The sequence below is a fragment of the Crocodylus siamensis genome, chromosome 9, assembly GCF_052110815.1.
Source record: "Crocodylus siamensis isolate JL-2025a chromosome 9, ASM5211081v1, whole genome shotgun sequence".
NCBI classification, from domain to species: domain Eukaryota; kingdom Metazoa; phylum Chordata; order Crocodylia; family Crocodylidae; genus Crocodylus; species Crocodylus siamensis.
Window position 1 is genome coordinate 14,387,787 of NC_143403.1, and position 144,179 is coordinate 14,531,965.

At 43.4% G+C, this 144,179-nt stretch overlaps 1 protein-coding gene and 1 pseudogene across 3 annotated transcripts; both read right to left on the bottom strand.

Annotated features, from left to right (window-relative positions):
* Window positions 1–4,321: 4,321 nt before the first annotated feature.
* LOC149857121 (uncharacterized) lies at window positions 4,322–112,744 on the bottom strand. Of its 3 annotated transcripts, XM_090062946.1 has the most exons (5): window positions 112,671–112,744; window positions 110,752–110,809; window positions 77,015–77,074; window positions 23,863–24,018; window positions 4,322–6,776 (listed from the first exon to the last, which is right to left on the bottom strand). In XM_090062946.1, the coding sequence occupies exons 3-5, from the start codon at window positions 77,033–77,035 to the stop codon at window positions 6,714–6,716; spliced, it is 240 nt and encodes a 79-aa protein (XP_089919072.1). In that variant the 5' UTR covers window positions 77,036–77,074; window positions 110,752–110,809; window positions 112,671–112,744; the 3' UTR covers window positions 4,322–6,713. The 3 variants fall into 3 exon arrangements, 2 of the variants coding, with proteins under 2 accessions (XP_089919072.1, XP_089919071.1); XM_090062945.1 differs by lacking the exons at window positions 110,752–110,809; window positions 112,671–112,744 and adding an exon at window positions 77,173–77,308; XR_016444198.1 differs by lacking the exons at window positions 77,015–77,074; window positions 110,752–110,809; window positions 112,671–112,744 and adding an exon at window positions 66,765–66,911.
* LOC149857122 (small nucleolar RNA U3) lies at window positions 94,867–94,984 on the bottom strand (annotated as a pseudogene).
* Window positions 112,745–144,179: the final 31,435 nt, after the last annotated feature.

Below are 144,179 nucleotides of genomic sequence, written 5' to 3' on the forward strand. Positions count from 1 at the left end.
ACCAGGGATGCTCCTTTCTCCCTGCCCTGCTCTGCCCCATTGCAGCATCCAGGGGGAGCTCCAGGATCCCCCAGGTGCAAGCCCAGGCCCAGCAGGGGGTACAGGGCTGGTTCCAATCCTTACAAGGGGGAGCAAGAGCTGTCCCGTGTGGAGTGAGTTGGGTCCCCACAAGGTGGGGATGCTGACTGGCACCCACCTGGGGATCGGGAGGTTCCCAATCCCCACATGGAAGGGAGACAGCTGCCCTTCACATCTGGCAGCAGGGGGCCCCCAGTTGCCTGGGCTGACCAGGACCAAATTGTTCCCAGTCAGTATCTATATGTGCTCTATTGCACAGTAAGTAATATGGAGTTAATCTACCTGCATTTACCAAGTAGTAGAAAACTACACATTACTCTAATTAACTGTGCAGTAGCTGCAGCACAGTTACATGGTGACACCTTATTGCACAGTGGATTAATCCGCTCTGCACAGCTTACAGTCCTAGCCCTCCACAAAATTAGGCATTACTTATATTCACCTCCAGTCCATTTTTAAACACCCTATACAGCTGATCTGTCTATACCATCATCACCCTTTCCTCCTCAATGACAACTGAGCAACCCTACAAGCAGCTGATCTAATGTCCTTTACTGCTATATAATTGTCCCTACATCCAGCTCACTTTGCTCCTGCCCTATACGTTTTACCAATCCCTTCTTTTTAAAACTGATTCCTCTGACTGACTACAGTTTTATTTTACAGATTTCCTTGTCAGCTAAACCTTTCAATTTAACTTAGCAACATCCCAACAGGGTGATTTGATTCCAGTTTAAAAGACACCAGATGGAGAAAATACTGCACAAAAACTTCCCAATATGTTCTGATTGGCATGGGGCTATTAAAGATTCTATTGGAGCTATTAGTTATAGAACTTTCACTTATCATGGCTTCCATATATGAAACCCTCTACTGGGGAAAATCAATTGCATGTCTGTGATTGTATCTTTATGCTGGCCTGAAAAGAACATACTTTTTAAAACTTGTTATTACTGCTGCTTAAGATACCTTCACAGGACATGGTATAACCTCTAACACAGGGGTGGGCAATTTTGGGGGGCAGAGAGCTGCTTACTGAGTTTTGGCAAGCCATCAAGGGCCACAAAACAGGCAGCCCAGGGCAGATTAATATTAATTTTCTAAATTTTTTTAGGGGTTGGATAGAATGGCTTGGTGGGCTGCATCTGGCCCATGGACCGCATTTTGCCCACCATGCTCTAATGGGAGAGGATTAGGGATTCATTTTCAGTCAAAACCTGTCTTAATTAAGTCATTTAAGTATGGGATAAATCAGTGCTAGGCAACATATTTGTAATAAAGAAAGAATTTCTATTGGATGCTTCCACATTTCTAGATATCTGCAAAAAAAGTAGCTTTATTAAAGACCTGGAAGTTTCTCAGGACATTTCATCCATGTGACTATGGATGAAACAAAAGCCATGATTCTGCAAACACTTACACATGTGCTTAATATTAGGCACACTGACTTTATTAAGACTATGCAGGCTTTTGTTGTTCTCACGATAGGGTCTGAATTAATAAACCCAAACTTCAAGGCTGTTCACAGCCTGTCCTCCCCCTACATTTCATCCTTCAGTCACATAAAGCTGACTCTTGCCTCTGATTCAGTTCCCATGTCCACTTCCTCAATTTTCAAGCCAACCTTATATTTTTCTTCATACTGCCCTGAGTGCCAGGGAAGAGCTTGTTGTAAAAAAGCAAAAAGAAGGTACCGGGTAACGTGGGGCCCCTGCAAGACAGGCTAGGAAGTCTGGTAGTCACACCAGACTGTAAAGCTAACCTATTTAACAATTTCTTTGCTTCCATTTTCCTGAGCCCAGATCAGATCAGCCCCCCCCCCCCCACCAGGGCCCCCTCAGGCCTCAGGGGAGGCACACCCAGGCCAAGGGTCAGTGAGAATCTAGTCAGGGAATTTCTGGAGGGACTGGACATATTTAAATCAGCTGGTCCTGACAATCTCCACGCCAGAGTGCTGAGGGAATTGGCAGAGGTCATTGTGGGACCCCTGGCATGGCTATATGAGCACTCGTGGTGCTCTGGTGTGGTGCCAGGGAATGGAAGAGGGCCAGCATGGTTCCTATCTTCAAAAAAAGGAGGAAGGAGGACCCAGGAGACTGGGTAGGCAAGTTAGTCTTACCCCGATCCTGGGTAAGCTTTTTGAGAGAATTATCCTGGCACATGTCCATGAGGGGCCAGTGGGGGAGGTTATGGTCAGGGGCAATCAACATGGGGTCATTCAAAGCAGGTCCTGTCAGACCAACCAGGTCACTAAATCCTTAGATGCAGGGGTAGCAGTGGACATAGTCTTCCTGGACTTTCAGAAGACCTTCAACACTGTCTCCACCCCATTCTCATTAAGAAACTGGCGGACGGTGGTGTCGACACCTACACAGTCAAATGGGTCACCAACTGGCTGGAGGGCCGCTCCCAGAGAGTGGTGGTGGATGGGTCATTTTTGACCTGGAGGGATGTGGGCAGGAGGGTTCCGCAGGACTCGGACCTCGGGCCCACACTGTTCAACATCTTCATCAGCAACTTGGACAAGGGGGTAAAAAGCACCCTGTTCAAGTTTGCTGATGACACTAAGAGGTGGGGAGAAGTGGGCATGCTAGAAGGGAGAAATAGGCTGCAGCTTGACCTAGACAGGTTACAGGGGTGGGCGGATGAGAACAGGACAGGTTTCAACACTGACAAGTGCAAAGTGCTGCACCTGGGGAGGAAGAACAAGCACCATTCCTACAGACTGGGGAAATCCCTTTTCATCAGTGCAGAGGCAGAAAAGGACCCTGGAATCATCATTGATGCCAAGATGAACATGGGCTGGCAGTGTGGGGATGCAGTCAGGAAGGCCAACCGCACCTTATCATGCATCCACAGATGCATCTCAAGCAGGTCCAAGGAGGTGATCCTCCCCCTCTATGCAACAGTGGTCAGGCCACAGCTAGAGTACTGCACCCAGTTGTGGGTGCCGCACTTCAGGAGGGATGTGGGCAACATGGAGAGGGTCCAGAGGAGGTCACTCGCATGATCAGGGGGAAGCAGGGCAGGCCCTACGAGGAGAGGCTATGGGACCTGAACCTGTTCAGCCTCCACAAGAGAAGGCTGAGGGGGGATCCAGTGGCCTGTTACAAACTAGTCAGAGGGGACCAGCAGGCATTGGGGGAGTCCCTGTTCCCCCAAGCACTACCAGGGGTGACTGGAAATAATGGTCACAAGCTGGCAGAGGGTAGATTCAGACTAGACATTAGGAGGTGCTACTTCACTGTCCAGGCAGCTAGGATCTGGAACCAACTTCCAAGCCAAGTGGTGCTGGCTCCTACCCTGGGGGTCTTGAAGACAAGGGTAGATGTACACCTTGCTGGGGTTGTTTGACCCCAGTACTTTTTCCTGCTATGGCAGGGGGTTGGACTTGATGATCTGCTCAGGTCCCTTCCGACCCTACTAGCTGTGAAACGCTTCATCATTCCCCTTCAAATTCCTCCTTAACACTTCCTTTGCTGCAATAGGTATAAAACCTTGACAACAATGGGACTACTAGTGGACTGAACCAATTCCTATCTCATTGTTTGCTTGTACATAGCCACTGCCTATCTTCATCCCTATTGTAGCTATTGTCTTATATATAGATCATAAACTGTTTGGAGCAGACAACATCTGTCCTTAGGTTGTATGGGAGTTAGTACAGTGGGGTCCTCATCCAGTAGTAGGGCTCCTTCTCTATGGAGATGATGCATTCTCTATGCATCAGGCCAGAGTTGGCTCTCTATGACACTAATATAATCCCACTGATGTCAACATGCATAAACTTAATTTGATCCCATATGTGGAATATCTGAGAAGAGCACAAGACCCAAATCTTACTCACCTTGCATAAGCAGCAATGAACTTCAGCAGGCTTATCGGCATGAAGATAAAAACTATGGGCAAGGCTGACTTGGTAAATATGACATCCTAAGTCTGGACTTTCCCTTAAATAAAGAAATGTCTGGTGATCTTTAATATTTGTGGGAGAATTAGTATAGACTGAATAGATGCCCAGAACATGAAAAACTTACCTTTATACCAGCAACCACGATTTTTGACAGGGTTCTTTGTTGACAGGCAAGCTTTGTATGCGATTAATTACTAGTATTAAGGAATAGAATTGTGGTCTTTTACCACTTTTGTGCCATGTTAAACTGTGAACTGTGGTGTGGTAGTTACAAGTATAATTTAAGGATAAATTAGCATAATAATTAGAGCCACAGCCTAAAAGTCTTCATAGAGCTTTTAATATTTATGTTTGATAAATATTGCTCTATTTGTCAGTTTATGCGGCATAAAGTGAAACTTAATGTAGGAGCATTATTAGCATAAAATTAGCATAATAAGTGAAAAACAAAACACAACGGTAATCAAAAACAACAGAGGTTGTTTCCTATTGTTTCTCTCAAAGGACACACTTACACCCAAAAACTTGTGGACTGGAAAACAAGTTTCACTTAAATGAATTATGAGTTTCTATTATATGGCAGAAAAATTGACAGCTTTTAAGAAGTTCTTCCAGGGGCAGCTTTCTAAGTTTCTTTTCAGACTTGTGCATCATATTATAGCCTCTCAGAGAATGGACTTATTGCTTAGGAAAGATGGCTTTAAAAACAAGAGAACGTTGTCCCATTTAGACAGACATTTAGCTTTCAAGGCTAGTGCTGTACAGAGGTATCAGATGAACAGGGGCAAACTTGGGAAACTTAACCTGATATCATAAAAATGACAGCATGAGCCAATAAGCAAGCAGGAGAATTCAGAATTACCAGCATAGAAACTACTTTTGCATTTTTTAAATTTTTTTGTGCATATTCTATTCGTTTAGCTGCATACTTCCAAGTCCAAGGTTCCCAGCTGCCCTGCCAGAGTCTAAACTATCAATATTTATTTCTGCTGAATTATGCAGCTTGATATCAATATTAAATCCTGCTTTTCAAGTTCTTATGATTGCTATTGTCCTCAGGCTTGTATTGTATGAGTGACTTTGAGCTTTCTAACCCCATCCTAAAAGTTAAAATAGTGATTTAGGGCAAGATTTAAGAGGACAGCTGGTGAGTCAGCAAACTCTGTCCTAACTTCTCTTAAAGGTTACAAAAGGTACAAGGACACAGAGCGTAACTCCAGAGGTTAATGTAATTGGTGAGTTTAAGCCACCTGGAAGACAGGTGGTGTAGCACTTCCTAGTCTTCTCAGATTACTGTAAGAAGGAGACAGTCAAGCATTGTCAAGCCTCCAACAAGGAGACATATTCATGTCAATACCCAAAACCAAGGCCATGTGGGTGACAGGCTCATTGAGTATTGTTTTGTGAATCTGTGAAAGAGAAGGAAAACTTCAGAGGACAAGAGGAGAGGACAGCAAGGAAGGGCCAGCTACATACATCCATCTGCTTACTTGTGAGTGACCTATTCTAGCAGCTGGCGAGACATTCATCTTTTTCCCAAGCATGCGCCACGTGTTGGGGACAGAAGGAGGGAATACATAACAGCCACAACCACAGTTCTGCATCCAAGAGCCAGCAAGGATCTTGCTCTTAAAGGTCTGATAAGCTCATTCTTTGGCACCTTTTGGAAGTATTTACACAAGTACAAAATGAATTTAAAACAGTGTTGCAAACCACATCATACTCATTTCATGTAGCCGTAAGTCACCATGCAAGATGCGAGTCAGCACAGTCAGGTCCTAACACATCAATGCTTAAAGACTTTACATCCTATGTAACACTTCATGGCTCCATCTTTTCCAGATGTTTTAACAACAGCTACCGTCATGCAACTTCACCGACAGATGGGAAGTCAGCAGTCTTCTCTGAAGCTTACCACACCACTCAGCAAGAAGACAATAAGGGAAATAAAGAAACGTGTACCTCTGAAAAGAAAAACATTGCTTCCTTGACAATTTCTTCTATAGGCAATACAAAGAGCAAGGGTCTCAAATTTATTCTCAAAGCCAGATCTCCTTGGCAACATATACAGTAAGACACAGCCTGGGATTATTTCTTTTTCGTATTACTTGTATTTTTATGATACCTGCTATAGTATTAGCCATCGGAGGACAATTCCGGTTTTATGCTGCAAATTCAGGATCCTTTTCCCCCTACCAGTATTTGTAAGATATACTAATTACCAATGGAGGGATTTGCACAAAAGAGCTGGAAATAACAAAAATAAGCCTTTTAACAGGCACAGTAATTATGCAGACACAACAGATGCTAATAACAATTTTCATTTCTGTGGAAAAAATGATTAAGGTTTAAAAGCACAATAACAAAGAGGCGTAAGAAGAGAACAAGGGGGCGTAGATAACATGAGACAATGTATGTGTGATCACAATCGGTAATTTAAAAAGAACTTTCACACTGGAATAATCTTGAAAGCATCTCCTCAAATATCAATCTGTTTACCTTTCATGTTGTTTTCCTACTTTCTGTTACCTCTGTTTCTGCTAATTACCAAAGCTATTTGAATCTCAGTGTCAGTTTCTTCTCTCATAGCCCAGATGTCAGATGAGGTGTAAAACCAAAGTGTCGAGCATTTGTTGTTACTAACAATTCCCCCAACAGTTTTTGCAATAGTCGATATGCTTGCCTCTAGCATCCTAGGTAACTGCAATTTCTCCAGGCAGCTTCAGGTTGGCAGAGGATTATTTTTCACTTCCCATTCTGTATTCTTCTGTAGTACTGGTGCATGCTGAAAAAATATGAATGTTTTAATAATGGGCGAATGGATTTCAGTTTTGTACGCTACAACATTTGCTGTTAGGAGTAGTCCCCTTGACTATACTAAGTACTATTAGGAGTAGGTGCATTAAAGTTGAAAGTTCTATTCATGACGGAAAGTGTTATTCTTGGTATTAAATCTGAGCTGGTGTTTCTGCAATTAAAGTGCTGTGCCTCCTTTCCAAATCAGTCTTCCCTCTAAGGCCTTACCAAATATTACAACCAGAACCAGGAGAGAGAACTTGTTACATCTGCACAGATTTCACTCTCGTAAAAGTCATCAACTGAGATGCTTCGGGATGAACAGGCTGCATATATGTCAGGAATTACCATACTCTTCTGCTCCTAAAGCCTGTATTGGAGGTAGCCTAATGTTTAATCACTATCATTTTCAGACAAAAGGATTCCAAAGTCACAAACACATGACTGCAATTTTATTTCAAGATCAAACAAGAAGATGAAAAAGTCTCACATAAAAGCTAAAAATATCTATGTTAACAGCAGATTCTAGACACAAAGACAGTTGTGGAAGAGATCTACAGAACGTAACCAAACAATAATGTACAGTAACCAGAGCATGTTGAAACTGGCCTCCGCTCCTTTCCCTAAATATCCATCAGGCAGATAGCCCAGTTGTTTCAGCTGGCCTCCTGAACAAAGATCTACTTCTATGGACACTATCTTATTTCCCAAGGGTTGCATACTTTCTCTTCTACAGAGAGCAAGGGATTTTTCAGTGATATTTTTTATTGGACCAGCTGAACAGTTGGGAGAGATGTTAGACAAGTTTTGGGGCATAAAGTACCCTTCCTCAGGGCTAGGAAAGAAGCAGATACAGCCTACACTAAATGTCAGATAAAGCAGTGGCTTTAACTCCATACATAAAAGCAATCATGCACTTCAAGGAGAAGAGAACACCTGCAAGCTAAGAGCAAAGAGGAGTTATCAGACATAGCTTTGAGGCAAGAGACGTGTAATTGAAGCGTCTTATTCCCTTCAAGCCAACACATTTTAATACAAGTTGTAGGTGGGATTGAGAGCGTTGACTACTGTTTTCTCCTGCCACTTAACCACTGAGGCTAGGTACAGACGTTACACATTAAGCAGGCAGAAAGTGCTCTAAAGCTGTAACTGAACAGACATTCATGGCTCTTGGAGCACTTTAAAAAAAAAACAGGGGGAGCCTGCTCTAAGTTAACCCTCAACGGATGTGTACTAACCCAAAGTGCTTTTTGTTAGAGTGCTTTATTGAATGTCTGTCCAGAGTCATCAAGGGTCAACTTAGACTGAGCATGATTGTTGCTATCCCAGGTGGTGTTGCACAGGGCACAGTTTGCTCTGCCCAAGTCTGGGCCTGCCCTGCCCCAGTGGCTATTACTGACCCAGCCAGTGACTCCCCCGGGGAGTGGGGGGTGGGGGGAAGGAGACACACATTTCTGTCCTGCAACTCCCCCAACCCCACAGCACAGGAGGCATTGTAGGGGGAAGGAGTGTGGGGTCTCTCTCCCTGCAGCTGCCCCTGCTGGGCTGCACCACAACACAGCCTGAGAGGGGGGCTGCAGGGAGAGGGGTCTAGGGTCTCTTCCCCCAACAGCAGCCCTGGCAAGTCTCTGCCTGGCCCAGAGGAGATGCAGGGAAGAAGTTGGGGTGTTGTTGTCCAATCACAGCATTCTATGCCAGAAGCCAGAAAGTTGCAAACTGGGCAAACTTTTAATCTCTACTAGGAGTTGATGCAGTTTAGGAAAAGAGCTTGCATAATGAAGCCTCAGAAAGTGCGGGAAGCCACTAGGCCATCCGAGTGATGTAAAGTGGCTAGCTGAAAGAGGGATAAATGCAGGGTGGATGAGGGTTGAGGTGGCCAGTCTCCCATGCGTATTTATTTGTGTTCCTCTGGTAAGGATCACAGGTCAGCATCCTTTGTGGGTGTGAGCTGCTGCCACAGTGTCTGAGTGCTGGGAGCCAAAGCCCAAGACTGCTCACTGGTACTTTCTACATGAAATTGCTTGCCTCATTGCTGTTTGTACACACACGTTCTCCCAGAAGTAATCAACTCTGCCATACAATTCAATACTACCAACATGGCATGGGGTCCTACAGGATGGCCATGATCTCCCCAAGGCCCCCTTACTGTGCCAAGTTGGCCCAATGGGCACCCTCAATTCTCACCTGCTATGTCTTTGATGGAAATGTATATATGGGAGGCTGCCTTTACGCCCTCTTGGTCATGGTTTGTTGTACACTCTGGCCCTGTAGACTCCCAGACTTCTGGTGGGTGCTGCTCCAAGGTAAGTGACACAACAGGTGTTTTGGGAAACCCTAGCCTTATGGGTTATGCGTGGCTCCAACCATCCCTTTACCACGCCCGAAGCCTCATAGACAGAACAGATGTTGTTCGGTCTGGGCCTTGTTACAATTTGGCCCCCTTGTCCTCCCTGGGCCCTCTGCGGCCCTGTCTCTCTCTGAGGCTTCTCACTGCCCCCTCTCTGGGGCTGGGGTTCCCACGCTGCTGCGGACCCCCTATGAGGCCTCCTCCATCCCCTTATAGCCTCACCCAAGCCACCGGTCTTAACAGCAAACAAAACACAAGCCCCTGGGCTATAACAACATCATTCAAGCCACCCCGGGGTGTTCCATCCCTCACCCATGTCAGAGGCTGTACCTGCAGTCAGGCCTCTGCTTGCTCTGGGAGACCTCCTTCTCCCTTGGCTGCTGGCAGGGATCTGCCAGGCTGGCCTCAGCCCTGAGGTTTATATGTGCCAGGCCCTGCCCCTTTCAGTCAGCTGACCACTGGCAGGTGTGGGCCACTAGCAAACTCTGGTTGCCCTGGCAACCAGCAGCTAGGGCATCTCACTCACTGCTAGGGCTCTTTCCCTAGCAGTTTCCCCTCTTTAAAAGGAGCAGGGCACCTAAGTGCTCTGCAACAACTACCAACAACAATGAGCAACAAGAACAATACTGTCTCTCTCTCTCTCTCTCTCCCCAACCCCCTTGTTGCTCACTGTTGTTGGTAGTATTGAATTGTTGATGTTATGGTTGGTTGTTAAGAATATAATCAATTATTACCCCTCCTATTTGTGTCCCTTGTGGTCGTGTATAATTTTCCTAGTTAATTATTATGCCTAGGCCTGCTTAGCTCCCTGTCAACCATGTCCGTTCAGCGATTGTAAAACAATTGGGCACTTTCTAATTGGTCGTCCTGATTTTCCCACTAATTGCCTGCTAACAGAGGGTCTCTCCCCCCCCGCCTGCTGCTAATAACACCAGCTGGTGGGGGGCAAGGCTGGGGAGAGAGGCCACTGGCAGCCTCCTGGGACACATGCAGGAGTGCTCCCAGTGGCCAGTGTGGGCAGGATCTGAGTTCCCCCCCACAACCAAACAGCAAACATCTGTTCAGTTCACTCACGCTCTAATTTCTAGCGCTTTAACGAATGATAGACCTCTTTCACCAGGGGCTTTTTGTACATCTGTACTTAGCCTAAGACAACATAAAATCTTCAAACTTCATGCACAGAAGTTAGCTAGAAGCTATGCTGTCCGTATTGTTTCTAGCCATATATTGTTTGTTAACAGAGGCATGGAAGTTTATGGGAATTAATAAATAAACCATTGCTCCCAGCTTTAAAAATGTATTCTAAAGATACCAAAAAGGACTTTTTCCTTAGAAATAATAAAACCTCCCTCTGCATCTATTCCCCCAAACAAATTGCCTAAATCAGTACTGTAACTCAATACAAAAAACATGTACTAGTATTTCTGGCATGCATTAATGAGATTAATTTAGCAAAATTTAGAGAAGGTAGGCAAGACATAAGACATTTGTCTTGGGTTTTATTATTGTAATAATCAAAAAACACAAAGATCTGGGCTGCAATCTGTTTTGTGACAAAGACTCTGGAGGTAGAAAAGACTGCGCTAATACTGCCTTTCAGTAGTAGTTGTCTAATTTGCAACTTAAGCAAAAGCCATTGAAAGTAACATGTCTTTTCTTATATATATGTATTTACAAGTCAACAGGCAGATATCATCCTATTAGATCTTTCATCTGTGTCCTTGTGCTGGATCAAGCAGTGAAGGGAAAACAAATTTTTCATGGGTGATGTCATCTAGATAGGCTCACACTACCTAAATGCTCACCCTGAGAAGTACTGCCAAGCTGCTGAAACCATTTAAGAAGGCAGAGTGATACTTCAAATAAATGTATGCCCTCTGCTACATACTCCATCCATGTTATATAAAAGGGTTTAAATTGGTTTTAAAGTTCTGCCTAATTTAACACCTACTGTAGAATACAACTTTTAACTGTCCTTACAGTAAAAAAAACAGCAGTATAGCTAACCCTGAAGGATATATTTGTAGCTCTGATCCAAAGCATAACGGTTTGAGTTGTGCAGCATATGATAATTAAATATGTGGTCACACTAGTTTAGGAAAAGTTTGGACAATTCCAAATCTGAGGGCAGCCATCCATCTGCCATCAGTAAGGTATGTAGCTGGGATGTAATTTCCAAACTGGAAGACAGCCCAAAATCTCCCCACATGTCTCTTGAATATCAAGTAAGTAGCCATTGGAGCAAATGTCGATCATGAAGTCCAGGAATATTCTAGTGCAGGCTTGAAAAAGTCAAAGCACAGACTGGATAGCTGTGATTCAGTATGCCTTCTTCCTTTTCCTTTTTAATAAGTTTTTAATGTTTTTTTTCCTAATGAACAAATGTAATCATTTGTAGTTTTACTTCCCTGTTTTTATGGAGCTGCATTCTCATGTGCCAGTATCCTTATTTTTATGTGCTGGATGGCGAGGCCTAGATGATCAATTTTGTTTTGTACCTCTTTCTCAATGGTCATTTTTGTCTTCCAAAGCATGTTCACACCTTCTTTCCAGTCTCTTTTTTCTTAGGCTGGCACAAGCCTCAGACTTCTTGATCTTGGCAAAGAGTTTGAGCAAACTCTAATGACAGCCCAGTGACAAAGATTTTCATTTAAAAATAGCACATTTTCAATCACCAAAGAAGATGAAATAAGGAAGATAAGACAAGGAAGGAGCAGCCAACTGGCTGCTAAACTGAGTGTGATAAGGGTCAGTCTCAGTAGCTAGACATCATGAACATGTTTTATTTTATGATGTTCCTGCCATTCTCTTCTGCCATCTCACTAATGTGAAGAAAAAGATTTGGAAATTATTACAGCACAAATCAGCAGATCAAATACCAGAAGGAGAGCAATCACTTAGGGATAGATTCTGATTCCATCTATTTCAATGGGACCAATCATTCTTTTTAATTTGCCACAATGTCCATCTGTTTTTAGAGTGACCCACAGCCCCCTAAATGTAGATAATGACTTACAGCATGAATTGTTCCACTGAAATAAATAAAATGCAGTATAGGCAAGGGGTTCAGACTCTGACCTTTAAGATTTTGACAGCCAAAGAAACTGTGACACCTCCACCAACCCAGTCTGAGTAAAAATTAACAAAAGAACACATTTGCTTTGAGGAAGCCAATAGGGAAAAATACCCAAAAAACCAAAAGCAACCTAAGATATGTGATAATTCTTTTATTATTATTGCTGTGGTCTACTTGCATCTTTCTCTTCAGAGGGTTGGCAATGACTAGCAATACGTGGCAGGGAGTTGGTTGCCTTTGAGAGATTGACTGCAACCTCAAAATAATGCTGATGTTGACTAAAGAGTGCTGCATCTGTTAAGTATATACAGCAAGTTCAGTAAATCGCCACATGCTACCAGTTGCTGAATACATTTCAAGAGTGTGGCTACCCACTGGAATTGTCCGGTTTAATTTTCACTTTGATCAGCCTGATGCTAGGACGAGGTGATTTCATTTCAAAAGACAACAAAACCAGGCAAAAGTAACCCACGGATGTATGAAGGAAATTACTCTCTTTGAAGAAACCCACAGAAAATTCTCTTAAGATCTCCTCATTTTAATGGATACATTTAAAAAATGTATAGTCGAGTCTGTTTGTCTGCATACTGTGGTTCTCTGTGCAACTTTAAAGTGAAAAGAAGCAGTCCGCATTATACCTGCAAATCAGTTAGGAACGTTGCAAAGCACTTTCTGCAAAACCTCATTCAGAATGTTCACTGGATGTGTGCGACCATGTTCATAGCCTCTCCGGGTGCATCCACACATGCAGGCACATGCACTTGCAGCAGCTCAAATAGCAGCAGCACAGATTTGTGCCAGAGGTTTGTGCCTCAGCACATGTGCCTGAATGTACACTTTAGCTTGGGGCAAATTGTGCTACTTGGGGCAAATTAAGCCTGCCTAGCTCCTCCTGAATCTTCAGCCAGGGGGACCTAGAGGCTAAGGCCAGCACGTGTGCTGGCTCCACCAGTATAAAAAGCTGCCCTGGAGAGCAGCTGCAGGACTATTTGCCCTCAGACGCTTCTGGGGCCACCTCCACCTCCAGAACCTCCTCCTGAGGCTCCGGTTGAATTTCACCCCCCACCTTTTTGTTTTTGGTCACTCCATCTGCAGCCGCACCTCCTAGTCAACCCCCTCCTGGCCTTGGCCAAGTGGACCCTGTACTTGGCCAGGAAGGGGGCTTTGGCTGGGAAGGTGCCTGGAGACAGTGGGACTGCTTTCCTGTCACTTGTCCATGCACATTTCTGGGCAAAGCACCAGTGGGCAGCATCTACCAGCCCCTTGGATACCTTTGAGCACCAGTGGGTGCGGCCTGGGCGGGGTCCCTCACAGGCACACTTATTTTCACATTTTTGACCCTTTGACACTCATATCACTCCTGTCCTGTTTTTTGCCTTTGTTGTCCCAAGTATTTTGTTGTAGCATTCACCCATTAGCCCCCATACAATAGGGACTACTAGTTAGCCAGGTGGGCCTTAGGGCCCACAGTATTTGAATGTTACAGATAGACAGGAGCTTCTGAGACCTGGCCAGCTGAGCAGCCCTGACCTAGAGTGGCCCCTGCACCCTCTACCCACTGTAGTAGTCTGGCAGTAGGGACTACTGCCTCTCTGACCTGCTTCCACCTGCAACAGCACCCCCGCCCTTTGGACCTGCAGCCCCATGTCTGCACATCTGCCAGACCTGGAAGGGGACCATACAGCTGCCTGCGCTATAGTAGGGGCATTGCAGCAGAGCCTCCTGCACCTCTGGGCCAGCTGCCAGCGAGCTGTGGCTGCAGTTTGCTTTCAGGCAGCACTGCTGTCATGTCTTCTGGTGCATCTGCTCCGCCATCTAGGCAGAAGATATGCTTGTTGTGTTGCCCGCTTCAAACTGTCGAAGTTGTCCTCCTGACCCCAAATGGTCAGGTCAGCCACCTCATCTGTCCCCCAGCTAGGTCCCCAGTGCTGGCCCTAGGCAGGCTTCTCTACCTGGGTCTTGCCACTTGTATGACCAGCAGAGAACCTGGTGTTTCCCATTTGAAAATTGCAAATTCTCTGATAAAAACACCCCAAATTCTCTCACTAAAATACCCCAAATTCATGTTCTTCCATGATTAAAATGAAATGCCATTATATAGAGAGAATTCAGTTGGGCAATATTTTATTGATATATTTACAATTTTAAAGCAATTTGGAAGTCTATCAGTGCCTCTAGCATCATAATAAAATGAATTCTAAATATCTATACACTTTGGTGTTTACTTTTGGTTTTTTTCTCATAGAAAAATCAGATCTGTCCCTGCCCCCTTCAGTCACCAAGATGTGGAGCACTGAGCAGCACTGAAATGCCAGTGCCCTGCCCATCACTCCCAACCCACAGCCCTGCCAGTGCCCCTTATCCTGACCTGCAGCTCCTGCCTGCTCCCCACTAGGTCCCTCCTGGCAGCAGCTCCATCCCAGCACCAGGACACAGGTCCAGCTGCAGCTGTCTCACCCATTGCTTTGTGGCTGAGCAGTGCCAGCCCTTGATGCTCTGCTCCCTGTGCCTGTGCCCAAGCCCCAGTGCTATTCCTGGGAAACCCTTTACTGGGGCTCAGGGGCTGGGATGAGCAAGCCCCTTCTGTTCCAGGCTGGCGTCCCCCTGTACAGGGTGCTCTAGGGGCTCGGGGGGGGGACACTCTACACCTGGCTCTGGCAGCCTCTCCTGCCCAGAACTCTCCCCCTGCCCCAACACCCATCACCCACACAACACCACATCCACACCCTTACCGCCACCTCCAGCCCTACCCCCAACCCACCACACACCCCAAGTGCTTCCTGAGACAAGGAGATCCCCCACCCAGATCAGGACTGCATGTCCCAGCACTGGTGTGGGCATGGGGGAGGGCTGCATGGCAGTTACCCCTGCAGCTGCAGCTTCTGCCAGCAGGTCCCATCCCATCTGACAGCTGAGAGATCTGTGGTGGGTATGTGTGGTTATGCTCCTTTGTCTATGGCTCAGCCAGCACCATGCACCCTGTTAAGGGGTACAATAACTTCTCAGGATACTCTCCCACCAGGACTTGATAGTATAAACTGAAGAATTCTTTCCTAAAGGAAAAACTGACTTGGCCACCAGGAATGTCTCTAATAGTCCAAAATAAGTAGTTATGGCCTGTAATAGAGCCTCATGGGGGGCTCTTCCAACTCCAGTACCCCCACCACAATCCCCCAGGATAAGCAAAGGCTCCTGTTGTTAAGGCATCACAGCCAGGAGCACCCCTCAGTACCTTCCTGGTTGATTTTCAGGAATCTTGTGTAGTCCATTAGAAACAAAAATAATAGACTAGAAGCAGGGACTGGACTGGGCACCAATGCATGCCCTTGGGCAGGACCCAGCCATCATGCTGTCACTCACAGATCCCAGCACTGCACACCAGAGCTGTGCACCCTCAAGGCAGCCTGGTTTCTGCCTCCATGAAGCTGGGCTGGCCCAAGGGCATGCAGCTCTGGCATGCAGTGCCAGAAGCTACAGGCGACAGCATGAGCAGCTGGGTCCTGCCCGAGGCCGTATGCCAGAAGGTATGGGCCAGCAGATTTGCAGATGCCAAGGGTCTCTGCCAGGAGTGGCCATGAGTGTCATGACTGCTGCTGCTGCTTCAGGGGGACTGTGCACCATGCAGGGAGGGGCATGGGGGATCCATCCTTCCCACACAGCTCCCCACATCTCCACTCCCACAGCCCACCCACCCCTATGCCCCTGCGTATGTGGGACAGAGCCTGGGTCAATCTACTGCTGCAGCCTTGCCCCATTCCTTGCCCCATGATGAGACAATGCACTGGGGCAGCAGGGGCACGGAGCAGCCATAGAGATGCTCTGGCTGGGTGACAGAGCTTCTCTCTAAAAGACTCAGCCTCCGGTTACCTTTTCTCAGCTTGTGCCACTTTTTTTTTTTTTCAGCATGCTTTTCTCTGATACTGGGATTTCCCAGTATCAAAATTAGAGTCCGCTCTGTAAATATGCAGTGCGGGGAACATTTTTTCTTTCCCAGAGTGCCTCTTGCACTGTCTCAAACTGCTCTGACAAACCACAATGAGCACATGCTAGCTCACCTGGATGTGGCCGCTGTGTTCATTTTCCACAAAGACCGTAGCGAATGGGAACACTGGCAAGCATACACGGGGTGAGTTTCAGTTATCCCTCTTTGATCTACATGATTTCATTGTGCCTGTTAATAGAAGAGGGACTGCTGAATAGGAGAAAAGATAGTAACATCTATCTCATAGCCAAACACTGGAGCAGAAGCACAGGAAGCAACTCCTGATTCATGTGTTTGAGTAGTCAAAACTGAGAGCTGATCTCAATCCAGAGAACAAAAAGCTACCATGGGACCTACTATCCAGTCACAGATGACCATTCTATCCTTAATTTTCAATAGCAAATACACAAAATTAATTCTTTTATAATGCTGCAGGATAAGAATTAGTCAGCATTTTTAGCTGATGTTGCAGAACAAATAGATTCAAGAAATTGGCAAGTTGCTATGGACGATATATAACCCCAAAGAAGGGCAGATCTCATTTAATTAAGTATTCACTCAATTATTTCATACACGTGTGGGAGGAAAACACAGAGAGCATTAGCAGCTTTTAAACATATTTTAAAAATGTTCATGTCAATTGTATATAATTTTCAATGTTAATGGCTTTTTTTGATACACTATAATGGAACTCCCATTTACCATACATATTCAAGTTGCAAAACCTGGTTCATTTGCATAATCATAAATTGCAGTTGAACAGTCCACGGCATGCTGGTTATTCATCTGATGAAAATGTAAATTTCAATTTTATTTTTGTTCAGTTGCATATACACTGCTCTTATGGAATATAAGAAAATAGCATTTTAATTTAACCAGCAAATCAGCTCATTAAAAGTGACTACGCATATTGAGTAACTCTGAATTTTGTGGCAAAATGTCTTTTTGAGCAGCGACTTATAATTAATGTAAATCTTTTCTGTTTTATTTTATAACATTCAGAAAAATAATTGTGTATGCTGAACCAAATGCTGCTTTTTAAAATGGTGCGCTGTCATTTTAAAAATAAGTTAGGGTGTTGTTTTCTCAATTTAAGAAAAAGAAAGCAAGCTCTAACAGGTTGATATTTAAAAGGCAAGACTGAAGCTGAGAGGAAAATATTCACATTTCTGAAAAAATGGTTGCTTGTTTTGTAAGCCAAAACAGAAATTGATGTGAAAAAATGAAAGTGAAGTCAATCTGTTTTATAGCAGCTGAGGATCAGACACTCAGTTTGTAGGGCTGGCAGTTTTAAAAAAAAAGTCTTACTTTACTTGTACATTTGGCAAAATTGATAAGGAAATCACTGACACACAACAGTTAGGAAGCTTTAGTGGTGCCTTTCTTAAAGTAAAAATTATAGAGATTTCTGTATTTGAGAGAGATAGGGAGAAAATAGTCCCACAGAACCATCCCCTTTTCACTATGCCAGTCCCATTTTAAACATGTGTCCTAGTGTAACAAAGAGCAGGTGATCAGGGCACGAGCCCCATCACCGATCTTAGGCTGGGGCAAAGAGTAGCAACTGTGCTGCTGGTATTACCATATCGTGGCATTGCCCTCTGATGCTATCCCATGTGTGGTTGCTGTCGAAGGCACTCACACAACCAGTTATAGTTCTGCCTGGGGGTCCTACTGAAAATGGACACCAGTGTCCATCTGACCAAAGTGCTGAGACATTTGGAACTGGTGTTTTAAAATGAGACTGTCCAGGAGTAAACATATTATTATTATTATTAATCATTCTTTCTGAATACCTTCCCACCACAAACATGATCCTATGCCTGCTGGAGTCAATGATAAGAATCCCATTTACTTCCCTTGGCTCAAACCCCATATGAGTATCTAAACACCTGGGTAAAACACACTGTCCTGTTCTTTAGTCCTGAAAGAACATAGGTACGGTACTTCAAACTAAAGATTAAACAATAGACATAGTCCATGATCCTCAAAGGGACCACATAGTCTACTGAAATTAATTTGTTCCATCATTCTAATTGAATTATTTTCAATTAAACCAAGTTCATGAACTCTATAGAACAGAAGTAAAACCTTGAGGAAATAAACCCTGAAACAGCCAACAAGTCCAAACACTTGTCCAGAAAGTGAAAGTCTACTGAAGCAATTGTGGGATGCACTATATAACTTATTTGCTAATCCACAATCCTGGAGTCGATTGTATTGTATATCGCAGTGACTGGATTCCATTAGTGTTCAGATACAGTACCGTTCTGAATGATTACAGTTCACAAATCGGTTCACATTATAGTTCGGTGTAGCATCTGCTCCCATCCCTTCACTGACACAAGCACACACTCTGTTCCTTGTTTAATTCCTCTCCGCATACGGTAGGTTATCCCTAGCAATTGTCTAGTCAAATAGGCACATAAGGTCTGCTCTGCTCATCTGAGGAAGATCTGCTCAGACTGCATCAGGAACTCCTCCTCCACTCTTTCTATTTAGAGCAGATAGGTTTGGGGGCAGGAGCTCCAAATTCCCCTTCTAATCTTCTCCTAACTGGTCATCTTAGCTGGTCAGGAAATGAGACGTGTAAGCTACATGACAAAAAGAGTAAAGTAGCTTATTTCTTTTCTCTGCCCTGAGGAGCAAGAAGGAAGTCGAGGAATCATAATGCGATCCCAATGCTCCTCCTTGGGCCACTCCTACTCTGAGATCAAATGCTCAGGTTGGCTATGCACGAGTACTACGATATTCTAAAACTTGCTACGAGGCGAGGCAATACAAGGATTGTGCAAGAAAGCTGTGTCTTTTCTAAACCTTTAGAAAGAATTAGGGACATGCCAATATTTTACTTTGGGAAATTCACAAATGCATTCAATTCCTAATCTGTGCTTCTCCTGTAAAACCTGCCTCGTCTAGGTCATTATTGCAAGTGATGACATGTAGATCTTCAGTGTGATGCCAAGCAGGAAACATATAAATTCTAGTTACTTTGGTGAAAATTAATGACTATTTCCACTAGAAATGCAAACAATTTGCAAAATCATGAAGACACGAGCTTCACACATTGCCCATTCTAGCCAGTCTGGGACAGGCACCACACAGCACCTGCTCCTTGCAGTCTGGGGTGGGCACTGCATGACAGTGAGCCCTGGAGTATGCACCATATGCCATGCCATCTCAGACCAGCTGTAGTGGGCACTTGCCCTGACATGCAGGTATGGGGGGCAGTCTGTGGGCCCAATCTGGTTGGTATGGCCAGATCTACATCTTTAATTTGGGATGAATTTGACACCCCTGCTATATGACAGCAATTCTTTCAAGCTCTAGGTTTCAAACTCCCAGTTCATTAAACATTAGGACAATTTCTCCTCCTTTTTTAACTTAATTAAGGTAAACATAGGAGAGGCTTAGATATGGCAGTGATGGGCCCACTGACTTCCCTCAAGCAACAAATACTGCAGCATCTGTCTGAATTCAGCCTCTCTGGCAAACTTCTTGGAATCCCCTTTCAGAGGAGGTACCCTCAGACCAACTGCCCAAGCAAAGATAAATGTTCAACTCCAAGACTCTCCATTAAGATGGCTTAAGCACATCCTTACCAATGTTCCACCATCTTTGGGTACCAGTTCAGGGACATGGAACAGTTAAAGCAAATAGACAGACACCAACTTTGCAGAAGAATTTCTGAAATTATCACTCTTATCTTCCTTTTACATAATACAAGAGATATGTAGACTCATGTAACTAGACCTACTGTACACCATGCCCCGTCTCAGTTTTCTGGCTATGGGAGATTTGGACAGTCTTCTGTGGAAGCTAAGATCCTTGTTCCTCCAAGAAATTTCTGGGACCTCTGCTTATTGGCATATCTATAATCAGTGTCCCTCAAGTCAGCTGGTCCAGAAGTAAAACTATTCTCATCCCATAAGGCAACATGACACTTCAACTCCCTGAACTTCTCAGCTTCTATAGTTTCAACTGTTTCAGTCAGTACCTCAGTCTCTTTGCTCTCCTTCCCTTCTAAAAGTCTGGAGAGAGCTGGTTTCACATAGGATGCAACTGTACCATAGTTTGGCCAAGATGCAACCTATTCGCTTGTAGATAGCCCATAATGATGGTCTCCTATACAAGCAGACATTCAGGCAGCCAAAACTCCATTTCTGAGACTGTGCAGGAACCAATACAACACGGAGTGCATAAAATTAGTCAAGGACACCATTTCCTTAAAAGTAACAGATAGGCCCCATATTTCCCACAGTAAAATTTACCTTTTAAAGTTTCCTAATTTCTAGGACAAGAGAAAACAGAAACAAAAACTTGGCAAAAAAATCCTCTCGTTTCCACGTATTTGATGCAAGATGTAAAAATAACGGCTAAAGAAGAGCGGGGCAGGAAATGAAATTCTGCTGATACCAAAAAATGAACATTTCATAATAGGAATAGTACAGCATTTCTTTGGTTGTTTGTTTTAGTAACTTTGGCTATCACAGAGGTTAAAACAATATACCACAGCCACAGACAATTATTTCAGAACGCTCTTTCAAGAACATAATTGAGGAAGCAGGTTTCAAGTTGAAGCCTTTGTTTCACACTAAACCAACCAAGCCTGCTACATACCAAAACTCAGAGCATATTATTCTATCATTTCTGTGGCAGGGCATTACGTGTGCCTGCCACTTTAAGGCCTGGAGCTGGCAGCCTCCAGGTGCCTAATGAGGGCAGCCATTTTAGGCCCAGGGCCACCCATATAAACAAGGCAGTTTGGCTGCTGGAGAGCAGGCAACAACATTGCCTGGCTTGAGGGCTGCTGAGTTGTACCTGGAGATAAGGGAGGAGCTGTAGGGGATGGTAAGGAAGCTCCTGGTCCTGGGCATGACCTGAAACTACACCCTGCTGGGAGTGGGTGGCCTGGTGGGGCTCCCAGTGGTGTGGGAGCCCCCAAGAAATGCCAGGCCCGTGAAAGGTGGGTTGGGGCACCTTAACCCCTAGCCCCCACCTTTGGGTGGGTCACGTACACCAGAGGTAGTTGTGGGGGTGCAAGCCCTGAGGAGGAGAGTTGGGGTCAGGCACGGCTACAGCTACCTGAGCCCATCTGTGGAGGGAAGCCCCAAGACCCCGAGTAAAGGGGCCATTTTGAGCAGTGTCTGGAGCCCCCAGTGTGAGGGGGGCAGTGTGTGGAACCCTGTGAAGGGAGATGGGGCTTAGCCAGAGAGAGAGAGCTAAGTCCTGGCCCCAGTAAGTCCTCCAATGTGGGGAGGCAGAGTTTGGGTTGAATATAACACCGGTAGTAGCACCACAACCTGCTGCCCGGAGGGGAGTGAGAGTCCCCTGTGAGATGCTGAGGCACCAGTCGTGGTGTGAGGTAACCCCAGTTCCCCACATCTGTGGGGGAGGACCAAGAGAGGGGGACCCTGGGAAAAGAGTATGGGTCATATCTCAAGGCTTGCCAGAGCTTCCCCTGACTGGCCCAGGTCAGGGCCAGGACCAGGAGGGTCAGAAGGGCAAGGAGGCCCACCGAGAGGGACGCTCGAGAGCCAGGGGCCTGGGATCCCAACTGGCCTGGAGGTGGGCCAGGGCTAGTGTGAGCCGAAAGTCCTAGTGAAGGGACCACACCCAAAGGGGAACCAGTGGCAGGGAAATATATGGCCTGGTATAATGGTGGTAGAATCTGCCTGAAGGGAAGAACTGTGGGGGTGGGGGGGGTCCTACAGCAGGATTCTGGGCCCCGTCATGGGGGACTGGCACGTATGAGAACATTGATGTCATCATCAAGGCTTGGGCTGCGATGTAGGGGAGGAATGGAGCCGCAGATAGTGCCCCCTAGCAGCGGGGCAGAAAATGGGCAGCCTCCCGTTTAATTCCATCTATTAATTAATCAATTAAGACCAAGGTGTGGTGGGTGAGAAAGCAGGCAATTAGCCCAAGAACAGGTGGACGGGCCACACGGAGATTGGCCCTGGTAGGCCCCCTGTTACAGTTTCCATCAACACTGTGCCCAAGACCTGCTATTTGTAGGTTTGCTGTCCTTTCTTTATTTCACATGTCTGAAAGGAGATGCAGTCTGCAATACAAAGAAATAGCCAGCATTCAATTGCTCATTGCAAAGAACAGGATTTCATGAGCTTGGTAACAGCAGCAATACTAGTTTCAGTGTTCTATTAATTTTTACAGATGATTTTGTCTAACAAACCAGATCATAACAGCTTGTACTGGTATTTTGTCTTGACTGTAATACGCTGAGCCTTTTGTCATTGTTGTTCACAGAGAAGAGATCAGCTACAGAGCATATTGCCTGAAGTAGTCTGGGTTTCAAGGTGCTCCAAAAATGCACCAACCAGCAAGATCTGAAAATGAATCATATGAACTACTTGCAAAATTTCGCAAAATACCTGCTATGATATATATTACCTGTATCAGATGTGATATGTTACCAGACCAACTGCTACGAAAGACGACTGTACATTTCAGTTAAGTAGTAACTGGATAATGTCCTTAATGACTGATCAGCACTCTTATTCATGTTCATGCCATTCATCACTTTCTTAGCATGGCATTGTCTGGGGGGTGGGTTTTGGGTGGGGGAGATTATATCCTGAACAATGCTTTGGGAAAGTACTTTTTTCTGTCCTACAAAATGCAAAGTAACAAACCTTTAGTAGCAGCCTACTGGAAGAATATAACTGTCTAGAAAATCCATTTTGTGCATCTGTGCCAGCTGTAGGTGTCGTATGGTTTTTGATGCCTTCCCACAGATCGCTGACCTACTGATAACAGGGTGGGACCTAGATTAGGCCGTTCGATGTGCCTTTTTAGAGTGTTGAATTCTTTCCTGCCATGACTGCTGTAAATTCTTTAGGAGGCAGTCGCCTATAATCTTCTACATCCCTAGCCCTGTCTTCTCTGTGGGGCTCCAACCTCCCCTTTACCGCCCCCCCTCAACCACGTCCTGTTTCAGATGAGGATGAATATTGTTGAGACTACCAGATGGCCCAAAATACGCATACTGTCCTAAACAGCCATTAAAATAGGGTCTCTTAGTCTGACCCTTCTGGCCTCCAAGCAACCAGTAGTCCAGCTGCTTGCATCAATTACTTTGGAACTTATAATACAAATCAGTGGGTATTAACGGCCTACATCAGTGCCATCAAAACATGTCCTTCCCCAACAAGGGTCCTTTTGGGCCGTAGACTTAACAAGTCCTAGTCCTGCCACTTAGCACTTAACTCAGTCCCACTAAGCCCAGTGGCTTTCAGTCCTTGGTTAGGAACCTCAAACAACTACTCTGGGGCCAACGAGAGCCCTTCTTCCCTCACTGCCACACAGGGACTTGCCCCAAGCCGAGCTCTAACTTCTGGGGCAGACCCAACCCTTGAGGCAGAGTGTCCCAGCTTTGAGTTTCTCTACCTGATCTGTCACCACCCAGACTCCCTCTGACCTGAGACTTGCCACATCTTCCATAGTACATCCGCCAGCATGGGTTGCTGGTTCGATACCAGCAGGCTGCTAAATCCTGTAGTTAGGGCCTCCTTCAAGCTCCGTGCCCTTTTGGCTGGGCTAGCTGCTTTGCGTTGGTGGCCAGCTGCTGCTTGTCTGGAATCTGCTCAGCCTTCTCCCTCCGCTGTACGCTGCCACCACTGTGCCCCTGTCCTGGGCCAAAAGTATCTTACCTGGTGTGCTGTCCACCAATCTGGAGCCTTGCTCAGGAAGTTCCAGGATGTCTCCTGCACGCCGCTTCCAGGTGTTTCCAGTGTCAGCGCAAGTCCAGGATGCTGGTCGTCCCTCTCTCTCGTCTCCTCTCTCACAGTATCCGTAAGCTGAGCGCCCTTTAAGAGATAAATTCCATAGGATGATTGAAAGTTGAGACATAATTCTTACACATGAAGAATACCTGTGAAATGATTAAAGTAACTGCTTATTTATGGACAACTACACGTTTCAAGAGACCAGGGAGTTTACTTGATTAAGATGTGCTAATACATATTTATCCAGATAATGGGTCATTCTCTTTGAATGTAGTCTATTCTTGTACTACTACTATTTATTGTTTGTTGATGGTCTTATATGCTACAAGCCTTCTAGGAAGTCATATAATGATCCCTGCCCAAGAAAGAGCACAACCTAAGGGAAGACAGATAAACACAAATAAAGAGGGGATGATAAAGGTAGTAAGAAGCGTTAGCATTTTGCCACAAATATGACAGATATACAAAATTTGTTCTAGAAATGGAAAGCCAGATATAAATCAAGGTTATGCCAATTAACAGTTGGGGAATTGGCCTCAAATGTTACAAAATGCAATCAACTATCAGCATCTACTAAGTAAATTCAATAGATTACAACAAAAACTTCCAGGCAACAAAGGTAATAAATGAATAACAAAAAAGAATTTAAATTCCCATATGGCTCATCACCTACATTTAAAATACTCCAACACCTGTTTTGTCAAATTAATATTCTTCCAGTGTTCAAAACTGTCTTCAGTCAAGGCTCTTGCATTAATCGATCACATCCCAACTGTCATGAACACGCACACAATTGTACTATGAAGCAACACAGATGTGATAAAATAGAGCCCTTCCCTGTGAACCATATTTAAAAAAAAATCAAAGAGATTAGTATAAAGTTCAGCATAATTTTCTCTTAGGCTAAAAAGAAACCCTTTTAAGCAGCTGTTGACAACTCAGACATCACATTACAAAACAAACCTACTTCTTTTCTTTAATAAAGGGTATTCAGCAGCTATTACGTCAAAGCATCCGTATACCACAATACTGCCGCTGAACTCCTAGCACAATTCAGCATTAGTAGTGAGGCAGGATAATTATTCAAATGTGACCTATTTTTATTGAAGAAACACAGAAATGTTGCCTGTATTGAAATTAGAATGAACTTTTTAATGAAACTTAAAGCAAATGAACTGGGACCATGGAGACAAACATGTTCCCTGCATCAGCTCATGTTGCTGCCTCTCATAGCACACAAAATATAGTTAACCTTTAGCAGAAAAATCTAAGCGACTCAGAAAAGCCACTCTTCCTTTCATTTACCAGAGTTCTTCGTCCTTGGAGTAAGGCAGCATAGGGAATCTAGCTGTGAAGCACTGCCGCTTCAACCACAGAAACCCTAACAAAAGAAGCAACTGGCAAAACAATTTTAATGAAGTTGCTTCACCTTTACCCTAATCTAAACACGTGAGGCTCTTGAATAACTGTCTGGATTTACATACTGTGGTTCAGAATATAATTACATGACCTCTTCAATGTTGCAGCATCAAATCAATTGTAACATTTTCACAAATTATGCACTTCAACTCCTACTCATTTTTACTGTGCAGGCAGCTTTTCTGGGTAACATAAGCAAACGAGGCTGGACAGGGAAATCTTTGGGTTTGGTTTAGTTAAAGCATTTGAGTCTTTACTACTTGACTTAGACCAAAACCTTCAAGAACAGGGCACTTGAAATCAGTCATCATTCTAATATGATGCAACATAAATGGTGCTTATACTGTATAGTGCCTTTCCAGACAGGGGTCCCAAGGTACAATCGCATGGGAAAAGCTTTGTCAGTCAGAGTAAGCCAAAGAAAACAAGAAAGATTTGAACCTTCTTTTCTAAAAAGCCGAGATGGATCGAGCACGACGAACCGCCACAGGCAATGAATTTCAGATTTGCACAGAAGAGAGGCTAAAGATTTCAGTTTCCCACTTGCTTGTCAGGAAGCCAATTCTGCAAGACCTTTCAAGGCCAGAGACTATTTTAAATACTACGCCTGTGAGGTAAACAGGACAATTTAGGGCATGTCTCTGAAATTCAATGATGCATTTTTTTATTTTTGTTAATTATGCACATTTTAATGAGCACAGTCTCGAAGATTCACACTCTGGACTAATATACTCCAAATTGTGGGACAGCGAAGACCTCAAGCTATAGTGCAGTGACCAAGCTGAAATGCGTAATGTTCTCCCAGCCGAGTGCTGAACTCTCCAAAGCCTGAAGCCCAGTCGCACACTGCATTATTGGAAAGGGATTTTTTTAAAGATCTGTTCACTTAAGGACAGTTCTTGGGAGACTTCCTGGATAAATGCTTATTCAGTCAATGAGAGCCTGAATTTCATGGTTGAAAAGGTTAAACCACGCCAGAAGATAGGCGGGTGATCCAGGCTGACCTGGACAAGCTCAGCAAATGGGCAGACGAGAACCTGATGGCGTTTAACACCGAAAAATGCAAGGTTCTCCATCTTGGGAGGAAAAACCTGCAGCATCCTTATAGGCTCGGCAGTGCTACGTTGGTTAGCACTACAGAAGAAAAAGACTTGGGGGTCATCATTGACCACAAGATGAACATGAGCCTGCAATGCAATGCTGCTGCTAGTAAAGCGACCAAAACGCTGGCTTGCATCCATAGATGCTTCTCGAGCAAATCCCGGGACGTCATTCTCCCCTTGTACTCGGCCTTGGTGAGGCCGCAGCTGGAGTACTGCGTCCAGTTTTGGGCTCCACAATTCAAAAAGGATGTGGAGAAGCTTGAGAGAGTCCAGAGGAGAGCCACGCGCATGATCAGAGGTCAGGAAAACAGATCTTACGATGACAGGCTGAGAGACATGGGACTCTTTAGCCTGGAAAAGCGTAGGCTCAGGGGTGATCTGATGGCCACCTATAAGTTTATCAGGGGTGACCACCAGGATCTGGGGGAACGTTTGTTCACCAGAGCGCCCCAAGGGATGACGAGGTCGAACGGTCACAAACTCCTGCAAGACCGTTTCAGGCTGGACATAAGGAAGAATTTCTTTCCTGTCCGAGCCCCCAAGGTCTGGAACAGTCTGCCAGCGGAGGTGGTTCAAGCGCCTACATTGAACACCTTCAAGAGTCAATTGGATGCTTATCTTGCTGGGATCCTATGACCCCAGCTGACTTCCTGCCCTTTGGGCAGGGGGCTGGACTCGATGATCTCCCGAAGTCCCTTCCAGCCCTAATGTCTATGAAATCTATGAAAAATTTAGCCATTTAATGGCACCATGTGGGAAAGGAAGAAACAGGTCAATAGTGTAAAGCACTAGTTTATGATCAGGAAGACTGGAATTATCTATATTTTCTGCATCATGGAAACAATCTATTGTAATGTCAGTCAAATAATTGGAAATTTATGGTCTTCCCAACATTTTACATTCTCATTGGGCCTGATCCTAGAGTCCTCCTAAATGAACATATCCCTCTGCCTTTCAAAGCTGTAACCATGATATGGCAGGCTGTAATTATATAACAATTTCATTCTAGAAACTGCTAATCAGCAACAAGAATAACACTTTAGTCAAAAAAGCACATCAGAAAGTAAGCCTATATACTGCCATGTAGCTTGATCTAAAAAGCAGCCCATCATATACTTCCCCAACTTAGCAGAAATAAAAAAAGTTCATCGTATCGCTTGAATTTTTTATGGGTATTGGAGTCTTCATCATGGAAACAAGTTCATTAAAATTACAAATTATAATATTAAAGTATCATAAAGCAAACTCAATGTGAGCGCCAAAAGAGGCAAGTGAAGAATCCTTGCATATTTTTACGGTCTCTTTGCACATAGCAGTGTCTGGTCCAAAGAAGTAGTTATCTTTGTATTCTATTGCTGCAGGAACTTGGCACAACTTCATTTTGCAGGAGCAGTTATAGATGGTAAACAAACTTCACAGACCTGTCTGTCAAGAGACTGGAGCTTATAGCTCGTACTCCAGATTTCCTGGGGCAATATATTGTATTCCATACGGTCTACTATATTGCCCCAGCATATCAGGAACCATAGCTTTGTGTGCATGAGCACATGCATATATATACTTCCCCATCCCCAAACACATGCACACACAAAATATTTTTCCATAAAATAAGTTACAATATGCGATGGTCTAATGCAAATCACTTGCGTTAGATTGAAGGACTGAATGATTTATTAAAAGGATGCTATAACTTTCTTCAAAGGGCCTGCACTGTAATTCAGGAGACTTAGCATTATAGCATTGTGTCTCAGCAGCCTTTTACCTTTAGTACTGCTATTGTTGAACTACCTTTATGCACCCTTTTATGCTGAATTATACCGGGTTTTTTTCCAAGACAGGGTTTTTCATAGTGTATGAAGCAGAACTTACCTTACAGACAAACAAAACCCCCCTGGCTTTCTGTTGTAATGAGCTTGTTTCCCTTCTGATTTACCATATTCACAAATGCAGCCCCTCAGCCCCTGCATCTGGCTCACTGTCTTTTCATATGCCACGATGGAGGTAGACTTAAACAAGGATGATCATTCTCCTCTAGTGTGAAAGAAATGCAGCCATTCAATTGTCTGCTTCAAAGGTCCATTCCAAGGATGGGAGCGCCATTTTTCACAATACACTACTCTGCTAGTGCACGACAAGGGTTGCAAATCATCCGTTTACTAAGGAAACCAAATGCAGGGAAGGTTCTCTTCAAGCCAACACACACAGTCTGAGTTTTGTAATTGGTGTAGTATAGAAAGATGGCAAGCAAGTCCTGATACACCTGAACTAATATGTATTGTAGCATCAGTCAATTTTCTCCAGTCAGGGCAGTAACAGTGGGGACAGTCCCCATACTTTAGCATAATGTCTTGTCTTTCAACATTGATGATGAGAAGTAGCAAACTCTGAGAAAAAAAACATTCATTTGAATTTAAAACCCTATTTGTTTTGACTGTGCTTGCACCTCTCTTGCATTTGCATCACACAAATGTTCCAGCAAGTAAATTTACCAGCCAAATGTTTGCAGAAACTGAAAGCTTTAAGTAAGTATGAGAGAATATTTCCAGAAAATGATTGCAACTCAGACTGCTTACAGTTGTTTAAATAATAAAAAAAAAATGATACTTTACTTTAAACTTGGCATGCTCCCACACTGAGCCCAGCACGTGCCCAGAAGAGGCATTGTGTTAGGTGGACTGGCTCACACAACCTCTGTATAAATCGAGCGCTTTAGTGGGGCTTGTTTGGCGCTTTTATCTAACAGGTGATTAAATAAGCTGTAGATAGAAGCACAAAAAAGCCTTGCTGAAGTGCCCAATCTATACAGATGCTGCATAGCTGCTGCTTCTGCTAAAGCGCAGGGGTGGGGTTTGTTTTTTGGGGGTTTTTTAAACATCTTTAAAAAGCCTCAGAACAGCAAATATTGCCAATGGCAATTTGGCTGTAAGATTTACAGTCACCGTGTCATGGACTAGATATTGCATGTCTAAATATTGAGTGAACAGAAGTCAAAGCAGTCCAGTCTGAAAATCAACTATCTGCAGTACATGTCTTTAACCTAATCCAGTGGTTTTTAACCTGTGGTGCGTGGAGATTATTTCGGGTCCCTGAAAGATGACTATGATCAAACAAAAGTATGTGAATACCTGCACTTACAAGTCAAGGGGGTCCACACTTCTATTCAAAATTTCCAAAGGGGTCTGCACATCCATTCAAAAATGTTTAGGGGTCCACAAATGAAAAACGGTTGAAAACCTCTGATTTATTCTACATATCAAGAATAGTTAGCCTAACAGACTCTAAGGAAAAAATAAAAACCATACAAACTCTTCAGAAAATTTTTAAATAAAGTATTGCAAAGTAGTTGAATAAGGTCCCTGGCAGACATTACACTTAAGGCGTGATTAATCTGTTAATCGCATCTTAAATTGTGACCCAGCCACATGGTCAATCAATTAATGCCATGATAAAACAAAGAATAACCCACAAAGTTATTCCACAAAAAATCTGGAATAACTGCGGCTCATTCTTATCACACCATTAATTGACTGTGTGGCCAGGGGTCCCAGCCATAAGGGTGCACCATCTGCTGCCTTGGCTGTGAGCCCCACAGCTGATGAGCCTTGCAATCAGGGCGGCGTCCCACATGCCGCCCCAGCTGAGCTTCCTCCACCCCTCGTTGTCCCAGGCTCCTCCTGCACTGGCAATAAGGTGTGATTGGATCTGATGCTGGATCCCACAATCATGTCTCCTGCCATGCAAATGGCATGGCAGGAGGCATGGTTGTGTGGATCACACATCAGATCCTATCACACCTGTACCTGAATATCTAGAGGGCCCCTTAGAATTGGACATCAGATTCCATTGTACCTTTAACTGAATATCTGCCAACGGCCTAAAACAAACATTTGGCATGATAATTATCTACAGATAAAGATAATTTCGTTTGCAAGGTATGCTATGTTGCTGTTTTTATGCACAGCTTATATCTACAAAAGAAGTTCATTTTAGTTTAAGTAAAAGGAAAATTTTAGGGGAAAGAGGAATAGTACTCAAAGACCTTCAGTCTTTCCAGAATACCAGAGCAGTTGGATGTTCCTGTAAAGCAATCAGCTATGAAATAGTTAAAATTGTTGGCATCTAATTGTCAGTAGACCTCCGAGTTAATACCCTATTGAGGAGAATAAAGCATCTTACATCTGTCCAAGCTGTTGGAACATGTTTTATCCAATACGAAGTCCAGCTTTCTCAAAAGTTAGCTGTTCAAGCAGTACCCAACTATAGATGACATGGTTCTTGTCAGGACCTGATCTTGAATGATCCTGCATATAAGAGTACGTGTACTTGAGTAGAAGGTTCATGATGTAGCAATGCTTTTGTTCACTAATTCATCCACTCTATGTATCCACTGATTACATTTTCCTTACTTCCATACACACTTTATATATCAAAATACATTCTCCTGTGGAAATGCATCACATCATTTGTTAGAACATGGACAAGTCTAATATAGCAATATAATTACATGTACAATAAACATGTGTATTATATTAAATTGTACTTTACTGCACTCTTCTCTACCTGAACAATATATTAGAAATGTTTGCTTTCCAATTCTATAAAAAGATATCCATTAACAAATCTAGTCTGACTTTCAAATATACCAGTTTATGAGAATCAGTATAGCTAATTTAATTTAGCAGACAGAGATTAGACTGAGATTCAGCAGGTTTGAATCCTCTATTCCTACCTTCCTCCTAAGCTAGGTGTGTTAAAATTTCTTTCCTTCTACTTAAACTGAAACTGAGAAAAGTATGAAAACATTCAGCAACATAAAGGTATATGTATATATTAAAATACAGCATATTCTATACGTATAATTATATTTCTTGCATTTCTTCCCCAATTCCTAATCATGAAGGACATTTATGTTAATAAAGGTCTTTATTTTGTTCAGAATTCATCTCATCTCGTCTATTATTCATCCAGATAATTATGGCTTCATGACACCGAAACTGATTGCTGTGATATGATGATTGTGATTCCAGACGAAAAATAGAAGCAGGGATTATTACCTGCTTAAAATACAAGGATCCTGTTATCATACAAGTATTCATGATCTAACGAGCATAGGCAAAGAAAAGAGTATGAGACTTAAAATCTGAATTGCAAATAAGCATATGATTTTACAAAGTTTTTGAGCAAGTGTCTGGTGGTTTTAGGTGAAAGGTTTAGTTTAAGAGATTTATAGCATTGTAACTATGGTGGACATGCAACATTTGTCACATTAGATTCAACAAAGCACACTGCAAAGTTTTATTTGGTACACCGGAGCTCTTGGAGACCCTAAAGGCATGGGCATTTTCAGTTGATGGTGCTGTAATTAACCTAATACAATACAGTAGTGAAAAATCCTCAAGCATTATGACAACTGGATAGCTTTGAATAAAACATTCCTATTATTAATCCAACAGGCTGAAAGGGGAATTTATTGATTTTCACACTATGCAAACTACTGTACAAGCTACTGTACAGAATAAAACATTTACAGTACAGATTTACAGAGTTAGAAATAAAGTGGTAAAGTTCTGAAGCCACCAATTACATTTTTTACTGAATATTTGCTATTGAAATCATAGACCTATAGAGAATGATGACTTTTCAGGAGGTCATCTAGTCCAACCCCACGCTCAAAGCAGGACTAGCCACAACTATGTCATACCTGCCAAGGCTTTGGTCTTAAAAACCAAGGATGGAAATTCCACAACCTCTCTGGGTAACCTGTTCCAGTGCTTTAATACCCTCCTAGTGAGAGAGTTTTACATAATATCTAACCTAAATTTCCCTTACTGTAACTCAAGACTATTGCTCATCTCCCACCACTGAGAACAGTCCAGATCCATCCTCTTTGGAACCACCCTTCTGGTAGTTGAGGGCTTCTATTAAATCCCATCTCAGTCTTCCTTTTCCAGACTACATAAGCCCAGGTCCCTCAGCCTCTCATACGTCATGTGCCTCAGCCCACTAATCATTTTCATTGCCCTCCACTGAACTCTCTCCAACTTCTCTACATCCTTTCTGTAAAAGGCGGAGGGTGCGGGGGAGACTGGACACAGGAATCCAGATGTGGCCTCATCTGTGCCAAATAGAGGGGAAGAATAACTTCTCTCAACCTGCTGGCAATGATCCTACCAATGCAGTCCAGTACGCCATTAGCCTTCTTCACAACCTAGGTTACCTCACATCCAGATTACTGTCCATTATAACCCGCAGGTCCTTTTCTGCAGAGCTGCTGCCCAGCCAGCCCGCCCCCAGCCTGTACCGGTGCATGGGATTGGCATGAGACTGTTCCGCCCTAAATGCAGGACTTTGCACTTGTCCTTATTGAACCTCATGAGATTCCTTATCCTCCAATCTTCCAATTATTCTAGGTCTCTCTAAATCCTAGCCCTACCCTCCAGTGTATCTACTACTCCCCTGAAGCTTGGTGTCATCTCCAAACTTTCTGAGGGTGCACTCCATCCTATCTTCCAGGCCACTGATGAAGACGTTGAACTAAACCAGCCCCAGGACCAACCCCTGGGGCACTCCACTTGATACTGGCTCTTAGCTAAACACTGAGCCACTGATTGTTACGCTTGAACCCAAACATGAGGACAATAAACCACCCACATTAGACAAGTAAAAATTGTTCACTATTTGGATTGTGTAGAGCAACCAAAGGCTCCAAGGATTGAGGATGTACCTGGTGTGGTACATACAGTACAATCACATACAAAGGCATGGCCAGTACCTCAAAGAGGTTATAAGCAAAGAGCTTCTCAAATGCTACTGATATGCATGAAAAGACTCTCACTGACTGTAATGAGCTTTGAATCAGGACCTAAAAAGAGAGAGAAAAATGCATATAAAGGACTACGGACAGGATTTAATCACAAATTAATCAAAGTTGATGGTTAGTAAATGTCTTCTTAGTTTTAACTATCATGAGGATTTTATACATCCAGCAAGGAGTGCTGGAGTAGGATGAGATTAGAAAGGGTAAATTATTGGGAGCAAGGGAGCAGTTGGTAAAGAAAGAAAAAAAAAAGACGAGGAAACACTGAATGAGGAGGGGAAATGGAAGGGAACAGAAAAAGATAATGAAGCTGACAGTGAAAGCTCGTTGGGGGCAAGTGATATGACCAGCTCCGCATTTAAGATCCAGGACCTTCTGTTTTGTAAGGAAGAGACTACATTGTACCCAAACTCACCTTCCTTGCCCTGCCATCACACTGAGCCTTGTTATTGACTTGCGTCCATCCCAGACGCCTGCCTTCATTTTGTTATTGGTCGCCCGTCCTTCGGTTGTCTGAACTCTGCATCTCACTTCACAGCCTCTTCGGCCCTTTCATCCTCGTGTCACTGGCATGTCCTTAAATCTCCTCCTCCTTCAAAATCCACTTTATTCCATGCTCTATCAACTAGCCCACGTTCCATTTTCACCTCCTTCGCAGGCAGGCTCTTTCTGCCAGTAAATACTATAGGAACCCGTTGCTTTTTTTCTATCTTTTGCACTATGAGGCTCTTTACCATAAATACCACCAATAAAGGTGGCTCAGCTTGTTATTGTAGCAGAATTTTTACCAAATACTATCTCTACTACATTGACTGAAGCCCTGTGCAGAACTGAGGAAGGAAAGGTTTGCTGATAGAGCATTTGTTCTTGGGGCATTTGTTCCATACAAGTTGTTCCATGACCAGAAAAAAAGTTAAAGGCAACGAACTGGCACCAAGAAACAGTCGTGTAACTTAAAGGAGAGGTGGAAGCATGACCAGGGCAGCAGTCCAGGTCACCTCCTTGGGGCGGGGGGCCAGAGGGTGCACAACTAGCAGCTGTTACAACTGGTACCTGGCCACACCATTGTCAGGCTACAGCCTCAAACCTGCGGCTTCTGCTTGGCAGTATTACCATGTATCCAGGTCTGCCATCCCATGACTAGCCACCCAAGCTGGGCAAAGCTGCCCTGAAGCCTTCAGCAGGGTCTAACCTCCACTCACTCCCTGTCACACAGTGGCTGGCTGGCTGGTGGCCCTCCACTTCCCCCATATTAACCTCTGACCCAGAACAGGATGCGCCTGAGCAACAGGGTTCAACCTGACTCTAGACTGCTTTGCAATTCCTTCTGACTCGTTCCTCAACTCTGCTGTCTGTTTGATCTCCCACTTCTAGACTGGGCTCCTTCCTAGGCTGCACTCTCAGCCTGACCTCCTGGATCCCTGACCTGCCAGTGCCCCGAGTGGCACCCACATCCCAGCATGACAGCTGCAGCCACCGACAGCACTACAGGCAGTGCTGTCTATGCCTTAAAGCTGCCCAGGGCATGGCGCTGCCCAATTGTGCTGAAGAGATGGAAGATTCAATTCCCCAGTCTACTGCAAACTCTGTGCGAATTGGGCAAGTCGCTCCCTCTGTGTCTCAGGTCTACTTTGGTAAAATGGGAAATCTGACCTTTTGTCTGTCGTGGTTTTTTAGATGCTAAACTATACACAGCAGAAACACTCTGCACTATATGCTTGTAGTGTCTAGCACAGTAGGGCCTCTATGTACTGCTGAAATGGAAGCAAAATAATAAAGAAACTTTTCAAGTGGAACCTGCACTTCCATGTAGCTCGGGGTGAAAGTAGCAGACAGCTCTGCACACTTGAGAATCAGACATTAAAATAGCGGCACAGCCAAACTATCTGCAAGCAGCTGATAATTCTGAAGGGGGATAGCGGGGATGAAAAGCTGGTAAGAAGTTGTCATCTTCCTCCTCTCCTTTTGTGCTGGGATTAGTAGAAAAGGTGATACTATACATTATCCAAGAGTCACTCTAATGATGTATCGCTCAGAGGTTTTCATCAAATTAATCTCTCAATAATAAGACATAATACAGGTTTCATGCATACGAGGTAATTAAAGAGCTTGATGAATAGATGAAAGAGTGAATGTTCTGGATCCTTAAACAAATCACAGCTTTAAATTTCATTAATTTTAAATTTACTCCAAGACTTAATTTAAAATCAGTGAAGCTCCACCACCAGTGAAACCAGAAGCTATTAAATAAATTAGGGACTCTTGTAAAACTGAATTGTATTATTTATTGTTGTCTAAAGATGAAATAAGTCAGGTTAAAATACCCAGTTGAAATGTATTACAAAAATAATCTGGAATACTGAAAACTATTTGGACAACAAGAGGCAACTCTTGTCAGAAAGTTGAAACAGGATAATCAGTTCTCAGATATTCTTCTCCCTATTGTCTTTCTTCCTTTACTCTGCACTAAAGGCTTTTATTTTCCTTCCAAGCTTTCAATATTTTTAACTACCAGGTACTAAGCACGGAGAGGAAAAATGTTGAAGTGGGGGGAAGAGAGAGAGAGAGAGAGAAGGGAATCAGATCTTTCTGGCTTTTGGGCAAAAGTATTCAGTAAGCAAACCATGCAAGAAATTTACTTAAATCTACAGAGAATACCCGAGTTGTGAGCTCTGAAATACCAAGCCCTGAGTAAAACAGACATTGTTTAAAGCAGTTCTTCAAGGTTTCAAGCTGTAATCAGAGTAATAATTGTAAACCATAATAGGGGGAAACCACAAGAGAACCACGCAGCCTCAGAAGAGGGGAAAACTGACTTTAAAGTATCTCTTTTGCTGTAAAAGAGAATCAGAAAAAAACACTTCAAAGGTGATTATGAAATCATTTAAGAACATAATTTGCCAGTTAACTAAGAGCTGAATTTGGCCGAGAGACTTATGCCGGTAGAAGACTATGCTCCAGCAACACCAAGGGATGGGAATAGTCACATGCTTGAAGTTAGGCACCTACTTAAGTGGTCACTGCATTAAGTTAGATTAGTCTGGATTTGCACTGATGTATGGAATCTGATAGTTATTCCTGTTTTCCAACAGTACAGATTAAATTAAAACCTGCCCCAAGGCTGCTTTTTTCTCTAAATTTAGTGACATGCAGATCTACTTGTAACTTGCATAAAATGAGCAAACGGATTGTTAGTTGCAGTGGAAATAACAGTACTGAAAAAAATTAATGGGTTGATGTTCTGCCCTACAACATTCCCCCGGGGAGCTGCACTGGCTGATCTATCGACTTGACGGGAGACTGGGCAAAATTCCCCAGGAGTCTGCCAAATCAAGTGATGTCCTCCCAACTTTGGTGCACTTCTTTCTTGCTCTGTTCCTTCTTTTTTTCCATGCATTTCATTACTCTAGGATATTAGTCTTTTGTGTCTTTGCTCTTCTCCAGCGGGTCACTGGAGAAAGTGAACAAAAAACTTCCTTTAGACTATTTTCATAGACTTTTCCTTGTTCTCCAAAGCAAGCACATATAATAAGATTATCTTTAACTGTTTGCATAACTCTTTTGTTCCCTCAAATACAGTAGATGGAAGAAAAAAAGGCAGTCTCTTCAGAGAGTCTTTTCATAAGTGGCTACAGCTGGCAAAAATCCAATTGATATATTTTCTTTTGTTCCATGGACAATCAGCAGCTCTATTTAGTGGCTTGCCAGTGTTACTCTGAAAAATCCTTCTCCTGGCTTTGATCACTGATAGCATCTTTTACTTAACAAGAGTTCCCTTTATCTATTTAATAATTTTCTCTCACTGTAATGGTAGGGGAGTTTAATGGCAAACTTTAGTGTGGCCATACTTTGCTGATGATCAGCATTGTCTGCATGCACAAATCAAACAGTTTCCATTCCTGAGGTGTTTTTGGCTAGAATTCTGCTTTTTCTTGGAACAAAAAGAAAACAGGTTGATTTCATAATGGCATTGAATGTTTAAAGTAATTCTGGTCGGATATTCAAACTGCCAAAGGGATCAAGAATCACTGAGGAACATGTTGGATAAACAAATGGAATAAGGGCCTGTGAATCCCCATGAGATGGATAACCAACATGGTATGACAACGGAGTTGCAAATCTTGTAAGAGCACAGAGTAAAGACATATGGGAGTTACAGGCACTGATGACAAGCAGAAAATGAGAGATGGGACAATGAGATTGAGACATATGGGTTAGGGTCCTAAATTAAACATTTCAAATTACAGTCATCTTATGGCTGTGCATACATGACATGGGGCTGTAAATGAATATCCATTAACACCATTCTTTTAGCCTGCCAAAAACTGAAAATCCAATGCCACTCCAGTCCTGAGCAATGGGACAGAAGAAACATTTTCTTTGCAGAGTTTCCAATGGAAAATCCATCTTGAAGAATAAAATACATTCTGCCGATCTTAAAATGACATACTGAGATGTATATACTCACAGATGGTGAACACAGACAGAGGACCTTACCTTTTTTATGCATACATACATACATACACACACACACCTTATAACATACATACATATTATATATACAACCATACATATCAATATGCTAGGAACTTATATATATACACACACATATACATATACATGTATATATACACATACACACAAGTTCCTAGCATACTGATGTCACTAAATGAACTATAAAATAATATCAGTTGATAATTATCAATGGAAACCAGTCTCTAGGGCTTTATCATTTTTTTTAGGATGAGTCATTATTAAAAAAAGATAAATTTACTGTAATTTTATTACAAGATCCATTGTAAGCAGGAACATTTGTAGTTCCTGTATGTGTCAAACCCACTTTTTAAAAAGCTAAATTGACACTATTAAAGTTAGTGTCAAAATTAACTCTGACATTCTACAAAACCAGGATTTGGCTCATTGAACACGTGGGAGATATCACTGAACATCAGTTAAGTGTTAGCAAACACAACTGGACAGGGTTTGACTCAGGAATATGCTGCAGCTCATCTGAGTTTCTTCAAGTATGAAGAAGTGGAGCCAACATACCTTGTTTTATATTTCAGATATTTTTAAGTCTCTGCAGGCTGGAAATACCACCGCTGCAGGCCAGACAGAGCCTGCTTGAACCCAGAGTTCAGAGACAAACAAAAGAGTCACTCTGATCACCTAGCACTTCTCTATTGCCCAGGAAAAATCATCAACCAGAGCCACCAACACAATTTCTGTACTATATCTCCATCGAACAAGAAGGTCTAGAATTCACCACCCACAAATAAGACAACTGTTAGATATTATTGTCAGGTCTGTCCCCATGGTGTGAACAAGTGTTCGCCTGGCCTGGTCTACATGGCTTACTTTAAGCTGCCTAGACCTGGATTGGGACTGGCTCATGAAGCAGTGTGCTGCTGCGGGGAACAGCGTGTGCAGCTGTTCACCACTCCTGGCAGCAGCGAACAGAGGCCAGCGTAACTGTGAGAGGAGGGGAAGCAGGTGGGACTGGAGGGGGCTGGCAGGTCCATGGTGGGGAGCAGGGGTGATGGGTCCAGGGGGAGGGTGTTTGGGAGGCTAAAAATAGCCCAGGCTGGGTTGGTGAAGGAAGGGAAAAAAGCGCAGTCTTTGGAGCTGGGTTTTTCCTGCCCCAGGGCTATGATGTGAACATGTGCAGGTGTTCACAGGATCGGGTTAACCCCTTCTTTGACCAGGTTAACCCAATCTCAATCTATATTTAGTGCATCTCCTCAAGTGAACTAACTTAGATCAGGTGTATCATATTTTGGGCAATTAAAGCCCACTGCATGCCGATATGATTGGGCATTTAGAAAGCATCTTGAGTGGACTGATGAAACTAACTCTATGTTTCTATCTTGTCTGACCCTGTTAGTTGTGCCTAATCTGGACTAAGACTGGATGATGTCTTGTTGGCTAGCCCTCAATCCCTACAATACAGATGGTAATCTTGGAAGAGACAGTAGTGTAACGACAGACATGAGATGCACCTGCCCTTCATTGCCATTTTTTTTTTTATAAAGATCTTATACATCAGGGTTGACCAGCCTGCGGCAAGAGGCCACAAGAGGCAAGGGCAGCCTGTATGCGTGACACCCAGCAGATCTGGCAACACAGCAGCTAACAGATAGGAAGCAGACAGCAGAGCAGCAGTTTGGGAAGAGGAAGGTGATCAATGTGATACTCAGGGAGAAATCAAGGCTAATTTGTGGCACACCTGCCAAAAAGGTGGGTCCCCACTGATATAAATTGTCTTTAACATGAAGAGACAGGACCTCTTTAACAGCCCTGCATCGGGCTTGTCACTCATGGAAGCATATTACCCTGGTGCTGTAGTCTGCATTGGCTGCCTGAATGCTTCCTGACAGTGAGCGGTATTGCTTTTGACCTATTAAAGATTTTGGCCTAGTTACAGAGACCACTTCACTTCTTTCCCTGTGTGATAGTACCGCAATTGCAGTCAGAAGAGGCATATAAAGTTAATCTATTTTCTCAAGCTTTTGCTGAATGTTTGAAGGCTATATTGTAATCAGATGCGGGTGGTTATTATTGGGAATTGGGACCACATTTCCTACTGGTTTGGTTGGTTTGGGCAGTTCTCTGAATATGCCTTGTGGGTTGCCTCCTTTGTTTTTGTATAATTTAAATGCTTATAAAAGTCAGACAGTGTGGATTAGAGAACCTTAAAAAAAAGTAGATCGTTTCTAATATATTTAGGTGATTACTGCTATCACAACTCTTCAAGTTAGAACTAGTCGAGACTGATTTATACAGCATTGCTTTATCACATCGTAATAGAGAGAAATAACTTCTTGAGTGATTTTTGTCCCTTTTGGTCCCCACTGCTGGTTATGCAGGAGAACACAGAATGTAAATGAGATTGCAGAAGTGAATTAGCCCATTCTGGAAATAATCCTCCGCTCTCTTCCTTTTTTATTCTACTGTACAAGGTGAAAACCACTACCTCCAAGCCACAAAACTCAGTGCATTCATCCTACAGAGGGGGTCATCAAAGAGTCCTGGATTATTATCATCTTTCATCAACCCAAAGGGCCAAACTTCCCCAAAATAGTAAATTAGGAAATGACAAAGGGGGCAGGGGAAGGGAAGGCAAGATCAGCATACCGCTACCTGTTAACCCATACAGAAACAAGAAAACAACTAGATCCTTGACTGGAAAAGAAGTGATTTAGCATGTTTTATACCACCTTGACAAATGAATTAGGACAGTTATAATTACATTATACTAGTATGCACATATTTCCATAGTCGCTATCTGCATGGATGCCTTCATTCTGAGCAGAAATCAAAGAACGAATCTGAGTTTAAACCTACTCCAAAGCACTCAGGAAAGTAACTCCCCCTCCCCGCCCCCCCGGCCCTTTCCCTGCATGCATTTTGTTCTGTGTGTCTGTGCTGATGCTACTGGAAGGTGAGCACTGCAGGAGGCAGGCTTCCTCTGAATAAGCAACATGTTACAAGATTGAAAAGGAAGGTAAATACAAAGGGAGGAAATGCAGAAGGGAACAAGAAAGGTTAAAGGGGAGACCTGAAGACAGAGAGCTTGGGACTGTGGTGTGCCTGACACTGTGCAAGGTGGGGGGGGGGGGGGGCAGGTTCCTAAAGCATGTTAATGTGTTTTGTTTGCCTTGCTGCCCTCTAGGCTTCAGCACTGCATCTGTGTAATGATTCCAGCCAGACTGAACAAAGCAGCAAACAGCATTTTACTTGTGATATGCAACAGCTTTGTTGAAGAACTGCACCACGACCAGTTACAGGCTTCCCTCCAGTTCAAGCTGACGATGCATTTAGCTCAGAACGAGCCATTCAAGTTGTAACAGAGTCTTTCTTGTGATGACTCCCAGTAACATTACATATGCAGAGCAAGGAGCAGAGGTAACCAGCTCAGGGAAGGGAAAGATTACCTTGCAACATGGAATATTAGTAGGAGACAAAGAAGCCTGCAGCAAAAGAGAGCTTTGGATCAGAGAGAAAGAAATCATTCAAAGTTATTCAGAAATATGATCAGACAGTAGCAATGGGGACAGTATTTTAAAGAGCTGATGCAGGTGGCCCCTACATTACCCCTTTAAAGAGGCCTGGTTTTTTCAAATGCACTGCACTGCCCCTCATTTCAGTAGCAAGCGCTTGGTGTTAGCACTTTTAAAAATCAGACCACTTAGCAGCTACCCATAGGTCTTATTTTTTAAAATGTTGGCCTAAAGTTAGTGTATACACAGAGTTAGGACTGACATTTAAAGTTTCCTGAAGTCTGTATTAATCAGTCATTTACCCCTAAACCCTTTAGCTGTCCAGTCTTTCCTTGGAAGATCTGATGACCTTTCAGGGATAAGGTTGAGCCTACCGTTGCTCACTTACAAGCCTATCCATCTCTACAGTGTAACTGCTGGCCAGCACCATCCCACAAGTCCAAGGTGCTAACTCCCCACCCCCTGCACCCAACTCTGACCTCTCAACTTCCCCTAAGCAGAGGCAGCTGGTCCATACACTGATTTCCTACAAGGATTCAGTTTTGTTAGCTGGCACAACATAGACAAGGAAGAGCAACTCACATGGCTCAGGCTGGTTTAGGATAGCCCGATATGCCAAATGGGAGAGATGCGTGAACAGGAAGGAAAAGACAGCTCTCAGCCTATAATTTTGTTAGATCTGAGTTCCTGAGGACCCAACTGCCTCTCTCTATTCCCTTATGTTGGATGTGTCAACTAAGCTTCTTGTGCTCCTGTTTCCTAAATTTCTGCCTATGAGGACCAGGAATGATCAGTAGGCAGGTCTTCAACCAGAGCCCAATTTGGTAGGAAGGCTTGACTCTGCCTTTGTATGAAGTAATCTATTTGGTTTGAAAAACAGCATACTGCTCTTAAAATCAAAATGCTGAAATAGTGCATGTTTCAGAACCTTTTAAGATTCTCTCACGTTCAACTTCAGTAAATCAAGGAAATTCCCTGAATTCAGATCACATATTGGCCAGAAGTATTTTTATTTCTTTATATTGCTGACAGGTTAGGCTAACAAGAGTTAACTGCTAATTATTCCACACAGCAGATAATAACACAGAAATGGTGATGTATACATGGATTATACACACTCCTTTGATACCTATTACTTAAATTAGCTAAGGTCACTGGAATGCTAAATTAGCTAATAAATCACAGCCTATTTGCAGTCTACAAAGCATATACTATTATGAAACAGCTCTGTTTTTATAATATAGATTTTGGAAACTAAGCAAGAAGGCCAGTCAATCATACTTCAGGCATTTGGGTATGCAGTCTATAGCAATTCTTCTCTCTCTCAAGGTTCACAAATGCTTACGGTATTGCTTATTCTAATCCTAGACCAGCAAAACATGCAAAATGGCTTTATGTTTTTTGGTTCTCTTTTAACTCACTTCATGAACCAAATGCTTCTGATGCTTTAAGAACAGCCTTATATATAATAAAGGACAGCTTCATATAGGATTAAACCTAGAAAACTTTATGGGGTTATATTTGTTTCTCTTACTGGATATAAAAACACCTGACAGAATGGGAATTACCGTCAGGAATATAACAAAATATAACGTGTCTGAAAATGCAGGAGATCTCGCATTAAGTATCTGACTTTATGGTGCACGGTCTTATAGCTATTCTATTCTGCTCTCAACACTATATGGAAATATCTGAACTAGATCTGAATAAGCTAGCACAGGTACCAGAAGCACTGTAGGTGCACTCACTGTGTTAGGGTCTTGTTACACCTTATGCTGTGAGCTGCACAAATGTTGACTGATGTTAGCGCTAGGTTGTAGTTTGGAGCAGTCACACCCTTAGTCTAGAAACCTTCTCCGACTGTCCCCCACTTGCACAGCTGTGACTTGCCGCTACAGGCTTGGTGAGCTGGGGCAAGACAAGGAGCTGTAGCTGTGAGTTGCTACTACAGGACTGATGTCTAGCCCTGGCCTATGGGCAGTCCTGTAGGAAGAGGGTGAGGGGGCGAGCAGGGCAACTGCCCTGGGCGCCAAAGTAAAGGGGTGCCAACAGGTGCTGCCTAGCTAGGGCTGGGCGTGGGATGGAGCCACACACAGCTCATTTGTGGGGGGGGTGCAGGGATGGGGGAAGGGCGGCTCCCACCACTGCATGCACTCTTGGGCAAGCATGGGGAGGCACATGCCCCCCCAGGTCTGTGCATGGGGCAAGGGCAGGCTGCCACTGTGGGCTTTGCCCTGGGTGCCAAACTTCATTGTTGCAGCACTGCCTATGGGTAGGGATATGAGATCCTGGGATACTGGAGGACTTCAGTTGGGGCAGTACATTTGTGGGGAGTAGCCACAATTTAATGGAACAGGAGCTGGGTAGTGCAAATCAGAGATAATCCTGCCCTGGAGTGGTATAACTTTGAGCTGCATAGTGAGCACTTAAAACCACTGTAAGGTGTTAATGTGCAGACAATCCAGGGGTTACAAGCTCCAGGAACTGCCCAAAATGACCGTGCAACAGGGCCCTTAGTATACTAGTTAGTACCAGCAGAGCTGCATCATGCCATGAATTCATGGCTCACTTATTCACAGGACCAGAACAGATGCAAGGATTCTTCATTTACAGATATTCGTGGTCTAATAGACATTAGAGCTGGAAGGGCAAACCATCGGGTCTAGCCCCCTGCCCAAGGGGCAGAAAATCTGCTGGGGTTAAATGATCCCAGCAAGATAAGCATCCAAGTGTGTCTTAAAGGTGTCCAGAATAGGTGCTTGCACCACTTCTGCAGGGAGTCTATTCCAGACTCTGGGGACTCAGACGGTAAAGAAGTTTTTTCTTATGTCCAGACTAAAAGGGTCTTCCTGGAGTTTGTGACCATTAGACTTTGTCTTTCCTTGCGGTGCCCTGGTGAACAGACATTCTCCCAGTTCCTGGTGCACCCCACTAATATACTTAAAGGCTGCCACCAAGTCCCCCCTGAGCCTTCGCTTTTCCAGGCCGAAGAGTCCTGTCTCTCAGCCTTCCCCCGTAAGACTTGTCCTCTTGTCTTCTGATCATGCACATGGCTTTTCACTGGACTCTCTCAAGCTTCTCCACATCCTTCCTAAAGTGTAGAGCCCAGAACTGGATGCAGTACTCCAGCTGCGGCCTCACCAGGGCTGAGTACAGCAGAAGGATGCCTTCTTGGGTCTTGCTTGAGACACATCGATAGATGTGAGCCAGGGTTTTGTTTGCTTTGCAATCTACAAAGCTTATACTCAGAACTCTTATGAGTGTGCCTATGTGTTTAAAGCTGTGGTTAAATGCTTTGGTGACTCAGGGCTTTCATCCTCTCAATGTGATGATCTGCATGCCAAGAGGAGAGCATAAGGGTTGCGGTACCATTTTGCAAAGTTTTCATTTTTCAGGATTTCTGTTTGCTGTGCCTGGCAAGATTAGGAAATGATTAAAATCTTCTATTCACATAATTCCCTTGTTTACAGCTCTCTGAGTTTATGTTCCCTACCTCCCACACAGCAATGGTCCTGCATCTGTAGCTAGAAGTGAAAGAATTAGCAGTTATTAATTACGTTCTATGATTTGTGATACAAAATATTATTTCCATCCAGCCATGAGCTTCAGAATCAGAAAAGAGCTAGCCAAAAGGCTCAGTGGTCTGCGCATAATATAATCTCCAAACTGTGTGAGAGTGACCACCCTGTTACCAAGGGCTAGCGACAGACATTCAAAAAGCCAGAGCCTGAATTGATTCAATCTTCGCAGGTTAGTCTCACCTCCATAGATTAAACCAATTTGCAAGTGAATAGACATTCACTTTTTATTCTAGAAATGCAGGCACATGTCTTCAGTAGCTCAGGCTAGAAGCTGAAGGGCACTAGAGCAGCCCGCCCGCCCTTTTTCTCAGTATCTGCAAGGCTGGAGGGAAGCTGACCTGGGGGAGCCTGGCCAAAGCCCTGCCATCTGCCCGTGGCTGCAGCTGGAGCTGTGGGGCCGAGCCTGGGCTGGGCCTGCAGGCACTGCTGAGGTCTGGTATAGAGGGGCCAACCTGGGCTGGGCCACAGGAACCAGGCACTTCCCAGTAGGCACTTCCCAGTAGGCACTTCCTCAGTAGGCACTTCCTCAGTAGGCTGAGGCTGCAGGAGCTACATGGCCAGGTTGCTTCTGGCTCCCCACACACAGGCCAGGTGTCATGGAGCTGCAGTCAGCTGGGAAGGGCCTGGCCCTGGGGTCAAGGCCCTTCCCAGCTGCTGCAGCTGTGATAGCTGGGCCTGGTGGCACAGGCAGCAGCTGCCCAGGCCAGGCCAGAGGCATCAGGAGGCCTGGAGCCCACCATCTGCCACCATGCCCATCCTGTGCAGTACCTGGTAGCTGCAGCCGCACCACAAGCTGCACCCCGGCTGAGGCCAACAAGGCTGTTCTGCCTCCCTCACATCCAGCTGCCACTTCTGCCCCAGCCCCTGCCGTGCTGCTCTGGGTGGGTGGGTGGCTGGGAAGCTTCAGCTTAGCGGCTTCTGCCCAGTGCATGTAGCTCCAGGTCCAGTTCCTGAATGCCTTCCACCCTCTCTGCCCACCCGCAGGAGCTGTTCATCACGCCAGGCAGATGGAGCTGGTAGAAGCTTGTAGCTCCATGTGCTGGGCAGAAGCCCCCAGACCCAAGCTTCCTGCCAGCCCCCCCCCAGACTGGCACCGCAGGGGCAGGGGCAGGGGCGGCAGCAGCAACTGGAGGCGAGCGAGGCAGAACTGCTTATGTTCTGTTACAGGTTTAAACCAGTTTCTGATCACTTAAACTGGTTTATGTGTAACTTCTGTCCCTAGCCAAGGGGCTTATTTATAATCGACAGCCTTACCAATCTGACATCAGAAAGTAAGGGATCAGGCAAGCAATACTCATTTAAATCTCATGGCAGTGCCTAACTGCCTTGTACTTCTTTGATAAATGGCAACCCTAAGAGACATGCCTGTTACTAGACCTCTCCTGGAATAATTTCCTCTTCCTGAGAGAATTAAAAGCAGTAGAAACTATGCCAAAAAGGGCGAGAGAAAATTATGTAAACCTAACAGCATATAGTCTCCAGCCTACTGATTAGAAACACAGATACCTTCTCCTTTGTAGATTTTCTCCCATTCAGTTCTCCCTGTTGTAATCCATGGCGTGCATACACACATACTAAGTTGATTTAAAATAAGTTGACTTAAGCCATGTCGGAGCATACACACATGCAGCTCCTTTACATTGTGACAGCCATCTTGTGAGCCAAGTTGACTTGACTTATGCAACTCAAGATAATACATGTCTGAGGTGTATTATCTTGAGCTGCACTGAAGTCAACTCCGCTCCACATATATATGTATGAGAGCCTGGACCCAATGATCTTCTGAGGTCCCTTCCAGCCTTGCAATCTCTGAATCTACGCTCTGACAGTTAAGTCAGCTTTCAAAAGTTAAGCCAGCTTAACTGTTAGAAAGTTAGTGTGTGTGTACATTTCAGACTTCCAGAGATAACCTTAAAAGGGACCACAAAAAGAGAGGCAGATCAAATTGCTTGTAGAGGACTTGGGGGGAGGTTGTTTTTGTGGCTGTGCTATAGAAATAAGATAAGCTACTGTTTCAAGGAAGTTCTACTTAAGTATAATTGAGTGTGGCATATGCTCTGACCATTGATCCAAAAAATCCCTGACATTTAGAAAAGAGACACAGAAATCCTCCCTTGAACTCTCTCTCACTAATATATGCCCTCTGCCGGACACAGTGATCATGTGAAAACAAAACTCTAGAAATACACTTATAATTTTTAGAAGAACAGAAGGGAACCATTCCCATGCACAAATGATGAACAATGAAAGGTGACAGTAGTTCCTTTTAGTCTATTTGTGCTTTAAAAACCTGAGGGACCTGCGCCACAGTTTATTACATGTGCGCGATTAATATAGTTGAGCCATTGGGCACTTACGTTTATGCAGCACATAAAACCTCTTCCTTAAATACATCCCAACGCAAATTCTCTTTATGTAGCTTTTCTAAAATAGATATTATGTCATTTTTAATGCAAGGAATTTATTTCTGTAGCCACCATTGAACATAATGGACCATGATTTTATTATCTTAGGCTGTTGGGCCCACAGGGAATGCACCTTCTACATTGTTCTTAGCCCCTTTCAAAAGGAATACAGTTGCACTTGTAGTAAAGTACAACACTATGTCACAGCTGTGAATGAAACCATAATGCTATTTACTAGCTATTATTTAGGCTATAGGAACAATAGACTGTGATCGCTGGTAGGGACCACAGGGATTACAAACAGACATTTACTTGAACATTTTTATTACATTTTCTTTTATAAGTCTTTATAGAGCCAGGGTGTTAGACAATAAAAAAACATTAAGTTTTTTCTCTGCTATTTCACTATTAAATTATAAAGGCATAATATTAAATTGTGAATCTATGTGACTAAACACAGATAAATGTTGATGTCTGTCTGCATACACCAGGGAACCACAGCACCCATGGTGAATGAGTTGATGTTTTCAGAAAAAATCTGGAATAAAAGTAGTTCTGCTATGCTTTAGTACAATACAAATGGCAAGCATCAGACTTTTGCCATTAAAAATAAAGACAACAGCCTTTTATTTAAACAACCCTAGTATTTCAGTGGTTTGGGCTGGGCTTAAATAATCCAAGCAGTTCAGTGGCATTGCAGAAAACTGAAATCTGACTTTAGAAGTCTCTAAGGCAGAGACATGTTTTTTACTACTTCCATGGATAGATATTTATATTTGGCCAAATTGTAAGAGTTTTTAAAAACCGACTTGACTTATGCTTGCAGATTGTATTTTTCTAATGTGACAAAGAGATTTTTGCTAACAACCTTCTGGCATTCTTTAGCAAGAGGCATTCACGCACGTAAAAGTGAAGTGGATGCTCTCACTCCGTACCTAGGCTCCTTAGGAACATGTTTTCTGAGGGTGGTATAGAATGAAGCAGACTGGCATGATAAAGCTGTGAAGACAGAATAGGATATATTAGACAGACAACAGATAGGAGATGTCAGAGTCCAGGCTGAGGGATGGGTGAACAGGAATATGGTGGAATGAAAAAATAAGGGGAGCTCTTGCTGAATAGCATCAATTTCATTATTAAAAATATTGGGAAGGTATGGGATGATGGTTTCAGGTTGGGATTTGAAAAAACACAGGATGAACAACTATTTAGAAAAGTATAGGCATTTCAGAGGGGGAAGAGCTATAGTAATAAAGTAGAGGTGGTGAGAATAGCCACTACTGATGGAGTAAAAGACCCCGTCCTCAACCTTCCCTCCTTGGATTCACCTTCATCCACAGCGCAGAAAACCGGCGCGATTGGGAGTGGGAGCTTAGGAACTGGCTGAGTGGTTCTCTATTCACATGACTTAACGCTTCTCTTATGAGATGGCTTACAGCATTGACTGGATGCATGGAAGTCAACAAGCTACATACACCTGAAACTAAACAAAAGATTTCCATTTCTTTCAGAGACAAATGTGGACAGAGTTGAACATGCATTGCCTGTGGGTGATAGTCACATGTGCGAATTCTCTACAAACAGTTATAGCATTTTCATATATTAATTCCTACGTGTAACTTCCACTGCATTTGGCAGCTCCTGTTGAAGAATGTTTGTTGTATAATGGAGACCCACTTACTTCAACAGCATTTGATGATCTGTTTTGTCATTTTATTATTAACTTGTCGAAAGGAAAGATATGATAATACTAAAATGACAAAATAACACATTAATTGCTGTTGAAATAAATGGGATGATATCATGCATCAGAAACATGGTAATTAATTATATGGATGATGTACATAATGTCAGCTATTTATTATTAATCTCAAATACTGTATAATTACCCTCACTTCCTAAGTTCCTTATTTTAAAATATTAGTATTCATACAAGAAGGTTAATGAATCATAGGCGAAAGAGAATCTAACATTAAAAATGGCACACATTGAAACTGAAGACCTAGATGAGGGAGACAGAAACTAAGACCTTTGGGTTAACCGCTTCAAAATAGGATGAAGGTAAATCAGGCTGGTTTAATACATAAATTTCCCTATGGGGAAATCTTGTACCATACAAGTAGAAAGCAGGAGGACTTTGCTTAGTTGGCCATATTCCTAACTGTCAGCCCCACTTTGCTATTCCCAGCAACCATCTGTGCAGTTTTGCTTGTTGGTTCATCTAATACTTAACTCTGTAGCAAGACCATTTTATATATGAACGAGAACATGAAATACATGGTACTTTACTAAAAAAATCCAGAATAAATCACACTAAAGGCCAGACTTTACTAATCCTACTTATGCTGTGTAGCAAGTTTCACCTATTCCAGACCTCAGCAATTAACTGTGGCAAAAGTTGGCCCTTAGTTTTTAACTACATTCCTGCAAGTGACATAAGGATTACAGTCTGACACACTGTACACTAAATCAAAAGGTCTGTTATATGATCCTGAAGTTATCTATGGAATCCCATAATTTGCATGAGAAGTTAGGTAACATTTCTACTGGATAAATATATTGCCTGAGTCAAGAGAATAAAACTAGAACCTTAACCTTTAACAGCCCTTGAATCTTACAAAGCCATAGGAGGTTTTAAACTAAGTTTAACCTAAAGTCTACATGTTGAAATAGAATAGCCCTCTGCTAGTGAGACAGAAGAAGTAGTGCCAAAATACTTAATAGCTCATAATTGGCTACCTACAACATATGCCACAATTGTAATGAACCTAGCTGATAATTAAAAAGTAACTTCAATTTTATATTTTTCATGGCAATTGGCTTGAATTGCTTATTTTTTTACAAGCAAACTGCTCATTAAAATAAAGCACTGCACTTCTCCAAATGTGTATGCAAATTTATGCACCAGGGAGCTAGAGTGTATGTCCAGTGCCAGATTTTCAATTTTGGCATCAAAGTCTTCACTGCTCCCGTTTAAAAAAAAAAATCACGTATAAAATATTTAATACTCTTAAAACATCATTTTAATTACTCTTGAAAGACTTTCCCAGATATTAAATAATTTGAGGTTAACTGAAGGGCTATTGCTGTAAAGCCATTTAAATAGACCATGGTGATGTTGTCAGATTTCACAGCTGTTCTTCCAACAAATATTTCTCAGGATACAAGGTCTCTAGCTGATCTGTTTATGGTACTCCTGGAGAAAATCTGTGTCAAAGTAGAAATAAAAACACAGAAACTGCCAGACTGGACTAGACCCAATGTCGGTCGACTCTAAATACTGTCTTTAAGAGCAGCCAGAACCAGATGCTCCAAAGGAAGATGCAACAAACACCTCTCTACATTGATGTAGGTAATTTGGCCCCCATGAAGAATGAGGTTCTCTCTTTTCTCTAACAATCTTCTTTTCTAATATTTTCTATTACAACCCTGTATATTCTTGCTCTCCCTATGAAATATACATCCCTCCCTTGCATGTAGCTGCTTGTCCTGGGCAGCATCACGTGGCAATGAGTTCCACAGTTTAATCACACACAGTGTGAAAATGTATTTCCTTCTGTCAATTTTGAATTTGCCACCTTTCCATTTTACTGACTGACCCTTCCTTGTTATCCTAAGAAACAGGTAGGACAGCAGTTTCTAAGCTACATCTCTATGCTATTCATCATTGTATGTACCATAATTACTCAAAAAGAAGACAACCCTGATTATAAGATGACCCCCACCCCCAGTAATTATATTCTGTATATTAAAATATATATACATTTGTTATAATTTTCAGGTATAGAATCTAATTATTGCAGGTTTGCCTTGAATTTTTCCCTCTCACTGCTGCACCAAGGAAAATAAATCTATAGGATCAGGTATCCCATTCTTCTCTGCTTTCCCCCAACTTTTTCCCCTGGCAGCCCCTTCCCTCTCTCCTTACTGTCAGACCCAGCTCTCCCTGAGCACATGGAAGCAAATTTGAAAATAATAACCTTGAAAGTAAACATGGCTATAGCAATTTGCATATAGAGCCCATAAGCTTAGTTCATCAAGTATTGAAGCACGCTACTTTTTTTGAAACTGCTGCAAGTTTGACCGCAGATGTTTCATAAAAACAGTTTTGAGCATACTTGGGCACCTACTGTATCTAATATAAAGTATGCACAGTACTAATCCAAAGCCAAAAGGCTCATGATTTACCACATAGTTCACTGGGCTGGTCTCCACCAGCATCAAAAGCACTGCAAGCAATGGTGACCCCACAACTCAGCATTGCTCAATATGAGTGCATACTCCAAAGACTCCCCCTCCCCGCCAGAAAGGATGCACGTGCTAATTAGCCCCCACTCATGACTGGATCCAGGTGTTCTTGTCACAAGTCCTGGAATGCTCCAAAAATTTAGATGAAGATGAGGCACAGGACAACCTAGTCCAGCTTCACCTCATGGAGGGCAGGGCCACATCAATCTTATGTGCCAGGCTAACAGAAGGGTTGTGGGTGAACTGTATGCAATGTTGTGGCTTACCATGGACTTGAAAAGAATCAGCGGTGAGAGGGATTACACTTAAGGGGCTCTAGCATATGTCTTATTCAGATGGGTTGCACTAAACCATCCTTGCGGTAGGCTCCCATCAGCATACGTGGGCCATGTGTTTTATAGTCATGCTCAGTTTTGGCTGCATTTAATCAACTTCATAGTTGGTTTCCATTTCTGAGCACATGCTACTTTTGGCAGGAGGTTAATATAATGCACATGTTGCTTTTGGCAGCAGATAGACAACATATTTAGTAAGATTTCCTTGTATACGATAATAAGATGAGGGGCTTTTTCCCCCATACCAATTGGGGAGAAAAACTTTGTCTTGTATTCAGATAAATACAGTACTTTCACCTTGTCCATTCCTATTTATCATCTTCCTAGCAGTACCTTCTTTTCTTCATATTATTTAGTATTTCCTTGATTATTACCCTCCCACTCCTCTTCAGAAGACAAAGGAAAATGCTCACGTGGTGTAACCGGTGGTTAGGACGCTAAAGAAAAACTCAGAAAACCTGCTTGTGTTTCCTGTAAAAGACTAAGGCCAGCTTAGGTGCTCCTCATCCACACATGGGAGGAGAAGGAAAGGGCCCTGCCCAATTTGACCTCACCACTCTTTGTGAAAAGCAGTAAAAGGTCACATGACTCCATAGCACTTTCCTCCACTTCTCAAAATTAGTTGGAAACCTTTCCACAAGACTATGCCCTGCATAAGAAGGAAGGAAAGTGACTGGTCATGGCCATGCTACCTAGAATCTATGATTCTCCTATGTGTCACCTCCTCTGACAAAACTCCCAAGAGCCATCTTGATTCTTTGCTAAACTATGGGTATGTTTACATGGCATAATGCAACAATTTATAGATATAAACTATGGGTGAATTAGTGCAGACAGAGCACCACACCATGCAGATATTATGCTTCTGCACTGCATTGCTCCCTGTGACATATTCTAGGAGTTATTCCTTACATAGGTTTTTTAATATGATGTTTTTTCTTGCACTTTTTATTCAATCCAAAGCACTCCATGCACATCTCTTTACAAAAATCATTCAACTTACTCCAGAAATGTCTTCGTGGATTGAATGCTACAGCTGTTTACTGGCACATGGCAACACCATGCAAGAGTTCAGGTCAATAAGTTAAAAGTAATACCATAGCTGGCTAAAACTCCAGGGGGAATTTACAGTAGGTAGAATGTAATTACTAAGGCTGAACTTTGGCTTGTGTTCTTGGACTAACCAACTTACCCCTGAAAGGAGGTCCAAGGGACCTTTAATGCACATAGGTACTTAAAGCCCTAATTTACATGCAGTTCAGAAGAAAGCTTCAGCGATAGCATAACACAGCAAGCTTGAGCACTGGTTCACAATTCACTCAAAGGCAAATATCCCATTTACTGAATCACTAAGAACACTTGGCACAACACCACATTTTCCTTGAAGATTAATGCTCCTACAACTAACCAACTCTGTTTTCTCTGTCATTTGTGATGACTTCACAAGTTCAAAAGAAGGACTCACCGCTGTGGTATCTGGAGTACCTTCCAAAATATAAAGCACATTCATAAAGCAATGACTCTTTCTTCATCATCTCCCTCCAACCAACAGGACTGGATTTGCAGTATGGTGTTATAGATTCCCGTTTTTAGGGGCATTATAGTGGGAGTCCAAAAGCAGCTAAACAGGGGATGTGTCTACATGAGATTTTACTGTGCAGTTGACTAATTAGCTGCACAGTAAATGTCTCAGTATCTACATATTCACCCCTATTAGGATGGAGTAAACTAATTTATTCTGCAGTGGGATAGGACTTGCAAATACCTGTAAATACAAGTAATATGCTGATGCAGAGTAGAAAACTCTGCAGCAGTGCATGTGTAGACTCTGGCTAGTAGGAGTGTGTGAAGCTTCAATCACCAATTCAATTTGAAAAAGATTCAGCCTGATTCAGAGGCCAAATTGCTGAATCTAAATCAAATTGAGAGACCAAAAAAACCCTCTGAATTGATTCAGAAAAGATTCAGAACAAGATTCAGCGATTAGGAAGGCAGTCTTTCAGGGGAACAGAAACTGAGAAGAGGGAGGGGGAGGTGGGGGGGAAAGCCTAACATCTGTAGGTGGGCAGTGACTGTGATCTTTCCCTGAATCCCTTTCCAATCACAGTGCTCTGGGGGAGGGATGTAGAAACAGCATATAAGCCTCTCTTTGAAGCCTTTCTGTCCCTTTTGTGAGCTACTGCCTGAGCAAAGGAGGGGACGGTGGCAGGCCCAAAAACAGGTGGATGGGCAGAGATCTAACTAGCACAGGGATCTAACTGGCACTGGCCCCCTGTTACAGGCTACCATCCCTGCTGTTTTCATCCAAATCTGCCCAAAAATGAGAAAGTTATAGGTATTTCAGTGATTCCTCATTATCGTCTATGGCCCAATCACTGAATCTATCCAGATCAGTGCCAAATCTTCCAAAGCCAATTCAACTGAATAGATTCAGGACAGTGATCCACATCCCCAGATTGAATTACTGTCCTCTGAATCAACCGAATCCAAATGGAATACTTCCCTATTCACACAGGTCTACTGGCTAGAGCACAGAGTGCTTCAGTGTGGAGGCTGCCTGACTGCTAGCCCTGCACTGGAGCACTTTCATGCCCCAGCCAGCCTCTCCACAGCACTTTGAGCCAGGGTGAGCAGCCCCAGGCTGTCAGACTGACCCCTTCCAGGCTCCCTGCAAGCCAGGGCTGCTCCAACCTGGCTAAACATGTTGTACATCAATAAACTGTGGTGCTTATTGCTCCAGAGCTTATTGCTCCCAGGTGCACGTTCAAACAGCATGCCCAGGGGCGATAACTCCAGAGCAATAAGCGCTGCAGTTTAGGCATGCACCATAATTCACATGTAGATGTTCCCAGGCTTTTTACTTGATCTGAGATATATTCCACCTACCCCTACCAGTGACAAGTTCCAGATTTGTGTGTAGGTAGAGGTGAAACCTTTGCCTCCCCAGTACTACTGTTATCCATCTCGTAAAGACATTTGCTGTTGATACAAATTACAGACCCCCTGAATCTTCCTGGACTGAAAAAGAGTGCCTTGGGCCAAAGTGACTTATGATCAGGTGCAGATCAGTCCCAGGATCAGATCCTACATCAGAATTTTTTCAGCAGTTTTATATCGTAGAAATGCTACAGTAACGCCTAAGAATATCTAAGCCCAACAATTCAGTTAGCGTTTTTATTTTACAGCTTCAGGAGGACTAAGTAAATATGAAAAAACAGAGACTTGTGTTCTTATTTATCAGGAAAATCTGAATCATACATCAAGAAACTTGAAAATCACTACAGTTTGGGTCCACTTGTCAGCAGACAAACCTATTAGTCTAGATCAACTAAATAGAATGGGAAAAGGATAGAAATTAAAAGTGGCATATAACTTTATTAAATCTGCACCCTGTATTTGAATTGCAGTAAGTGACAGGTGGGATCTCTCTCAATAAACCAGTTTATTTATGAGAGCTCTGAAGGGCTGACAAATTAATATATGCCTTTCCTATTCGTTACACTGAAAGATAGGGAGGCTTTCAATAATGTCTACGCTAGTCATTTATGCTACCCTTTCATATTCCAAAGGTGTTTTATCCAAATGCCAGTGAAAACAATACAATCTACCAGGCATCCACTAAAGCAATCCAAAACTATTTTACTTGGGACAGAGTAAATTAGAATTTCTTAACTGACACAGTAATGAAAAAACATAGTTACAGCTCTGGCAAATAGTTACTCAAATGTCAGCATCCAGAAGAAATGACACATGGCATATAAAAATCTACTCAGAAGCCTGAAGACAGTGAAAGCATCTCCCCGGTTCTTTCCTGCTGGTCCCAAGCAAATGAAGGTAAATGAAGGAAAGGGAATCTAGAGCTGGGAGTTGGAGGCTAAATGAGGCTGAACCAGGAGACTGGAACTGGGAGCTAATAGGTGAGTGGGAAACATAAGGAGCCTCCAAAGGAGACTGTGGAATAAGGAAAAGTATGCAATTGAACCACACACATACAAGGTACCTAATGGGAAGCTGCAGCCTTAATTCTGAAATCCAGAAACTTTTGAGCGCTTAATTTTGCAACCTAAAAAAAGTTGCTATAATGCTGCATGTGTGCACATGCGCATGTGAGAAAGAGGGATTAAAGATATAAAAGTTGCCTGTGAGATCTGAATTCTTACAGTGTTGGATTCTGAAACTACCCAAAGCTCAGATCCAGAGGATTTATTTGGACCCTATCTCTAGTTAAAACCACTGCTAGCTGAGGTCATGCAATTTCATTGAATAAAGGCAGTTTCAACCCCAAACCACGGCAGTATTAGTAATAGATAGCTCCATTATATTCCGTCAAAAGCTTTTTTCTGCATCAAAGGAAACAACCAGAACTGATCTTGGATGCCTCTGAGCTGATGCACAAAATGAAGCACTTTTGTAAATTGTCTTACGTTACACTAAACCCTAGTTTAAAAAAAAAAAAATCTTGGCATGAATGCTGAGTTTCAGGAAGAATCTCATCCAAACAAGAAGCTGCTATCTTAAAAATGATCTTATGATCCTTTGTCTTAATTAAAGATAAGGATATATTACTACAGCGATAGACATTTTTATCTTTTCCCTAAAGTTATCAAGGTTGCTGTCATGTCTGCAGATAAACACTTTGTGGCAATGATTTTTTCCTTCTTGGAAAAGCTTCCCTGTGGGCTGGGAAGAGCAAGTGTTAACAGGAATATAAAACTCCACGAAGAAGCCTATTATAGGGCTTGACACAAAGCTCTTCTAACTCAATGAGAGGGCATCATATCAGATCCATGGCTGCCTTGCTGGATATTAGAGAGTTAATTCCATTCCTGCTGCACAAACAGTATTAACCACAGAGCTTCCATATCTTCTTTTGGCTGCAAATAACCTTAGATAAAGGAGATCCTTTTAACAACCCATCTCGATCCTGCTTTATGATGTATAACCAAACAAAACAGTTTCTGGGTTTTTTGTTTTGGGGGAAAGTGCTCAGAGCATCCTCAGAGGCACCGAATTCACTCAGTTCCCACTGTTTGGGCCCTTTCAAGGCCAGCACCAAAGAGTAGGGCTTATAGAATAAATGCATGCACACTATGCTCATTTGCAGCGCTGTTATATGCTCAAACATTTTACTTTTACCTATGAGGTTCACACATCACAGCCTTAATTATCTGGATGGCATGGGCAACAGTCCCTACATAACTTAGGGAATATTCATGAAAGGAATAAATGAAAAGAGATCCTGTAAAAGTCTGGCTGGCTGAGTTCCTGCTGAAATAATTAATTTTATGCTGAATTAGGGTATTCAGAGGCTTGGCCAGGTGCATTCATATTTTTTAAAAACAAAATAAAGAAATACAAATCAAGGAGCACAACCTTCAGATGTGTGACTTTGGGGTAAATATAATTGTGATAAGTATTATTGTGTAATATTGTGAGGGGCATCTACTAACTGGAATTAATATGCATTCTGACAGTCTAGTTGTGAAACGTCAAAACAGAGGGGCAGAACAAGATGCATCTCCTGAAAGGAGTGTTGGTGGACAACGTGAACAATGGCTTTAAGTGGAAACCATATGGTACGTAGAGCAGAGGAATAACATATTCCTCGTTTTTGGCACTCTAAGCAGGAAAGCAGGCAGGAGTGGGAGACGTCAGCTGCTGCCACTGCATGGGTTTCTCAAGGGCTACCATTTGAATGCCACACACAAATCAGTACCCGGGTCGTCTCTTGCTATCATCCCATCCTAGTTACATTGATGAATTAGGGGTCTGAGCCAGGTTTACTTCAATTTTCAGGATTTTTTTACACTCAAAACCAATGCCTCAAAAAAGCCTCCGCTTCAGACTGCTTACGAGCTCGGAGGGAGAATTTGTTTATTTATTTATTTATTGGATTAATAAAATACTTGGAACCAGCTTTGGTGGCTACATCAAGTGGATTCGCCACCCGCTTGCCAATAAATGTTTTGCTGCTCCAAACCTCCTGTGACAGAAAAATTTTCTTTCCCCTGGGACGACCATGTTGGCAATTAGGAAAAATGAAGACAGGACCTATGTTCTATTTTTCACAATAAAAACTGAAGCAGCCACTGCATAAACTCATGCTTCTAGGGCATCGGTAGGAATTTCAGGTCAAGCATTAAGCTTGATTTCCAGCCTCATGCCTGTTCATTTTGCAAACTTGAAATCGCAGGCCTGACTAGCCAGTCTCATATTATGCCGCACAGATGGATTCCCACAGTGAAGAGGAAGCTTCGGATGGTGGAGAAGCTGCCACGGCTGAGAAATGGGTGGCAGAGCGGTAGTGCCCTTGAATCAAGCTGATCTTTTGAGAACCAGTGGCATCCACCATAGCCTTAAGTAGGTCTTACTTGGCCCTGCAGATAGTAAACATGACTTGCAGCCTTCCCATCCAAATTCATACTGAACTCAGCACAGGTGCTCCCAAGAACTGGATCTATACTATTAAAAGGTGCAAAGCTGAATTTTTCCTTAGCCTCCTTCTTGGAAATGACCAAGCAGTCTGAGCTAAAAGCTTTTCACAGAAATTCAGCCTGAGGCAGAATAGAATAAAATATTTCAGCCTAAATGGTTAAAGATTTGTAAAGTTATAAGCAACTGAAAACAAGGTCATAATGTGATGTATCGGGCAACCTTAACAGAAGGTGCTACCAGCTTCATCTATAATTCAAAATATATCCTCTGCCGACTGGAAAGAACTTACAGTCTTCTTTCTTGCTTTTTTCCTCTCATTTAAATTGTATGGATGATAAAAGCTTAAATACTGTGAATATTATCATTTCCTCCATAAAAATATTTAAGGTGATGGGGACAGATTTTTGAAGGCCTAAAGCTGTGGTTATCTTTCTAGTGGGAGTTTTGAATTCGCCTGGGAGACAAATTTCCAGTGAAAGGCACGCAAGAATTTTTGAAAATCCCACTAGGCTACTAAGCCTTTAAAAATCTGGCCCTTATGGACTCTCTCCATTTGGTGTTTACAAAATCAACTATCTCCAAGTAAAAAATCCTGATTCTGTGGGGCACCTAGAATGTTTTATATAGTAACATATATGCACAGCTCCTTGCAGATGCACTCTTATAGGCTGCATTTGGGAATGCAAGCCTTATATGCTTTTTTAGCCAGAAAAAAAGACAGAATAGGAAGCTGGGGTGTGCTTTGAACAAAAAAGTAAAGTATTTTGATCAATAGGTTTCATGAAGACTTAGAACAATAGACATAAATTATGCCTCAACAAAACATTTTCAAATGCTTCTCTCACTTGTAGATTTTTAAACAGTTTTACATCCAAAAAGAACCAGGAATAGAAATTAATTTACGAGCATAAACCCAAACTTGAATGTGACCACCTAGGAAGCTGACACAGTTAATGCTCCTCCTTGCATTATAAAAGGAATATTTCTCAGATTTTCAAAAGCTGCTCATGAGAAGGGGCAGGGAGGGTGAATTTATATTTCAAAGCAGAGTCCTTTAGAGAGATCCTTTTGGAAATCAAAATGAAACTGTTCTAAACGATATTTCATCTTTTCTACTCAGTCTTTAACATAACCCACAGAAATAGTTTCCACTATATTCAGGCATGGTTACATCCAGTTTTTGTAAGAATTCAACAGTTTTCATTAGTGATGTGATTTTTTTTCTGAAATAGTTTTACCAGTATGACATTTTGCATGGATTGAGTTTTAAAAGATCCTTCCAATCGGGGGTGCTCAACCCCTGGCCCACAAGCAGATCTGGCCTTCAGGTTGATGTCATCCAGGCAGTGAGACTCCCCATGGATCCAGAAATTTGGTGGCAGGAAAGTAGTGACAGTGTTCCCCTACCACCAAATTTCCAGACCTGTGGGTAGTCCCTATGTACTGGATTGGACACCCAATCCAGGTCCGGACAGGGCCAGAGCAGGGCTCCCAAGGCCCAATACTGATGTCGGGGAGCTGAGAGGGGTTGTTCCAGGCCCCCAAGATTCAATCCTGGTGGGCAGGTGCAGTGCTAGGCCCACAGATGGGCCCCACTTCACTTATCTGGCCCACGAGGCCAAAAAGTTGAGCAGCGCAGGTATAACCCATTCAGCTTCCTCTGTGGGAATAGCTACACTAATACAAAAACCTTCAAATCAATATAACTAAAATGGTAGGGAGTTGTTCTGGGTTGTTGTTTTTTTAAAATACTAGGATATTTAGTGAGAAGCAACTTTTTCATGGAGAGAAGTGCTCAGATTTAACAGTGTTTATGATGCAACAGCAGAAGAAGTGTGAGATTCATAGATGCTAGGGTCAGAAGGGACTCAACAGATCATCAGGTCCAATCCCCTGCCTAGGCAGGAAAGAGTGCTGGGGTCAAATGACCCCAGCCAGATGCCCATCCAGCCTTCTCTTAAAGACCCCCAAGGTAGCAGAGAGCACCACCTCCCTTGGAAGCCCGTTCCAAATTTTGGCCACCCTTACTGTGAGGGCAAATATCAGGACCAAAATTATTCCAACATGAGACTACGGATTGAAAGAAAAGCCAGGGTTTTAAACCGAATCATCCTCTCACCTCCAGATTTTGAAAAAACAAGGGGAAGGAAATCACTAGCTAGGACCTTTCAGTGTCCCTGCCTGACTTTCCAATCAGGAAAAGAGTTCAGTAGTGTACAAATTGAGCTGGAGCCCCTTGAAAAGCCCCTTGGTGACTACAGGAATCCAAGGCCATCTGTAGAGAGGGCTTTGAGCCACCCAAGGTCAGAAGCAAAGAGCTATGTTTGCTCCCAACAGTATCAGTACCTACATACCCATTGCTCCTTCACCTCTACTATCTCCAGCTGCCAGGACCTATCTTCTAGGTCCAAAATCAGAGAATTAATGCAGATGTTCCTCACCCTTCATCCATCCAGGAACTGAAAAATTTATAATCAGAGGGTCCCTTTTATGTATGGGTCTCAGGAAAGATTATCTAGACCACTGTTCTTTGGTGCACAACTGGTGTCAAGTGATTGAGTACTATCGTGTAAAGCTTCCCGTTATTTGATTTCATCGCAGTTTCCTCATCCATTCTAAAGGTTCATTACAGGTGTTTGAAAGATCCTGCGTAGTTTCATAGTTGGTCGGGTCGGAAGGGACCTAAGCAGATCATCAAGTCTGATCCCCTGCCATGGGCAGGAAAGGATGCTGGGGTCAAATGACCCTGGCTATGTGTCTATCTAGCCTCCTTCTGAAGACCCCCAGGGTAGGAGCAAACACCACTTCCCTTGGAAGTTGATTCCAGATCCTAGCCACCCTGACTGTGAAGTAGTGCTTCCTGATGTCTAGCCTGAACCTACATTCAACTTATGGCCATTATTCCTTGTTACTCCTGGTAGTGCTTGGGGGATCAGGGACTGTCCCACTGCCTGCTGGTCCCCCTTGGCAAGTTTACAGGTGCCCACCAGATCCCCTCAGCCTTCCTTTGTGGAGGCTGAACAGGTTCAGGTCCCGTCGCCTCTCCTCATAGGGCCTGCCGTGCTGCCCCCTGATCATACAAGTGACCCTCCTCTGGACCCTCTCCATGCTGTCCACATCTCTCTTGAAGCGCGGCGCCCAGAACTGGACACAGTACTCCAGCTGTTGAACCAACCAATGTCGCACAGAGGCAATGTCGTATAAAAGGCAATACACCTTAAGGGTCATGATCCTGATGTGGTGATATAACTGGCTATTGAGACTAGTGCCTTTAATTCACCAAGTTTAAACACAGCAGTCCCAGTTGTTGACTTTCCTCACGAAAATATTGATTTGAAAGCCCCTAGCATAATGTTTTGATCCATGCTCTTTGCCTATTGATTTACTTTTGATACCATGATCAAACTACTGTTTATATCAACAGCAAGTGTATCTGATCTCCCCAAAACAATGAGATTAATCATAAGAAGTTTACAAAAATCTTGTTTTGGTTCATTATACCTTTACAGTCTCCTGGGGAAGCCAGCTAGCTTCATTAAAAAATAAAACAATAATTAAAAAAAGAGATACTCCTTAGCCTTATTTCTAGGCTTGTTGAGATATTTTTACTCCACATTTTTTCTTTTAATATGTATTACATACACAGGGCTTTAAGGGGATGGTAAACTGTGATGCGTTTGGTTTTGACTGCTTTGGCTCTTGACATTTTTACTACATGTAATGATTTAGCCAATCTGAGCAAAACTATCATTATGCAATTTATTGTTTCCCCAAAATGTAAGTTAAACAGCACTATTAGGATTCGATGAATAGTGTTTTATACAATTTTATTGAAATTACATTAATCTCCAAAGAGCTTGTATGCGGAGTTTCATCCCTCTTTTCATCACTTTCCATTTTGGAAAGGAAAAGATCTCAAAAAATCTGATTGTGGAGGTAATAGCTATTTCTGTCAAACACTCAATAGTTTTATCTCAGTAAAAAGTGAGTAAAGACCACAGGATTTGCCTCTTTGAGCACACTTCTCTCCTAACCTGCTCCACAGAGCTGTTATCAATAATGTGAAATTCTATTTCTGGGTGGACTCTCATTGGTGCCAGTGGGAATTTATTTCAAGCAATAAGTTCAGAATAATTAGTGGATAACTGGTACGTGGTATGTGGAATGAGAGCAGAATTCTGCCTGAAAAAATGGAGGGTTTGCGGGGGGGGGGGATCCTTTCCTGAACAAACCGTAGCAGAATTCACTATATTTTATCCAAGTAGGAAACCCTGAATTTGGAGAAGCCAGCCATTCTATTCTTTATCTGCAGATCCAGTCACTAGTGGAGCTCTACCCGACTGAACTGAAAGTACACAATATCTTTTCCAAGGGTCCATTACATTAAACATTTTTCATTTACTCCTATTCAGTCTTCTCTTTTTTTCCATTTTTCTGGGGTAACCTCTTAGGATTATTAACAACACTGGGAAAATTATTTATCTTTCAACAGAACAAACACGGCGGAGGCTGACACTCTCGGAGGGCTGCTTAATGTATGCTGAACACAACCCAGCTTTGTGCTCTTTCTAAACTCATTGATAGTGTCATTGAATGATAGGATCAGACTCTGGGGTACAAAGCCATAGGAGGTTTCCCTGAAGATCAAACTGCTGCTGTGCTGTTGCTAAAGGTCAATTCTGGAAGTGAGTTTCTCCACCTAACACAGAGCTCTGGAGGCAATGTGGGGAAAACAAGTCTTGACTGATTTCAAAAGCAAGCTGAGCCAAAAGCATTCTGAAATTCAGGAAAAGGGTGCCAAACAAAGGGTACATATGATTGGCGAGAGAGAAAGAGAGCCCAAATGTGTAGGAGAAGCATTGCTATTTTTTTTTTTGGTTTGTTTTCATTTCCATGCATGCATAATGAGGGATAATTAGCACTCACTGTGAAGTGAACTTTTGTATTTCAAAGTCTGGAAACAAGAAAATCTTGGAACTGCTCTTATTCAAAGAGAATACAGCATGCTATTAGAGAATAGACCTGAATGGGATTGGACCAAAATAATTCATTTTTTGTGCAAGACACTGCAGGCAAAAGCTGAAAGGGGAATCAGGAGTGTGGCAATCAAATCATTAACATTTCTTAAAGGTAGAAAAACGATGGGGTGGGAAAGGGTAGGGTAGGGAGGGAGTTGCTAGAAGCTTCTATTCTATATAAAAGCAAAGCTGCAGGAATTGAGAGCCTAAAGACCCCGACTTTCTGAAAAGGCTGCCCACGGCTTTTGGTGGTAAAGTGGGACTCTGACAGTTTACACTAGCTGACAACCTGGCCTCTTGCTTGTGTATGAAGTTGATCACTGACTGTTCTGACCAAGGCTTGTGATGCAAACTTGAAGTCAAATAAATCAAATTCAAAGAAAATGTAAAAAGTATCCAGGAGCTCTTTACTCCCAGAGATATTTTGAGCTGGTCAGGCTGTGATGTTCAAAGAATGACAGAGGCAGAGCTTATAAGCATCTTAAAACATCGTACCCTTCACAACAAAGACTCTTGCTTGAAGAAGTATCTGAGAACGATGCACTAATATGGTTTTTAAGTGCCCAAGTAGCACCATTTTGAACATGTGCAGCATTCAGCACTTTTAAACAAAATAATACAAAACAGAAGCGAGCATATGAATATGTGTGAACAAGCTGATAGATGTGATAGAGGATGACAACTTAAATGATGCATCTGACTTTTCTCCCCCGAGAAGGATATTTCAATTCAAGTAGTTGCAGAGACATCACTCTCATGCTGCTTTTCCCTCTCTTGGCTCTCCAGCAATTCTTTTACCTTTATTCAGGTCTTTGTTATACTTTTTTTTAACCTCCTGTCACAAGCTGTGTGTTGCTGTGTGATTCGTAAAGGCACTCATGAACTTCGTAATAAGTAACCCAATAGACGTAAGTCCCTACTTTCACTTTTCAATCTCTTCGTGACATTCTACCATCTGCTTTAAGAGGAAGCTTGGTGTAGGGTTTAGGGCAGTAACTTAACATTCCCATGTGACACAAGGAAAGCCATTTGGCACCAGATGCCCAAAGGGATGCAGGTAGGGCAATGCCGAGTATTGCCATCCACTAACCTTCATGTTCCAGGAGCAGAATTCACCAAGCAAAGTTTGTAAGAGCCATGAGGACACCTAAGCTAGCCAGTAAGGCTAGGGACAGAAAATTACACATAAGCCAGTATAAGTGATCCAAAACTAGTTCAAATCTGTAACACAACAGAAGTTCAGCGCACATAAACCATTTTCCAAATGGCTGAAACCAGTTTAAAATAAACCTGAATAGACAAAGTACCAGACTTGACTTAACTGATTTTGGTTAAATTGCTTTACTGAATTTCTGTCCCAGATCCCTTCCAGATTCAAGTTAACTCGTAGTTGCCCCAGCATCCCAGGATGCTTTGCACCTCTCCCGCAAACTCCCCCACTCAGGGTGGGCAGGCTAGCCTTGATCAAGCTATCTGCTCCAGCTGAGCTATAGCACCCCCTGGCTTCTGGCATGTGGCTGCATTTCCAGAATCAGAAGCAAGTGTCTGTTCACTTGGTTAGTCTAAATTGTGTAGATTAAATTAATACACAACAAAGATTAAATAAATTCAGCCTCAGGCTTTTTGACTGTCTGTACTTAGCCTCAGGGTACATGCAGACACTACATCTGAATGTCCCTCTGTGCAAACATCTGGGGGGTTTAAATTGGACCAAAAATGGCAGGCCCAATCTAAGTTGGTTCACCTGAGAAGCTGCACTTAAATCCAGAAGGGTTTAACCCAAACTAGTGAAAGTCTTTACAGATTTAGAGTGTAGCTGGCAAAGTTCAACTGCTCGCCCCAGCCCTAGAGCTGTGGTCTTTCTACCCTCCTCCAACCCTAACTGGGCTATTTTTTTAGCCCACCCAACCTCTCCACCCCTGCAGTCTCACCAACCTCCCCCATACCAATCCTAACTCCTGCTGCTGCAGACCCATCCTCCCCATTTCCACCCTAAGTTACTTACATCAGGTTCCCCTAACAACTCCCACCACTGGCCAATGCTGCTTCCAGTCTATGATTATGTGGCTTAAAGCAAGCTGCATGAATGTAGACAAGGTACGGCAAAGCCTGTACGCACCCTTCACGCCCCAGTGAAATAAATAACTTATCACAGGTGCCAAGATGATAAAATCTTTAGAGCTCATCAGGGCGTGGACTGTCTATTAATTCTGTGTCTGTCCAGCACCCAACACACAGGGACCCCGGCCTATGACCACAGCTCCCAGGCACTGTTGGAATAGAAACAGTAAAATATGAGCAAATGCCACAGTAGCACCTAATAGCCCTCATTACAATGGGGCCTCATTGTACAAGACACTTATCAAACAAAGTGCATGACAGTCCCTGCCCCAAGCATTTTTTCTTCTACAACAAGAAGCAGGACTATATTTGCAATCAATAGGTTTCTGAAGAGAAGAGGGGCAGATGGGTTAATAAAACGACTTTTGTCAGCTCTTTTGGATTCCTCTCTCCAGTGGTTTTTAACCTCCTTCCACAGTGCTTAAGCTGACAAATTCACGTTACAGGTCAGAAATCTTAAGAATTGTATTGATTTTTACTGGGGAGAAGGGGGATGGGACCTAAATGCTTTACTCACTTCACAACTAAAATTAATCTTAACCATTCTATGGAAAAAAAACCTCAAGGGAATTGAAATAAAAAGAAGCTACCAGACTAAAATTCCCTTGAACTAGGGAGAAGTTTTCAGTTATTGACTTTTCTGCAGTTGCAGGAAGAATGGGGGGAGAAAAAAAAAAAAGTCAAACCCCCCCAAACATTGCATCCTTCTAAATGACCCTGTTTTTTGTTTGCATCACTGGGTGCTAGCCCTATTTTCAACACAGCCAAATCAAATTTGAAAACTGCAGCATTCAAAAGGTCCATTAGACAAATGTCTTGTCCTGGAATAGTTAATGAAACACAGCTATTCACATGCCTCTAATTTCACATATGGCAAAGTGAGTCTAAACCACCAATTCGTTTTAGAGATTCTGTTTTGAAATGTCATCTTTTGATATGCAAATACCAGGCCAGAAATAATAATGTGCTCTATTGCTTGAGCCTAAGGAAAAAAAATATCAAGTCAACGAATAGCTGCAAATTCTACTCCTTCAAATTGTCATGTTGCTTTTAAAACAATATGCAACTAAAATCTAACAGCCAAATATTCAGGTCAACATCTTGCTTCAATTACTGTCACAACCTTTTTCAACCTGATATCCCTGATCTGTAATAGATAAATACCTACCCTCAGGAAAGAACCCCTGCATAATAAACAAGAAAATTAAGTCTGGCTCTTAACATAGCTGTCACCTGGTACAAAAAGTGACTATCAAGAGGTCCAAAATAGCACTCCAGTAGATCAAATCAAGGGGAAAGCTTCTTTTGTCCATGCATATCACTTAACAGGGTCAGCTCATCTTACCTGCCTTTCCTAAAAGGATTGGGTTGTAATTGGTTCCTAAACCGTTTATATGAGTCACACACAAATGGAGTTTGAGGAGATGGATGTCCTTGACACAGCAAAGCAGGACTCTCTTAGCAGTCTCCAAATCTGATGTACAGGCCAAGAGGAAACTAGGCAATATAAATCATTTGTTAGAGTCAATGCAATCTGTATAAACAGTAGATTCATATTTAGACTTGGCAAGAGGTCTCTCCATTTTACAAGGATCTGGAAAAAGTGCAAAGCCTAGGCAGTCTAATAAAACTTTTTTTGGCACACAATCTGGAAGCATCAGCAGTTTTTGATTTTGGAAAGAATGCATTCTGCTTTTAACTTTACTCAACGCCTAATTTCTGCTTTCATATACTCCGGGCTGGGGCACGCTGAGCCTTTCCACAGACGGCCCTAAAATCAATTTTGTGTTATCCCATCTCACCCATATTCTCCTCTGAAAACAAACAGAGAATGACTTCTCAGGATCCAGACCCTGCGCCGCATCCAAACTTCACACAATAACTCAGGCATTGCTCGATGGGAAGGCCTGTGTGCAAACACAGCTGAGGGGGTCGAGTACTAAAATAGGAGGGGGGGAAAAAAGGAAAAGGGAGGGGTTTGGCCCAGGAAGAAAGGCCTCCTCATTCTTCTCTTCAGATGCATAAATAACGTCCATATTACTTAATGGCTATAGCAGGGCTAGGCCCGAATCCAGCAAAGCACTGGAGCATGTGCTTCACTTTAAGCACGTGAATAATCGCATTCATTTCAGTGAGGCCATGTACTTGAATGTTTGACTAGATCTGAGCACTATACTGAAGGCTGAAACAAACAGTTTGTTTCAACTTTGTTCCAAACTTTACAAGGAGGATTTGCAAAGTTGACATAATGAGCTCCCCCTTCCCTCACCCTCATTAACATCTGTCTTCAAAGCTTTTTCTCCTAGAAACTTTGTTTAAACATAATCCCCCCCCCCAAATTAAACCCAGTACCACAGTTTGATACTATTCAATCATTTTGAAATGAAGGTTTTCCATAAAACACTTGGTGCCCTGTACAATCCTGTAACACAATAATGATGCATAAGACCCAATAATGAGCTCTATCAATTATACAGAGACCTGTCCCTGACACAGAAAATCAGAGCACACTGACTACAGTGCCTGGGCCACACTGACAGACGAAAAGGAAGCGCTCCTTGCTGTACCAAAGGGGAGATGGCCACCTGGACAACCAAGACGTCATTATTCATTATTACCATGCTTTGATAACCTGAAGTATGATACAACAGCAACTCAGTAAAACAGTCCTGACTCAAAGTAAACTGGGATAAAAAACTCTGCTCCCAGGAGGAAGGACTTAAACCCAGGCCCCACATATCCAAGTTATAAAGTGTCAGAAACAGATAAGGAGAAATGCAAAACTCTAGAACTCATGGTTCAGAGATACCTTTTATTAGACCAACTAAGAAATCATACAAAAATATCTTTTTCTGTTCACACACCCTTCCTCAGGCTCAGGGAAAATTAAAGATGATAAAAAGTCCCCATAGGTAGAAAATACACTTCATTTCTGCACAGAGGTAGCTGAAGGAGGAAGGCTGTTCCTCTGGGTCCATGGGCATGTCTTTGTGAGTTGCTCTTTGATATGCAGAAAAGGCAGGATTCCTGCCCTGGGGGTGTCACAAAGAGCAACTCACAAAGACACACTCATGGACCCAGAGGAACAGACTTCCCCTTCAGCTTCCTCTGTGCAAAAATGAAGTTTATTTTCCACCTATGGGGACTTTTTACCATCTTTAATTTTCCCTGAGCCTGAGGAAAGGCATGTGAGCCCGAAAGCTTGCAGAAAAAATGTCCTCTTTTCTGCGATTTCTTAGTTGGTCTAATAAAAAGTATCATCTCTGCACCAAGAGCTCTGGAGTTTTGCATTTCTTTTTGTCTCAGACCAACACAGCTGGCAAATACATCCCAGAAATAGATAAACCTTTCTGGATCAAAATGCGCAGGTTTTCATTTGAAAATGGTGAACACTTATGGGAAAGCATTCAAAGGTAGAACAGGTACATTTCAAACCCTCTGAGGCTGTCACCAACAAAATTACCACCCGTCAGCTAATGGGTCAGCTACACCGCTCCTAGGATAGCAGGCAGTCAACCAGGAGCAGTACAGCATATTGGAGGGCACCACTGCCAGGCATGGTAAGCTTACTGTGTTATTACCTACCATGCAGTATATAATAGCAGTTGGGTCTAAATGCTGCAGACTAAAGTTTCACAGCAGTCAAGGCAGCACCTTATACTGAGCATCGCTGCAGCATCCTTTGTTCTGTGCCTTTTGCATTGCTCAGACAGTGACAAAGGATCCAAAATGGGGGAGACTTTCTTGAATTAAGTGACATGCTAGCTGGCTCCTACACCTGTCCCCCTACACTCTCTGGAGAAGAGGGGACATGACTTGGGTAAAGTGCACTTAAACAGGTGCAAACTCTTGAGTGATGACTGTCGTCATCACAGGGGGTGGGCTCAGAGAACCCCCTGCCAGTGCCTCATAATTAGATGCAAATTTTGTCCTAGCAATGCCTCTCTCAAGGCTGGAGTTTTTGGGGTCACAGATCAGACAGCATTAGTTAAAGACTGAGGCCATGAAGTCAATTCCTTCCAAGTTCCCATTAATTTCTTCCCAAAATTAAAGGGAGAATAATATAACTTTTTTTTTTTTACCTGATAGTCAATTGTAATGATACACTGCATTCTCAGGTGATCTCATAACCTGCTCAAAGCAGTTATTACAACTTTAAATATAAAAACACATTACTTGTCATTTTTAATATTGTATGATCAATATATTTGACATCTGCACGTATTGTCTCTAGGCTGCTAATTCAAATTCAGAGCAAGCTGGCAGCAAGAAAAAAAAATTTCCAGCTAACTTAAGCAGATGGATTCTGAATTTCTAGTGGACAGGTGTCAGCAGCCCAAATGCCTGCGCTCTGAAGCAGCTAGCTCTGGCCTTTCTTAGCTGAGGCACCAAGTTTTGAATGGGCAAGGGTACCGAACTGTCGTCTCTATCTCAGGAAGTAGTCAGGAGAAGTAAGACAAGCAAGGACTTCCAGAGTGAGCAAGCAAAGCCTGTAAGTCACCTTGGCCCATTTCACCAGAAATACAATTCACTTTTAAAAAAGAAAAAAGAAAAAACAAACCCCAAACTGCCTATATAAAATATGCTGTTTGATGTCAGTCACAGTAATGATCACATTGGGCTGACTGGGCAAGTGTGAGCAGAGCTGAACTCCCAGAGGAGTTCCCCAAATTAACAGTAAACCTAAAGAAAACCCATGATGAGTGAGCTTTTCAGAAGACCATGGCAAAACCAAAATATTGTACGTGTCCCTATGAGCCAACCGTTAGAGCTACTCACTCACGTCACATCCACAGGTCCCCGTGGCAATACTTCCCACTACTACGGCGCAGCCTCGCAGGACCTCACAGCTGACATTCATTCATTAAAATGCATTAAAGTTTAAAGGAGTTTAAAGGATTAGGCCAGAGATTGTCAACCAGAGAGTGAGTGTCCTGGGGTACCTTAAGATCTTTCCAGGGGTGCCACACAGTGTTAGCACTGCTAGGTAGTCCAAACATGAGTCACATGATAAAACCAGAAATTTCAAACAAGAACCAACAGCGCTGAAGACAGTTGGAGCAGCTGTGAACTCTGAGTTATATGAAGGAGACAAATTGCTATTATTTTTCCATAGTCAAAAAATGAATGAAAACCCAGAGCTGGCATGTTCAAGGCACATCTTAAGTCTAGAAGGTTGAGAACCACTGGATTTGGCACCCAGTAACTGCAGATGGATGCAGATTATTTTGTAAATGGCCAGTGTGCAGAATTCCCATGAGATACATGGGAATTGGCAGGTCATTTACTCCCATTGAACTTCTATAGGAGTTGGACCCCCCACCTCCTTTAGGCTGTCTTGAAAATCCTATTCCACTTGTGTTGTCCCTTTCCTTAGCTGTAAAATTGGGCACAACTGGCGTAAAGTGATGTAGGAGCCAAGAACCAAAAACAAGCCTAACATGCTGATCTGTTTAATCCACAGGACTATCCAGATTAAAGGAGAGTAAAAAAAAATGGAGAAGTGGCTCAAAAGAGCCTTCAGTACGTGGGTATTTGTTCTTTCTGAATGCAGAAGTTTCTGCTAATAAAGACTTGCTTTTTAAAGAAGTGTGTCGCAGATAGACATAGGACTAAAACACCACGCAAAGACTGAGAGAATGAATCAGAGGCAAAGAATTAAAAGAAACCATTTGGAGGCTTGAGCCAACATATTGTGTATTCACTCATCTAGAGAAAATGCTCACTCTCCCTACCTCTTGCAGTACAGTACCCTCCCTACAAGCATGTCACACAGTTGAGATACACTAAAGCCTATGTGTGGGACAGTGCAAACTGTTCGTGCCCAGGAGATGACCTGCCAAAAACTGTCTGCATGGAAAAATAATATTCTTTGGCATTAATGATACCCGAATTTAAAAGCAATTATCTAAAACCCTGCCCTAGAAGAGCTTCCATAATAAAAATCAGGGTTTCACAAACACATGTTTTATGTGGAGGAGCGTGATAGCATTGTAGTCAGCAGAAACTGAAATCAAAAGTAAATACTTTGGGGAACTTTTCCTGATGTGGTTGGAAAGGAATGCTGTCTGGAGAAAAAGAACTGGGCTCATCACTTATTCAGAGGTCAGGAGCCCTGCTCAGCTTGATGTTCTGCCTTCTAACGTGCTGATAGAGTGTGGTTTGGCTGGCCAGAAAAACCATTTCTGTGCTGTACATCTGGTTACAATATCACTGTTTGCAATTCTTCAGTATTCATAAGGGGTCATAGAGGATACTAATATTGTTTCCTTTTTAGATCATTTATTCCAAAAGCTGTTAGGTTTACTCTGAGTGCAATAGCCTCCTTGAGAGCATTAAGAAGATTATACTCTTTTCTAAAATCACTGATCCACTCCTTAAATGTCTGTCTGCAATCCTGAAGTTTAGCAGAACTAGTCAAACTAACGTACTTAGTGGTAACTGGAAATGTGCCTAAGTGACAGAGTAATATTCCAAAGTTTGTAATTCCAGTGGTGTTTAGAGGCTCCTTATTAAGGGAGGTAAGTTTACTGCCTTCCCAAACACCAGATTGTTGGACTCCTAATCCAAACCAGCCTCTGAAACGATTCTTCAGCCAACAGCATGTGAATCTTTTAAGATAACCAGGTATCTGTATCCCAGATCTGGGAAAGAAGAAAAATCTGCTGTATGCAACAGTAAGAGAGCCTAAAAGAAGCTGGTGACAAAGCACAACTTGGGTTTGTATACCCCAACTCAGCCACTGTACCCAAATACTCTGCTAAATAAAATGACGTAATGGTGTTAACTATATGTCAGTCTATTAAGTCAGACCAGCTGACTTTTCATAGCCCTTCTCCAAGTTGTAACAAGCCTCCTATCTCCTGCTATGAGAACCTGGAGAGAAACAAGATTATCTGACAACTGTTACACCCTGAAGGAGTTAGCAGCCACAGGAAAGTTTCTGCTTCAAGAAAAGCTCCCCCAGGTTTCTCAAGGTGTGACAGTTTAAATGAGCGTAGTTTTAAAGGTCTCATTTGAAACACCCTGTGAACCCCTTCATCAACCGGGTGCAATACTTTTAAGAAACTTCCTGACAACAAATGCAAAAAGAGCAAGCTACTTGGCCAGTCTGGTGCTTCTTGCCTTCAGTGCATGCCCTCAACTCAGTCTCTCTCAGTGTGTAACACCAGCAGCCATTTCCACTTGCCAGACAATACTGCATGTGCTGGGAAGAAAGAGGAAGAGAAAGGATTTGAAAGTTGAATCCTTCAGAGTTTTGTAATCGGGTCCTAAAGGGGTTTTAAAGCAGCTTGTTGCTTACCCAGAGAGATTGTGAAATCTCTATCCCTGGAGGTTTTTAAGACCTGGCGAGACAAAGTCTCGGGTGGGATGATATAGCTGGGGCTGGTCCTGCTTTGAGGAGAGGTGTAGCAGGTTGTCAGGTAGCTTGGCCCAAATCAGTCCTTGAAGCCTTTAATCTGGTCCCAGCAACAGTCTCCCTCTGAGCTCAGAAACACAAACGGTAATGCCCAGGGCTCAGGCAAAAGCAAACGATGCACGTGAACACACCTGTAACATGTGCCCAGTAACATGTGCCCCAGGTTAATCTGCATCACAGGGCTCAGTTGCTAATACACAGCAATTCCCAAAATAAATACTTCCAGACAGAGTTAGTTCTCACCGTCTCATCTTCCTTTGGGGCACCCTCCCTGTCCATGCAAACATCTTCCCCACTTCCTCTTCCTGTCTCCTTTTATTTCCAGGCCAGCTTCCACCCCTTAGGTGGATAGTCAGACTGTTACCAGCTGGCTAATTGCTCCAAGCTGCCAGTCTGAGGCCTGGTACAAGGGGGCTGGACTAGATGACCTCCTGAGGTCCTCTCCAGCCCTAATTTTGCATGATGCTATGATACACTCTTGTGTATTTATTTTCTGGACCCTGTATGGGAGTATCAGATCAGCATTTCTTTCTGAATCCCTTCCCTGTATCTAAATTGTTCCCTGTTAAATTGGGGAACTTTGTCCTCTTTCTCAACTAAGTCAGCAGGCCTGTTGCTGCTCTGGTGGCACCCTCTCACCATAGACCATGACCTTTCATAGACCCTGATATAGGCAAACCCAGAGTAAGGGATCCAAGATGTGATGTTGACATTCATGTTTACAGCAATACAATTTCTTGTTCTGGAATGCACCTTTAGGATGATTTCACTGAGTTTGAATATCATAGGAAGGATGAATTTGGTCCTCTGCATTTAGAACGAAGAGGCCAAATGGGTGAGTTAGTGCGTGTAAGAGGCAGTGGCAGTTATGGGAGCTCAGCGCCTCTCAGGACGAGAATTTTTAGTTCCTAAGAGATTTAAATGAATAATGGGTGCATCTACATTTGCAATGAATCATGATTAAAATTACTGTGCATTAGCCTAATGTGCAGTAGCTGATTTCTGGCAGGTATCTACACATGCAGGGAACTGGCACTAAATTTGGAGGATGATGAGGACATCGTGGCTGTCCCTGTGTGGTCAGCGCTAGAGAGCACTCAGAAGCACTCAGCACAGGAGCACAGCCAGGGACTAGAAGCTGCACAGCAGAGGCAAATGGGCCACAGCACCTGCAAACACAAGAGACACAGCTGGCAGGTGAGCAGCTGCAGGGAGGAGGTGCTGGCCCTGCTGCCAGAGACAGCCAGCGAACAGCCCTAGGGAGATCTCAGGGCTGGGGAGGGGTTGCAGCAGGCTGTAGCTCTTTACAGCACTCATCTGTGGCCAAGCAGCAACTCTGGCTAGAGGACAAGACTGGCAGAGGCTGCCTGGATCCTCTTCAGGGGGCACACAGGGCCTTTAGTATTTGTGGTCAAACAGGCTCTCCCAGGCTCCCTGTGATATGTGCCCCAAGGCACAAAATGGCCACAGACTTTTAAAGTCCGCAGCTAGGGGCTGCTAGAGAGACAGCCCAGCCCCAGGGCAGGAGAAGCTCCCAGCCAGGAGCCCTGGGGCTGTGCTCAGGTGGTCTTCATAGTGGCGGGGCAGACCCGGTGCTAAAGTTAGTGCCGAGCCACATCTACATGTACATTAATGTACAGTAACTAATCGCAACTAAATTTGATACGTGCATTTACAGGTAGTAAATTTAGTCAGATTAGCCATTTTTACTGTGCTATAAGGGCGCACACATGTAAACTCGCGCCCATACTGTGCAGTTAACTAGGCTAATATGCACTAATGCACCTCATGTAGATGTGCCCTACAAGTTCTCCATGCAATGTAAACAGCTAGACTTAATCCAGAGGGCAGTTCTCAGAAGAACTGCTTTGGTGTCTAGAAAGTAAGCCTTTGGAAAGGGTTGCCCGCTTCTGTTTTGGAAATTCCCCACTTCTGGATTACACAGAGTAGCTCAGAATAGATTTATGCTTGTAGGTTTTTTATTTTCCAGTTTTGACAATTAGGCATTTATTAGCTCGTGTAACTCAAGTTTCAGAATTTAGACTCTCTTCAATAAAGGTAATAACACTTTGAATAACCAAAACACAGACTCCTGGAGAACAGAACATTTTCTTTGAGCATTTTAGCCTTTCTTCTCTACAAAAGCAATTGTCACTTTAGGCTATACCTGTAATATTCTTCCTGTATCAAACTGAATGCTTCCCCTCTTTGAGTCCATCTTCAAATATTTGGAACAAGTGACAAAACTACCTGGACATCTAATTACACAAAGTGTAGGTGGGGAAAATTGCATAATGTACAAATAGGGTGCCAAATCCTTCCCTTGTATAATTCCAAGGAAGTCAGTATAATTTCACTAGGGATAGATTTTCCCCAGTAGTTAAATTTTAAATATATATACTTTTATCCATGTTGTGAATATATGAAATTTCTTTGCAATAACTATCAAAAAAGAGATAATCTCTGTAAATCTTGATAATCATGTTGTGGACAAGATCTTTGAAACAAGTATTAAACAGTCTATTTTTGTACAGAGGATTACATTTTAAACAACATTACTAGACAATCATCCTATAGCTTTTTAAAAGAGTGCCAACAAAATGCTGATATTATACAATGTTTGGCAGTGTGATGGTGGAGTATTTCTAAGGAAATTGTCCAAACCTAAATCGGATAGATTTAGGTATCTTACTTTACTGGACAGACAACACTGTCAACTGAATAGGATCACATACTGTCATCAGATGATAGACTCAGTCAACTATGGACTCACCAGTGAGTTGTGTATTTACTGGAAGACTGCCATCTTCTTATCAACACACAGCAAAAAACTACTATCACCAGATACTTGACTAGGATGATTCTGCCTTGAACTAATGACTAGATGACCTCCCGAGGTCCCTTCCAGCTTACCTTTTCTGACACTACGATTAAATGCTTTCTAAGGTACCCTTCTACTCCCACAAACGTGCCTCAAACATGATCTAGAGTTGACACAAGATACACATACAGATAACGTAAGGCCATTTTTCATTGTTCATAAAAACACATGCCTCTGTTGATGATGTTTTCATTGTGAAAAAAATTCAACATCAAATGTAATGATTGCAAACATGCAAGTCCTTGGGGCTCCAGTGATTGGGAGTGTAACATATCAAATGTAGAGGGACTCATACAATTTCTACCAATTCCATGGGAAATTGTAAAGATACTATCTTCATTTTACAGCTTTGTGATAAATGGCTTATCCTCTCTATTTTGTCTTGACTCTGAAGATTGGGCTTTCCTCTTCTCCTCCCTATTGGCACAAAGCTTACTTTCACAGTGCACATTTCATTTTTTACGATGAAACACTGACTGAGCAATTCTTTTTGCTGCACCAGCAACAAATATATGTAGCTCAATATTTTGATTATCCTAATAAACTGCATTTCAAATAATTCAATTGAATTATTGTCATTTTAAATATGGTTTGCTATTGTGAATGACAAACAGTGGGAAAGGGAGCAAGACCAATGTTAGACCATTCTTTTAAACAGCACACCAGAAAATAAATGTAGCTGAAATGTTAAAGCAAAATTTAGAAAGGATTTTAAACCCATTTCAAATGCTAATATAAAGGGTCTTTGGAGTGACAAACTTATATACTTCAGTTTATCTAAAATAACTACCTAGGTATATTCCCCTCCCAGAATTTGGCATGGCCCAGGTCAAATGTCTGCAATGTCCTGGACAAAGGGACAGGTACAATGTAGCACATTGGTTTCTGCCGACTGGCTACAGGCAGGCTTCTTCAACTGAAGAGTTGCACACAAGGGAAATGGTTTAGTTCACCCATAGAAAAATAATTGTATAAGGTTGTAACAGCATGGAAGAAAGAAGAAAAAGACCTTACCTGCTGAGTTGGCGCAAGGCAGCAGAGTGGCAGCGAAAAGTGGCGCTGAGGGAAAAGATGAGCACCAGGGAAACCCCAGTGCCAGTATGGTCACGCTTTATAAGTGCATGCTGCCACCACTTGAAGGGCAAGAACCCCACACCCGACTTAAAAGCAGCCTGACACAAGGAGACCAGAAGTCCAGAAGTGAGGTCCAGAAGCCCCAGGAGGAGCGAATAGTGGAAATCAGCCTGCTGGCAGCAAACCCACTGAGGTGGCTTGGAGGAGACAAACGACTTACCCACAGGTTGGTCCTGGTCATCGGGGATAGAGGATTTGGACTTGACCAGGGGTGCTGGACCTAAAAAGGTAGATAGAGAAGAATTGTGAGTACAGTGGACCAAAGTGGTTCACAGGGGACTGTTCTTCTTATGAACCCTAAAGTAAAAAGGGTCTCACCAGGCAAAGACCTGGGTGGTCCAACTCCAGGCTTGAGGACTCTGAGAAGGGACGAAGTCCTGGAGTGATATTCAAATTGCATATTGTTATTTTGTTTTACATACATTAACCTACCTCAGAAGGCACAATAGGAAAGTATAGTCTGTGTGCCCTTAACATGTATTGGAGATCTTGAAGGTTGGTGTAATGTGGGGTATAGGGGAGGCAGAGCCCCAGAAGATGGCGCCAGGGCTGGCTTAAGGACAGCACCCATGGGGGTTAAGATCTTCCTTCCAAGTTACGTAGAAGAACAAGTCGTGGCAGGGGAGAGTGGTTGTCCTTACCCCAGTCCCAGTTGTACAACACTAGGAACACGCTGTCCACTCGTAAAATAACCGAGACTGTAAAAGATCCCATGGAAACATTAAGACGCGCCTCACGGGATAGGCACGGGAACAGGTGCTTCCACAAAGGCAAAAAAAGGCCAGAATTTCACTGTGCTATGAGCCTGCTAGAAAATCTGAGAATATTTTTTTTTTTATGCTCATTAGTTCCTCTAAAGACTAGTATTTTAGGATGTTAAGGCTTGTCTACACATAGAAAATAAATCTTATCCCAGAGATATAGGTTGTAGCCATGTTGGTCTAAGGACATAGGCAGACAAGTTTCTTCGGGTAAATCTGATATCTTTTTTTAAACCAACTGAGATAAAAGATATCAGATTTACCCAAAGAGTCTTATCCCAGACTAATTTCTCCATTTTGGAATAATCTTTTTTTCTTCAGGAACAGAGCATCCACATAGGGAGTTACACCAGAATAGCAGAAATGTGCCCGTGTAAACAAGCCCTTGCATAGAAAAAGTTATTCCTCAAGGAGCTCTTCCACCTAGTGTCAGTGCTAGGCACATGAGATCCAACTGCAGATAAAAGATCTGGTGAAAGGAGGTTAGGAGAAGATCTATCTAAGGTACTGCTATGAGGCCAGATGGCCGGGGATATAGGAATTATGAATCCCCTCTCGCTCAATCACAGTCAGTGGCATTCGAGTTAAGGGTTGAAATGAGAAAAGAAATGAGCTGTGTTGTACAATACATAGCATGTACTGTTTGTTTTGTCTGCCAAGTCTATTTCTCTTCCTTCAATAAAATGCCTGTGGTTTGGGAACTGCGTTTTTAGCCAGTTTTTTTTTTTTTTCCTCCCTGTATCTAAAGCTCCACACTACCCTTTCTGGAATGTCATATAAACAGATCCAAAATACTGTATTTTACTGGGCAGATTGATTTATTTAACAATTCCAAAGCTGAAGTGTTTATTTTTATTTGCATTGTCCCCTGCATTGACCCTGCAAACCTCCAAAGCATTTTTGTCAAGGTGTTTATGCCATTTCAGCAAGTATTTAGAGAATGAAAGATTCAATCTCCCATGTATGCATTTTCAGAATTTGCCTGCAAAGTTAAACTTAAAAACACAAGCAAGCCAAAAAGAAAGAAATCTACATTCATGCTCCTCAGATTTAATTGGAACCATTCCTTTCAGTACTATTTATCAACAAAGGATCCTATTTCCTATCCACAGTATGCAGCCAGTCTCACTTATCTTGGTGTAGAGTTTCTGCAATGCAACAGGGTCCAAAATGACCAAATTATCCAGACATTTTACTGCAGCTCATTAACAGAGTTTTTGTGTGTGAGAAACACTGAGTTTGTTTCAACTTAAGGGTCAGAAGGAGTGGGGGGAAGGCACAATAATAAATGTCAAAGTCAGCTATTTTGGTCAGGGTTTGGTTAGAGGCATTGTGAACAGAAATACCAACTTACTCTGCCAAAAGACCTACAAGTAGTCTGTTAAAATCCAGGGGCCCTATTTTCCCTCTGCAGAATACAAGGAACTACTGATATCTTGTGGGAGGAGAATAAGGCCCCAGAAGGATGGGGGTTAAGTGGGAGGTAAGACATGGGAAAGAAAGAGGGGTTTATTTTTATAGTGTCTCCATATCTTCGTCCTTTAATTAAATATATGTCTCTCTCTCTCTCTCTCTCTCTCTCTCTCTCTATATATATATACACACACACACACACACACACACACACACACACACACACACACACACACACACACACACACACACACACATCACAGCATTCCAGTTCAATGACAAAAACACCATGGGCCAGACTGACCCCTAATTTCTCCTAGATAATGATAGGACATGAGACCTATGAAAGTACCATGGTTTCAGAGGTGTGATTGCAGCACACATATAAATATCTGGCTCACCCACCTTTCAGCTGGATAACTAATAATCACAGTTAAAACACAGTGGCATGTGCCAGTCACCCTATGTAAATCACCAGGGTTCACAGAGACCCTGGGAATCTCCAAAAAAACCCTAAAATATTGTTTTAATGCGACAACCTAGCTCCATGGGAATTCTTACTCACAAACTGCTCCAGTGATATCCAAAAAAAAAATTGCTGTGTTATCTCACATACAACATGCACCTTTCTTTTTCAAAATTCAGCTGCTGGAAATTGGGGTGTGCATTATAATTAAGGAAATAAGGTAATACCATTTTCTGCTGCTTAGGCCTCTGCCAGGAGAAAGTCAATGTACAGCTGAATGCTGCATGTAGGGCTCCCTATCTGCTGCTTGTTGATACTTTCTCCAACTCAACCCCTGCCTCATCCCTGGAAGAGACACTCCAGGAGAGATGTTTTCTTTTTTTTCATTCTGTCTTTCAAAAACAAGGTGCATATTTTATTTGGGGGCATGTTATATGCAAGAAAATGTGGTATATACATGCTGTAAGAACAATTCAAGTAAGCATGGCTGACATCACAGAAACCTGCTGTGTCTATACCTTCCAGGTACTATGTGGTGATGCTGAGCAAATATGAAGTTGGTCAAAGGGGAGGTGTATAAGTGATGCCCTAAAGCAGTGACTTCCATAACTACTACACAAGCTATGCACCAACATGCTCTGCCCCATTATTTATACACAGCATTTTCCAAAAGGAAATCAAACACCAGTATCAGAGTCCTGAGCAGAATTCAGATAAGGTTTTTGCAATGGCAGAGCTTCCCAAGCACCAAAGGACATCTAAAATCTCCTCCCTCTCCAATCTCATGTTCTAAAAGCAAAGCAATGGCATTGCAAACTCTAATGACATAAAGCAAGATGACTGGCATGTTCTTTGACACTGCTTTCAATATTAGTTACGGTATGAAGTCATGTACAAAGCATATCAGAATTCAGGAGCAAACTTTGCAAAAACCTAATAAAATGAAATTTCCATTGAAATTTGAACCAAACAATTTCTGCATTACCAGCCTATGGGTTTTCTGAAACTGAATATTATACTGTTTTGGAATATAATTTTATACAGGGAAGGTTTTAGCAAGCAAGAGGACCATACTCACTGAAGAGATTAAACCCACAAAAAGGAACAGTAGTGGCCTGAAGCATCTTTAATACCCCCTAGGGCAATTTCTACTATTTTTCAATTATCCCTTTTGTCCAAAATCAACAGAGCTATGTATTTTTCTTGTTATTGTTGTCATTCTTTTTGTCATTGTCTTTTTTCAAACGATGCTAGAACACAGTCTGCTGGACTATTTCTTATTTTTCTTATCAAGGGTGTCATGAAAAAGTCACAGTACTGAGTAGACTTGAGGCAGGTGAAAAAAAAACAACTGTTTTGTGTCTCAGTTTATAAAGTCTGCAATGCCACAGTATCTGAGATGTGCTACTGTCTATACAGGATGGGGTTCTCATGCATTACCCTGACAAAGTATTAGAATATTATGCCTTTTGGAGGATTTATGCTAATTCAGTACAAATATTCCAACATTACATGCAACTTATTTTTGCAGTGTGAACCCTAACTATAAAAATAAGTAACTAAAACTTAGGGAAAGATTCTAAGCACATCTTTATCTCAAATATAGATATATTAAATGAAATATAAAATACAACATGATAGACAATGCAGAATATTCATGGTATTTCACTTTCTCTTCCTTGTTACCCACAGGGTTTTTTTAACATTATATTTTAACTGTAACATGATCAAGTCCTACCGGGTTGCTTTCTTATTTGGCCTATGTGAATATTTTACATTAGTGCAATAACCAAGTAATCCTCACCGCCTTTCTAAAATCAGCCCTCATTGTTTGTTCAAAGCATTGTTCTTTTTAGCCAGTATAGAAAAAAGAACAATTTGTTTTTGCAGAAAGATGTGATTTCAAAGCAATATTAGGAGAGAAAAAGTGGGAGGCACTTGAATGGGCAAATGAAGCATCATTACTGAGAACTTGCATCGGCTCCTGTAATTGATGGCTACTTTCTGGAAGATACAGAACAGCCTCCGCTCCCCTGAATTTCAGTAGGAGCAAAGCTCACTCATTAGCTCCCAAAACATGCTCAGCATATTGCAGGTTTGGGCCCTCAGTCATTTCCTCCCTAATTCAGAGCGTTCTTATCACCCTTCACAATAAGGAGCTTTAGCTCTAATTGTATCTGTTTTATGATAACCACGTACATGACTAACACTTTCTTTTAGCATGCTTTGGGTACATATCTTTAAAAGTCTAGGCCAGTCTATTTCTTACTTGATTTGATTATTCTGTACCAGTTCAACCTCTTTAAAAATATTCACTAATTATCAGAAAAGTTATGCTATCTAGGCTTCTTCAGCTGGTTTTTTAACCCTTGACTTACTAATGCCTAGTTCTACAGCATCCCTGAAAGCAGCTTTACTGGTTTTGAACTTACTTTATCAAGTTCAAAGTATGTCACATATTGTACATGTAACATAACATCAGGCATTCACTGGTTTGGCAGATCCAAAATTCTGCTACACATCTAAGCAATCTGAAGTGAAACAAGAACTGGAAAAACAAGAGCTATAAAACAGCACAAACGTAGCAGCTGCTCATTATTTTCTGAGCCATTTTGTTAAACCAGAAAGGGCACATTTTACATAGGAAGATGTAGGTTGTATTATTCTAGATGCATGGTTGGTGTTAAATGGTTCTAAGGTTTTTTTTTCATTGATATTTCCCTAGAATATGTTTTTGAAAACTGTGAATGAGACTGAATGGACTGTTTTAACTGGATGGTTTCAAAATCGTAGTGAATTGTACAACTCACCACAAAGTCTATCTTGGAGGGGCTTGGCTACATAAAAGAGGTGAGTAGAGGGTGGTGGAGCTTTTAAGGACCCTGGTGCTTTAAAAGTAGGATTTACAGGAGTGTGAGCAGTTAGCTGTTCTGGGCCAGTGTCAGGACTGTATGTGCAGAACCGCTACAAACGCAACATGTTCAGCCCCTAATGACCACCATCTTCATAACAAATTGGCATTTGTTCAGACAACTGACGCTCCCACTTAGGATGCTCACAGTTTATTGGTAGGCATTTTTGTTTATGCACTTTAAAAATAATGGTCCTCTGCCTCAAGTTTTATGTACTTTTGCTCTATTACATTGTCCATATAAAAATCTCAAGGTGCTTGACGAACAAGAGCCTCTGAAACTTCCTGCACAATAGATCGATATTAGGACAACTGTTTTACAGACGTTGCATTGCACATTTCCAGAGTTGGCGTCTCTTTCCCAAGGTCATAAAGTAGATGCCTTAAAATATCGATTTACACTTCAGCATGCGATTCGCCTATGTATTCTCACACCACATCTACACAATACGCTGACTGTCCTGCATACAGAAGTACTAAATGACTGCACGGTAACCAGAGTTACTGCATAGTAGCGTCCCCAGATGGCTTTTTGGTGATGCTGACTGCACAGTAGCTCATTACTATCGTGCAGTAGCTTGTTACTATTGCACAGTAGCATCGCATCATGCTTTGCGCCATGCAACACTACTGCGCAGTAGTAGCAAGCTACAGCACAGTCGTTGTTTCACATAGATACAGCCACTGAGTGGAATCCTAGCTTTGCTAGGGTGTTACAATTGATTAACAGGGGAAGAATTGCAACTGTTGATTACAATGGGTGTACACACATGTTTAAACAAAATAAAGTTCTTGATGGAATCTCAAAGCCATGTTTTCCAAATGTCACAGTGCTGTGCCACCTTGCCTAAGGACAATTCACATAACCATTGCAGCATCTTGTCTTTGATATTATACCTTGATTATCATTTGTTTGATATTTTGAACAGATTAAATTTTATGGCTCCAGTTAAAATGAATAATGCATGTCTCTTCTCATTTAATACTTCCTTCCTTTCGCTGTTTCTATGTGTTGATCCTATTTTTAACTTGTAATGGCCCAACAGTTTTTTATTCCTGTCCCATGCAAAAGTGAATATAGAATTTTCCAAAAGGCAATGATGTAACCAATACAGACAGTGGAGCAGGTTTAATGTTGGGCTCACATGCATATCAGAAAACCAAGGGATCGCTTTTCACCAAGTGGATCAAGATTGTTAAGGCACTGATTAGATTTAGACTGTTCATTCATTTTGCGAGGAGATCTTAAAAAGTAGCATAAATTATATGAAACGGGCAGCTGCTTTTTTACCCAAGGAGGCAGAACCTGCTGCCTAGAGCACTTGTAAAGTCTCTGATCCTATATTTCTCCTCTTGCTGTGAAGTAGGCCTAAGATTTGTGGCATTCAATAAATGATATTCTGACTGATTTGAAGAGACATTTTTTAAAAGCACCATGTAAAACAAAAGTTGGTATGTTAGGACAGATCTGAAATATTTAATAGTTTAAAACCAAGTATTCTACAGACTGAAATAATGCTCGAGCAAAACGGGTTACATTATAAGATTATTTTCTCCCTGCCTCTACGGAGAATTTCTAACTTTTTAATTTTAATTACTGGCACCCTTTGTCTATAGCATTCTGTGCACCCTCTCGCTAAAGTACTGCGATACCTTCTTGATATCAAGGCAACCTTTGTTAAAATCATAAGGCTGTGTCAACGCCCATTTTTTTGCTGCCTCCCTCCCTTCATAAAGGTACCTGGGACAGCTGCCCCAATCACCCCACCCTAGCTGCACCACTGTCTGACAGACTTTAACAACACAACTCATTTTCATAAAATTAAATATGTGCATGTGTTTGTACAGGATTGGGTTCTATAAGCCTGATACTATCAGGTGGCAAGTGCCCTATGCTCCTGTTAATGATCTGATCCTGTTATTCACCAGATATGCACAAAAGCAGTGCTGTACAGAATCTATTCTGTAGCCCACCAAAGACAATGGGAGTTTTTCCCCTCACTTCAATAGGCTTTTGACTAGATTCTGTATTGAGGGGAAGTCTTGCGTAAGAAAGACTGGCTATGACATATCACCCCTCCCTCAAACCTATACAGAAAATCCTCAAACAACTGCCGCCCATACTAGAAGAAGACCCAATTCTTAAAGAGATCTTCCCAGAACCACCCATCCTAACCTTTAAACAAGCACTGAAGCTTACTAACCTCATCACCAGAAGCAAACTTCCTATGGCCCAAAACACACCGAATGGATCCAGACCATGCCATGCCAAGAAACATAAAACCTGCCAACACATCTCCACCACCCTCACAACTACTAAACCACACAGCAGAACGATCAGCATTCCTGGATCTTACACCTGCGCCTCCAGAAATGTTATACATCTTATCCAATGCACCAAATACCATGATGGAAAATCCATAGGAGAAACCAAACAACAGCTGCGCACCAGAATGAACGCACATCGGAAATCTATCAAAGACAACAATATCGAATTACCTGTGAGTGCACACTTCTCACAAGAAAACCACTCTTTCTCCCCAATCTCTCAGTTTTAATCCTCAAAGGGAATTTACAAAACACCTTTCACAGACGAGCCTACGAACTTCACTTCATCAACCTACTGGATACAAAAAACCATGGACTAAATGTAGACATTGGATTTATGACACATTACAATCTGCCTCACATCTGACTCCCCAGGTACCTCTCCACTATTTACCAGCTACATTCATTCCCCTCCCCCCTGCTCCCCAGCCTATCTATCACTCACTGAGTCTTCAAATTATATCTCAACTGACTGGCTTTCTTGCATGCATACCAGCCCCTGGCTTCTTTACTATTCAATTTATCCAGGAAGAGCACACACCAACTGCAGATGGTTCCTCAGCCTGTCAAAGGGTATTTATACCCAAAAGCTTGCAAAGAAGAATTTGTCCAACTATTCAAGCTGGTCTAATAAAAAATATCAGATTTACCCAAAGAACCTTGTTTGCCTGTGTAAGAAAAGAAATTTGGCCCTAAAATATTTCACCCATACTGTAGTGAAAGAGTGATGTCGTGGCACAATGGTTCAGAAAGTATGCCAGGAGCTAAACATCGATAACAGTTTTATGGCACATTGTGTTTTGCCCAATTCCTGAATTCTTTCCATACAAGAAAGGTAAGAATGACTGTCTGCCCTTTCAATAGGCCTTGATCTCCCAGTAATCAGCTCTTCTTTCTTCTGCTAATTGTGCAACTGCTACCCCTAGGAATTTCTCTCAAACCCTCCCCACTGCTGTCTTTCACTATGGTGTGTTGGCTACCTGTGATCCAGAGACATGAGGAAGAATGCCTTGTATTTGAAAGCTTCTTTAATTTTATCATAACTATACAGTTGGTCCAAGAAAAGATATCACCCTAAGAAATCCTTACTTCACCCCTGTTATAATAATTTAATCCAGAAAATGCTGCCTTAAAATGTGATAATGGTTTAAGGTACAACAAGCTGTGAGGGGGGGTTTTAAATCAGATAAATAATATCTCAAAGGCAAACATCTCTAAAATTAGTTGTTATGCTTCACTGAGGCGGCCATAAAAAAAACTGAAAGCTTGTTCGCCTTCCTATACTATACACCATAGAGTAGGTTAGAAAAATTCCATATTTATTAACTTGAACTTGTTGTATAAGTGCCATAACAAATTATTAGCATGCACATTTCATATACTATTAATCATGTCACTTATTCCCTGAATGATACCAAGTAGAGCTCGAGTCCTGGTTACCCAAAGGTAGGAACACCACAGAGTATTAATAGCTGAATTAATTTCAGCAATGAGATACACAGGCCGAGTGAAGTGTCCAAGGTCACTGAACTCCAGATGGTACACTAATATATTTACACGACTGATGCCTTCAAGCATTTTCAATTTCTTATGCATGGTTGTTCTTGGAACCAATCAAATTGAAGAGCTGGCAGTTGCAATTTGCCCACAAAATTAAACTTATGGGATCAGAGCTCCAGTTTTAAGCTATGATTTGACTATCCTGATGTGGAACATCAGGTCCTGGCTCTTGTTGATTTGCACTGAATGGTGACCCCATCAATCAATGCTGAGTCAATGCAAAACAGGCTGGTTGTCTATAAAAAAGTTCATTCATGTTCACTACCACTGATTTAAAAGTCTTAACTAGTGGGAAGAGAAGCACAATAAAAATTAAAGACAGATTAAGAGGATCCTATATGAAGGAATTACCTCTGGCAAGTTGTCAGAGGCCCTGGCTAGATAAAATATTCCACATTCAACAACAATGGTTATTGTCAGTCCAGACTGATATTTCAAAATGGAAACAGCTCTGTATGTGTCCACTGGCTTGTATGGAATGCACAGGACACTTTTTTTTGTTGCTTTTTCTGCATACAGAGACATAGGAGTGTGCAAATACCTCACTGGCACCACATATTTTACATGCATGCAAAATTAAGTGTGCTTTTTATAAATGACAGTGCCAGAATGGCACAAGTCTTTTTCCACTAATTTCAACCAGGACTTCAAAATCAGTTAGACGTCCAGTCACCATAACCTCTGTTACAGTAACAGCAGGCTAGTTTATGCCCCTACAAGAGCCTTTCTGCTAGTGCAGTGAAGTTTTTGTTGCCTACTAAAATAGTGCTTCCCAAAACAATTAAGCAGTACTTTAACACAGAATAATAATGCTCATGTAAAAATGTACTTTCTGCAACATAGATAGCACATAAAGAAGTGAATTCTGAGTTGTCCTAACCCACAATGAGTTAGAAGGAAGGTGACAAGCTAAACTGGTTACATTGCAAAGAAACGCCCCGCTAATTCATTCCCATTAATGCACACTGCCATTCTCCCCCAGATTAACGTGTACAGAGGAGCTAAAAGACATTCAACAGATTCTGCTATTTGAGAGCATCTGATTTGTATGGTAAATACATTTGCCAGCCTAAGTTTTGCCTAAGCTGACAAATTGTTGACACACCTCATGCTTTGAATGACAAGGCAGTTGATGACTCCTTGGGCTTTGGAAGCGTGAAAGAGGACAATTTCCTTCCCACCACTTGTGCCTGACTCCTGGCCTTCCTGTAGAACAGGGGAAATCTTCTTCTCCCTTACACCCTGATGTCCTCAATCATCCGACTTCCTCCTCCTTTTCCATCTAAGCTAGAGCATGTGTTTTTGCATGCACACACTGTGGAAGGATAAAAAAAATGTCCATTTTTAAAACTTAATAAGCTGTAGTGTACAAGGAGAAAACTGAATGAAGCAGAGGATGTGGATGAACTGAGCACAGCAGGCTGAGAGTATCTCAAGAGAACACCAAGCCAATAAAACCAGGAAGCCAGTGACAGAATCAGATCTACTTGACAGTATCAATAGCAAAAATTTTAACTGGCTTTCAAGATTTCTTGTTTTCAGGGCTCTTCAGACTGCCAGACCCTTATTATTTCATGTGTGAAACTGAGCTTCAGAGGGAGAAACTACAGCACGGCAGCATGATTTTCAGTCCTCTGATGTGTGCTCTCCACATCACAGTGCTGCTGAATCCAGCACGAAGGTATGGCCAGGTTGTGCACTGTAGCTAGAAACGTTTCATAGCAAATCTGCATTATGATAGAAACTCGGCCTGTGTGAAGCAGCTAGTATTTGCTTCGGATTCAGATTCAGCCAATCTGAGGGATGGTGATCTGATTTGGTGATTCGAATCACTGTCCCAAATCGTTTTGAATATCTGGCTACTGCTGAATCCCCGAATCACACAGGCCCATCCCCCGCCTGCTCTCCCAGCCAGCAATGGCTGCCCTGCCCGCCCCAGCTCCCCGCATTTGGAAAAAGAAAACCCTGGACTCATTGGGTGCTGCTGGGTGAGCGGGGGTGATCCCTGCTGCCCCCCACTTCCCTGTGCTTCAGGGGGGCTCTGCACGAGCCCCCCAACCTCCCCCTGCTGTCCCAGCCCCTCCCCCCATGGCTGGCCCAACTTTGGCCCTTTAGGGAAACCCCCCCACACACTCACCATTCCTGCCAGACAGGGGCAATCCCCAATGTCCCCTGTTGCCCCACACCATGTGAGGGGCTCTGCATGAGCCCCCCAAAGCCCCGAGGCCACTGCAGAAGCTGGTGAGTCCGGGGGGTTGGGGTTTTTTTAAAGGGCCAGAGTTGGGGTGGGCAGGGCAGCCATGCGGGGGGCTGGGGGTTCATGCAGAGCCCAACATGCAGTGTGGGGCAGTGGGGATTGCCCCTGTGCAGGCAGCACCCAGTGAATGGGGATTTTTTTTTAAAGCACTTGGAGCTGGGGCAGGCGAGGCAGCCATGGGGCGGCTGGGGGAGCGGACGGAGCTCAGGAGGGCTGGGGGAGTGGGCAGGGGATGGGGCCTGGCTTGGGTCCCCCCGTGGTCCCTTCCCCGCTCGTCTAGTCCCCCCTCCCTGCTCCCTACTTACCAGCTCCCAGCCCGGCTGCTGCTCCCTGCTGCAGCCACTGGGGACTGCCCAAACCATTGAAGCTCTCCAAATCTTTTCCAAAACTTCGGAGAACGTCAAATCAGTTCGGACCTTTTTCTTGGTCCCCTGATTTGATTCAGATTTGGAGATTGAGCCACCTGAAAATCCCAGGAGCATGTCTCTGTACACCAGGAATCCCAGCTTTCCCCACTTAAGGAGACATACCCTGAGATTTCATGGGCACATCTCTGAGAGAGGAAAGCTGGGCAGGTATTCCCAGGGCTCAAGGGGCCCAAGGCTGCACAGCAATTACCAGGGTGCACAGGATCATGCCTCCTCAAGCTCCTATAGCACCTGCCAGAGGTACCTGGAAAGGGCAGACTCTCCAGCCACAAAGTCAATAGATGTCTGCGGCTAAACAGTGGCACAAATTAATACCACCTGTCTCGCAGCTGCAAATTTGGGGTTTTTGTAAAGCAACAAGGGGCATGGACATCTTTTGTTTCACCTTGGTGCTGCCATAAAAATGTTTATGGTGCCTCAAAGGCAATGAAAAGAGATGTCTATTTCCACGCTGCGGTGCAGTATAGAGATACCTGGAAAAGCAGAAACAGCCGGATGCGAGTTTGAGAGTGCCACAAGTGCGTCAGTGTGGCCATCTTACATGATAGTAGTGGGCTAATACATTAAATTCATTTCCTGAATATGAATGTTGACTCACCTGCAATCTCTTTCCTGCTTGGAAATGCACGGGAGTAGGCTGAACTCTAAACTAACCCACATTTCATGTTGGAATAGTTCTTAGTTTTAGTCAAATACCTACTTGATCTAATTTTGCTGTGGGGGTGGGTGGGCTCTTCAGCTTCTCCATTTCACAGGCCTACGCTGGAATTTGCTGACTCACTCAGGCAAAGATAGCTCATAAGATCACTCTGGATTTAAAAAGGAAGCATGAGTCTCCTCTCTGGTTCGTGAAACTCTGGGGCCAAGTAGTCCCTTAGGAGGATTCCTACAAGTTCTGGAGCTTGGGCGTTTTTCAGTTCCCTTGTTCACATAGACAGGAGGGAGATGAGTTTTGAATCACCAGTAAGTTGACTGTTTGGGACCAAGTTGGGAACACCACCTGCTCACCAAGGAGAATTATGTTCTTTGTGCAAGTTTTTTTTTCCTAAATAGAAGTGCTATTTATTAGCTTCTGCAATTATTGTAGTACACAAAACTGGTAAAAATGACAATTCTAAAAGATGTCTTGCAAAGAATTAGTGTAATACATCATTTGGATTCAGTTGGCTGTTTTCTTGTTGAATAAAACAAAAGCAATATGTTATGGTATTAGCAGTGGTGAAACCAGTAATTACTGAAATGAGAGGTTTATTTTAAGAAACTTAACTAGTAAAACTGCATGGCATAGGAATAATGTGACCCTCATTTTTTTTGTGATCTACTTCCAGAGTGCTGATGAGTTTAAGTAGATGGTAGCTATCTGTGGGCAGAGAATATGACAGTTTGCATCACTTATCCAGCACATCTCTAACAACATATTTTTATCCTAATGAAATACTTAGCTGTTACAGCCTGACCTTGACATCCCAAATACTCCAAGGTATAGAAATGAGATTCCCAAATGACATTCCATTAAAAATTCAAAGTTTATATAGCTATTATATTAAAAGCCATAGTGACACCGGGCTTAAATAGATTTTTTCACAACATTAAACAGATAGTAGCTTCAGAAGAATCCAATTGACTGCAGTAGGATTTCTAATATCCTTAAGTTTGAAAGTTGCTTAAACACCTTGAGGACCCAGGAGTTAATATGCATGGTCTGACAGAGAGAGGCATACCAGACAGATAGTACAAGGGTTTTCCAGGTTTGAAAGCTGGACTTGTATTAAGTACCCAACACCATAAAATACCAAACACTCAAGGACAATGAATGCATGCACTCCAAAAAACAAACACAAATATTTAATAAATAGGATTTCTTTAATATTTGATGGCCATGAAGTGTATCACAAAAAAGTTTCATTAAATTATTTAACCAGCAAATAATTCAAGTATTTACAAAAATTAAACTTCAAGCAGAGAGAACTGTCCAACCTCATGGATTTTGAGCAAGAAAAAAGATAACAGTGACCTGCTGGAATCAAACAAATCAAACTGCTGATCAATAATATATGACTCCTTTTCTCAGATATATCTCCAGTATTGTCACTGGAGGAATAGACACACTACACTGTAAACAATGGAAAAAGACCCGGCTTGCTTTTACCTTTGAGCACATATTCAAAGAAACACTCAAAATTACATGCAAACCGTGTAGGAAACACAAGGCTAAAATTAATTCTGGTGAGGAATTAAACAGTCTCCATGTTAACTTGGGTCCTGTGTAATGCATCGTTAGCATCCTATGATTTGACAGGCTGAAATGCACTCGCACCTCTGGTCACAGTGAAGCTTCACTGAGCAGGATGCTGAGGACCCTAAGGCAGTTTAAATGCTTTAGTTACTTGTATGTTTTTTTCCTGCAGCAAGACCAACAGAGACATCAAAGCAGGTAACATCTCTCTTTTGGAGTGAGATATAAAACAAACAAATTGGAAATGATTATGCTCTGCCAGATTAAAAAGTCCTGGATGACTTAATGCTTCAAAGCCATGAACTGATATGTTTCGCCATTTCTTTGTAATGAAGATCAGCAGTCCCAAACCTTACCAGGCCCTAACAGCAGCAGCTAGAAAAAGAATGAAGTACCTATTTGTCAGCTTGCATAAACCGCATACATGTCAAAATACTAGTAGGGAAAATGTATGCGTTGTTTAAACCTCCTTGTTCAAAGTTATAGCTCTTTGTCATCCCCCCTCCCTGTCCTTAAAATTGGACAAATTTTCTAAAACATTCTTAAACCATGAATTATAAAATGAGCACCAGTTTAATAACTTTTGAAGTGTTTCTCCATCTTTTCCTGGATATTATGGTAGTTTTTTTCTTTTTTTGAATGGGTAGGCCTGGAGATTCTCCGCTGTTGTTATAGTATGCCTACCCTGGAAGAGAAACACTGGTTCCCTCCATGTGGATTTTGACTGATTCTTCTGATAGCCCATGGAGCAGAGCAGCTTGCACAAAATCCAATCCATCAGAAACCTACACTGCTCAAAACGCAGTCTCTACCCACCTTCCCAAGCAGTAACAGAGAATGTGTAAGAACGCACATTATTTCCTTACAGTCCCAGGAGAAAATAATTGTGTTATTTCAGGTAATATTACATGGTAACAATTTGCAGATGTTGACTTCTAAACAGCAGCCTGCATGCCTTGATCATATCCTACATGTTGTAAGGAATCTGTGAGAAAGCATTTACAATTTGACAGTCAGTCTTGTTTCTCAGTGCTTGCTTTTTGTTTCTGGATGGATAGACAGATAGCTGTAAACAGATTTCTGCCATGCTGTCTTAACACAATTACAGGGCACTGCATTGATTGACTGTGTATGGGACAGGCTATTTTGTAAAAGCAAGACCCTGAAAGCAAAAACTGAATCTTCGTTTGTGATGTTTGGATAGGAATAAATAAAGCCCATAATTGGAAATACCCACTGGGAATTCAAAATGAACAACAAGCATTCATTTTTTTTAAGATACTGTTGTCAGTGATACCTGCTATTCAGTGGAATGGAAGTGCTACTTCAAACTATGTGGAGTAGTCTTACTTCAAGTTATGATCTGCCATGCTCTATTACATAGCAATACTACGACTGCAGAGATGAGTGAGCCAGAAAAATGTAAAATGACACGGCGTGGAATTTCATAATACATTAACAATATATTTTTAAAAGACCTTTTGGTACTTTTCTAGCTTCTGGACCCTTGTATTAGGTGATATCATGAAAACTGAAGTTGTACAAAAAGCTGGGGGTGGGCGTTAATTCATGACGTGGTTAATTCATGACTCTCTGTGAGACTCGCTTTTTCCAAAAAAATACTGAGGCTTTGTCTTCATTATGGGTGCGTTCATTGCTAGTAAGTCGTAAGAAAGCACCTAACATAGCAACTAAAATGAGGTACAAATCCTAGTGAAGACAAGGCAGTAGTTGTCATGTGCATGATAAACTATGAGCTCCTTTTTAGCATTTACCTGAACTTAAATGAAAAAAACTACAAACTATCCTTTCTGCTCTAGGATGTTACCATGCATTAATTAACTTTTGTGTAAAAGACTATTTTTCTTAGCATAGACAAAAAAATGGAAAATATAGTATAAATCAGAAGTTTTTTGTTTCTTTTTACTTGCTTTTAATTGGCTAACATTTGCCTAGATGCTGCAAAATTAACAAAACAAACTGTGATTCAGACTGTAGGAGTTCTTTAAAATTAGATTCTTTGTGTAACACAACTTTTCCACCTTCTTAAATATACTTTATATCATGCTCCACAACAATAGGACACAATATAAAATGGAAGGGAAGTTGTCATTTTAAGAATTTATTTTGGACAGGGGAAAAATAATCTTACCTCAGCTAATTTGTACAGAAACTAAAACTTTATTCTCACACACTAGAACCATTTTTCAAGATCTAAGGGTATTCTATTCACTATTGAATAGTTCATAGCTAATCTCTTATTTACAGCTTTGTAGAGAGAAATAAATAATGGTATTAAATGTTAGGCAAGTTTTAAAAACATTTCTAGACATACAAAAAATAATACTTTCCTATATATTGATAGCTGATATTTTGAGGGCCATTGTTCAGCAGAAGACAGCCAGCTGTTAAAGTGCTTACTAGAATTTTTTTTCTCATTTTACTTTGAGACTATGCAAAGATATTCAATAATGATAGTGTTTAGGATTTTTAATAAGTGGGTACTGCATGAACGTTTATTTTTTGCTAAAATAAAAAAATCAAGAATAATTGCCTTAATCTTAATTGTAAAAATTCAATAGAAAATCTTCATTTGTTTTGTTATTCTACTTCACTCAAGAGCTTCGTCTCATCTTTTTTATTTATAGAAATGCTGAAACGACTCCTTCACACATTCTAGTTATCCTTGACATAACTTAAAAGATACAGCAATGCAGTTTATGATACCCCTCCACCAAATCCCTTTCCCCTGCCACACATTTTCTTAGATCTCCTACCCCCAACCTATATCAAATCCTAATGCAATGGAAAGATGAGGTTTGCAACATTTCTGGAAGTCATATTCAAGCTATTTCAAGCCACAGAGAGTAGCCAGTCCATGGCTGCAGAACCCCATTGACAATGCTCTGCGAGTAGTCCCATTGATCTAAGCAAGGACAGCAAGACATTGAGAGAAAAGCTCTCTCTTGAAGATGGAGGTTATATCCTAAGCTAGTTAGGGCTTTAAAAGTCAAAACAAACTCGTAAACCTCTACCTGGAAATCCACAGCCAGCCAGTGAAGATCACAGAGCCATATTCATGTATGCTCACAATACAACACAACACTAATCTGACCTCAGTTAAGTAGCAAGAGGAAATGCAACATCCTTCAAGAGCTGCAGTTCCCAGGGAACTGCCAGGACAGCAGCTACTACATAGAAGTTAGGTGTTGCCCTAGCCTGGCCAATGAGTGTGCTAATGATATGCAAAAGTGAGGTTTTCCCAAGGTCCTGAACCAGGAAACCTATTTTAACAAGGAGGAAAGACTTTGCTGCCAGACTGCTCTAAAAAGGAATGCGTCCATTCAAAATCAGGAATCCCACCCCATACAGGCTGACAATGATCCACTGGTGTAGTGATCAAGAGTGTAATAACTTTTGAGTTAGTATCTCAAAATTTAATAATTATCTGAGTGTATTTCAACAAGTTCAAGAGTCCTTATACTGTCAAAAGATCCCAGCTGCTTAGCTGGACTGTAACTCACTACAACAGTTAAGTGGTTGAACAACTGAGACTACGGCTGGATTCTTAGCAGATGTAAACTAGCAAAGCCTCAATGACTTTAACAAGAAGGCCCCAACGTACATCAACGGAGGTCCTGGCCCACTGAGCTCTGACACTGTGCTAATCACATCAGTAAAGCCACAGCTCACCCTATCAAATGAGTGGATCACTTCCAGACACACTTCTCTAGTCACTGACTACAGAAATGATCCCTGAAAGAAGACCTTGCCCTTCTGCCACACACAAGCCCTGTGCAACCTGTGTGCAGCTTGGACACATTGGACTACGGACAGACATTACACGTAAACCAGTTTAAGTGATCAGAAACTCGTTTAAACCTGTAACAGAACAGACACATAAATCAGTACACATAAACCAGTTTGAAAAATGGCTAAAACCAGTTTGAGATAAAACTGGTTGAATATAGTATCAAACTTAACTGATTTGGGTCAAACTGGTTTATGCAATGTCTGTCCCACACCCCTTCCTGGTTTAAGTTAAACCAGAGTCCCCCAGCATCCCAGATGCTTTACAGCTCTGGGCGGGGCTCTCTGCTCCAGCTCAGAAGGGCTCGCCCCGCCTCTCTGCTACCTGGCGGAGCTCGAGCAGGGACTGCAAGTACAGCAGCATCTGCCTGGCTTCCTCCTGCTCCCTCCCTCCCCCCCTCCTTTCCAGTCCCTGCTCAAGCAGCGATTCCCCATCTCCTCTGTCCCACAGCACGGACCATAGCCAGCATGTGGTATGCTAGCTAGTGCTGAGAGGTGTCTGTGTAAGGCAGACAGGACAAAGGCAGACAGGACTGTGCTCTTTGGAGCTAATCATCAGATAGCTGGTAACGTCTCTCCACTCCTTCCTTGGAAAAGGAAGAGCTTGAACTAATGAGAGAGGCTTTTGCTTGCTGATGGGATGCTAATTGCTATCATCTCCATGTGTAACTCCCTGCTGTGTAACTAAATGCTGTGTTATCAACTCCCTGCTGGCTCCCTCTCTGGTCAGGAGCAGGGGAGGGGGGACACCTCCCTAATCAGAGGGTCCTGCCAGGGCCTGGCCACACACCCCTCAGCTCAGCACTGTCAAAGGGAAATGAGGGCTGCTCTAACACCCCCAACTTCTAGCCTGAGCCACTGCAGGCATGTGCCCGCATTTCATCAGTCCAGAGCAGATGTCTGTGTGGTTACAAACTGGTTCAGCCTAGTCAGGTTAAACTAACCTGAAAAGATTGAATCAATTCAGGCTCAGGCTTTTCGATTGTCTGTCCCTACCCCTTGGGTTAAACTCTACTCTCACAAAGCGTGAGAAGAGAATCAGTTTTGTTGATGGATATGGTTAGGAGTCCCAAAGAAACAGACTTTTGCAAGTGGTAGATTGGTGTCTTCATTCTAGATGCATATGAAGCTCGAGAAAGCTTCCAAAGAGTTGCATGGAACTTTAAGCCAGAGCTTTGCCCGAACCAATGCTATGTCTAAAGCAGTGCTACATAGGCAAGTTTTAAAGCTTGCAAAGGACCTGTGTTTTTTTAGAATTTATGATACATGAAACATAATAAACAAAAGTGCTTGGGTTGTAATTCAGAATAAAATCACAGTGGGGGTACTGAGAAGTCTGCAAAAGCAGAATAAATTTTAAGAGGCTTTTCATGAGAAGGATTAAGAAAATAAACTGTAGAAAGCTCTGCATGATGAGGAATAGCATTATCATTTACTTTACTCTTACCCTGGGATTCAGGAGCCTCAATCAGGATCAGGACCCACTGTGCTAGTTCAGTTCCTGTTCTGAAGAGCTTAGAAACCCACAGTTCTTCACAAATGAATATATGCCATGATGTGATGATGTGATATGCAAAATGGGTCCAGGATTTTACAGAGGGAGTACAGTTGCAGGGACCAGTGCTCCAAGGGGGCTGCAGCCCTCACTTCCAGTTTCCTCCACACTACCACCTCCAAGGCAGGCAGACTGCACCACAGAAGCTGCAGCCAGACACTTAAATTCCAAGAAGGTGAGCATTTCCCCCTCCTTTCCCCATACACACAGAGGCACATCCCCTCCCCTCCTATTCCCCTGCCTGCTGCTGGTGGTGTCCCCATTGTGCTGGGGGCAACAGGAGCTCCTGCCTGCTCCAGCCCTGCTATACTCACCCAGAACCACAGCAGCACTGGCAGTGGTGGGGTGGTCTGCTCTCCAACTTTGTGCTTGCTCCTAGGAACTTGCTAGGGGAGCAGAGAGAGGCAGGCAACATGCTCGCTGCCACTGCCGCTTCCATGTCCTGAGCTGAGCCCAGCCCCCATGCAGCCCAGTTTGAGTGGACAGGATCTCCCCTCAACCCTGGCTCCTGCTCCTGTAGCATGGCCAGAAAGGAGGGTTCAGCCATGCCACTGCACCCCCTCTAGGTCTGCCTCTGTTGATATGACACTTTCATAGGCAAGTTGCTTATATTCAGGGCTTTTGTTTTTGTTTGTTTGGGGGGGTTTTGCAGAATATGTGCTGCATCTTGCACACTTATACTTCTGTATGGATGGATTCAATTCATTAAGGGTCATGCATCATTTACAGTCAAGCGTGTATACGTGTCCCCTAGAGTTTATTTTCAGGAAGCACAGCACAGATCGAAAATAAGTCAGCTGGACATTTTCCTACTCATCTTTCCCTATGTGCCTCCAACTGAACAGAAATGATGACTCATCCACAAAATAAAATGTCATGCTTTATTTATGTTAGCCTCAGAGGCAAGGAGTCATCCTCTATTTTTCCCCTCTTGGTAGGGTTAAGTCTGCCCTTAATATTTCAGAATTGTGTGCAAGTCATTGGCAATGGCATGCAGGAGGTCAGGGGGTTGAGAGGGATGGACTATGCCTTATTTCCTTTGGGCTTTGCTTACAGATATGCCCAGTGTCTGGTAAAAGAAAAACCTATGCTTGGGTACCTGGTCAAAGCAAACAGAGCAACCTAAAATGGAATGGGATGGGAGAAGGGAGCTTGAAATGTCATGATGTTTTAAAGCTGATTATTTCTGGGTTGGATTAATGTATGGGGCCCAGGCCAAGCTGTATGAGTACCTAAGGCTGTCTATAGATGTTCTACTTACAGTGCTGTAGCATTGCTTCCACATTATTTGTATTAAGCCCCCGACATTTCAAAATGGCCAAGGAGGTGCTTTAACTAAACTTCATCAAATGATCTTTAGTTAAAGCACCCTCACAGCCATTTTGAAATGTAGGAGGGATTTAATACACGACACTAAGCCATTTTAATTAGAACAGCTGTCTGGAAACCACTGTAATTCAAACACAATCCCCCCACCTCCAAGTCCATATACAGGCAAGCTAAAAGGCCGGTGGTAAGAAAATAGTTTTAGGCCTTTTTGGACACTGAAGATTAACTCTATTATTAACTCTATTCCTGTTTGCTTTGGTGACCACTGTGCGTGCGTGCATGTATGTTGATATATATACATTTATATGAAAAATATAAACGTAAAAAACTGAGGCCATTGATTGGCAAAGAACAAGAATACAGCTCTGTGTAGATATCTATATATCAGAAGAATTTTTATCCACAAAGAATGAAGCTCAGAGAGCTTCAACAGTTGAAGTATATCCAGTTATATCAGGTGTGCATTTGGTCCACCTAATGTAATATATTAAGAGTATTTTAGTAAAGACAGATTAATATTGTGCCAAGCTGTGAGTATATTAAAGCAACTAAAATTATTTATTAGCTGGGTGTTATACAGTTTACAAGACTTTTCATCCACAACTTGCTTTGAGGAAATCTGACAGCGTTTGTTGGCCTTCAGGTAGGGATTGTTCCCTGGGACAGGACAAGGACTTCATAGCTTCTAGTGAACATTTTCCAGGCCAGTCATCTTTCTCTTAGTAGTAGATTTCTGTTCTTTTCTTCCTGGACTGCCACTGCACTCCACTCAGTCAGACCTTTGAAAATAACATAAGTGCTAGGGGTGTGTGAAAAGCTGTATTTGATTCGGATTCGGCCCAAATCAAGGATAGTGATTCGATTCAATGACTGTCTCCAATTCAATTTGGCCAAATACGAATCTGAAGATTCAATGCTGATTCAGACAATCAGCAATTCGGCCATAGACACAGCCTTAAATGGTTTTTCTACGTACCCCAAGGTACCAGGCACAGCGTGTGAACTCTGCGATTCTGGGGTAGATGGAGTGTCCCACAGGAGCAAGGGAGGGTCCTCTAAACGCTCAGCAGTGACCCCATAAGTGGACCAGAAGTACTTCCCATCCACTTCTCGGCCCACCAGGGAGCGCACTGGGGGGCCCCCTATAGCACCCGAGCTCGCAGGAAGCACCAGTCCACACACTGGGGAGGGCTGCAGGAGGGCCCCGCAACGCGCTCCCCGGTGGACCTAGAAGTGGACAAGAAGTACTTCTGGTCAACTTCTGGGTCTACTGCCAAGCACACTGGGGAACCCCCCTGTGCTCCTATGGGATGCTCCACCCGCCCCCGCATCGCAACATTCATAAGCTGCCTGCTACTTTCAGGTATGTAGAAAAAACGTTTAAAGCTGTGTCTATGTCCAAATCTCTGAATCTTTCTTAATCTCTCTGAATAGATTTGGAGAGTTCTGATTCAATTCAGAGAGATTAAAGGGTCTCCTCATTTGATTCAGATTCAGAGATTCCACCAAATCAGATCGAATCAGGGACCGAAGCTTTACACAGCCCATTCATCCTAAATGTTATGCCCCTCATCTTACATTCCGTCTACATGAAATTCATTGCCATGTAGTTAAGCTGGAAGAATATCTGGCAGCTTTTTTAAATTATACAGCAGGCTTATGGTAGCTCTTTGATTGCACTTTTAGCTAATTTATATACTTTATTTTTTTTATGTTTTATGTTGTTTAACATTGCAAAATGTTCCAAGTTGCCCCCACACAGGATAAAATGATCAATGCACTAATCTCTCTTCTTTTCCTAATAGATCTCAAAAACCCAGACTCACTCTAGGAAAAATGGGATGTCAAGCCATCATTACCTATTACCTACAGTGAAGAAAAATAGCAAAAAAATCTGCACATTACTTTCTTGCTTACAAATTGTACTGTGGAGATAGCACTTCTCCAAATTTAACAGCTCCGTCTAGAAAATCACATGGAGGGCATGGCTCTTCCCAAAATATAAGCCTGGCAGGGAACTAAAGATCATTTGGAGATGGGCTAAAACCAGAAGGTAACTACTGTATGTTTAAAACCAGGAATTGTCTCTGTCCATTGAATTTTATATTTCTTAGAAAATGGGGCCAAATATAGTTGGAACTGATAGCAGTGCAAAGACTGTGTAGCCAGAATTATTACCAAAGCCTAAGATTATCACTGTTTTGTTACCCCAGCTTAGGGTTTTAAATATGGCCCCTTCAGTTTGCAGAGTGACAGACCTCCAGCCTGTCTATTGGTGCAGAGAATATAACAACAAAGCAAGTGCAGGCTGTAGACAACCAAACCTGTAGTTACCTAAAGCAGCGGCTGGCAACCTATGGTCTGCAGGCCAGATCCAGCCTGTGAAATAATTTAATGTAGCCTGTGAAGCCAGGACATGGGCAGCAATTGAGAGGTTGGTGTGATTCAGCAGCCAGGTTGCAAACACAGTGGTGGGGGTGGGAAGCAGCAGCGACAGCTGGGTAGTAAATGGCAGCCCATCTTTATACAGAGCTGCATTAATTTGGCCCACCCCTCTAAAAGGTTGGGGATCCCCTGACCTAAGCAATTGCTATGATTGAGCAACACTTTGGGGGTTGGACCTGATGATCTGTTAAAGTCCTGTCCGACCCTAAGTTCTATGATACTACTATGATACCTCCTTTTGTTGGGTAGCCAGTCCCTCTTCCGGTGACTGGAGATCACAGTTCGAATAAATTTGATTCCCTGTACCCTCTGCTTGCACTTTTAATTTGGGCCCCTTTTACACAAGTGTAAACCCAACTTCAGCCACTGCTGTGTCTCTGTGCAAAACTCACTATTCTTCCAAACCACAATGAATGCAAAGACAGATATCATAAATTCTAAATCCACTGTCTTTGTATGGGAGGCAAAAAGTTTGCTGGATTTTTTTGTTAATTGTCTATAAATAACATGTGTCGCTACATGCAAAGCCTACTATGGTTCTCTTCTGGTATGGTTTTTACTGCTAAATGGGTATAAAAAGGCTCAGCAGTCCATTTGGCCTATAGTACAGAAATATCAGGCAACAGAAAAGCTATGAACCCCCAAGGGATTCTCACCACATCCTCCTTAAAAAATGTTATTCCGTTTAAATGCCTTTAAATGTACCAAACAAAATGGCTGCTCATTGAATCTGAGAATCTTACAGACACTCTAATGCATGTGAACAAGGCAAGTTTAATGACTTTTCTACTCCCGATGTTCACATATTTGCCCTATAGATTTTTTCCTAGGTTCTGCAACACATGTCACAAATCACACATCAAAGGTGGTATTTTACTTTAAAAATGTCAAAGTCTGTGTTAAACTCTGTCAGCTATTGATCCTGGGCATCAAATGAAAGGTGTTTCTTAAGGGATATCAAAGCAGATGTTTTGCATAAATCAGCATTCTGGACTGCAGTAGCCAAAAGGACTATTTTCAAGAGGAGAAATTAGTGCAGACACTGAACACTGTGGCATGGCACAACGAGTAAATCAGAGCATGGCAAAGACAGAGGAACTCTGGAGGTAAGGAAGGATTTTGGGCAGATAAACAGGCACTTGCTTTAGAGATTAACAGCTAATAGCTCCTATGTTGTTCTCAAATGCACAATTCTAGAAGTGTGATAAAATAAAAGTCTAAAAAAAGGTATCATTTTGGAACCAAGAGTTCTAGTTTTTTGTACGTATTTTTGTCTCAGACCAACACAGCTACCAAGTACACCCCTTAAACATGGAAGATGTCGAATTTTAGCCAATTTTGGATTTTAAACTTCATTGCAGAACAACAAGGAAGGGTTTTTTTGCCTCCCTGCCTGCCATCTGACACCTCTAGGGAAGGAATTCTACCTGATCAACACATCAAAGAGCTACTCAACACAGCTCCCAAAGACACTCACATGGACCCAGAGAGACAGACTTCCATCTTCAGCTCCCTGTGTGCAAAAATGAAGTTTATTTCCTATCTATGGAGACTCTTTACCATCATGTACCATCTATATTTTTCCCAGAACCTTCTGAAGGGACTTTGATCTGGAAAGATTGCAGAAAAGGACAGTTTTCTTGCCATTTTCCAGTTGGTCCAATAAAAGGTATCATTTTGGAACCAAGAGTTCTAGTTTTTTGTATGTTCACTTCTAGAAATAGATTTGCAATGTATGGGTCTGTAGTGTTTCAGTCCTTAATATCTGATCGCCAGGCCTGGTGCTCTCCTGCTTATTAGGGCTGCACGAGACTTTAGACCGCGTGTGTCTGGATTGAAGCGCTGGCTTCTTTAGGCTTTCCAAAGCAGTTTGGAGCTTCCAAACCACTTCAGAAAAGCTTCGGAGCCGCCTCGGAGATCCAGCCATAGGGTACAATGGGGAATCAATGACATATCTATAACTTTGTTGTTTTTTGTATGATTTGGATGAAACTTGTAAGGGTGGTAGCTTCTGTTGAGAGTATGAAGCTGAACAAATTTCGAGGAGATCAGTGCAGAGGGTTGGGGGAAACTGCACCCCAAATTCTTGAAAGCAAAACTCATGTCACATGTATGTGTTATACCACAGGCGGTGAAAACTGCAAGGATGGTGGTCCCTGGTGAGGGCACGAAGCATGCCAAGTTTCAAGAAGATTGTTGCAGCAGTTTGGGGGGAACTGTACCTCAAGCTGCAGACAAGCAAAACTGGTGCCATGGGTGACACTGCGTGTGTTAAGGCGCACCGGGGTGAAGGCTGCAGGGATGGTAGCCCCTGCTGCGGCCACAAAGCCTGCCGGCAGTCGAGGAGATCAGTGCAGGGCTTCTGGGGCCTGGGCCTTGCACCCCTAGCTGCTGACAGGCAAAACTCATGACATGGGTGCTTGTGCAACTGACTGTCTCTGTCCTGGGGCAGTTGATTATCTGTATTGATTATTTCTTCTCCTTAGTCTGTGGTTTTATAGGGGTGAATTAGATGTTAACAAGTTAATTAGCAGGGATTAACACCTTTTTTGCTTTTAAGAATTTGGGATGCAGTTCCCCCCCAAACCCATGCACTGATCTTCTTGAAGCTTGGCAGGCTTCATGCTCTCAGCAGAGGCTACCATCCCTGCAAGTTTCATCCAAATCAGACAACAAACAACAAAGTTATAGATATTTCATTGATTCCCTGTTATTCCCTGTGGTCAGATCTCCGAGGCAGCTCCGAAGCCAGATTGAAGTGGGAACTCGGTCCAGAGCTCTGGATCAGATCTCTGGCGTTTGAAGCAGCCAAAGCCAGATCGAGTATTACCTACTCATACAGGCCTGTTGCTCATATACTGTTTAGCCTTAGTGCAGCCCCCCATTCTTTTGAACTTTGTGAAAGACTACTCGAGGCAAGAAGAGAGATGCCAAGTATACGTCTATTGTGCACTAGAGTCATAGGCCACAACTATAAAGAAGTGTCTAGCACATCTAAACAAAGACTGTATAAAAGACATGTATTAACTTAAACAATTGCCCGGGTTATAGTGCTACTTTGATAGCAAGGAAGATCTTTGCCTCCTGTCAAATGTTTTCCTCCCTCAGAAGTGGTGTCTAAAGTTACTGCAGATGGCATGATCAAAGGACTTTCAGCCATTGCAGAGCCAAAGCTGCATTTTGGTGCATTTTAACTCATGTTAATCCTGGGGTCTAAGCTCTAGACAATAACTGTGAGGCTGAAAGCTGACGTCATCTCATATCTCCCCTTCGAAGCAAAGTATGGAGAATTAACTAAGATAATATTTCCGTAGCACAGAGAAAGTGAACAGGATTTTTTCAGCTTGCTTTTGCAGTTGCTGTCAATAAAACAGACAATAATACAGTATTTAGACTTCATTGAGACAAAAAGTGACACAAGCTCTACAGCAATTGTCTACCATGCTCCCTTCCTAACAACTTGAACATTCCTCCACACTCCAATTTAGAACTGCTATAAAGCCTGTCATATTTGATGAGAAATGCCACAAAGCTGCAATATCAGCAACTCGCATCGTGAAATGGGATGCCGACAAATTCACTGTGGGACACCTTCACTGTCAACTTGTGGTTTTTAATTTCTTTTTTTACTCTTTCACTTTAGAGTTTCATCTTCTCTTTCCTTTCTAACTTCCAAAGTGAAAGCAGGAGACAAATGAGCAATAGTGCTTTCTTAATATATTTTCCTAGAGGATGGAAGCTATCCCATGATGATCTTCAGATGAGACCAAACTATATTATATGCAATAAATTATATGTTAATGTTATACATCTCCAATACTCATAATATTATGCATGTCTTAATGAAGCACTGAAATTTTTTTTATATGTTGTCATTTTTTTTTGTGATCCTGAAAGTATAAATAATTAAGGCAGGCAAAAACCAATGAATCATGTTGACTTTTGCTCTTGCTGACTTTTTATAAAAAGTGTTACAGGATAGAGATATCCAAGGTATTATCCTATATTAAAAATTTTAAAAAACTGGATTTCAAATAAGTTAACATACCAGTACACATGCAGTTATATGACTGCATAAACAAAGTGGCTAATGATACATGCAAATAAGTTCTGTTCATTACCATATGACACATGCATTTAGTCGTGACTAGCTTTACTGTGCAGTAAACGATTTTGGGTAGGTGTCCACACATGCAGGGACCTAGCACTAAATTTAGTACCGGGTCCCTCCAGCACTGCCATGTGCGTCTATGACTACTGTGGGGAACTCCAGCCTCCAGCCCCAACTGCCAACACTTGACTGCCATGTTTGAAGCCAGATCCAGATGCCAGCACTTGGCAGCCATCTTTAAAACACAGCCCCACTCTGTGCTTTCTGGGCAGCCAGTTCCTGTGCTCAGAGCAGCATAGCATGCAGCATGTGCAGAAGCAGCACGTAGCAACTGTGTTTGTGACCCCCTCTGAATTCCTGAACTATGGCTGCCCCTGGCCCTGACAGCCAGGACCAGGGTCCCTCAGTCCTGCTGGCCCACAGCCATCTCGCTCTGTCCAACTCCCACACATGCAGCAATTACCTGTGTGCTTGCCATGAGTCCCCCCAGGGTCCCTGTTGCCACACAGCTGCTGCTGCCAGCAACACTGATGAGGGGCCCCAGGAGGCCACCACTGGGGCCACTGTCACCCTCTTCAGCTTCCAGCCCTGGCACTTCTGGGCCCACCATCCCAGCAGGACTGATGCCAATTCCTGGCATTGTGATGATGAACAGCGGGTCAATGCCTTTTGGCTGACACAGGCCACTTTTGCCAACCTGCTTCGCCAGCTCCAGCCCCACCTGAAGTACCAGGACACTGGCATGTGCCAGGTCCTCTCCGCCAACACCCACCTGGCCCTGGTCTTGCTCAAGCTGGCCACACCCACCAGCCTGCAGTATGTGTGGCACTTGTTCGGCGTGGGCAAGGCCACTGCCAGGGATGCCATCCTGGAGGTACAGTTTCATAGTTAGTAGGGTTGGAAAGGACCTGAGCAGATCATCAAGTCCGACCCCCTGCCATGGCAGGAAAGAGTACTGGGGTCAAACGACCCCAGCAAGGTGATTGTCTAGCCTTGTCTTAAAGACCCCCAGGGTAGAAGCCAGCACCACTTCCCTTGGAAGTTGGTTCCAGATCCTAGCCACCCTGACAGTGAAGTGGCGCCTCCTGATGTCTAGTCTGAATCTGCCCTCTGCCAGCTTGTGACCGTTATTTCTAGTCACTCCTGGCAGTGCTCAGGGAAACAGGGACTCCCCCAATGCCTGCTGGTCCCCTCTGACTAGTTTTTATCAGGCCACTGGATCCCCCCTCAGCCTTCTCTTGTGGCATCCTTCAGTATGTGGCACCCTTCAGTACTTGCTGGCAGACACCGTCCTCCATGTCCGCAATCCCCAGGTGGTGGTGGCAGGGTTCCGTGCACTGGAGTTCCCCCAGTGTATCGGGGCCCCGAACAGCACCCACATCCCAGTGACCTGCCCACCCCAAAGATACTGCCATTATAGCCACAGGAGGGTTCACTCGGTGGTCCTGCAGGCAGTTGTGAACCACTGAGACATGTTAATGAATGTAAGCACCAGCTGGGCAGGCAGTATGTACAACACCCATGTGTTCAGCTACTCTGGACTGTCTGCACTGGTGCAGAGATTGCACTTGGCACTGGGTGCCATTGTCATCCCACCCCTGCTCATAAGGGACCCAGTGTACCTACTCCTACCCTGGCTGATGAGGCTACCTAAACCCTGCCAGACCCACTTTAATTGGTGCCTGTGCCAGACCTGTGCCCTCATCGAGTGCACCTGTAGCTGCCTCAAAGGCTGTTGGCACTTCTCTACTGCCTGCCTTGAACCTGATGGCCACCTGTAAGTTTATCAGGAGTGACCACCAGGATCTGGGAGATGACAAGGTCAAACGGTCATAAACAACTGCAAGACCATTTCAGGCTGGACATAAGGAAGAATTTCTTTACTGTCCGAGCCCCCAGGGTCTGGAACAGTCTGCCATCGGAGGTGATTCAAGCACCTACACTGAACACCTTCAAGAACAAATTGGATGCTTATCTTCCTGGGATCCTATGTCCCCAGCTGACTTCCTGCCCTTTGGGTGGGGGGCTGGACTCGATGATCTTCCGAGGTCCCTTCCAGCCCTAATGTCTATGAAATCTATGAAATCTATGAAGTGGCCAAGAACAACATGCTTACAGTTTGTGTGCTGAACAATATTTGTGAGGACCAGATAGAGTTGTTCCATGAAGACTGGGCAGAGAAGGCATGCTGGGCAGAGGCAGCCTGGCAACAGCAGTACAACATGGCATCAGCTGCAGTGGTTCCCCCCACCAGCAAGGCACCAAGTGAGCCATGCATCCACCAGCAGGGCCCAGGGCACTGGGTCTGGGAGGCTGTGGCATACCACCTCATGGAGCACTCCCCACTCTAGCCTGACTGCCCCACTGCCCACAGACCCCCTGCCCACCCCCAGCACCACTCTCAAGCCAGACACATGTTGAAACAAAAAAATCTTTATTTTCCACATGACACACACCCCAACCTGCCCCCCTCGACATACAGAGCCCCTCACCCTGCCCTCCCCAACAAACAGAGCCCCTCCACCACCCTCCCCACCCATCTACAATAAAAAAAACCCTCTTTCCAGTTTCAAAACTTTTTATAAGAGTCTGTGTTTTTATGTCCCAGAGTGGAGGGCAGTGGAATGGGAACACCTCAAATCCTGGGGATGAAATGGGAGGACCACCGGATCAGTGCAAGCATCCTCCATGAAGCTGCATCCACCAAAATCAAAGCCTTGCTCTTGAAAAATCAACTCTGATGGATGGGCCACAGTGTCTGGATGTCCGAGAACTGCCTCCCTCACCAGATTCTCTTTTCCCAGTTCTCCATAATGCTCAAAGGGCGGCCAAAGGAAACTGTACAAAGACATACTCAAGGTCACCCTCAAGCACGGAGGCATCAACACAAATGGCTGGGAGGAGCAAGCTGCTGACCATTCGGTGTGACACCACCTGGTCCACCAAGGCACACACCACTCAAGGTCCAATGACTTGATACTGATGTGGAATGGCAGTGGCGAAGGAAGGAGAAGGAAACCAACTCAGAGCTGTGAATCCTACTCCCCCATGCAACAAAATGCCCCCATTGCCGAAGAACATGTGTATCCAGAATCAGGCTCTTCAGTCACCTGAGGACCCATCAACCCTGATGGACATCATCCTCAACTCCAGGGACTGCCAACTATGACACCTAGAGGGAAGAACCTGGGGGCAGGCAGCCAGCACCCTGGTCTTGGGCCATTCCCCCACAGCAGGTAGGGGGCTTTCCCAGGGGTAACAGCAGCTGGTGCTCCTCCAGGGCAGGGCAGGTGGCTCCACCTCCAGCTGCCAGAGTCCAGGCCCAGCAGGAAGAGTCTCATGGTCTGATGCTGCTCCCAGCTCCATGCACACATGGAGCCAAGATGAGCAGTGGGGCTGAGCCCAGGTGGGTGGTAGCAGACCAGGGGCAGGGGACAGGCCAGGGGCTCCTGTGGGTTGGAGGCAGTGGAGAACCTCCTCCCAGGCCTAGGCAGGGACCTGCTGCAAGGCAGCAGGCCACTGCCAGGTGGCCTTTGCAATTAGGACTGGGGGCCAGGCAGTGGGAGGTATGCATGAGACTGCTAGAACTAGGACAGTGTCCAGGGTCCGGCAGTCATCATCCATGGCCTCCACTGCCCAGGTCTGGATGGCATTTTGGATCCTCAGGAGCTGGAGGCACTCTCACTCCAGGTCCAGGAGCTTGTCCTAGTACTCCTACTCCACCTGGTCTCCTGGGCAGTACCGTGGTGATATCCTTTGCCTGCCACCTCTCCTGGTAGGCCAGGTCCTCCTGCAACCAGACCTCAGCCTGCTTCTCCTGCTCCTTGGCCACCACCAACAGCTGCCAGAGGGTCTGGTCCTACATGCACCGCTGGCACATCTGCAGGGTGGCCTCTCCCCCATATCCAGGCACAAGACAGAAGCCTTTTATGAGAGTTTGCAACGTTTCAGACATAAGATGCTCTGCACCAGGGGACATGCAATGCCTGACCTCAGATCAGGGGCTGGCCATGCATGGGTGCCCAGGACCATAAATTGGGCCAGGCAAGCCTGGGCCAAGGCAGCTGCTGGCCAAGTCCCCCATCCTCATGTGCTCCCTTGGGGCCAGTGAACTGCTAGATGCTGGCTGCAAGCAGCTGCCTGCCCCTCCTACCTCCATCCCAGGTTGGGACAGGCCCCATTGCCCCCCTCACCCCTGCAGGCCAACCATTCTGCTGTGCTGCCACCCAGCCCACAGTGCCTGGGCTCAGGAGGCATGAGGCTCCCAGACAACTGGGATTAGGAGCTGGCCTCACCTCTGCCCTCCCCACTCCAGGAATACATCTTGGGGCCAGCCCTTGCAGCACACCGAGCGCACCACTACTGTTTTTGCCCCAGGCAGTGCACAATGAGCTGTTTGTGCAGACTGAGGGGTACCCAGAGCCACTACATCCTGCTGATGATGATCCTCCTGGTGCCCTAGGCACACCTGCATTCTTGCTTTGGGACCCTGAGCTATGACACTGTGGGAGGAAGCCTGGGCTGCCCTGCAACCTCTGCCACTACCTGGAGGGCTACCTGTAGCAGCACTATACAGCCCTGCCCCCTGCAGCTGAGGAGGAGATCACTGCCAGCATCAACACCTTCCTCAGTGTGTGAGAGGCCTGTGCCTGTCCAGCTGCAGGGACATGGGCTGCTCAATAAAGTTTTGAACTTTGTCCCACCTCTTTGCATGCTGTGGAGGGGATCCCAGGCCAAGGCGAGTGCAGGCAGGCTAGGCAAGGAGTGGGGGCAGAGGCCAAGGACTGGGGCAAGGGCAGAACTGGAGCTGGGAGGGCCCTCCCGCCAGTGCAGGCTTACCACATGTCTGGAGCTGGCAAGGCTGGCAGCTCAGTGCAGTCCTCCCTGCCAGCAATGGCATCCCGCTGTGCCCTGTGTCCATGGCCTGCAATGCTTTCAGAAGCATTTCCAGTGCTGCTCTGTTTTATACTATAAACTTTATGGCAGTTACTCTACTTTGACAGATGAACGGCAAATATATTTCACATAAAACCTGCTTATCTGTGCTGTATGAAAAGCAAAAGCATGCAGTCCTCCTTAAGTAACCTCTTTTGTAATTGTTTTTCAATAAATATCCTTTCTTCAGTTAGCCCATTCATCTTTTCTCATTTCTCCATTATCCCAGGTATATTTATTGTACTGAAAACTGGCTAACAGATTATCTGAGAACTGATTTCATGAACCTGCAAATAGTGCTACAGTAGGTAATTTCAATATTGTTCCTTCGACAAGTTACTTTTGTCTGGTCGTACTTGTAATGAAAATAATGATCTATGGAATCCAGATCCTGTAGGTCACTGGTTTATTATGAAAAAGGTTATTCCATACTTATCATATTGCACATTGGCTTGGGGAAAATCCTGCACAGTACAATAAACAGAGTATAAAGGAATGTGGGACCAAAGCCTGCACCTTCAACTCATTAGAAATAAACATTCAGTTCTATTAGTTTTCCCCTTGAAGATGTTCCCTCTCTTATACGAACCATGTTTAGCAGCAGTTTGCTTTGACCTTAATTTAATCCATCTTTCACAGAAGTAGTGCTTCAGGGTGAAACATTTTTGTTGCTAACCACTGCACACATTCTAATACTTGTCCTTTAAGGTCTTCCATCTTTCTCATAATATTTGCTTTGCAAACCACTGTAGGAGTTATAACTTTTTAAAACAGAGAATATAATTGATTTGTAATTATCAACAGGGAGGTACATCATTACTTGTATTTGCTAACCTAATTGTAAAATATATTGTTCCTTCCAAGGCGTAATGTATTGCCTCAAGTGATCACTACTTAGGCACCAACAGACTAGAGTAAATAGACTGACAGCAGGAAGTCTGGGAGATAATATTACCCAGTTCTCTGCGTAATAAATGATGTTCTCTTTTTGACTATTGTTCAATCCATTAGTGTAATTTCTGGATGTTTTTCTCCCAGTGGGATGCAGACCAGGTGTCAGCTCTTTGAAGCAGGACCATATTTTGTAATACACTCTACCTTGCTGTGAATGTTGTGCCATCTGCTTGGCTCAAATGCGAAGAAGGCTGTTTAATCAAGATACAAACTTTGCTTTGCACATACAACATACACCATGTAAGGTCCTTAGTATACAGACTTCTAACCGCTTCTAATAGAGATGTTGTACTGTCTATCATTCTGAATCTTAATTTTCTGATGTGCTCCTTTTTTGAGTACCCCTTGATCCTTACAGCTACTCTAAGTAAAGAATGACTGGAACAAATGTGATTTACCTCACAGCTATGAATCTGTCAGTGTTTCTTCCGCAGCCATGTATTCTTGTCTTTGTCACTAAAAAACGAGCATAAAAACATAAGGAAAAAGAATAGTAAAAATAGCCCGTCTGTGAAAAACCTAGGGCCTGATAAAGCTCAGTGAAGTCAGTCAAAAACTGGTGACATCCATGGGAACTGCACAATGATTCTTATTTAACATTAAGGTCCTATTTCCACCCTCAGACACACAAATCTTTCTCTTTAAAGGGAGCTAAATTCTACGTGCCATTATTTCTAGACTCTAATTTTTCTTTTAATTCCATTCTCTACAATTCTAGTCCCCATTTTTTCATCTGAGCTATTATGGTTAATGGACTGTTCCTCCTACATAAGATTCTTGTAATGATGGCTGAATGAAAAAAAGATCTCCCTATGGAATAATTATAAGGTTATCTTTAATTTTAACACCCCCTTCCTTACTTATTAATTAGGCTTGAGCTGAAGATACTCCAGCCAAAGAAATTATTTGGGCTAGGTTGTCATCTACTCTTAGTTTCATGAGGGTAAACTCAGTGTAACTTTATAATTTTGGATTTAATCTGGTGCTACTAATATAAAATCCTAGATTCTGTGCCTTCAATAGCTTTTACATGCTAGAGGATGAAAAAAATTGGCAGAGCCAAGCTGTTCTTTTAACCTTCCAGCATAAATACAAAATTCAATTAATGCCGTGATGCATTTACACTGAGATAAAGTATTCTACAACATAGATATTTTAGACAATCTTCATATATCATAGTTTTCAGTCTTAGGATCAACTTCTCTATATAAAGCTTTTCCATCTAAAGCTGTGTGATACTATTATAGAACTGTAAATATTTTAGTGAAGAAATAGAACTAATTTAAAGTTAAAGACCACCGGCATCACACAATAAATGCAACTGGCAGGGCTACAGGGAATTACAATTTTATTGCATAGAAATAGATCAGTTCCTCATTATGAAATTAAAAATTGAGAAATACTAAATTAAATTCATAAACTGTTTTCATAAAGCAACTTGATATGAAAAGTTGTTTTGTTGGTCTGAACAGTTTTCTCAGATCTCTGAGTCTGCTGTCATTTATCCAAGTAGACTTGCTTTTCATAGCTACGAGTCTGCCTCAGTGTGCTTGCAATGGTAGCCTGCAATGGAGGAGTGACCCTAAAAATAATTACATTGTAAGTCACATACAAAAAGAAATACAAACTGCTCCAAGTTCAGGACTAAACAGGGAAATCAGAACCAACGTTCAAAAGAAGATCCTCATATCATGCCACCATGCAGAATGTCCTCTACTTATGCCACCACTGTATAGCAAAAACATTTAAAATGGGACATGGATACATTTGTGATCCAACTTAGAGGAGGCAAAGAACAAACACCGACCACCAGAGCAGTACGTGGGAGCCTGAGAGCCCCGGCCCCCCTCAAGAAGAAGGCTGTCACCTGAAATGCATAAAACTTTCCACATGTCCACCTCCCCCACTCCCTCCCAACAAAAATAAAAGTCAGCACCTATGACTAGACCCGTCTTTTCTCACGTTTGAGGAGTTGAGGGAGAAGGAAAGAAGGAAGGGAGGGGAGGGTAAGAGAGAGAGAGAATTTTCCTAAAAAAGCTTTCAGCTCCTTTTACAGTTTTCCTGCAATTTACTGCCAGCTTCGTTGTGCAAACCTGGCCCATGCTGCTGAATGCCTCCTCAGGGATACACTCTCAAAGTGCTCACCCAGAATGAGGACAGCTTGTACAACGAGGCCCTCAAATTAAGAGCTGGCGATGAAGCATTTGTCATAAACAAAAACAAGCAGCCCCATCAAAAACAGTAAAAACAAAACCCAGCACACCAATTGCTGGGGCAATTTGCCAATGGAAGTGACAGGCAATTCATAACCACTTACACTGATGTTGTGCTTTCCACGCTGAAGGATCCCAAGAGTGCTAACAGCCTGACACAGAAACAGCCTGAAATGCCCAGTTAGGATTTGAACCAAAAAGCTCTACTTGTGGAGAGCTTTTAAAATGGGTAGGAGCCCCACAGTCCGTAAAATTGATGATGCATTTTCCAGGCAATTCCCTGAATACTGAAAAGCACATGTCTTTTACTAGCTGTATAGCTGTTGGCTGGTGAACGCCGGAGCCTCACAGAAAGGGTTCCTCACCACTCCATCTGAACCAATATCAGGATGGGCTAAGCTTGGGCTTCGCAGGACAGAGAGGTGGTAACTGTGCTTGGCCACACAGGGCGTTTACACGTGCTCCAGGAGTGGTGGGGGGAGCTGCTTTAACTAGAGCACCTCCAAGGGCCCCTCTAATTAAAATTGCCCCGAGTATCTCATGTATCAGCGTCCCTGCACTTAAAAATAGTAGTGGAGGTGCATTAACTAACCTTTGTCAAACAAGCTTTAGTTAAAGTGTTCCGCCGCCATTTTTAAGCGTGGGGATGCTGATACACGAGATGCTGGAGTCTGCTGGAGCACGGTAATTACTACGCTCCAGCAGACTCAATTAATCAAGTCTGCTCCAGAGCACTGTAATTACCACATGCCGGGGCAGCCTCGCTGCTCATGTATAGGCACCCATACCTCTCAACTCTCTCTCATACTTCAAGGTTTCCATCCAGCCAAGTTTCAGTGCCCCTTGAAAGTGCCAGGAAAATGAGGTCAAAGAAAGTTTTATGTTAAAGGAAGATATCACAAACTAATCCATAGGGTACCAGAGCCCTAAATTTCTCCCCATTGTCCTGCTGCCAGTCCCAAGGAACAGACCAGTATTCCTGGGATAACTCCTTATCCCCACAAGCCTCAGCTCCATTGTCTTTTACCAGACCTCACAGCTGCAGCACAGGAATCTCTGCCAGCTCCAAGTGACTTCCCTTTGATTTGTGAAAGAATTTTAGGTCTCCCTTTCCAAAGGATGGGTTAGCCCGGAATATCACCCACCGAGAGATCCCTCTTTACCCAGCAAGGAGACAAAGCAATTAAAGTAAGCCTTCCATAGCCCCTGCTCCGAACCCAGCCCCTGGTGAAAAGAGCCCAGCTGCAGCCCACCCGCTTGCCCTGTGCAGATCCAGGAGCACCCCCCGTCTTGTCCTCCCAGGGTGCAAGCAACAGTGGGACTGCCCCCCCAAAACAGCTGCACCTTCCTCCTGCCCCCTGCCCTGGCCCGGCTGGGCAGTGCTTGCCCCTTCCCTCACCATGTGGGGTTGATCTGCCCCCCCATCCCCTTCCACCATAACAGACTTACTAGCTGGAGGCAGCTCTCCATGCTATATTGGAAATCAGATTGGTATTGGCCAATATGCCTCCTTAAAAATCGGATATCAGTATCGGCCCCAAAAATCTCTATCGGTGCACCCGACTCAGAATGCTTCGTGCAAGGTATTCTCAGTTCCAGCGGGGAGCTGCACTTCTGTCTGCATCTCTGGGTGCCCCCAAATCCTGGTGTCCACCTCACAGACAGCCCCTAAAAAAACATTCCCCTACCATCAGCACTGTCCTCATTACATATGGGTCTCACAATTTTCTACAAATCTCTCTCTGTAGGATAACTGGCATTCCTCTGGCTAATGGGTCATTTCTCTCAGATTGCTTTGCTACTGAGCAGTTGATTTTTCCATTACAAATGTCTTGTTGCCATTCCCTATAATGGTTCCTTCTGTCTGCAGGAGCAGCAGTTGCCCTTGCCCTAGAACACAATGCAAGAGATACTTAGCAATTTTGCCCACTACTGAGTATGTATCCCTCAGTTCCTTTGGCCAAACCATGTCAAAAATAATAAAGCTATATACAGACAGCATAACAATCTATCTAGTGATTAAAGCGACATAAACTGATACAGCATAATGTGGGCTTTTCAACAAGACCACACAAGTATATCAATACAACAAACACAAGAAAATCTGCATGACACCCCAAAACTTGTGACAAAAGGAACTCCAGAATTTGACTATGAAGTCTCCAACATGTTTGCATCTTTGCTCCCCACCCCCACCCCCATTATGTCCACACTTTGAATGCAATTAAGAGGTATAGCCACTCAGTGTAGAGTAAGTGAGGGTTTGTCCTCCCCAACACACCTTCAGAGATGCAGAATGAAAGAGCCCATTACCACTGCATGCGATATGGAAAAAATTATACAGAAATCACTTAAGCTGCACTAAAAAGATGCTAAATAACACATAGTAAACAACAGCCAACTAGCCAAGAGACTTTTAGTAATTAAAAAATTATGTACTCTGGGGATAAACAGAGGAACCTCACACTAAGATCTAGTTAGAGATGTGTTTTTAAAAATATAATACACCTACACATCAGCTGGGAAGTGATACCTCTTATATATCCTGATCTTAGTACTTGGGCTTCTTCCTGTCATTGTGTTTTAGAGGCAAATTCTTGGCCGAACGAGCCAAGCAGATGTTGGGCTTTTTTTCTCTCTCTCTTTTATCCTGCAAGCAACCACAAACTACTTGGCACAAGGAGTTTATTTTTTCCATCTACATAGGGCAAAATATTTAGACTGTTTCTCCAGAATATTCTCTCTGCCTAAATAATTAAATAAGGTTTTTTTACCCCCAAATTTTGTCAGCATCCTGCAGTATCTTCTTAGTACTCCATTGCTCTCGAAGTTATCTCTGACAGCTTCGTTCCACAGCTATTTAAAAAGCCCAGAAGAGTTCTTTGTATTAAATAAAAAATGGTCAGAGCATCTACATGATGAAGTAATAATGTCAGATTCTGCTACATAGAATTTAACATCTAACAGCAATTTTAGGTAACATCCAATCACACTTGGTAACATAAGCAATGGTACAGTTCAAAACCAGGTGGACACTTACTGTGCCTTGACCCAAACTCTTGCATTCATATTAGACTGTATGGCTGAAATAGCATAGCTGTACAATAAACCATTCCAAAATGCCTTACTCAATTTTGAGAGGTTATAAAGGACGTCTGAATTTTGTTCCCACCCCACTATTACTGTTTAAAATGGTATGAATAAACAGTATAATCATTTTCACTGCTAACACTTCATCAGATCAGAATATTCTGTTGGCTTTGGGCTATAGATAAGTTTTATATATGGGTGACCCTTTGCTATCTCTCTTAAGTCTATCATCTCTGCACACTGCAAGCAAACTTTGAAAGGGAGAGTAAGAGTCAAAGTCAGAAAATGCTTATTCAGCTACATCATCTGAGATCAAAACTTTCACTCAAATTACTTACACATGTCTGGAGAAAGGCAACAAGACATTAGGAGACAGTTGATGATAATATTATTGTGGATGCTAGAAATCTATTCGTAAACCATAAGCACTTGATTCAATCAAAATGATATTCACCAGATGCCCCAAGCGCACATTTCCAGCTCAAGGATTATGTGTTTGCCAGACTCCAAGTTGCTGCCCCAAACCATTAATTTGGGCTCCAATCCCAATGTTTAGTTCTAATGACTAAATTGTTCTGCCCCCACACATATTTCCTTTGTATTCAAAAACATCTGAATCATTTTAGTGCAGAAACTTTACAAAACTAACTTTGCTCATAAGCAGAAATTATACTTAAATTTACACTTGCAAATGTCTGAGGTCCTTTAAAATGGAAATGATTGCTACTGGTTCCACCTAAGCTACATATGGAAGATTACTTACTGGTTTAGCAGTGGCATATCTGGTGGATGACTCCAAATCCTGGAAAACATTAGAACTACCCATTTCCAGGGCAACAAAGGTTAAATATGCTACGGAAGTGTTAGAAGTATGACACTACATGCTGTTCTCCCAAACCTCTCGCCAATGGCATTGTCTTGTAAGACAATTCACCGCTCTTATTAACGAGAATAATGTTGCAATGGTTAGAAAAACGAGGCACAGAGAAAGCTAGAAGTAAACAGAAAAGAGTCAAAATGTAAAGGGTGGGAAGCATTTGCAACAGCAGGTTGGGATAACTTTTTTGTTTGGGAGGGAGTGGGTTTTGGTTTTGTTTTTTACTTTTTTGAGGAGGAAAACACATGAAGGGAGCAAGTCAATAAATGTTATGAAACAATGGAAACCATAAGGAGAAGTAAGTGTGCTATTAAGATAAAAGCTGTGTTCCCCTCTATATATCATGCAGTTTTCTTTTAGTGAAATGAAACAGTCTAAAATTGTGCCTACCCTGTGTGGTTCGATCTCAGTCTATCAATAAAATCTGTAAGTAAATAAGAAGAGGAGTGCTGTTATTTCCCCTATCTCTTTATCCATCTCTCTAACAATTGTTTTTAGCTAATGCAATGTTAAATGTTATGTTCCTGTGTAGATCCCATCACTGTTTGAGAAAACACCACCCCTAGCACCCAGCACTGTACTCTACAAATAAAACATCAAGACAGACAAATCCCATTCAGCAAATCAGATTGCCAAGCCACTACCACTGCTGAGGAAATTTCAGGAACTAAAGTCCTCATCTGTCACTCATAAATAATTTATTGTACATAGATTTCCTAAGGAACTTTATTACTGCATCATCCCAGGTAAATTTATTGTGCCATATAATGTTCAAACAAGGCTATCCTTGAAGATTTAAGAAATGGCTGCAATCCCAGCAGTCTGCTACTTGAATCCCAAACCCTTCAACGTATACAGTATTCTGGACAGCTAGCAAGCAAAGTAAATTGAGCTTATTCCCCTGGAAAGTCACTGGGACCACCTGGAAAAAGAAACTGGAAGGGGCAGTCAGGCCTCAATGGGTTCTGGTAGGGTTTCATTTTATTCTTATTATGATGATACCTGAAAGTGGTAGTTTCAGCGTGAGTGAGAAATTCAGTGACCGAAGAGGGAGTACAGGAGAGGGACAAAAATTTCATTTTTTGGGTCACTCCATTTTTTTAAAAGAAAAATGTTCAGTAATAGAACATTTAAAATAACCTCACTCAGCCCTAGCAGCTAACACTGCTTATCAATGGGTATGCCACAGAATTTTTTTCATTTTCCCCTGTCACAGGATCCTTCACCAGACAGCAAATGTCCCACTTCAGCATGTGGTACAGAGATTAACACAGCAGGAGGAAAATAACTATACAGTGACATTGTAAGCTGTCTATAGACATTGCCTGGCTAAAGTTGCTTGTGGTAGAGTGTGAGGGAGGCAAGGAGCCCAGGGGCTCGGAGTTGTCCAGTCCCGGCGTCATCGAGCATGCCCACCGGGCACAGACTCAACACGCCGGGCGGAAACTGACCTCTTTCAGGGCCCCGGAAGAGAGAAGGCCCGGAACAGACGGCAGCCGCATAAAAGAGGCGCCAGAGCCGGACGAGGAGGCAGCAGGACCGGAAGGACGGGATGGAGGAGCTGCCGCCGGAGAGAGCCCCTGGAGGCGGAGGCGAGCCGCCCGCGGAGGCTGTAGGACCTTCTGGGGCAAGGGCAAGCCCCAGCATGGTTGGTGAGTCGAGGGAGTCGGCTGGACATGGCTCCGGACTGCTTGACGCCGCTGGGAGCGGCTGGCACCGGCAGACGGCCGGCTACCGTATAAACTGTAGGAGGGGAGCACTGCCGGTGCTTCAGCAGCATGGGGCGGCAGTGCCCCGAGAATTCCTAATCAGGGCAGAGGAGTGCCCGGAAGGGAACAAAGGGGGGGGTCTTAACCCCGGATTACCCAGGGTGACGTTGGCACACCTGCGGGAAGGAGGCAGACTCACCCTCACGGAGGAATCCCCAAGGGTGACAGACAAGATAACTTGCTTCTACTAAGTGGAAGCTTGGACGGGCATCGTGACATGGCCGGCCTAGGCAGGCGGTCATGCTACCGGAGGCCTGGGCGAGGGTGTAGGGGAGGAGGAGCCCTCAGCGACGCAGGACCCCGCATGCGCAGCAAGTCCCAGTTCTGGACCAACACGCACCGTACAGTTGGAACTGAACCGGAATCAAAGTCGTGGCAGGCGAGTCAATGGTGCGTGAGAGTCAGGGAACGACCGCTGTGAGCAGGAGACGGTCCCCGAGTGGGGGGAGGAGGAACAGCAACACACAGCGGTCAACGCTGCCAAACATCTTTTGGTGCATTGGCCAGGAAGCGACGGTGGCCCCAGCGGCAATTGAGGAACCCCCATGGAGCACCAACTGCTAACCGCATTGGCGGAGTCGCTACAACAAGCCATGAATTTAATGGCCCAGGTAATGCAGCAACAACAACACGCCATGAGGCAAGCAAGCATACAGGACCATATGCTCCAGCAGCAGGTATGGACCCAGAGAGGGCTGTGGGACTTCAGAATGCCCAAGATGTCCGGGGAGGACGACCCAGAGGCATTCCTAGAGACGTTCAAGAGAGCGGCGTTGGCCGCCGGGCTGGAGAGGGTGAAATGGGCCGGTCATCTAGGTATGCTGTTGGTGGGGCAAGCCCAAGCAGCTTGTTGGGCAATGTCCAGAGGGGACGCGCTAGACTTCGACAAGGTTAAGGCGGAGATCTTGAGACGGCTCGATATCACGCCGGAGCGGCACTGCCAAATCTTCTGAGGGGAGAAGTTGGATGAGGCCAGGGTACCTCGTGCACTGTGGCAACATTTGGCAGATGAATTAAACAAATGGCTCAGACCAGAATCAGCCTCAAAAGAAGAGATCTGTGATCAGATCTTACTGGAACAGTTTGTGATGGATTTCGATGAGGAGAACCAGCAGTGGGTACGACGGCATTGCCCCTCCTCCTCAAGAGAAGCCTTAAGGTTAGCCGAGCAATTTGATATGGCTCGAGGGAATCACCGAAAGAATAGTGGGGCCAGAGGGAAGGTCCCTGTGAGCCAACCAAGCAGGGGAGGCAAAAAGAGTAGCTCCACAGCCCTAACGTGTTTCTTATGTGGGAGACCAGGGCATTTTGTTAAGAGCTGCCCACAGGGTTTCTGCCATAGGCCCACGAGAGGCATGGACTCCCAGGAGGACCGCAGGGGACCACAGGACCTGACGGAAATCAAAGCAATGGACTGTGGGGTTAGGGGCCAGAGGTCGGGGGGAAGCCGGCCCTTACTCAAAGTGCAGGCATGGGTCGGGGGCCACCCCATCCTGGCGGTTGTGGACACTGGGTGCGCCCAGTCCCTGGTCCGCCCTTCCCTGGTGGAGTGGCAGCGGGCTCAGTGGTGCCCTGGAGTCCACATGCTCTGTCTACATAGGCAGAAGTCCTTTGTTGAGAGGTGAATAACGGACGTGCAGGTGGAAGGAACCCAACGGAGGATGCCGGTGGGCCTCGACGTGGGGATTTTATACCCCATGATTCTGGGCCAGGACTGGCCGGAACTTTATGAGGTAATTGCCACCCTGCAACAGCCCAAGGACCCGAAAGACGGGCTGGTCGGGGCTGAGAGTGAAGGGACAGATGAGGTGGAAATGGAGGTGCTCACCAATACCCACCGTTTCTGAGAGGCACAAGAAACAGACCCAGAGCTGCTGCCATTCTGAGAGCTGGAAGCTGAGTGCCTGACCCAGCAGGTAAGCTCCCCCGATCGTGAGAGGCCCCTCCCCAGGGTGGACGTGGCTCCGGACTGCTTGAAGCCGCTGGGAGCGGCTGGTGCCGGCAGATGGCCGGCTACCATATAAACTGTAGGAGGGGAGCACTGCCGGTGCTCCAGTAGTGTGGGGCGGCAGTGCCCCGAGAATTCCTAATCAGGACAGAGGAGTGCCCGGAAGGGAACAAGGAGGGGGGTCTTAACCCCGGATTACCCAGGGTGACATTGGCACGCCTACGGGGAGGAGGCAGACTCACCCTCACGGGGGAATCCCTGAGGATGACGGACAAGATAACTTGCTTCTACTAAGTGGAAGCTCGGACGGGCATCGTGACATGGCTGGCCTAGGCAGGCGGTCATGCTACCGGAGGCCTGGGCGAGGGTGTAGGGGAGGAGGAGCCCTCAGCGACGCAGGACCCCACACGCGCAGCAAGTCCCAGTTCTGGACCAGCACGCGCCGTACAGTCGGAACTGAACCAGAAACATCAAAGTCGTGGCAAGCGAGTCAACGGCGCGTGAGAGTCAGGGAACGACCGCTGTGAGCAGGAGACGGTCCCCGAGTGGGGGGGAGGAGGAACAGCAACACACAGCGGTCAACACTGCCGACCCCCCCCCCCCACATAGAGAAAGCATCAGGGAAAAGTAATTGTATGCAACAGGTTTACTCTTGGGGTTGTAGAAGTTTCCACGCAAATTATGGTGACTATTTCACCATAAAATTCAGCATTCCTTGGCTCTTCCAAATGGCAAATAGGTCCAGAGCGATGATTACCTGGTATAGCTGATGCCAAAGGCAGTAGGGCAAGCATAAAAGTTGTGTAAAGGGTGAAGAACATGTCAGAGCATGTAGAAGTTAAGATCTACAAGAATGTGGCTTTTTTCCCCCCTCATCTCCAACTCTGCTACTTTACCACTAGCTTGTTTCCCTGAAAGGGAATAATGGAGTCGAACCCCACAGCCAAAGAAAAGCTATGCATCTGTGGGGAAGCAAGCAGGGGAATTAGTGTTACTCTTCCACATGCACAGGAGCACTGACTCTCAGTAACTATAGTTCTTCACTTATGCTGTACCTTCACACACGACTGCTTATCTGAACAGATGTAAAAATATTTTAGAGAGGCCTTCGTAAGAAAGCCGTTATTAAAAATCCTAAACCACACAGTGTGTAGAACAATAACAGCGTCTGCCTGAAAATGCCATATCCTTGTCTGAACAGCCCAGTACTGATTGTGCACTGAATAAAGATAGAGATGTAATTGCTTTTCTTCTTACGACTCACTTGTGCATCATAGATTTTTTAATATCCTGCAGAACACATGTATGGTGCAAGGGAACCAGGTGAGAGCAGTAAACACATGTAATGTTATTTTTCTGTAAGATAGATAGGAACAGGGAGCTCTAAATGACGTTTTAGATTTTTAATAATCAGCTGAGCTTTTTGAGTTTATTTTTTCAACAGTGAAAACGTTAGGACTTAAAGCAATGATGATTGTGAACATTTCAGACAACTACTTGTTGGCCGTAAGGGGAGAGTGTCTAAAATGAAATCAATGCAAACATGGTTTGTGCTAAGACACAGTTTTACTATTTCCTATTTTTGCTGCCACTAATTTACCTCCTTTGCTTAATGGGTTGGGATTTTCAAAGGTGTGCGGTGTTGGTAAAAGTCCAATGAATGTCAATGGGTAAAGAGTTAGGGCAACGCTGACAAGTCCATCAGCACAGTGCACAAGGTAGTGGCCGTGCTTTAGGCTGCCCGTGAAATGACCCGAGTGAGAAGGCTACGACAGCATGGTGCTTAACATGTTGGTGGGGATCCAGAGCTACAATTATGGTAGTCTACCACTTGCTGCTACCCACCGGGATCTGGTTATATAAATTTGTTTTTAGCTGATTTCTACGAGCCTCAAAACGGCCCCACTCAAGTCTATGCACGAGAAGAAGCTAAATTCATGAGTCTCCCCTCTCCCGTGCAACAGAGAATCCATAGCATTTTTTCACCCAAGCCCTACAAAGCAGTGGCTGCACAAGTGAAAGAGCTGGAGTTGGGATCCTGCAGGGCTGAAGACAGAAGAATGTGCAGAAAACCTAAAGTTTTTCATGGACCCAGGCTGTCTGGGGTAATTGTGGCACAGAGGTCTCTGACTCTTGTTCACATAGTCATAGTGTCAGGAATCAGGGCTGAAGAAGAAGCAGTCAGAGGTCAGAGCTGAAGAAGAAACCCACGACTTTCCATAGACTACTCTGAAATCTGCCAGGTTTGAGGACAGACCATGAGCCCTTTGTGCGAGGGAGCTACTTTCCCACTCTGGCAGGCAGTTGGGGAATCTCATGAAGGAAATCCTCAGAAATTTCCTTTTAAAAAAAATCCCCTGACACATTTGTTATATAAAGATTGGAAAATTGAGGTCTATACTTTAAAGAAAAGTGTGTTTTAATTATTACCGTGAATTAACAAGAGATTATTGTCTGATATCTGTCAGCTGTGATCAAAACAAATTAAAGTCCCACTATTTAACTGGAGAACAAAAAGTGTCACATCCATACCCAGCATGTGATGAGTCTTCATTGAAGCTGTACAAGGGCAGGCAGCAGGATTAACCCCTTTCATTAACTTGCTGGTGGACTTGGTGGTTGTTGGAAATCCCATCTTCCTGCTAGAAAATTCTCGTTGATGGCTGAAAGCAAGGCTAAAGCAATTTCTTGTAAATCCCAAGGCTGGGGGAAATGAAAACAGTCTTGATGACTTGAAAGAATACATTTCAAGCTTCACCTAGTGCAATTCAGACATAACTAAACTGAACACTGGAAGACAACATGAACTCCACTTAGCATACACCAACGAAAGATCATTCTTCTGAGATCTCAAACGCTTTGTCTATATCACAAGGCTGCTGTCATTTTCGCTAAGGCAGCAATGCTTTAGTGGCACAAGCCACCTGGCATGAATGTAGTAATGCCAACTGAAGAAGGGATTTTTTTTGTCTCCTGAACTACATCAGTTTCCCTGAACAGAAACTGTTTTCTTCTGGCAGAGCTGTGTCCAGACTAGGGGTCAAGTTGCCCAAGCTTACATAGTTTTTCCACCAGAGCTTTATAACACCAACAAGGTCAAAATCTGATTATGGTCCCTCTGAACCATCTTCATGCACATCTTCATGTAATGACCTTAACCTTCCCAGGTCAAACCACAAAATTCCAAGTTCCCATAAAATAACAAATGCAAGCCTGCATTTTGTTTGTAAAAATTGCACTGTCGTGAAGGTAAAACCCCAGTGTTTGGGCTTGTCTTCTGCTGGCATGCTAAAGACTTATTTCATAGATTTCATAGACATTAGGGCTGGAAGGGACCTCGGGAGATCATCGAGTCCAGCCCCCTGCCCAAAGGGCAGGAAGTCAGCTGGGGTCATAGGATCCCAGCAAGATAAGCATCCAATTTACTCTTGAAGGTGTTCAGTGTAGATGCTTGAACCACCTCTGATGGCAGGCTGTTCCCGACCTTGGGGGCTCGGACAGTAAAGAAATTCTTCCTTATGTCCAGCCTGAAAAAGTCTTGCAGTAGTTTATGACCATTTGACCTTGTCATCCCTTGGGGCACTCTGATGAACAAATGTTCCCCCAGATCCTGGTGGTCACCCCTGATAAACTTATAGGTGACGGTCAGATCACCCCAGAGCCTGCGCTTTTCCAGGCTAAAGAGCCCCAAGGCTCTCAGCCTGTTGTCGTAAGGTCTGTTTTCCTGACCTCTGATCATGCGCGTGGCTCTTCTCTGCACTCTCTCAAGCCTCTCCACATCCTTCTTGAATTGTGAAGCCCAAAACTGGACGCAATACTCCAGCTGCAGCCTCACCAAGGCTGAGTACAAGGGGAAAATGATGTCTCGGGATATGTTTGAGAAGCGTCTATGGATGCAAGCCAGCGTTTTGGTCACTTTACTAGCTGCAGTATCGCATTACAGGCTTATGTTCATCTTGTGGTCAATGATGACCCCCAAGTCTCTTTCTTCCGTAGTGCTAGCCAGCATAGCACTGCCAAGCCTATAAGGATGCTGCAGGTTTTTCTTCCCAAGGTGGAGAACCTTGCATTTTTCAGTGTTAAACACCATCAGGTTCTCGTCCGCCCATTTGCTGAGCCTGTCCAGGTCAGCCTGGATCACCCACCTGTCTTCTGGTGTGGATGCTTTGCCTTAAAGTTTGGTGTCATCGGTGAACTTGGCCAGTCCACTTCTGACTCCAATGTCTACATCATTAATGAAGATGTTGAATAATATGGGTCCAAGGACAGAGCCTTAGGGGACCCCACTGGCCACAGGACACCATGATGATTGACTTCCATCAATAACTACCCTCTGGGTCCGACCACAGAGCCAATTCCCAGCCAGTGGATTGTGGTGAACCCAAGGCCACAATTGGCCAGTTTCGCCAAAAGATGATCATGGGACACCAGATCGAAGGCTTTTTTGAAGTCAAGATATATGACATCAATCTCTTCTCCACTGTCCAGGTGATAGGTCACCTTGTCGTAGAAGAAAATGAGATTGGTCCAGCAAGACCTACCCACAACAAACCCATGCTGGCTATCCCTCAGGATGTTGGCATTGGCCAGTCCATTAAAGATGGCTTCTTTAATAAACTTTTCTAAGATCTTCCCCAGGATAGAAGTCAGGCTGATGGGCCTGTAGTTATCCAGATCCATTTTCCTCCCTTTCTTGAAGATAGGCACCACATTGGCCTTCTTCCAGTCTTCGGGCACTACACCAGAGCGCCAGTAGTTTTCAAAGACCTGTGCCAGAGGCTGGGCTATGATGCTTGCCAACTCCTTGAGTACCCTGGGTTGTAGATTGTCAGGGCTGGCTGACTTGAAGGTATCCAGCTTCTCAAGATGTTCCTTCACAAGGTCAGCATTAATGGAGGGCAGGGGATCTCCCCCACCCGGACCTCCCTGTCCCGTAGCAGGCATGGGCGTCCCATGGAACTGACGAAAAGTACCCATTTAATAGGTTGGCTTTTTCCTGGGCATCAGTTGTCAGTTGCCCCATCTGGTTCAATAGGGATCCAATGTTGCCCTTGCTTTTCCTCCGGCTCCCCACATATCTGAAAAAGGACTTTTTATTGTCCTTGATGCTCGAAGCTAGTTGGAGTTCAGTTGCAGCCTTGGATTTCCTGGTTTGCTCCCTGCAGGACTGGACCAGTGCAAAATAATCCTCCTTGGAGATGAATCCCGTCCTCCATCCTTTGTAGGCCTTTCTTTTTAGTCTCAGGAGGTCTACTAGATCCCTGGAGAGCCGGGGGGCTGCTGTGCCCTCTTGCTGCTGTGCCCTCTGAGATGGAATAGTCTTAGCTTGTGCATTGAGGATCGCTCCCTTGAGGAGCACCCACTCTTCCTAAACTCCCCTCTCCCTGGTGTCGTGGCTCCTTGGGGCCTCACTGACAAGCCTCCTGCGCTTGTCAAAGTCAGCTTTCCTGAAATCAAGGGCTTCTGTGTTGCTGTTAGAGCCATCTTGCAAATATCTGCCCTGATTTCAAACATTCAGACCCCCATTCTAGGTGCACCTACAGCATCTAAAAGCCTAAGTCAAACTTCCAGTGTTCCCAGAAAATTATTGTTGCAAATTAAATCCTGATGACAGCTCCAATTTTCATAGAATCATAGAAAATTAGGGTTGGAACCGAGCTCAAGAGGTTATCTAGTCCAACCCCCTGATCAAAGCAGGACGATCCACAACTAGATCGCTACAGTCAGGGCTTTGTTAAGCCAGATGGTAAAAACTGTAAGGATGGAGATCCCACCACCTCTTAAGGTAATCTGTTCCAGTGCTTCAACACCCTCCTAGTGAGGCAGTTTTTCGTAATATGCAACCTAAACTTCCCTTGCTGCAACTTGAGATCATTGCTTCTTGTTCCATATCTGTCACCACTGAAAACAGTCCAGCTCCATCCTCTTTGGAACAACCATTCAGATAGTTAAACTCTGCTATCAAATCCCCTCTCAGTCTTCTCTTCTGCAGACTAAATAACTCCAGTTCCCTCAGCCTCTCCTCATAAATCATGTGCCCTAGCCCCTGAACCATTTTCACTGCCCTCTGCTGAACTCTCTCCAACTTGTCCACATCCTTTCTATAGTAGCCGGGCCCAAACTGGACACAGTACTCCAGGTGTGGCCTCACCAGTGCAGAATGGAGCAGAATAATTACTTCCCTCAGTCTGCTGGCAATGCTTCTACCAATGCAGCCCAGTATGCCATTAGCCTTCTTGGCAACAAGGGCACATAGCTGATTCATATCCAGTTTACTGTCCACTATAACCCCCAAGTCTTTTCCTACAGTTTCCAGGCTGTAGCAGTGCATGGGTTTCTTCTGTCCTAAGTGCAGGACTTTGCACTTGTTCTTGTTGAGGCTCATGAGATTTCTTTTGGTCCAATCCTCCAATTTGTCTAGGTCACTCTTAATCCTAGCCCCACCCTTCAGTGTATCTACTACACCCCTTAGTATCATCTGCAAACTTACTGAGGGTGCAATCCATATCCCATCTTCCAGATCGTTAATGAAGACACTGAACAAAACTGGCCCCAGGACTGGCCCCTAGGGCACTCCACTAGACATTGAGCCATTCATTACTACCCATTGATCCCAACGATCCAGCCAGCTTTCTATCCGCCTCACAGTCCATTCATCCAACCCATACTCCCTCAGCTTGCTTGCAAGAATGCTGTGAGAGATGGTATCAAAAGCCTTGCTAAATTCAAATTTTCTTTATGCAAAAAAATTACTTCATCTCAATAATAGCTAATAAGCACATCTCTCACAGAGCCATATAAACTTCTGCATGTAGCCATGAATGACAATGTGTATAAAAGGGTTGTGGATTCCCTGTACTGTACTGTAGAATCTCACATTATAAAGGTTTCATCTGGAGTTGTCAAAAGGGTAAAAGTAGAATACCAAACTGCCACTGAATTCCAGTGAGATTTATGCACCTAATATTGTTAGGCTCCTTTGAAAATTCATGAACTTTTCATGGCAGGATCCTTCCTTGTTAGAGCCTTAGACAATCCAAGGATGAGTTGACATCTATACATGTGCTCAAAGGTGGGGGCAGGGGTTGCTTTAATTAAAGCATCTCTGAGAGCTGCTCTAATTAAAGCATCTGCAGCGTCATGTGTATTCAGCATCCCATGCTTCAAAATGGCAATAGGGATGCTTTAACTAAAGCTCATTTGACAAGCTTTAGTTAAAGCGCCCATCACCATTTTGAAACATGGGGATGCTGAATACACAGAACAGAGATGCTGCTGGAGCACACTAATTGGCACATTCCAGCAGACTCACAGCAGACGATTAATCGAGTCTGCTCAAATGTGTGCTAATTAGTATGCGTCAGAGCAGAGGTCTGTCACGTGTATAGGTGCCCATAGGTACCAAGTTATACTTTTACACATTGAATGGATCCCTCAAGAACAGGAGGGAGACACTAAGGCTGCTGACAGATAATCATTTAAAGGTATGGTTGGCTTTGATCCCCAATCCCAACAATCGTGCCTCCTGCCATACCATATATATTGCATAGCAAGACTGTGGGATTGGATCCCAATTGTACCTTATTGCCAGTGCAGGGCTAGCCTGGGATCAAGAATGACAGGGAGCACCAGTCGGCTGATCAGTGCTCCCAGTCTCAAAAGTACACTGGAGCCCTTCAAGACTCTGGGAACTCCAAATGCTAGAAGTATTGATGAGCTAATTAGCACTCCTAAGGCTGGGAGCACATTGGAGCCCTTTAAGGCTCTGGTGTGGGTTGAAGGCTGGGAGCACCAATCAACTGACTGATACTTATGAGCATGTTCAATCTGAGGCATAATAAGAACTAGACACAAACTTATTTTATATATTTTGTGTAATAAAATTTTGGCTTGTTCCCTGCTTTATAGCATCATTAACTACACAAACTTGTGTCTGGGTTACTACATAAGACAGGGGTGGGCAATTATTTTGGCTGGCATAACACTTAATGAGTTTTGGTAAGCTATTGAGGGCCACACACAAAATCTTTCAGAAGATACCATTTTAACAGATTATAGATAAAACACAAATCATGTATTAAAAATCAAACATCTTCTATGACATTTTAATTTTATTTTAAAAAAATGTGTGTCCTGATTTATGTTTTTTTGAGTAGTGTATACAGAGGTGATTTCATAATAGCTCAAAATAAAGTCTTACTCTTGTATACTGTGGGGGGAGAAGGGGAGGAGAATACGGGGGTGTGGGAGTGGGGGGGTGGAAAGTTAGGGAGTGGGGGCGTGCACATGAAAGGATGGATGGATGTGTCTGTGTTGGGAGTTCCCCATGTGCTAGGTCTCTAGAGCCAACCAGGGGTGGGAGGAGGGAGGGAGAGAAAAAGGGGGACCAGGGGTGCATGTAGCAGAACTCACTCAGGTGGTGCAGTGCAGGGCTCCCACCCAGGGCAGCCCACACTGCGCTCCCGCTTACACCAGCCCCACGCCTGTTGATGGCACCTCCCCAGCCCAGCCCAGCCCTGGCAGTGGGGCTGCCTTCCACTCACTTGGCTGCCCATAGGTGGCTGGGCAGGTTGGTGGAAGGTGGCTGGGAGCTGGAGCCCTGCAGCAGGTTCAGGAGGAGCCACTGAAGGCAGGGGGAGCCAGGCAGTACCTAGGCAGGAGCAGGCCACCCAGGAAGCTGTGCATGTTGGTTGGGGCCCAAGCAGTGCCGTCGGTGGGCACAGGGCAGGTGCCAGCTACAGCAGAGTGCAGGCTACCCCAGGCAGGCCTCAGTCTCATACAGAGCACCACAGGTGCAGCCTGGGACCAAACATACTCAATTGGTGGGCCAAATCTAGTCTGTGGACCATCTTTTTCCCAACCTGACTTAATGCATGATTAACTGGTTAATCATGTCTTAAGTGTTACATCTCCCAGGGGCCTGAGTGACACAATGAGCTTCAGTCCCCACTACTTAGGCTCTTATCCTGGCTGGGGATAAAGAAAGATGATCTGAGCCAAATCTTCACCTGGTTGTAGCTCCACTGAATTTATACCAGTGGAAAATCTGGTCCTGTATCTCCAGGGCTGCTTTAAAAAGCAAAATATTTAGGAGAGAAGAGGTTGAGATGCAGAAAAAAATTGGTTCACTGAGAAGGAAACACAGTCATATGTGAATTATTTTAATAAAATAAATGAAGAATAACAAACAAAAAGTTAATTAATCATCAATGGGAAAAAGAAAAAGAAAAATCTAAAAAAAATAAGGAGATTAAACTTTAGGGTCTTAAAAACTATTTTAAAAAAGGAGCAAGTCAAGCCACTTTTAAAATACTAACCAATTCCTTGGCAATTCTACAGGTACCAATATCATCCTGATTTAATTCTCATAAATTACAGAAAATTAATAATGGCACTAAGTAATTAGTAACTGTTATTATATTAAACTGCATGATACATACTGATTAGATCATATAAAAATGAAACGAACACTTTGAATTATTTACACAAAAAACCTCAAAGTGAGACAAATCTATAGACCATGAAGACAAAGAAAGAATCCCTATAACAGTGACAACTGACTGCATGGCAGCTTTCGGAAAATATTGGTTACATCTGAATTGTGCTAAATAAAGAAGTTACAAAATACCCATATTTATCTACTGTAGGAGATTAATTTAGTACCTTAAAACAGGTTTGAAGCTCGTTTTCAACTACTAGATGTAACCTAAAGATTTTTCATTAAATGAAAAATATTCAGTATATTACAAATTATCTGAAACTATGATATGAATTGCTTTTGTGACAGCACTTATGTTTAATATTCATCGTCAGCTTCTCTGAGGAAAGCCTGAAAACTAATACATTCAAAATACATTAGTGTTATTATGCACTACACAGTTTATATGTAGTTTGTTTTATAACAGCCACACATCATGTGATATAGAGTATAATGAAAACATAAGATTAAACATACCAAGGTTTTTAAGACATTAAAGCAGATCTCTTTCAAGTATGCTTTCCAGAACCCCTTCCTTACATGAAACATATTAATCCCATGCATCCAGTATTCTGAAGCGCATCATTTCTGCTTCTTAGTGATTTTTTTTCTTTCTTTAGTTGTCAAACTCAAACCCTAACCACATTTTAACATGCCACAGTAACATGGAACTAAGAATCATTATAGCCTTTAGATATATTTTTCACAGCCTAAGTAATGCATAAGACTGTGCGACTAGAATGAAATGACTGCTTTTGTCTCTTCTTCACTAACCATGTCTAGTTTTACACGTGCAGTTATTGCTTGGATCAAGTTGAACCTGTAATTGCTAATCCTCTGGCTTGGATAATAGGTGTTCATATTCTACAATTTACGTTCCTAGAGTTTTATGGAATTATCTAAAGTGAATTTGTTGTACAAATAGTTTTGTAAATAGGGAAGAGAGTCTACATTTCCCCCTCAGTAAGAATAATGCAGCAGTTAAAGAGGGGAGTAGAAGCTAGAATAAAGTGCGTTTTTTCCGGCCCCTGTGTAGCCACAGATTAGACCCATTAAAGTCAACTGAATTTCCTAGAGGCTTAAAACCAGGAGCAAAGTTGTGTGTTTTCTTAGAACAAGGTCTTAAGCATCCCATGACTCAGTTTACCATTTGTAAAAGCAGCTATAATTATCCTTTAGCTAATAAGTAAGCAGTTAGGCTTAAGTAATTAATATTTGTAAAACATTTTGAGATCTTTAGTACAGTCCATTTAGAAATTGAAAAAGAGAAATCAGTAATAGTTGTGTGAATCTTCTACATCAGGGGTGGACAAAATCCAGCCTGCCAACTGATCGGATCTGGCCCCACAGGCAGACGGTGACTCTGGCAGCTGCATGGTGCTAAGTGCCTGGGGTTGCTTCCAATGTGTCAGGCACTCTCTCTTTCTCTCTCTAGGCTGGGGCTGTCACAGCTGTAGGTGTGTTCAGGCTTCCATGCTGGTTGCAGCCGGCAGCTATAGCATGCTCTGCTCCACCTCCCCGCACCCAGACTCGGAGGCTGCCAGGCACATTTGGGCATCTGTGGATGCTGCCACCAGCCGCCAGACCCAGACTGTGGGGTGGGGAGGGAGGGGGCACACTAATGCTGCAGGCAGGTGGACTCCAGCTGTGCATAGGTGGGGTGCTAAAGCTGAAAGTGGGTTCGGGCTTCCATGCTAGTTGCAGCCCTCAGAATAAGGGACAGGGAAATGGAAAGGGTGGTGTGGCCCTCAACAGATCACCAAACCTCATTAAGTGGCCCACCAACCCAAATAATTGCCTATATGTATTGTTCTATATGTATTCAACTAATTCTCTGCCAATTGACTGCAAATGCCAGCCTGTTCTGCCACAGAATGCAAAGGAATGACTTTCCCAAAAGTATTGTCTTCCCAAAATATATATTTTTTTAATTCATGCTCATCTGCTCCTGCCATTTAAGAAGATATTCACTTGTCATTCAGAATCCTGGGAAGCACTCAGATACCACATGATGGCTGTAAACATAAGGCATCTAGACAGATAGGGAAAACCTGTCACGACACATCTCAGACCTGTAGGAGCAGGAACAGGTGACAAGTGGCTGAAACTGGAATTGGGGTTATTAATTTAATTCCCCCATCTTCCATATCACTAACATCAAGGTGACCAATCACTTGCAGCCATAGGTGTTGAAGAGGGTTGACAATAACTGTGCAGCAAGTGGTTGACAGAAACAACTGTACACTGGACCGAGACTTCATCAAATACTATATTAAAATGGCTGTGAAAAAAGAATAACACCCCACACACATAAGTATATTAAATAAAAATCTCCTTTCCTGCTCTAGTGTACCAGGTTCCTGGCTTTCCTCTATCCAGAGAAGGGGGACTTCAGTTGTAATCAGCTCTGAATGTAGTCTGGGGACTGGTCTGGCATTTACAAAAAACTCAGTTCTTGTAACTGCCTCGTAATACACATTTATCATCATCATTATTTCTCACAGCCCTAGGCACTACCTGTCACTTAAACAGCAATGCACTATGGAAAACTGATCAAACTGGTCATGGTACAGTCCATGGAGGTAATAATTTGATGCTCAGAAGAAATGTAGCTCAGACAAAGGAATGTCCCCTAAGCCCATTTCACGGTGTTACTGACCTGTGAGAAGATATAAGGATTAAACAGAGCAGGGAAGGTTGTTTTATAAAAGCTTTTGGCTTCTTGCAGATCAAACATGACCTGAGGATCTGGAGGCCCTTGCTTGTCATTTGGGAAACTTTTTGACTACCAGAATTAGCTAGGTCCCCATTTTTCCATCGCGTAGAATTTCTGTCTAAAATTCTGCTTTTCTTGCTCCTCTCTACTGCAGTGCCCTTCTGCAAGGAGAAAATTTGTTTAGTCCCCAAAGTTATTGCTCACAACAGATTTTACTTGTAAGTATTGTATTTCAATAAAACGCAGATCATTCTCCACTGAAGACAGATTGCCATTATACGAAAGCTTGCATAGTTTTTCAATTTCAGGTTGAGTTTTGTATGACAAATCTTACGGTGATAGCCTCTTTCACTGCACAAAATGTGTGGTATTGGCCATAAGTCTTTAAAACCTTGATGTATTCCACTCCATTAGTTTTTACGGTTGAATTTATGTTGTATTACGAAGAGATGTGCTGAACTGCCCAAAACTACAGATTTGCCAAACTATCCAAAAATAATCTGGATAGCCTGAAAGTCAGGATACCAGCCAACTCATAAACAGCATGGGCGTTTTTCTACCAGTGCAGCTGGTAATAACTTTTTAAAAGCACTGTTAAACATATCCAACTGAACCTGACTTCAAATCACACTTTGTGCTGAACATTTTAGGAACCATTGATTTAAAATGCAGCAAGTATATGTAGATGATTGATACAGGTCAATGCGCTGTAGGCATAATGGTGACACAAATAGCTTCCTTCTTTTTGGCACTGCATAATATGCAATTAAACAAACCATTCCACGTTGGCTCAAAGTAACCAATAGTGATTATCTCCCCTGGAAATGACAACTTCTGCATAAATGCTTTTATATGTAGAAGTAGCTCATGAAAGCAAAACAACAGTCAAGGAAGTTATGTCCACTGTTGAAAGAGAAAAAAGCTACATCCTGAACAGCACACTGTATCTTCTGACCCCATCAGGTTTCCAAATACTGCCAAATTACGTTTAACTGACTGCCCACTACAGCATCCTTTAATACTTCTTTTCAATATTGTTGACATAAGGATAATTAATGTGTAATTAGTGTTACACAAAAATAATTTGTATTTGTGTTCCACTGCAAAACTGGAAACAGGGTATTACCAAAAAAAGGGAGTCGAAAATCTCAATCCCTTGCATGTGGTAACAAAAGGTTATGTTTCCTCCTCAATTATTTTCTCATACTAGGGGGGATGCCTCCAGGACTAGGTTCACCGTGGGCAGACTGGCAAGACCTTGTGCTAATGTCTGTCGCTATTCTGTGACATATCTGAGTAAGTAGAGGACTTCAGGCTACAGCGCTGTCACGCTTTTCAGTTGAGCCAAACGTATGGCAAGGCTCGCCATCTCTTTCATAAGTGACATATAACCGTTATTCTTCTCTCAAAATAGGCATTGATAAACTTTGTGGAAAACAGAAAAATTTTAAAATAAAACAAAAAATAGAAACTGTTAAGCAGCTGTGATGTTCTAGTTTATGACAATGTCTGTTGCCTCGTCTTAAAAAAATAAAAAGACAAAAGATGTTTTCCTTTATCCTGTTCTTTAAAAGGACTGAAGCAGTTCCAGTGATGGTTTAGTAAAAGTATTTTTTTTTACAATATGACAAGATCCCGTCACAATCAATGTTTTACAGCCCCATTCTAATTGCAGCTAAAATAGAGATTTATAACAGAAATTCTGACAGAGTCTTAACAATAACACTTCCAAAAGGCATCACTCAATAGAAATAACTTTTAGGGCAATACTGTTCAAATGGTTCATTTGTAAAAAGAAAATGACATACATATTAGAGAACATATTAGAGTACAAGGGCTTATTATTTTACACGCCGGTAAAAGACATATTGGCATTACTAGCGATTTCTGGGTTGTATTTAAGAAGGAAGGAAAAAGTAAAATTTTCTCCTGAGAAGCTAGCAAATAAGAGATATTTTTATCAATCCAGTGCAAGCCTGATGTCTCTCTCACCATCCCATTTCCATTCTTTTTTCAGTTCTAAATACCTGTCCATCACAAACATGTCTGGCCATATCTAAAATTATTTTAAAGACCATGCTATTAACAATACAAGCCAAAAGAACTACTTTTTTCAGTAAATGGAACAAGATTTAGTCCTGTAGCATCTTATATTCCAAAATAAATTGTACCTGGCTATTACACCTCCTCAAGTATGAGTTACAAAGTGTTTTAAAGACTGACAGAAAAAGTTCAGCTGTCCGAGTCGAAAACCGGGAATCATAGAGAGAATTCAGAAAAATGACTGGTTACTAAAACAAGCAGTACAAATCCACAGAAAAGAGGTAATCCTATAGGGTCTGACGTATGCCCGAATTAGTGAGAACAACCTCATGGTCAATAACCAATAGGTTCAAGTCGGTGATGTCAAATGGAGGTGATTACAAGTGAAGATCACCGATAGAAAGAGATACTCTTGGCAACAGCATCAATAAAAATACCAAAGAAAAATAACAAATACAGATCCTGTCAGTTGAAAGCAACTGTATATTAAATTTCCTTTCGTAGTATTTAACATTTGTGCCATTTTATAAGCAGGTTTAGCAAACTTTCTGTGGTGAGGTGTTCAAATTCATTCCAATTTAGTCTGTTCAGGCCATAGAAAATGGACTTTTAACAAGCAGCAAATTAAAATGTCAAGACCAATCATACTTGACTCTTGTTTACACGACTGCTATTATTTTGGTTTCCAGGACCTAGAAAGTTTGTCTTTTTCAGGAATTACCGAACTACTGTTACCACATAAAGAAACTGTATCTGATAACATTCCCCAGGTTTTTGACACCTCAATTTAAATTGCAATTTTCTTAGGCCAGGCCAGAGTGCCTCCTGATCCTCAGACCTTTCAGATTCAATTTCCATAAAACACATTGCCTTCAGCCAGAGGAAAAGCATCTGCATGTGCATTTTTAGGACTATTTATTTTTTCAATAAGGAGTATCTATCTGAAGGAAGTGGTCTTGAGGGGAGACCTTTAAATCACACAGATTCATATTTTCAACAAATTTTAGTGGACCCCACAAATATACCCACAAAATTTTGGAAAAGCGTACACACACACACAAGCAGCAAGTGCCAGCTGACATGCATAAGACTGTTGTGATGCTCTGTCAGCACGTAGGAAGTACCGATGAAAATCTAATCCACACAGCATCTTTTATTCAGAAATATTAGACATTTTAAGGTAACCTACAGATTGGTAAGGACCGTCTCCTGGCCTACTCCACATGAAATGCCCATATATATTCAGGACACGCCACCCACCACTACAAGTCTATTTACAAAAAACTTCCTTCCCTCAGATGCTACTGTGGTTGAAAGCTAAAGGTATTCTCTGTGGGCCTAATCTGAAGTCTACTGAGGTCAAGTGAAAAACTCCCCTTGATGGGCACTGAATCAAAACCCTCATGTCCATTTTCCCCTGGGAGGGCAGATGATTGGACTATGATGACAGACAACGAGCAATAGGCTCCCATCTGTTGACATAGTCTTGTTAAGGACTAATGATTGCAAAATACAGCTCCTGGTAAAGCTAGAAGAGTCAGGATTTATTCCATCCTATTCTGTATTTGTGTTTGTGCTGTATTCATCACTGCCACACCTGAGCGCTTACCAGCAGTGCCTTAAGAGATGCCACGAACATCAGTTGAATGGTGTTTGTTCTCTGATCCTCTCCCAAGAGGCAGAAGTGCATGCCATGGAATAGGGTGTTTGTGTTTGAAGCTTCATTACTTTTTTTACATATATATTGCTATGCATTCATATTAAAGAGGGCAGATCAAAGAAATGCATCTGGCAATTGGAACCCAAGGTGTAAGGTTTGTGAAGCTATTTTAAGAGCTTAAAATTGATTAATAAGCTTTCATTTGGGGGGGAAAAAGAAAAAGCGCTTACCCTTTGCGGTATAAATAACGTTCTCTGAATGGCCGAGTCAAATACCACTATGATTTCACTATCCGCAATTACTTCAGTAAGCGCGGTCAAGGAGAATTTATGGTTGGGCTGGTATGTTTTCAATACAATTTGCCCTGGATAATTATTTTGCATTTGGATTCAGATAATAGCATTCGCAGAGATACTTTTACTACTTAATTTGAAGCTGTAGAGATCCAGTTACATAAGGGGCTGACTTTCACTGAAGAGCATGTAGCCAGCACTTCGCAGGATGCACTCAGCCGCGTCATGACGAATCCTAGGTTCCTCTTGCTACCCTGCGTCTTGTGTTGCCTGCTTTTATTACTTCCTTCAGCAAATGTAGAGGAATGTTTCATTCAGATTTCTGACAGTAGTTTTCCATTTCATTTCCTATTAAACCTACTTTTTTATTTATTGTATATTGTCTTTTCAGTCTCTGTTCCTACAGCAGCAAGCATAAGGCCATCCATACACAGGGTTTCATGGTACTATAGTAATACTATCAAGAAATAATGAGTACATTCATTTATGGATTTAGTATACCGAGATACTTATGCCCCTGTCAAAGAATTTGGCGATGGTAAGTGAGCTTCACAATAACCTTCTCTATTTCACCTATTCTAGAGCTGGAAAATTGAGGCAGATGCACCAAATAAATCTATGACAAAGCCAGAAATAAAATCCATGAGATCTAATCCTAAATCCCTTGTTTTAACCACATCCTTCTAGGTACTACACTTGATCTTAGTGCATAAGAGGCCAAGAAGTGATCATTTAAATGTGTCATTTAAAAATATTCCAGTGTATTTGGTCAAAGACAACTTAGGGACTTCATATAACAAACTAAAAATATCCTGTGGGACCATCTTTTTAAAGGTGTCCATTCTTTCTAATTAGCAGACCACCAGGAAGATAGGACACTTCCTAAATATCTATCACAGCAATTAGTAGAGCTGGTTAGGATTTTTTCAACAAAATATTTTTATACTAATTCACTGACATCAAATGTTTTATAGAAGCCTAACAATTTAAACAAGAAGCCTTCTTAAGTTAAGGATGAAGAGGTAGAGAAAAGAGCCTAAATCAGAGTAAGGGCCAGGGCTGTTCAAAGCGTTGGTAGCTTATTCAATTTGGAGGAGATTTGACCCAATTTGGCAGCCAAATCTCTGAATCCAAATCAAATCAGGAAACCTATTAAAAGGTCCAAATCAAATCGGAAGCCTCCGAATTGACTGAGAGAGATTTGGAGATACAGAAGGCTTGCAGGTTTTTTATACGAGTTTTGCTTTCAACAGTTTGAAGTGTACTTTCACAGAAACCCCTGCACCTGTCTTCTTCAAACTTGGCAGGCTTCGTGCCCTCAGAAGGCACCAGCCCTGCTCTTTTCATCTGAATCTACAAAAGAATGACAAAGTTATAGGTATTTTAGTGATTTCCCATGATAGTTGGTAACAGGGCAAGGAATAACCCTGTTCATTTGTTGCTACTGAGTTGCCAGTGCGAAAGAAAGTTGAGCCAGGGACAGGGCAAGGATAATTACTTAATAGGCACAGTTGGGAGAGGGATCACACCAGAGGGGAATTTCACCCAATTAAAGGCCAGCGACTATTAAAGACCGTGGCTGAGGGAGCTATTCTTTGCCCCCTGGGGCACAGTGTGAGCAGAATCAGTGGGGAAAGCCAGGAGCAACAAACCCAACACTGGAGTGGATCGCTGATCGGACCGATTGACTGGGTGAAGGTAACCATGGTGGTCGGCAAAACAAATAGGTGAGATGCATATTGGGTTGATCCTCAGGTGGATACACGGTCCCACAGAGGAAGAATCCATCAATACCAACAAGCAGGGCCATCCCTAGGGGGGACAAATCAGGGCGACTGCCCCAGGCCCCGCACTTTGGGGGGTCCCATGGACAGGCCCCACCACAGCCACCATGCACTGCCAGCTCCACCATGGCAGCTGTGCACCACAGCACCGCCCCACTCCAGCCGCTCCCCACCCCCACCATCCCCCCTCCCCACACAGGCTGATATGCCCCAGGACCCACATACCCCTAGGGACAGCTCTGCCTACAAGGGAAAGAAAGAAAGAGTCTGGAGGCAAGCTGACAGGCTCAGGGCAGTGGGTCGCACTGCGGTGAAGGGAGAAGGAAGACCGGATGCTGTGATAACGGCCAGGGTTGCCTGGACCCTGCTGGGAATTCACTAATAAACCAATTTACTTTTATCCTGCTTCTGGGGTGATTTACTACACCCTCTCTCATTGGGGAATTAACTGCTTTTTCTTCCATTACATCAAGGCGGGGCAGAAGAGTCCCAGGAAGAGAGATTTTGTTAGTCAACCCCACCCAGCCGCATAGTCTGTGGCTGAATCTCCAAATCCACACTGAAACTCTGAATCCAAACTGGCTGAATCAAATCAGGACAGTGACTCAAATCGCCAGATCAGCTGAATCTGAATCTGAAGCAAATACTTGCTGCTTTGCACATGCCTAGTAAGGACTCTCCATCCTGGACCTTAGAAAGCTTTTCCTATCAGGATGGTAAGCAATCCAATGAATTTGCAGTGACAAAGTTAAGGATGAGCTGATGAGCTGTTTGCTGCAGCTTTTACTTATATGGGCACCACTTCTCCATTCAGCAAGAGCTCATCATAGCTCTGGTGCAATTGGCTATGGAAGTGGCACCTTTTGAAATAAAAGCTGCAGCAAAAAGATGAAGCACTTGAGCAGCGACTTGCAGCTGTGGCTATACATACCCCAAGCAGACTTGCAAGCCCTCATCTCTGTGGGGTAAGTTTCCTTGCTTCCCTGTGAAGAATTCAAAGTCCTTCTTTACCACATGGGGGAGGTAAAATTAGATAATAGACAGGCCTTAAGGGTTTATCAGCTCCAGTCTCAGGAAAAAAAATTACTTTGGGTTTGGAGAACTACTGAGAATTTGCATTGTCTTATTTGAGCAGCAAAGGACCACGGGGAGACGGGATGTTTACTGTTACAATGCAGACAGAAGTATAAACGACATCAATTAAGGAGAGCCTTGGCAGGATATAACCTGTTAATTTAATGCCATTTACATTCATTCTCTCAGTAATATCAACTGTCAGGATGTGAACCGTTCAAACTCTCTTTCTGTCTCTGTTACTGCTACACAGGATTGCATAATCTGAAATTGTAAAAAAAAAGAAAAAGAAAGTATCAGCAGCCAGTGTCACTCTGGTCCCCAGTAGGTCTTTCTCTCTGCCAGAAAATGTCAGTAGTGTCACTATTCCTAAATTTCAGGGGCATGGGATTCTTCCCAATACATGTGCTATTGCCACTGCTGTGTGGGTGTGGGAGTACACATCCACACACACCCCTTCACTAATTTGCCTTTACCCTGCAAGATCTTCCACAATAGTGAGCAGTAAATGAAAATCTGAGGGGAAAAAAACCTTAGAAATAAAAAAAAAAAAAAAGGAAGAGAAAAAAATGGAGTGGTAGACATAATTTAAATCACTCAAACTCCTTAAGGAGATTGATGCAGCTCCATCTGGCTTCCAGCTTGCTTCATTCTCTAGCAATTTCACATGGCTACGTGAAAAGTCAGTTTAGACGATGCTTAAAGATTGTTACTACCAAACAATCAAGTTTATATAACACAATTGAGGAAAGAAAGGTTCCTAGGATTTTTCATCATCTGAGCTTTGAACCAAGAATCCCATCATATTTGTCAACTGCCACAAGTGCTCATCAATTAACATATTTACTCAAATACAAAACAAGGTCCGTCCCCAGCCCCCCACCCCCATCAGCAATTTTCACTGTCAGCAAGACACAAAAAATGTTAGAAAAATAAAAGGAAGTAGTGAAAAGTGAAACCTTCAGTTTGTATTTTCTTTCTTTTCTTGTACTACTCTTCACTTCTTAGATTCTTCCCCTCGGTTTCATTTTCAATATTTTCTCCATTTCAGCATACTTCTTTTTTCCACTATCAATCATTCCTCTCCTTTTAGAACTGATATTTTTCTTCTTCAGCTGTCCCTAACTTCTTCGCCTCCTTTCCCTTCACCCATCAAATAATCTCTCTTCTGTCTCCTTCCCTACCTTCTGTCATCCTCTCCCTGTTCCTTGCCTGCCTGTCATCTATCCCTAGCCCCCATGATTGTCACAAATGGCACTAGGAAAAACACAAACAGTATTTACACAGTACATGACATTTTCAAAGCATCGTATAAACATTTAAATTTCCTACCCTATTCCGCAACAATCTCATTTAAATTTCCTACAGATGATATTTCCTCCATTTCCTCCTAGTTCCCATTCATCTAGGCCAAACCGGTTTGGCTTCAGAGCTCCAATAATGTATATTCTGGGGTGGGCTGGGATGAGCATACATGCTCTTAATACAGTGTTTGCCGCTGCCCCCTTCCTTCCTGCTGCACTTCAGCTGCCTGTACACATGCTGAGCTCTAGAGCAGGATTTTCCTTCACATCCTTTATGGGTTGCTGGGCTATGTTGCCTGGGGTAAGTGTAACATGCACACTATGGTCCCCGTCTGATCATCACTGAAATTAATGGGATTGTATCCATTCAGAACACGGGGTAGATGTGTACCGTATAGACTAACTAAATCAGACAGACTCTCTCCCTTCTATTCATAGACTTCTATGCCTGAATGCACATGAATTTTATCTCTTGACCCAGGCTTTTCCTTAAAAAAACTACCTCAATAGATCTGGCAGTGGCAATGCAGACCTGTGGGGGGGTGTTAACTCTGGAGTGCAGCTGAGTGACCATAATACCCTAATATTTTATTCAACACATTCAGCAATTTAATCACTATTTTAAGTTTTGGCAGTTTGTAGAACTGAAGGATTGATTTATAAAATGGTATTTTGGGGAATAATTGAATAAATTTCACATGCACACTCATGTTGACTACTCAGGACATGCCTAAGTCTACTCCACAATTTGGAGACAGATCAGGGTACATATGAACATGAGACTGTGCACGTCAGGTCAGACCAACTGTTTACCTAGCCCAGCACTCTGTCTCTAGCAGTTGTAAGTCATGGACACTCGTATCGAGTTCATTTCATAATGTTCAGTCTAGACGGTATTCTCTCGTACACAGAGTGACTATTGTTAAAGTTTACCAGAAGCCAAGTACAGAGTACACAATCTGCACCCTGCCATTCTCCTTCCAACTGATATTTTCTAGGAATACGCTTACAAATAGATCAGGGTTTGACTTTGGTTCATGCTGCACAGTGAAAGGGATATGTCCGTAAGTAGTAATGCTATAACACCATCTCCAATCTCCCAAAAGGGCTTCAACATAGCTTTTCATATCCACATGCAGACACTTACACGCATACAAGCCAGTCCTAGGTGTAGGGTATGTAGGGGCCCAAGGGCCCTGGCCCTCTTCAGAAAGAGGATAGAGTGGCCACTCATCCCTAATTGCATGGGACAATCCTGAAATTGGAACATCAAGTCCTGGTCCCCAGCTGCATGACTCTGGGACAGCATTTGTCCCAGATTCCCAGTATCATGCAGGGATCTGGATTTGCTATTCATCACAGAAAAACACGGGAAAGGGCAGGTTTTCCCCTACAGGCTGGCAGAGTATGAGGGAGCTGCTTATTCCCCAGGGAGCAGGGAAGAGACACTGAGAATAGCTATGCAGCAGCCCCGCACTCACCAGAGCCAACGCACCCCACCACACCCAAGGCACAGCATTTTAAAGGTAGCCTCTCCCTCCAGGTTGGGGCTATTTAGGGCCCTGGTAGTGGACAGAGCAGGGAGGATGCTGTCAGCACACAGTGTGCTCTCATTTCTGGTATAGACAGAACCCAGAAGTGAGTCCTCCAAAATGATAGAACTGCAAGCCTGAACGCTGATAATGGCTGAAGGGCCCCTGAAGAGTCTTGTGGGATCCTCTGAGAAGGGGAAGGCAGACCCCTAGTGAAGCTCCAGGAGCAGCAGGAGTCTCCAGCTGCTGACTCTTGGCAAGTGGACTGTGAGGATGAGTAGCAGCAGCCTTACCCCCAACCAAAAACCGAGGAATCTGGATGGGTAATTAAGTTGGGGGCTTTGGGTTTTTTGTTGTTGGGTTTTTTTGTTTTTGGTTTTGTTTTGTTTTGGGGGGGGGTGTACTTTCTTTTTTAGCCTTAGGTTAATTAAGTATTTGTGATGGCCATTTTGAGTGACGAACCCCTACTAAAGGTGATGCACCTCGGGAGGAACAACCGGCACCATACCTACATGTTAGGGAACTCCGCTCTTGTCAGCACGGAGGCGGAAAAGGATCTGGGGGTCATCATTGACTCCAAGATGAACATGGGCCGGCAGTAGGGAGAGGCAGTTAGGAAGGCCAACTGCACCTTGTCATGCATCCACAGATGCATCTCGAGCAGGTCCAACGAGGAGATCCTCCCCCTCTATGCAGCACTGGTCAGGCTGCAGTTGGAGTACTGCGTCCAGTTCTGGGCGCCACACTTCAGGAGGGATGTGGCCAACATGGAGAGGGTCCAGAGGAGGCCACTCGTATGATCAGGGGACAACAGGGCAGGCCCTACGAGGAGAGGCTACAGGACCTGAACCTGTTCAGCCTCCACAAGAGAAGGCTGAGGGGGGATCTAGTGGCCTGTTATAAACTAGTCAGGGGGGTTCAGCAGGCATTGGGGGAGTCACTGTTCCCCCGAGCACTGCCAGGAGTGACCAGGAATAACGGTCACAAGCTGGCAGAGGGAGGTTTAGGTTAGATATCAGGAGGCGCTACTTCATGGTCAGGCCGGCTAGGGTCTGGAACCAGCTTCCAAGAGAAGTGGTGCCGGCTTCTACCCTGGGGGTGTTTAAGAGGAGGTTGGATGAACATCTTGCTGGGGTCATTTGACCCCAGTACTCTTTCCTGCCATGGCAGGGGTTGGACTAGATGATCTGCTCAGGTCCCTTCCGACCCTAGAAACTATGAAACTATAAACTGCATCAAAGGGGAGGAGAACTGAAGAGTACAAGAAGGACAGGAGCATCATCCTCACAGCGGCAGAAGGCTGTGGACTGTGTTTTGTTAATCTGCTATGTTTTCTTTCTTTTGCCTGGGATCAGGATTATGCCCAAGGAGCAACCATTATTGAGATTTTGTGTGCAGCTGTCCCTTCGCAATCAGCCTGCACCCGACCTAAGAGCTGAGCAGAGTCCACAAAAATTGAAGCGAGGAAGAGACACAGAACATTCCTGTCTGATGTGGCTGGGGGGGGCCTACACTTCCGATTGCCATCACTCTATTTCCTCCAGCTTCCAAGAATTTATGTGATAACAGCAAGTCATAGCAGGTGAGAGCACTCCATCTGAGCGGTTTGGACTACAGTGATTCTAGACCAAATTGATAGCAGCACAGGCCCACCATATTCTGGCCAGGCAGGGGTTGCAGCCTCCTGAAGTAGAGTGCTCCAACAAGATGGCTCTGACACGAGTGCCAGCCTGCAAGGGGCCACGGGAAGTGGGACACAGGGGATGCCATGCGCATAAACATGGCCAGGAATAAAATCCCAGGCAGTGGTGGACGGCAGCTCCCCCAGCTGTTTGCAGGTAAGTGAAGGAGGTAGAGGGGCAGAGATGGTGCTTGAAGGCAGTGCCCAGCCAGAGCAATGCATGAGGCCCGGGGTCAGGGAGCAGGACAGAACCACAGGTAGAGCAGCTCCCTGCCACTCTATGCACTTCCAAGGAGGGATGCAAGGGTGAGCATGTGCTCCCCAGATTTGTGCATGGGATGGGGGTGGGGGTGGATGTGGGCTG

What these genes read in the sequence shown, in the direction of transcription:
- LOC149857121 (XM_090062945.1), bottom strand. Translation starts at nt 77,278, where the DNA reads ATGTATGTAAAACAAAATAACAATATGCAATTTGAATATCACTCCAGG. An exon ending in TGACCAGGACCAACCTGTGG is followed by an intron (nt 24,019 to 77,014) that starts GTAAGTCGTTTG and finishes TATCTCTTAAAG; the next exon opens with GGCGCTCAGCTTACGGATAC. An exon ending in ATTGGTGGACAGCACACCAG is followed by an intron (nt 6,777 to 23,862) that starts GTAAGATACTTT and finishes ATATTTTTTCAG; the next exon opens with CATGCACCAGTACTACAGAA.